This window comes from Mytilus galloprovincialis, chromosome 3, assembly GCF_965363235.1.
Source record: "Mytilus galloprovincialis chromosome 3, xbMytGall1.hap1.1, whole genome shotgun sequence".
NCBI classification, from domain to species: Eukaryota; Metazoa; Mollusca; class Bivalvia; order Mytilida; family Mytilidae; genus Mytilus; species Mytilus galloprovincialis.
The window spans coordinates 58,280,918-58,409,589 of NC_134840.1; the positions used below are offsets into that span (position 1 = coordinate 58,280,918).

The 128,672-nt window shown below is 31.5% G+C and overlaps 2 protein-coding genes and 1 non-coding gene across 13 annotated transcripts; 1 reads left to right on the forward strand and 2 right to left on the reverse strand.

Annotated features, from left to right (window-relative positions):
* Positions 1-3,005: 3,005 nt before the first annotated feature.
* Positions 3,006-22,101, forward strand: LOC143068441 (eukaryotic initiation factor 4A-I-like). 2 transcript variants are annotated; one of them, XM_076242508.1, is made up of 10 exons: positions 3,006-3,324; positions 4,494-4,572; positions 5,047-5,179; positions 5,795-5,934; positions 6,652-6,817; positions 8,645-8,754; positions 11,998-12,141; positions 20,013-20,150; positions 20,381-20,550; positions 21,334-22,101. In XM_076242508.1, exons 1-10 carry the CDS (start codon positions 3,062-3,064, stop codon positions 21,476-21,478), a joined length of 1,488 nt encoding a protein of 495 aa, XP_076098623.1. In that variant the 5' UTR covers positions 3,006-3,061; the 3' UTR covers positions 21,479-22,101. The 2 variants fall into 2 exon arrangements, with proteins under 2 accessions (XP_076098623.1, XP_076098624.1); XM_076242509.1 differs by lacking the exon at positions 3,006-3,324 and adding an exon at positions 3,813-3,958.
* A 3,525-nt stretch (positions 22,102-25,626) lies between these two features.
* Positions 25,627-96,469, reverse strand: LOC143068442 (diacylglycerol kinase delta-like). 10 transcript variants are annotated; one of them, XM_076242511.1, is made up of 36 exons: positions 96,304-96,469; positions 92,179-92,196; positions 89,665-89,709; positions 88,796-88,858; positions 87,939-88,019; positions 73,516-73,536; positions 70,776-70,880; positions 61,441-61,573; positions 54,625-54,731; positions 53,495-53,620; positions 52,517-52,696; positions 52,164-52,246; positions 51,531-51,639; positions 50,742-50,881; positions 50,182-50,239; positions 49,578-49,672; positions 49,020-49,107; positions 48,390-48,461; positions 48,014-48,109; positions 47,099-47,186; positions 46,557-46,754; positions 46,143-46,301; positions 45,180-45,300; positions 43,971-44,081; positions 43,270-43,425; positions 42,674-42,719; positions 41,570-41,683; positions 40,532-40,666; positions 39,926-40,071; positions 39,539-39,650; positions 38,825-38,854; positions 38,133-38,228; positions 37,525-37,653; positions 36,104-36,221; positions 34,600-34,739; positions 25,627-33,153 (listed from the first exon to the last, which is right to left on the reverse strand). In XM_076242511.1, exons 1-36 carry the CDS (start codon positions 96,451-96,453, stop codon positions 33,058-33,060), a joined length of 3,765 nt encoding a protein of 1,254 aa, XP_076098626.1. In that variant the 5' UTR covers positions 96,454-96,469; the 3' UTR covers positions 25,627-33,057. The 10 variants fall into 10 exon arrangements, with proteins under 10 accessions (XP_076098626.1, XP_076098625.1, XP_076098633.1 ...); XM_076242510.1 differs by having other exon boundaries at positions 43,270-43,428; XM_076242518.1 differs by having other exon boundaries at positions 43,270-43,428; positions 92,183-92,196; positions 96,304-96,424.
* Positions 47,302-47,450, reverse strand: LOC143069881 (U12 minor spliceosomal RNA). The gene has a single exon (XR_012976501.1). It is a non-coding gene; the product is annotated as a U12 minor spliceosomal RNA (small nuclear RNA).
* Positions 96,470-128,672: the final 32,203 nt, after the last annotated feature.

The window sequence follows — 128,672 nt, forward strand, 5'->3', positions numbered from 1 at the left end:
AATAAATAATTCAGAGCTATAGTTGGTGTCCCCAGTGCCCAACATTTAGAAGTAACAGTGAAAACTGATCAACTCGCAGTAGGCCAAATAGTATAATTCGCCTTTTTGACGTTCCTAATGAAGGTAGATCCAGAAAAAGCGCTTCGGTCGCACCAACTTTAAACGTTTTGTTTTCTTTTTTATTGATTGCATGATGATAATATACATGTATTGCCTTTTATGATTGATTTTAGTTCCAAGTAATGATACGGAGGGAATATTTAATGTATGGTGTCGCAATGAACGTTGTGTTGGGCGGGCGTGCTTCAGCTGGCCCCTAGACATAAAAGTGTACTGGTTTAGTGATGGTTTGAAGTGATGGTTAAGTGATAATAGACGTAATACTAAACTCCGAAATATAACAATGAATTAAAGTTAAATCATACAAACTAAAAAGGCAAGAGGCGCCTGAATTGGGACAGGCGCACAAATGCGGCGGGGTTAAACATGTTCTGTGAAATCACAACAATCCTTCTATACCTCTATCCAATGTAGAAATAACCAAACACGCAGCAATACGCACAGTCAAACGCATTTCAAAAGAAATCAAAGTTCTTTGTCAGAATAGGAAACAAAACAAACTAATCAAAATGACAATGATAAGAAATAAACAAAGGACAACTATATATAAAGCTAGCAGTTACTGACTTATGCTAGCTCCATACTCCACATAAACTAATTGAAATTTAGGGGCCAGCTGAACTTGAGGACGCCACCGGGTGCGGGAATTTCTCGTTGCATTGAAGACCTGTTGCTGACCTTCTGCTGTTGTCTGCTCTATGGTCGGGTTGTTGTCTCTTTGGCACATTCCCCATTTCCATTCTCAATTTTAAAGATTATGTCTTCATCAAATGAATAACAAGCACAATCCCTTCCTGTTGTATTTATTGCTAATTTGTTCCTGAACATTCATTGAATATTTGTCACTGATAACCAAAAATCGATAATTCAAAATAGGTTGTTTACATACAAATTACAAAGAAATTATGATTCAACTGCTTCGGGCAAAGTAGCCCTTATAGATGGATTTTGATATGTTTAACTTCACTTTGGCCAAACACCTCTTCAATTGTTTCGGTTCTTATATATACTTGACTTTCAAATGATCAGTTTTCAGCGTTCCGTAGGTGACTTAAAATTCAGCGTTTTACATTGTACTTGTTTTTCAAGAGAAACATTGGTGTATGGCCAAAAATAGAAAAGTCCATCATGCAGCTGACAGCGTGGCACTCTCTTTACACGCCCCATTTTGACTGGACGTACCTGTATTCCTTTAATTTGCTCAAAGTTGATTGTCGTACGATAATTGAAAAAGGCACTATAAATAAGGCCGTTAGTTTTCTCGTTTGACTTGTTTTACATTGTCTTATCGATTCGGGGCCTTTTATAGCTGACTATGCGGTATGGGCTTTGCTCATTGTTGAAGGCCGTACGGTGACCTATAGTTGTTAGTGTCTGTGTCATTTTGGTCTTTTGTGATAGTTGTCTCATTGGCAATCATACCACATCTTCTTTTTTATATACTAATAACAAATACGGAACAATTATATCCCTCAATACAACAAAATCCCTGTTCCTTTTATTTGCTATTTAAAAACAGTGGTTCATTTAGGGCCCCTAATGGAGCTACGTATATGATAAATGTATATACTTTTTACAAGCATCAGTCCAAACGTTGTCTAAGGGAGCAACCCTTCAACTTCAAACGTGTGGATATGGATATTTGGTGGAAGTACAAAAAAAAAAAAAAAAAAAAAAAAAACGCGCTAAGCGCTAACAATTTTATTAGTTTTTTTTTTTTTATCGCTATTAATCAAATTATTTGGCTTTAAATTTAACACCATAAAGCATGGGGGAGAATCTGGTTTCAATTTTTTTTTTTTTTTTTTTTTTGTCCTCTGCTTGAACAGAACTTTTTTCCCCATCAAATTGGGGATCCGGATATTTTTATGTACCATTATTGAAGCCCCTCCTGGAAGTATCCAAGTACAAAACAGTGTCACCTTAGTGACAATATTTATATATCGGATTCCCAAAAATATTACCATTTATCGCTGATATCAAATTTTGAAAATAATTTTCAATTTTCGAAATGCCGACACCTACAAATGAATAGATGGGCGCTTAATGTACAGCGGCAACTAAAACATAAATATGAAGGCTGAAAATAATTGGCTTTTTTTTTTAACTTTATTTGAATCGAGCGTCACTGATTAGACAGTAGTCTTTTGTAGACGAAACGTGCGTCTGGCGCAAATAAAATTTACATCCTGGTATCTATATATGATGAGTATATGTAGATACCTTACTAACAGTATCATGGCTTCAAGCTACTAATATTTGTTCTTAGTCTCAATTTCAGCGTAAAATGTTTATGGTATACGTTTATATGTTATGAATGTGTTCAGCTTTTACAAAACCAGAACGATAACTAAGTTGAATGTTAACGTTTACTTTATTTTTTTCGCAGTTTTTAATCAAAAATTTAAAAAATCAAATTTTCAAAAAGTGAAATAATCAAAATTGCACGTTAGGTTTAGTATTTTTTTTGTTTGATCAAATTTCTAAACTATCAAATTTAGAAACGATATTTAGAATTTTAATATTCTAATTATTTGGTTAAAATTTCAAAATTTCAAAACTTTTACACAATTTGGAATTTTGATATTTTAAAACTTTGATCAAATTTCCAAAAATCTAAAATTTCAAAACTTTTTAAAACTTTGAATTGATAAGTGTTACACGGACCATTAAGGGGCTACAAAAATGACTTTAGACTTTAAAAAGAAATAACATCATATGCGAAAATAGTTCGTTTATAAATACAAAGCAGTATTTCGAAATACCACAATGACATATACATGTATATATATACTAAGACCACTGATCGATTTGGTATTGCGAAATACCCATAGCAACAGTACTCTAGTATATAAGTAATTTCCCGTTCAAATACCCAGCATTAAACTAAAACTAATGAATAAAACAAAATCTTATTTATATTCATTTTCTACAACTTCAAATGAGTGTATCAAAAGTTGAGTTCAAGAAAACAGATCGCTTCGATTTTACAGCGTCGGAGGGGAGTCCACCCCAGGGAGGGGGTTATAAGAGGGACCCGTCTTACATTGACAGTGGACCCCAAAGAAGAAATAGGAAGATCAGGAATTCTCCACCAAGGGATAATGTTGATGGAGAAGGTTATGGAAGAGGTTCACCAAATTACAACTCTACTGGTGAATATAGCGGAAAGAGGAGTCCAGTTTATACCTCGGAACAAAACGAGTAAGTGAATGTGATTTTGAAAACTAAAAATTAGAGAATTTGATTTTTATACTCTCGGTAGAAGTGATTTAGATATTTCTAAGGATGATTTTGAGGAGACTTGGAAACAGAAACTTCCGTTTTAAATTTACAGCTTAATTTGTGATGCAAATCGCGGAGAAAAGACGATTACGTGACTATAACATAAATAATATAAACGGGTTTAACTTGTTTGATTTATTATATAATGCAAAATGTGTGCTATCAATATATTAAGCTGCTCTGAATGAGTTAATTTTTTGGGAAAATATATTTTAGAAAAAAAAAAAAAATGGTGGGAAAATTCTAGCCCCGCCTACTTTTTATACGTCATGAAATAAACTTAAAAGGCAATCCTCATTAAAATAATGTATCATTGCGCGCTCCTACAAAATAGTTCCTGGGAGAAAAACATATTCCATTTGAATTTAATCAGAATAAAGAAAACAACTCGTTAATTATATATCACAATTGTTCGAATCAAGAAATCAACACTGATATTTGTTATTCTTACAATAAATTTCTTATTACATCAAAAGTGATTCACCCTACGTTCTTTCCTTTATTCGCGGTACTTTAGCGAGAACATGTCATTTAACCCAGAGGATGGAGAAGGGTGAGAGAAAAATCGTTATTTAAGAGAAAATTAAGCACGAAAATGAATTCTAGAGTGTCAATTGGTTGTGTTGTATTATTATGGAATGTTTGAATGGGCAGCATTCTGTTAATTCTTGTAAAAACATATTTTTGTGTTGTCGTTCAAGGAAGCCGGTGTCATGGCGGACATTCAGTGTGCACGTGTGATGGTTAGCTATCAGACATATGGGCTAATTCAAGAGATCGTTTAACATAACCATGTTGTGCGGTTCAGAAATCGATAATGTTCAATGAATGGTGCTCATTACATATTGCATATCGTAATTTTATAAGATGTGTCCATGGTATCCTCTGACAACTACGCATCTCGGCCATCTGTCAAGTTGTCTGGTAACAAAATAGCTGTAAGAAACCACCAATAAGTAATCGCATTTAGGTTTCTTATAAAAAATGTTTGGAATTTAAAAATGACAGTTTTTAGTGTTGAACATTTATTATATATTGTGTTGTATCTAAATTAAACGTCCACTATATACATGTTTTCTTTCTCTTAGTGGTAGGCCAAGGGGCAATTTTAGTAGTGAAGGATCCAAGAATGATGAATACAGTGCAGAAGCTGGTGGAATCATCCAGGTATGAAATGACAGGTTAATCTCTTATGATAGATTTGTTTTGGGGAAACGGGGATTAACAATCTCTGTAGACTTTAATACTACAGAAAAACTGTAAATTTAAAAAGAAGATGTGGTATGATTGCCAATGAGACAACTCTCTACAGGAGACCAAAATGACACAGAAATTAACAACTATAGGTCACTGTATGGCCTTCAACAATGGACAAAGCCCATTCTGAATAGTCGGCTATAAAAGGCTATAAAACAAGCTTTGTACTAAGAACAAGAATTATGACGCAGCATGCGTCTTTCTACAGACTACCAACTTGTAAACTAGCAAATAAACGTGCATTTAATTGTAGTCCTGATATGCATGTACATGTAGTTTTTGTTTCCATTGGACATTAAACACTAATCTATCATGGAATTGTGATATATCTGGAGCCATCTAACTCTATCAAAAATTTATACTTTAAAAACATTTACATTACAGAGTAACTGGGATGAGGTTGTCGACAACTTTGATGACATGAAATTGAGAGAAGAACTCCTTAGAGGAATCTATGCTTACGGTTTTGAAAAACCATCAGCCATTCAGCAACGTGCTATTATCCCATGTATAAAAGGTAAAAATTGTTACTAGTCTTTAAACCCAGGACAGTCTTTTTCTGTTGTTCTCTTTTCTGATGCATTAACCGGGTTCTTGCCAAGTCTGTAAAAAAAAAACCCACCCATATATTGTAGACACTTTGAAATTATCAACTATAGATAGATGTACAATGTAAGTTAAATTACATTTTATCTCTGTAGGTTGTTACATCATTTTGAAAGAGTCTTCCCTGGATACCATATATTTTTGAATGGGGCAAATGTTGAAGACGTGTCAAGGACACATCATTTTGTCTATGGTGTGTTCATAGTTCTTAGAATTTATCAGTATCTGCATTATCATATGATCTGAGTTTTGTTGTTAAAATCCGAAGGTGTAGGTGGAGATATATGTTACTTGTTGCAATTTTTTCTTTGTTATTAAATAAATACTGGACACTGGACTGAGCTTTTAGAATCTTGGGACCAATCTGTTTACAAAATTACAAAATGGCAATGTCCAGACCTATGTTAATTAAAGCACAATATTTGCTTTCATATAGTTTGTTCATGTCTAGTATTTATTGTATTCCTTTTTTGTAGATTTTCTGTAGCTTAAGAGTTAATACGAATAATGTTTATGATTTTTGTAGGACGTGATGTTATTGCCCAAGCCCAGTCTGGTACTGGTAAGACAGCAACATTCTCCATAGCCATTTTACAGCAAATAGATATTGCATTAAAAGAATGCCAGGCATTAGTCTTAGCCCCAACAAGAGAGTTGGCGATGCAAGTAAGTTGCTTTTATGAAATGGTTATAAAGAATCTAGTAAAACACATTTGTAGAATCAATTTATGTAAGTTTATATTAATAATATTTGTAATCTTGAATGACACCTGTTAAGAAGATATATATGCCCAAAATATATTTACACATGAATTGATGTTGGACAAATTTGTTAATATTAGCAACTATCCCACTTCAATGACATTAGTCAAACTGAGTCCTGTAGTCTCACAAATTGGGTTTAATTTTTTTGAAGCCTTGTTCATGTGTTTGAAAAGAAATGAATTTCATGGTGAAACTAATAAATCCTCAATATGTAAGGGACGACATCAAAAGTTCAATGAAGGATAAAAAACTTAATTCACATAGTTTTTTCACTGACCCCCACACCCCCCTCTTAACTTAATAATTTGGGAAAAATTGATTGACCAATAGGGATATATGTAAAATCGGTTTTAGATTAACAAAACTTGCAGCAATGTTGACCTCCCACCCCAAACTATTTGATTTAAGTTTTTTATCCTACATCGATCTTTTGATGTCGTCCCTAAGTACTGAGATGATCTGTCATGAAAAAATTCGGTCCTATTTAACAATTTTTGTATGTTTTCATTCTAACTGAACAACACTAACATATTTATCAGTTAATAAACAATGACATAAAAAGCAAAGGGATTTGTATATTTTTCGGGAAATTCTCTAATAATCCTTTATTTGTTGCAGATTCAAAAAGTTGTAATAGCATTAGGAGATTACATGGGAGCACAGTGCCATGCCTGTATTGGTGGCACTAATGTCAGAGAAGACATGCACAAATTAAGTACCGGCGTTCACATTGTGGTAGGAACTCCAGGACGTGTCTATGATATGATCAACAGAAGAGCTCTTAGTAAGTTAAATTGGATTTTTCATTAAAAACATATGCTTAGATGTAAAACATAGTCAACAAAAAAAGTTCATGACCACTTGAATTTGAAACAGTATTTTTAACGAAGTTGAGAACAAAACAACTAAGCACATAATTTTTGCAAGGTCTTGTGTTAACAAAAATCAAATTCCATTACAGTGTTCCAGCTTGAATCTCAGGGCAGAAGGGTGCTACTTGTCTAAAAGGGCACTTTAGCGCAATAACCCAAATTGTAAGGGCACTGTTTGGCAGTGTATTAATAACCTTGAATATATGTATTATATATTGCTAGGCTCAGCTGCAGAACATTACTTGTATTTTAACCTTATTCAGAAATTAATGTGTTCCAAGTGTTGGTTCCAGTAAGATTTTTTTATTATCAAATTATCATACCATGACACAAAGCATATCATTTTAATTGATGTAAATTTATGCAAACTGTGCATTTTGATCAGGAAAAAAATCCTTAGAAAAATCTTTTTTTTTATTTTATAATTTATATAACTTAATTATACAAGTCTATAAAAATAAACAAGTAGTTCTGAAAGATGGAGCTAAACAAAATTGAATTTGTTATGTAATTAAATTATTTACATTAAAACTACTTGTTTAGACATATAGCATTTGTGTTATTGAAAGTTACCTAACTTGTAAATTGTTACAAAAAAGTATTTAAGAAGTGCACACCAAAGTGCTCCTAAGTAGGGAGTTTTATAAATATAACAGGTGATACAAGAGATGATTATATTATAATGATGCAATAATACATTGCATATATTACAGAAGGTATAAACTCCATTATGGTTAAAAAATAAAAGCATTTGTTAAGTGCTCCTATGTAAGGAGGATTATAATACAAGAAATAAAACAGGAAGTGGTGCAATCTTGTTATGTTCAAATACAAATTTCTTTGGTTCTTCTTTTAATTTCATACTCGTGGTTATAAAAACAAAACGTTTTTACCAATCTACCAATTTACTCAAAACTTAGTCTGCCTTTTAAATTGTTTTAAATTTTCTTAAAAATATTTTTTTTTATGTGTACATATGCTATGATACGTAAACATTACAAATGGCTAACATGTCAGCATTTTCATTCTGTATTAAATATCTAGTATTTGTTCAATTATCTTAAATCCACTAATTAGCAGTGAACAATCATTAGCAGAGGTGATAAAACTGCCAAAGGCATTAGGTATTTAACTTAATCCTATTGTCAGTTAATTAGTGTTACACAATCACTCAGGTAACAATTTTACCGGAAACGCCAGAAGGCATGAAATTTGTAAAATGTATCTTTTGAAAAGGCAGAGGGGGGCATTCTTTGGCTTTGGAGGGCAGAAGGGCGGGGGTAAGGGCACCAAGGGCGGGGCGCCCTTCTATTTAGGGCAGGTGGGAACACTACATTAAAATGCAATATTTTAAATTAATTTTTATAAATAACACTTGGAGTATTTACTTTTTTGTTGAAAATTGTAAATTCGGAAATTATTTTGAGGTTTTATCTTTGTGAATAATGCGACTGGATGAGTATCTCGGTAATAACTTGCATCACATTTTCCTGCAATCACACTAATAAATGCATGCAACAAGTAAACATTTCATTAGAAACTCATTACAAATTTTGTCCCATTGAGAGATATTGTTCAACTCTTGAAAAAAATATAGATTTATGATGATTTCATATCCAAAAATATTCTAGATAAAATCTGTTGCATCCTTATCTATGGATAAAATATCTTTTTTTAGGATTGTTTTAGATTGACATGTACATTTATGATTTAGGAATGAATATGTTTTCTTATTGCAGATCCAAGATCCATCAAGTTATTTGTGTTAGATGAAGCTGATGAAATGTTGTCCAGAGGTTTTAAAGATCAGATCTACGACGTCTTCAGATTCATGCCAGAAGATACTCAAGTAATAATCATTACCTTAATGTTATTGAAGTACTGTGGATTCATTACTATTAGTTAAATACAAATTTTCATGGATTTCGTGAGTACATGTAAACCCCAAAATTAAATGTTCAATGAAAAAAAATAATTTTCTATAAAACCCCGAAATTAAATATCCATGAACATGTAAGTTATCCTTCATGTACGAAAATTGGTGTCCCCAAAAAAATAATTAATCTACAGTAACTTAATTTTACAAATAAACATCCTAAATGACTTGACAGTATTGTTGCTTGTCAAATTGAATTGAGACAAATCAGCAGTAAGCATGTTTAATTTGTTAAAGCAAATTGCCCAAATTATGATGATGATCGTGCTTACCTGTTACCTAGAAGCAGTGATTTTGCTAGGGCTCGTCACTTTCGTAATTTATGAAAGGGTTTTCACATTGACGCGTATTGCTAATCAATTTTCGTCACTTAAATTTTGTAAGTAAAAAAATTTTCGCATTAAAATACTATAAATCTACCTGTCTTTATTTTTGTGACAAGTCTATGACCCTCAGGTAATAAACATTTTCAACAGGTGAACATTACAAGTTGTGATTACAAATAATCGCTTATCGCCATAAGATGGGTCACTAATCCGTTAATTATTATTAAACCTCATAATTGACCATCATAATTAATTTTGCAGGAAAATCAGTCAGTTGGAATTTTAACAACCAGGAGTATAGTTTCGTCATTTGATCGGAATTGTTACTCTGCGGACAGTTCGCATTTGAATTTCAATATTTCTCAAACGATCACAATTTGAAGTTCTTTTGTTGTAGATTCGTCATTCGAACGCATTTTCCTCACAATTAATATAAATTGCCATCAAAAACTTTCGACAATTTCCATTTAAAATTTAGAACTTTATTCAAAATGTTGAGAGAGGTCTTCACGAGTAAACAGGTGCTTCCTGTACTGTGTGCTACGCATGCGTGAAAGTATTCCTATGACTATTTATAGACCCTGATTAAAAACGTAAAATACGAAATCTTTAAGAATAAACTTAGAGCCAAATATATATCTCTTAATAAAAGAAATTTAATCGAAAAATAATAATTTTCTGATGAATCCAGGCTCGTTTTGAATTTATCACCAACGTGTCACTTCCCGTTTTCGTTTCATTTTAAAACCGAAAGTAATAAACGTGATCTATTTTTGATTTGTTTACAACCTCCTTTCAGTCGTTAAACTTATTCAAGAAAAGATTTTATACAGTTCCAACTTAATAGAAATGATTATGCAGTGATAATCATTGCAGTTAATTTCTGCTGTGATTCCTTGTTTGACCTTGTTTAAAAAAAATGAATCCATCTTTTGTTGATCAGGAATGTCTTCTGGAATAAACTGAAGAGAAATTGTGAACTAAGTTTCCACATCCAGTGATTTTCCAACCCTCATTTTGGGGCCGAATTTCGGCCCCATTCCCAAAGAGAAGTATGCTCTTTTTTTCCCAATTTTCAGCTCTAAAATTCCCAATCGTAATTGGACATCGTAGCGAGATTTTGTTATTGTCGTATCTCCGTATCGTGTATTATTTTGTTGACAAATCTCTGAGCGTTCGGGGTATTTCGGGAGTTATCATTATCGTTTACTTAAGACGATGATTGGTTTGCAATCTTTTTTGGATTGCATTGCAATCTACGATATTCTGGTCACGTTTGCGCTTGAAACATCCGAATGAATAATTCAATGACAAAGCAAAAAAATGAGACATAATGTAAACAAAATGAACGTAGATCATGTCTCATAATTCCAAATATTACACAAAGAAGCTAAAGGCGGCGGACGGTAGTAAATGCCGGAAGCTGGAAGCTTTTGGATTCAAAAAGTCGTTTCTACTTCCTTCTGATGAAACAAGTGAAAGAAGGAAAAGACCGACTCTCAGATACAGAACTGGAACAACTAGTTGACATGTTTAAAAATAAACATGAAGGAAAACTTGGAATTTTAAATAAAACTAAAAAATAAATGCTTCAGATTTCAAATGTGTCTTTTTAGAATTTCTATAGATTCTCATCATTATAAATAGAATCAGAAGGGATAGGTTGAATTTTACCTTTCAAGAGTAAAGTTACAAAGCTTGAGTGCATGCAAATGTGTCCTCAGACACATTCAACTTTTATTTTTAATCCTTTTCCTTAAAAAGATAGCTTATTTTGTAGGCAATTCATGCAGTTAATCCTTCTCAGAATGCAGGATTTTGCACCTAATTTTCAAAATTTTCTTGGGGGGGGGGGGGGGCATGCCCCCAAACCCCCCTAGCGAGGCGCACATGTCTTACGCCGTGTGCCCGCCGTCATAAAGACCAATCATATTTTTCCCAAACCATAATTTTTTTCCCAATTGCATGGGCCCCAGGACCCTTCCCCTAAACACCAGGAAAATCACTGACATCTCTTGTCAGAATCTTTCATAATGAGGGTCAGTACAGTCAAATCATACAATACTGACTGCCAAACATGCCCAAGTCCTGTAAAATCTGACAAAGTCAAAGATGAAGGCAAGCTAGAAATATAAATCCTTTGATCCTTGCTGTTACTCAAAAAAAAGGTTGATTTTCATAGCGCACAAAAGTGACTAAAGCCCTCAAAATCCTAGCCTAAACCCTGCCTAGAGGCAACTTAAAAAAATAGAATGTTTTATGGATAGTCTTGTAGACCAACTTGATACAGTGTATTAGTGTTGAATGTCAAATGCAAAATAGTTTTGCTAATCCAGATTGATAAGGCCAAAATTAAAAATGTTTGTTTCCCCTCCCCCCACCCGGGTCAAAAAATTATTTTCCACAAAAAAATCGAAATTATTTTTTTCCTGAAAATAATTTGTTTCCACATTTTTGGAAAGTGCTTGAAAGCAGAAGGATTGATAATCTAAATAAATACACTCAAATTGAGCACAAACAACTGATAAGTGGCCTGGACTGGACAAGTCAAACCATTCATGTGACCATGCTATGACAATCACATCCAGTTAAAAAAAAAAAAAAAAAAAAAAAAAAAAAACCTGCCTTCCTGGTCTGTTTACAAAGGGTAGACCCGGGGGAGGGGAAACAGACATTCTTTTAAATGTGGCCTAATCAACTTCAAATATAGAATTTAAGTCACAGTGAACTTCAGGACTTGTACTGTGTGCAGCTTGTTTATACAGGTAGAACCTGTTTTATTTTTACATGATGTGCAGTTTATTTGAAAAGTTGGGGTTTCTAATTTTAGGTTATCCTGTTGTCTGCCACAATGCCCGTTGATGTGTTAGATGTTACACAAAAGTTCATGAGGGATCCTATAAGGATTTTGGTTAAGAAAGAAGAATTAACCCTGGAGGGTATCAGACAATTTTACATTCAAGTAGAAAGAGAGGCAAGTTTAAAATGTTCATTAACGTATATTGCTTAAAGGGAAACTTCGCAAAAAAATCAAAAATTGATATTATGTTCATTCTGTATAAAAATGCTCAAATTCATAGATATTAAAGTTTTATTCCGCTAGATAAGCGATCACCATCGATTTTAAATTTAGAGTATTAATTATCTGCGTTCCGCCATTTTGTCCTTCTTTCCCGATTAATGAAAAGATATGTCTATAAACCACAAAGAAACAAAACTACAGTAACCGATGTAGTCGTAATTGCGTGTCGATATCTTGTCAATCGTACGGTTGTTTTATCCGACTAACTAACCATGGTCTGTTGTTTTTAAACTTGATATTGGAATTAGGTGAAAAGTCAAAGTTGAAATCATAAATAAGTGTTCCGTGAAAATTGTTTTCGAAAATCTAATTTGTTCATAATTCTTTAAAGTAATAAACTGTTTTCAAATAAATTTTGATCTTCCCTCTTCTGATCACCAGCATGGCTAAAGGTATTACTTCCAAAGGTATTGTGAGGGGTGTGCGGTGACACGTCCAGGTATTCAAGCGATTTCCTGTCGGGCTTGCAAGTTCACGCATCGTTTCACTTCTGCAGGTATTGATCAGTGTACACGGCTAATAACATTTAACTTTCCATTTTGAACTATCAGATGTATAATATACAACTCTGTCTTACTTGTCATTACCAAACTCATACGCTTGTTTATAAATAACATTTCTGGTGTAAAGAATATTATTCATAAAAATATAAATAATACCCAAAAAATAAGATTTGATGAAATTAAAATCTATTTAAATATTTTTTCCAAGGGTGAATTTGGGAAAATGTAATATATACTCATTGTCAAAAGTGAAGGACAGATTGGAACATACCAGAAATATTGATTTAAAAAAATGTACGCACTTGCCGACGATTCGTTTATACGACTGGATAGAAAGTTACGGAACTATAGCGCAATTTAAAATATATACATGTATACATTGAACATAAGAAAAAAACATATATTTTGAATAAATAGGGGTAAAAGTGTTGTAAATAGACTAGTCCACGTATGCCAACAGTATGTAATCATCGAATGGCGATAGACTATTGTATACCAGAAGAAGAAGAGAACCAATTTGATTTAAATACAGGTCGATGTATAACTTTTGCTTTGGTTCATTGAAGTTGTGGACATAGTAAAATCACAGATTTATATTTCAATAAGATTGTTCTCGAACAAAGGAAGGAATTCCTTATCACAATTGTTATATATGCCACTGGACGAACACTAATTATCCCGAAGGGATGTGAATATTTTGCTGGGAAACTTTTGAGTATCAAAGTTTCAAATTAATTTCTGGATTTATTTTTTTTCTTGGTATTCAATAACAGAAAAAAGAATAAATAACTTGTCCGCTAAATAGGGGTAATCTTGTCAGATGAAAGACTTTTAGTTATATTTTAAAAAAAATAGGGAAATATGACATTAAATTGGTTCTGTCTTTTTTTTAAACATCGTTAAAAAGATGTGTGTCTAAGGTGAACGCCACAAGAACCCTGTAATACTAGTACGAGAGTATAGCATGTAAACATTCCTTCTCAATAATATGGTTGTATTGGAAATCTTTTCATACAGATTGACAACTCATTGTCCGATATGCCTGTAATATTTGCCACATGACGCCGATAGTTCTTTCTACCATCATCATCTTATTCTTTGATATTGCTGTCAACATCGATGGTTCACACCCAAACAAAAGGGGAGTAATGGGCCTTCAGAGCTTCTCCGTGTTATACACTTGTGAAATATATAGACGAAATTTCTGCATTGAAATGAATATACATCTCACAAACAGGATTTTCAAATAACGATTTTGAGTAATCACCTTACAAACCAATATAAACGTATGGCAAGATATAACCATGAAGGATTTTAGTTTTTGTCAGACTCAAGAACTCATCACTATCATAAACGTATACGTATATATGCATACAATTTCAAATATCAAGAACAAGCGGTCGATGTCGATAGTCCGTTTTCCAACTGTTCGAGTTAGACATGTCACTTGTTCATTCTTGAAAGCCTTCATATTCCCCGTCTAACGATGGGAACTGTTTCTGATTGTGTTGACTATAAATGCTTGTATGGTAATTCTGTTGTTTAGCTGTACAAGCGGTTGCCTTTCATCTCCTTTCCCAACAAACAAACGAACGAAACGCTACTAGTCTGCTTTCTCTGGAGCTCATCCTCAATGTCTCTTATACGTCAGGAAACTTGCATATATACTAATAATGATTGTTTCAAGAACAACGATGTATGGACGAACTATTCTAAATTCGTCAATATCAGTTATGCATGACTAAAATATAACTTTTATTACAACTACTGTATTACTTATTTGGATTAATGACGGCTATCATGTTCAACATTGCACAACTATTATCATAGAATTAAAAAAAAAATCCTCAAAAATCCTTAAAAAAAATTAATGCCTTAGCTTAGATAATTGGTATTTTTTCACAAAAAGTTCGTGTAAATGATTGTCAAATGAATTTAATTATGTAAGAATAAAATGTTAAAAAGAAACTAAAAAAAAATCATGTATGTTGTATTTTTTTGTCAATTAAAAACTTTAAAATTGCAATAGTTTTATTAGCATTTAAAGGGAAACTTCGCAAAAAAATGAAAATTTTATATTATGTTTATTTGATATAAATAATCATATATTCATTAAAATTATTGTTCAATTCTTCTAGATAAGTGATTAAAATAAAAATTAAAATCCCACTATCACTTCTCGACTTATCGCCATTTTGACGGCATCTCCGATACAAATTGTCACGTGATGAGTATATTTGAATAAAATATCTGAATACCACAAAGCCAAAAAACAAGCATGGCATATCGTATATTCAGTATCAAAATGACTTGTCAAGCGTACGGATGTTCAACTCGGAGTTCACATGGCATAAGCTTACACACTTTCCCAGATCCTGCAAAAAAGAAAGAGTTGTACCAGACGTGGATGATTAACCTTAACATAACACCAACCAACTCACAACAAGTTCAAGAAAGTGTGTGCAGACCATTTTGAAGCATCTTGTTTCGATGGAAATTTGATAGTAATTATGATTTTTTTCTCATGAACGTTTTGTATTGCTATTTCGTTCCAAGCCTGGTTGAAAGGAAATTGTCAGATTAATATAGTTCAGTATTTTCTGCATTCATGCATTAGTAACAGATTTTGTTGTTTACAAGTAGAAGTTTAGTACACGGATAAAAAGTCACAACCAAAAAAATTGTTGAATATATACAGGAAAAACATCTTCAAATATTATATTATTTATTACATTTATTACATTTTAAGTTTATGAACTTGTTTACAAGCCTTAAAAATAAAAAGATATTTGATTTCAATCATGCAAAGGATATATATTTCTAGGGACAATGAAGCCATTTAAGGTACCTTGCCACTTTGGCATTTTGATTTTATAACAATTATTTGATGTCATGGATATTTATTTAATAAATTCTGTTTAAAACTTGCTTTAAAAATAATATTTCAAGAACAAACCAAAAAAGAATTAATTAATTTACGTTTTCTCGTTTAAAGAAAAATAAATTCGAAACTGAATTATGACGTTTTGTTCTGTCTCTTTCTGTTGTAAATTCACAAGATCAATGAAGTATATATTTTTTAGGTGCAAAAAAACTTATGTATACATAAAAAATTACGTAAAACATTTAAAGGGTCATTTGTTTAATATAATAATGGTTTAAAAAAAAGACTTTATTTATTTACATGTAGTATAATTACAGATGCTGTTTACCCCCCCCCCCCCCCCCTCCTTTTCCATATTGTGCCATATAAAAGGTTGAAGAGGTGATATGTCTTCCCCGATTCGTGTGGAAACTTAATAGATCTTACCGCCCCTTTTTATGCTTTATAGCTGTCTACTAGGTCAACGCAGTTGCGTAGTCCTACAAGTTCAGGCTGAGCAGTTTCGGGATATAAAATGTCGACAGCTAGGCTAGCGAAGTTTGTAATGATTTATGGTCAATCGTAGTAGGAGTATTTTTTCTTCCTAAATTTATGATAACAAGATAAAATATAGAATACATCTAGTGGGGCGGACACTAATTTGGAAGTTGTAAAAGCATAAATATATTCTTAATGAGATTAAAAGGTATCTGTAGCGGCTTTAGACTTTTCGAAATGCTTGCCAAAAAAACAAACTTATATGTAATAAGATTTTATTCATTTCGGTAACTTTTAATATGAAAACCGACGATCTTTTGATTTATTGCCAGAGGTCATGTAATAGTGTCACATTCAGGTATTCTAGTGACTTCCTGCGGGCTAATAAACTGGTGACATTACGCAATTCAGGTACATGCATCGCTTCCAAGCTGTTTGACCCAGGTGTGCACAGGTTAAAGTGCCATCGAAAATGCTGTCAGGTGTATTATACATCCTGTTAACAATGTATGTCCATAACCTGATTGAAATACACAAAGCCGTCCAAACATGAAATTAAGAGTTTAAAATTTATATCTCCAGGCTGATTAATTCTGACATGTGCAAAGACAGAAATAATAAGACCGTAAATTATTAATTTTGACTTTTGTTTCAAAATTCATGTGTAGAAGATTATCTATATAGTACTGTACCATGTAAAATGATTTTTTTTTCTAATTTCAATTTTACTTTTCGGGGACGGATCCAGCCATATTAAAAAAACCTTAAAAAAGAGGGGTTCAAACTATATGTCCCACTTCAAATGCATTGATCTGCCAAAAAAAAACAAAAAACGGGGGTTCCAACACCCGGAACCATGCACTCCCCCTGGATCCGCCAATGCTTTTGTACACAATAGCTTACATAATGTTTTGTCAGCTTGTTTTATTTGCTTAGCAAATGTTTAATTTACGTTAGTTGTGATGAATAATTTAAGAAAGAAAAAACATACTGCATCATTTTACAACATCGTTTGGAGTAAATCCTAGAGAATTTAACCGAGAGATTTAGGATGACTATCTTTCATACTTTCTTGTCCTATTTCCGATATGAGCGGGCGCATTACGAAATATTTTGCCTATTAAAAAATTTGCGTTTACTTGTATTTAGAACGTGCGGTAATCGTTTGTCGTCCTGTACATGTACATTCAATTATTTAAAGGAGTTGTCATTTTTATCAATATAAGATTTTGAGAACACTATAACACTCCCGCGAAATCGCTGGCATTTCAAGCTTTTAAGCTGTTGTAGGATGATTTATTGTAAAAGATTTTATGTCTGGAGAAAAGGCATCAAAAGCCCTCTCCATTTTTGCCAAAGTCCGTTATTTGTTTCCTTTTCTGTTAAATTCCATTATTTCCGAGTATCTGACACTAGACCACAATTACTCTTCCCCTTTGCTACAATGCATTTCTTGGTAAAAGTCAAATTAAATTTTAAAAAATGCACCGCTTCGAACATGAAATAAATGTAACTGCTTATAGACCATTATTATTCTCATAAAATATGCTTCTAGGACAATCCATCAGTGCTGTTTCTTTTGTAGTAGCATGATACATTTCCAATATTAAGTTTCATGGTCTTGTTTGTAAAAAGGCAGAAGGTACCAAAACGGATAGTCATATTCAGTATTAAAAAACACACTGACAACGTCATAGCAAAAAATAACCAATAAACGATCAAAAGACAAACAAAGAGATAAAAAACACATCATAGAAAACTGGTTTAGGTTGCACAACAAGAACCCCACCAACATCTCGGAAGGATCTCGGGTCAAATCATATCAACGCTCCGTGGTACCTGTGGTATACCAAACCTTCATGTTAATTAAACAACATGCAATCTATTAAATGAGACCTCAAAGTGAAATAATTCATAAATAGGTTTATTAATACACAAATAATGAAATGAATCTGAAACATTCGGTGAAAAATTGTATTGGTAAATCGTTTAAATGATTTTAGAACTATTCAGTCTGAAGTGTCACTTTCACATTCTTTGAATCATTGTTATACCCCATCCAACGATGGAAACTCTTTTCTAATTATGTTTACTACACAAGCCGGTAGGATTATTCTGTGTTTCTTGCCAAGTGGTTGACCTTTCCTGACCCAGCACACAAACTGACGATAAGCCATAAACCTGCTTTGTCTGTTAGTAAGTACGTCTGGAGCTCTCCCTCCCTTCCAGTAAGACAAAGTTGACCTTTAAATTTTCTGTCAACATTTTTGATATTTTCGTTCAAATAGCTGAAGAATTAGTACGTGGTGAGAATTCAATTATTTTGATAAGGACATTACTTCCTGAATATTTAAAAAAAAAAAAAAAAAAAAAAGATCGCTTTGAACGACCCACTTATATAACTGAAATTGGTAATTACTATCTATTTCAAAAATTCAAGGTCACCGATTCTTATTTAGAATTTTTAATTCATTTACTCGTGTTTATATATATATAAGGACATTATTATTCATAAATTTATTCAATCAAATTAATTCAGTATTTCTTTTTTTTTTAACAAAAAATATTCAGCGTCAATAATATATTTAATTAAACTGAGCTCATGGAAAATATTCCCCCGTTTATCATTCATACGAAATGTTGTTCACACCTAGAAAAGTGAACCGTGACGGCTTAAATTCACTGAGTAAAGATCAAAAGATACAAAATGCTAATCTTTTAATTAACTTGAATTTAACCACGCATTCAACAGGTAGTCACTATGTGTCAAAGTACAATACACATTGTATTTGCGGGGCCGTATTTGCACACTACAAATGTACTAGCAGCACATATTTACTAGCCTGACGTAAAAGGTAAAAAGTACAAACATGCATTTTTAAAACACTACCAGTTATACATGTTAGTTCAAAATATCCGTCGGAGAAAAAAATCATGAAAAAATATTTTATATGATTTACTTGTATCACTATAATCATTTCAGAAAATATTAAAATATAAATCGTACATTCTACTTTCAAGCTGAGCGCTGTTCCATCTTAATTATTAGTTGGTTAATAGCTATACCAAACGTCGTCTATGCGCTTTAAATAGCGTTATAAGATGATTAACGATTAAGATTTAAAATGAGATTATTTCCACTCCCGGCATGCTTAAAGACTTAAACTACGTCACATAAGTCAGGAAGTTCGAAGAAATAAAATTAATAATTCTTAATTTTCTCCTTTATCGCTGTTCATATCCAGATAAAACTTGGTGAATATGTTTTTTTATGGTATTATGGACATAATTAGCTCATAAGTAAAAATTCGCGAATTATCCCTTTAAGAGAAGCAGAACAGGTAATATTTGATTATTGGTTACTTGATGTTAAGTGACTTGCATGTATTCTGAAAACCAATAGATAAAAAAAATTAACTGGATTGCAGCTTATAATTGGTCACTGAAATGTGTTTGCAAAGCTGGAATTACATCTTTTACAGAAACATTAAAAAACGAAGGTTGTTTCAGGTATAATTTTGTACGATTGAATTTGTACGGAGTTGATAAAATCGAATAGTATGTTTCCTGTTATATGCATGTGTATTGATATTTGATATTTGCATAAATGATATTTGCATTGACATTTTAAACATTTTTTTTTTTAAATTGAAGGAAAATTTATGGTGGATGAATTTTGTAGAAAAAAATCATTATTTAAACAATTTAATTACTTTGAAAAAAAGAAAATATCTTTCCTGATCAATCAATGTCTCACAGCTTGAAAGCTGTTATCACAATGTACATGAGAGCAGAGTCACCATGCTGGTCTTATTAATTGTCCATTATGTTATGAATTTGTGATTTCTTATTGTACATTTAACTATTGACCTTGCTCATTATGTTACTATTTTTTGTAGGAATGGAAATTAGATACCCTCTGTGATTTATACGAGACCCTGACCATTACACAGGCTGTTATTTTCTGTAATACTAGAAGGAAGGTGGATTGGCTTACAGACAAAATGTTGTCTAGAGATTTCACCGTCTCCGCTATGGTAAAAAAAATATAACTATTTATTCAAGCTATCTCTAACAAAATAAATTACAAAGTAAACATATTATCATGTCTATATATATTTTAGAAAATAAAATAATTGGAAGATGGAGGGAATACTGATTAATGGTACACTCAAATTGATTAATTTTAAATCACTCTTGCAGATGTTGAATTATTTTGAAAAGGAATAATTGTAGGTAACAACACTAATGCTTAATTTATTTTTAGCATGGTGACATGGACCAGAAAGAAAGAGATGTTATTATGAGGGAATTCCGTACTGGATCTAGTAGAGTCTTGATTACCACTGATCTCTTAGCTCGTGGTATTGATGTACAGCAGGTTTCACTCGTCATTAACTATGATCTCCCAGCTAACAGGGAAAATTACATTCATAGGTAAGTTTTGAAACAGTAGGAGGACAATCGTAGTCTGTTGCAGTCACTTCTCCATATTGTTGGATTTAAATGCCCATGCTGCTAGGCAAAGATTAAGTGTAAACCTTGATCGTCAGTCTTTTTGTCTGTCCCAAAAGCACTTTCACATATTATAGGGACATTCATGTCCTCCGATTATGAGATACATTATTTTTATGCCTAACCTACGATAGTAGAGGGGCATTATGTTTTCCGGTCTGTCTGTGTGTCCGTTCGTCCCTCTGTCCCGCTTCGTCAAAGATTTTGGTCAAGGTAGTTTTTGATGAAGTTGAAGTCCGATCAACTTGAAACATAGTACACATGTGCCCTATGATATGCTCTTTCTAATTTTAATGCCAAATTTAAAGGTTTTGACCCCAATTTCAGTGTCCATTGAATATGGAAAATGATAGTGCGAGTGGGGCATCGGTGTTCTATGGACACATTCTTGTTTTATTTATTTGATATAGTATTGTAAGCAGTTTTAATTGATTACAGTTTTGAATCATTTTCCAGGAATTAACATCCAACAGAACAACAGAAAGATCAGTCTGACAAATTAACTATATATGCATACCTGTGTAATTCCTCATGTTGTAAGGCTGAACTGAGGCAACTTTAAATTCTGTTGAGATTTGCTAGATTTGTTATAGTAGTCTTGAATCTTGACCTTATAATCAGTGATCCACAAATAGATATGATAGAGTGAAAACAACAATTACACTATTAGTATATATGTTAATTTTATCATCAATTGTTTTTCAGAATTGGCAGAGGTGGACGATTTGGTCGTAAAGGAGTAGCAATTAACTTTGTTACCCAGGAGGATATTCGTACTCTGAAAGACATTGAACAATTTTACAATACCCAAATTGAAGAAATGCCCATGGATGTAGCAGATCTAATTTAATTAATCAAATTTTGAATCGAAATTGTTGCCCGTACTTATAAAAAATAAAGAAATATTGTGTACTGGCGATCATTTTCATGCGTTGTTCATATTTTGCTGGCTACAATTTTCTCAGATATTGAGAATTTGTTGCATGAAAAGTTTTACCTTGGATAATTACCAAAATGAAATAAACGTTCTAGAAGTAATTTGAATTGCTAGGGACATAATTGCCCAAGACATTTTTGTGTATAGATTGTATTTTTGACTATCCTATATTGTAAAAAGTGCTGTGTATAAACTGTGCTATTTGTTTTTTTTTTTGCCTTTTATAAAATTGTTATTTATTTTTTTTTCTGAATAGCAGTATTTTGACTCTTCAGAGTTAGTAACATAATTAGAGTTAAATTTTGTTTTTCACAGTTTTAAAGGTGTCATGGCTACCTCATTGCACCAACCTTGTACAGAAATAATACCTTCAGCTTGTACGTTATGTTCATATCATCGGTACATGTTGTATAAGGATCAAGATTGTATTGGTCAGGGATGGGTTAAAGTGAATAAGTTATTAAAGAAAAAATGGGTTCATGGCTATGTGACAGTGAAAAGAAGCAATAGATGTAATAAAAAAAGATACAATTTTACTTTTGTGTTCTGTATTGTGCCATGGAAAAGGTAACAGTAAGCTACACATTTTACAAATCCTATAAAGAATTAGTATTTCAATTTCTTTGAGGCAAAGCTAGTCTTTATATATTAAACAGTGCAGGAATTTCAACTTATTAAACTTCATTTTTGTGGAGCCTGCGACTTTTGTTGCAGAAAGCTAGACATAGAGATAGTGATCCAGTGGTGGTGTTAGCTAACTTATTAAAAGCTCAACACTTTTATATTTTAGAAGGTGGAAGACCTGGATGCTTCAAACTTTTGTCTAAAGATGCCTCGTGTTAAAAAGTTTCTGTCAAGTCACATGTCTAATGTCCTTGACCTCATTTTCATGGTTCAGTGACTTGAAAAAAAAAATGATTTTTTGTAAATGATGAATTCTCTTATTATAAGTAATAGGATAACTATATTTGGTATGTTTGACTTTGCAATGTCCTCATGCCTGTTATACAGTTTTCACTCGACCTCATTTCATGGACCAGTGAACAAGGTTAAGTTTTGGTGGTCAAGTCCATATCTCAAATAGGTCTAGTATATTCGGTTGACCAACTGGCAGGTGTCATCTGACCTTGACTCCATTTTCATGGTTCAGTGGTCAAAGTTAAGTTGTTGAGTTTTGTTTTTTTTCTAATACCATATGAAATAGGTCAACTATATTTGGTGTATGGAAGAATTATTAGCTGCACATGTCTGTCTGGCATAGTTCATTTGACCTTGATCTTATTTTTATGGTTCATTGGTCAATGTTTAGTTTTCTTGGTTAATTTATGTGACAGTTTTAAAAAGCTTTATATTTAGGACTATCAACATAATATCAATAATTTAATCATAAGTAAAGAAGGCGAGACATTTCAGCATGTGCACTCTTCTTGAATATGGGTAAACATCAATTAGAGCATTCCACAGACAAAAGTAAATCCTACATCACCAGGTCAACAATTGGAAAAGAAAATTTTAAAAATCAACCATGTACCAAACACTGACTTTAGAAAAAATAGCCTTTGGTAAGCTCGAAGACAAAATTATTACAAATATTTTGATCTCTTATATGGGAAAAGTTTAAAATTTTAAGGCTTTCACAATCATTAAAGTAGTGTTCTGGTGACAATTAAAACTTCTTTTATATATAAAATAATAAAAGTTGTTGCTCTTGAACTTCTGAGTATACCATGATACATAACACAGTTAACCCAACATTTTTTGAAGAAATATATGTAATTTTACCCATGTTTTTAAAAAGTTGGGGTATACTGTTTTACCTTTTTGCATTTTTTTTTTGAGGAACTACAATACTAGGATTTCTGAAATTTGGTTTCCAGGGTTTATATAAGTCAGCAATACTGTGTGATTGGTTTTCAGATTTACTCCTCAACAACTTCCTGTTTATGGAACACTCGTATCGTTACACATGATAGCCAAGTGGAAAATTTTACTCACATTTTTCTGGGGAACTACTAGAAGGATTTCTGACATTTGGTTTTAGGGTTTATATAAGTCAGCTGTACTGTGTGATGGGTTTTCATAGTCATCGCTTAACAACTGCCTGTTAACAGAAATATTTCCGTGGGGTTATCATCATTGAGCAGTAGCTCGCAGTTTCACTTGTTATATTCCTAAACCTGTCTCTAAAATAAGAAGGTTCATATAGGCCAATTAAAATTAATTGATAGATTTTCATCCCCGCCCGCCCCTCTGAAATCGTCCCGCCCCGAATTTTTTTATTTTATTAAATTTACGATTTCCGGATTTCGTTCATTCCCGTTACCGGTAACCGTTAAAATTTCGTTTCATCCTCAAAGCTTCCTGTTTCAAATTTCGGTTTTGTTCCTCAAGTAAATCTAACAAAAATGATTAAGTCGACCTTTCCGCTGCTCTATGATGACAACATCATCTTCCGAGAGTAAAGATTGATAACGAGAATGACGTGAAATATTGGTGTTAAGAGAAACACGCTGTTTCCAAGACTGAAAATCGCGGTATGTCACAAATTTCTGTGATTAGAAAACTGCAGACTTTTTTATTTATGCAATGACTTTGTCTCAGGAAATTTAAACTGTAAATGATACCCAAAGCGCAAGATTCGTGGAAACCATTGATACAGAAAACATGACTGGATTATAGATATTGAAATACAAGCACGAACTTGTCAGATTTATAACCGTTTATTGAATTTAAAAAGTCGACTAACATATGCATTTTATTTATGCAAGCCCTTTGATTTTACCCATGGCTGTCTTTTTATGTTGACAAACAGCAAATGTTCCAATACACCCAAAAAGAGTCATTAAACAACAACTTTTTTTTATTATTAAGTTCATTTAAGATTCCTCATACTTTTGTATATAAAAAAGAAGATGTGGTATGATTGCCAATGAGACAACTATCCACAAAAGACCAAAATGACACAGACATTAACAACTATAGGTTAATGTACGGCCTTAACAATACATGATATAAGCTTATTATTACACTTGCATATATGAAGAACTCGTCACAAAACATGCAAAAGGGTTTCATATGAAATAAAATTTAAAAAATAAAATCCTCCCACCCGCCCCATTATTTTCAAAAATTTGGATTAAAATCTACTAATTAATTTTAGTTGGCCATATCTTGATAAAGTTATTGCCTCCTACATGGAGATAACAATTCTATGGCAAAAACTGTTGGTATAGTAAGAGGAAAATCCCTCTTGAATTTCAGGTCAATCCTATGTCTTTGTCAGTTACTTTTAAAAGACTTTTTTATACAGATAAATGGTTTCAGGATGCTTTTTCATTTTCGACACATTGGATTGTAACCATTCTTGAATTATGAATTCATCAAGACTTTAGTCTAGGCAGGGCATAGCTACTAAAACTGTTTTTTGTAAAGCAATTTTACTCGTCCAAGTAAACGAAAAATTATGCAATCTTACCTGGTAAGGGGAGATGTGGGGTATATTGGTCACTAAATGTTATTGACTTTATTTGAAACTCTTAACAAGGATGAAATAAGAACAAGCTTTCAACACCATTGAAACAAATATGGCAAGAGAGAAAATTTCTGAAAGCTGGTTTGGTTCCTTATACACCCAAGTAATGAGATTGTATTTCATTGGTACTTTTTGCTTTTTATTTGACTTTTACTGTTCAGGAGTTATGGTTCTTGAAAGATTGAAAATGGTGTTTCCTGTCGTGTCGGTGCATTTACTCATGAACTGTTCAACCAAAACTTTTAAAATTTTAATATGTTATTGCAAAATGGAGGTCAAATTTGATATTGACAATTTTGCACTTTCACTGTTCAGGAGTTATGATTCTTGTGATATTGAAAAATGCCAGGACACAAATAAATGTTAATAAATCTGGTTTGCTGTCGTTCTGACAGCCTCTTGTTAACTTTTAATATGGAAGCTTACTTATGGGTTTGCTCATTGTTGAAAGCCCTCCAGTCATATTGTTATAGGGGAAATGAACCTATAAAATGAAACAATCTGATTTTGTCAAAGATAAAACACAAAATCTTGTAAATTTTTATTGTTTTTATGACATTTTGAAAGGAACAATATTTATGGGTCTACAGATTTTCAATTAAAAAAATCACAGTTTGACACTAGATGAATGCATAAACTTGAACTGTGAAAAAAAAAAATATTGTAGAAAACATTTCAAAAGCATAAAATACATTAAAATATTAACACTAAGGTTTAACAATTATCATACAAAGGTAGAAAATCTGTGTCTTTTCTTACATACAATATCTGTAACAAATATAAACTTGCACATTATCTTCTGTATGATCTACAGTATGTATTTATCAAAATGGTGTAAATACTACCCAGAAAATCTCCTGTAATTAACATGATTCTAAAAGGATTTCTCAACCTTTTATGGGTAAAGTTCGTAAATACGTTGAAAATGATGAAACCAAATACTCTAAAGGTTATCTTCGGTAATAAGAAGCACATCATACACAAATTTGGAAGATAATCATCCTGTTTGGTTTCATAAGGAGAGTTTAATCAGAGCCTTGAAAACTACATTTCTGGTAGTCAGAGGCTCTGACACCCACCCTAGTTGACCAGGAGGTTGTTATAATGATTTTAGATGGACCTCTACAAACTATTAAACTAGGTTTGGTTCAACCTTGCAGTATAATGAAACTAACCTTCATTAAAGTTAAAACTATGAAAGTTATAAAAACAATGTTTGTTGAACTTAATAATACATCATTAGTAAGAATTTTACATGAATATTCCTTATCACATACTATAGATCATACATACTATCTTGAGAAATATTTTGTCTTTATTGGGTAGAAAACAAAAAACAAAATTTGCCATTGATTACCAAGACTGCACGAAAAAAACTTCGAGTGGGCTTGAAAATAAGTAAAAGTCACTGTAGATTTAAATAGATAAGCTTTTTTTTACAAAGAACCATTTTAATCAGAATGATTTTCAACATTACTACATGTATCTTGACCCATATCTTTAAAACTTGCTAGAGATAGGATCAAAAAGGATATAATGGTTTTTATGCATGTTCTTCATGATTGGTATATATTACACAATAAACTATGTTAATGTTAACAAATTTTTCGTTCAAGCATTTAGTTCAATTGGAATTTTATACAGAAAATTAAAAATAAGTTTTGATATTGACAGAAAATAATTATCGTGGGAAATTGATTAATTCAGTTGACTATATCAAATGTTGAAGTTCCACTTCAAGAATTAAGGTTTCACTGACAAAATTATTATAAAACACCACCTTTGTAAGAAAAATAGACTATCAAATATGATTTATGCTATAATTAGTTTCGTAGTTTGTTTTTGCAGTTTTAATAAACATACCAGTAAAACAAAAACTTTTATGGAGGACCGGTGTCATGAGAAGACTGTTTTAATAAGCACACATATTAAAAGTAGATGTAGATATACATTTACACATACAAGGGGACTTAAAAGACATTTCAAATAGTTATCTACCCATAAAAGACAAAATAAATTTCTTCCAAGATACACGGACATCATCCTATATAAAATTCAACAAGGGCAATAAATTTGTTCTCAATGAAAATAACTGTATGGAAAGACTTAGGTAAAAAGAACATATGTACAAATAGTAAGGGACAGTTTTCTTTTCTAATCTTTCAGTGGTCAAACATAATTGGTGATTTCAAACAATGAACTTTGATTCGAACATTGTAAATTCAAAATTTATTGCAAGGATTTTATAAACGCAAATACTATGACTAGATAAGTATCGAAATAATAAAAACTTGCAATCAGATCATTGAAACACAGACCTGTATGCATTTTTTTTTCAAAATCACAAATTTAGCAATTATTAACAAACATTTTTGTCTATTAGCAAAAATTGCAATAATAAATGCAAGCATTAATTTCTGAATTTACTTTTTTCGTAGCTTGTTGAAAAAATCTTTTAAGGCTATACTACCTGTTATTTGAATCATACAAATGTTTAAACCTAAATAATGAAAACTTCTTCAGAATTTGTGGAAAATGCTATAAAATCTTCAATGAAAATCCATAAATAGACAATCTAAAATTAACTAAATAAATATGCATAATTTATGCTCAACTGTATGTCAGCCTAAGATGAACTGGTAGAAAATTATTACAGAATCCTGCATGCAGTTGCATAGATATACTTTATCTTTGGAATAATGACCACTGTAAGATTAATTTAAACAAGACTTGATACATTACAAAAATACACATCAAAAAGCTTTACACAATATTAGACAACAGTACATGTTTTACAGACTTAAAAAACATAGACAAAATGTAGTTACTATACATGAATGAGGTATATTTTATTTCAAATTTTGAACCAGCAAGAATATATTTTCAATACACCAATTTCTAGTTCATGGATTTCTCAACTCGTCTTAATTTTGCACTAGTTGAACTGAATGTGAACAGTAAGGACCCTTTAAAATATTGCATGAAAAACATTATTTTTTTCAATGGGAGACAAACTAGAAATTGGTGTATATCTTCAGCACAGTTTGATGCTAATCAATAACAATTATTCACATAACTAGCATGATTTTTCTTGGTTTAATGCATGAAAGCTGACCTGCAGCTTGAGGGCATTTAAAACCCATTGGTAAAATGATCTGACATGATCGGTAAAAAGGAATGCTGATAACTTGAATATAACCACACTAAATCAATTATAGAGTCTTGTTCATTTTTTTTTAAAGTTTGTAATGAACTTATTGTAACTTGTTTGAGTATTTTTGCCTAATTAATTCAATGACCAAAAAAAATAACCTGTGTGTGAAATGTCTTCCTAGAAATCAAAGCACTTTTATTTTTGCTTTTAACTTTTAGTTTATTTGTAACCTGCATATTCTAGGCTCAATGAATATATTTGTGTAAACTTTACCAAAACAATCCCTCCAATAACAGGGGTACCTGATATAATCTTTGAAATACATTTTTAAAATTATATAACTGTATTTGAATTTAAAAATTTATAAGCTGTCACCAGATTTTGATATTTTAGAGGATTATATCACTTAAAGCTAATAACATTGATAAAATTATCAAAGAAGACAATCTGTCCTCAATAAACTTTAGGACACAAGTAAAAAGTACCAAAATTTACCAGGTAAACTTCTCTATGTAATAAATCTTCGGAAATTTATTATTGGAGAAGACTTTGCTCAGTTAAAAACTTTTGTCTGATCCAGTATTTCTTTAGAACAATATTATATATGTTTAAACAAACAAATTATCGATAAACAATAGCAAAACTTGAAGAAATTTTAAGTCTTCTATATTTCACAATTTTCAAGAAAGTTTTACCTATCTGATATGTTAGTTGCCATCAAAAATTAAAATATTAAATTTAGTGCAGATCTAGAAATAATATACTTTAAATATTCAAATACAAAACAGTATACATGTACATGTATATGTATATATATATTTTACTACAAATAAGACCATTATTTTACTGACATTTGAACCATTGCCCTATATTCTTAACATAACTACTGGCCATCTGCAGGTCAAGATCAGGTGATAAAAATGACTACTTATAGTTGAGCATATCTGCTGTCTTATATTATTACCATATGGTAAAAATTAAATAATTTAAATGCCCCAAAAAGCGCAAGCCAGGGCCGACAGTGCAAGGGCTGTATAGCCAGTCAAGGTCATTAAAAACTTCCATTTGTTGTTGTCTTATATTCATTATCATATTACCATTACTTCAAAGCATTAAAATCCCTATCTTCCATTAAAACTGATTCCTGGATTATTTCTCATTTATGACAATTTTTTTTTTCTACAGCTTTCAAAAATAATGGATACAGCTTTCAAAGATTTTTTGCATTGATATAGAGACACACACTACAATATGAGCTTCTTTTTTACTTTAGGGACTTTCTTGTCTAATTTTAACAATGACAGATCTATGTGACGAATCCATTTACCTTTTTACTTTTCTGAAAATAATAAGAGTTTGGAAATTAAATGTGCAAGACTTTTAAAATTCGTTATTCTTGATTCCTTAATAATATTTTCAGATATGCTTGAGTCCATGATTTGGTATTAGAAAATTTTAAAATAATTCAAATCAAAAATTAGAAATCCTCAAAATCATACAGATCTATAGTTATCAAAATCACTTATTATCATATTTCATTATTGATACTCATTTCATGAAACTATAATTTTAGTCAGAAACATAATAGACTCACTATAGTTCTAGAAGTTATCAATCTGAAAAGCCATAATTACAGAAGGTCAATACAGTTTCATTTTCAAGATTTTGAAATCTTTTAAATGGCAAGTCGAGATCCTTGAAAAATAAAAATACAAGATTAGTTAGGGTTATGAGATTTTTTTTCCCGTATTTAGAGAAACTACTAATATTTATCTTGTTTTATTTGAAAAAAAACAAAAAAAAAACATAAACAGTATTCAGTATTAAAGTGATATTCAAAATTTGAGGGGTCAAAATTATGCCATTAGTAAAATCCTTTTAAAGCAAATAAAATGAAATAAATCCATGAATACATTTATAATGATATGAAAAGGACCATTCATACTTCTCCAAAACCAACCTATTTATTTTATAGAATGGTTTACAAATTTGTGGAGTTCCTGAGAAACTGATATCACAAGAGCAAAAGCCTGGCAATCAAGTACAAACGAACCCTTTGGTTGCTTTCATAATTTAAGACAAAACAAAATATATAATAACCAAATAATTGTATTGAATAAAAAAAAAAAGAGAGATATAAATAAAATAATTAACCCAAACAAATAAACAAACAAAAACAAAGCGAATGAAAAGAAAAAACACATATTGTGTACCAATTTTTATAAAAATAAAAATAAATAAATAACTCTACTATACAAACAAAAGATATTTACAGATATTAAATAATAATCTTTGGTCTGACAATGATCAGACATATAAACTATGCTACAAAAATAAAATGAGATCAATAATAAAGTACCATTATCAAGGATTAAAGATCATATGACATGGACAATGACATCCAAGGGAAAATCCGTTTTCATTCACATTCTATTTATAGATACAAGGAGAAGAGGTATGATTGCCAATGAGACAACTCTCCATCCATTATATCTTTATATGGCTGTTTCTTTAAATTCTTAAATGTCTATATTGATATTTTTTTCCTTATTTAAATTACAATACTGGTTGGAGATTCTGTTCGTCTGTTCATTTAATAGACCACTTTCGAGTTCATCCGTCACCGGAAAGAACTCGTCAATCAGGAGCGCCTTAGTGACGTCATTTACCAGATAGAGGGGGTTGCCTGTATCCTTACACTATCAACATTCATCAAGCATCATAGTGATCGTCATTGTGCAGGATAAACCAGAAATAATTTTTGTTATTCGAACTCGAAAATTTTTGTTTTTGGAACTCGAAATTTGTCTATTGAATGTTTACAAAATGCCCAGACTTTCTAGACAAACGAAATCAGCCAACCTGACTATAATTAAATAAAAGCTATCAAACAAGATCAAAGATGAGACAAAACACATATTCCATTTTGATCATGACTAATGACTGTGCTGTGTACATTTTAATAAACTAATAGAAAAGATCAGCTCAAAAATCATCCTTTTAATGGTTAGCTTTAAATCAAATTGCACTTTATCCTATTGCTTTATCAGCAATGATTGTGATATTTAATTTTTTCAAGGGGCACAAATCAAAATGTACATTCTGAATATGAGCAAAAACAAAACTAAAAACACGATTTTGCCATCAAAAGCTAACTGTCAAAGCTAAATGCAAACTAAAAGATACTACACTCAAGCTATAAGCAACAATATATTTACCAAAACTTTAAGGAAGTATTATTAAAACAAGCTATCCTTTTTGGCAATAGTTTTATTAAAGACTGCCACTGGGCACAACAACACTATTATTAAAGTACATTCACTTCAATTTGGTTTTATTTAGGACAACTCATCAAAAGTTGAAAATATGAAATTTTACCATAATGTTGTTTGAAAACATATAAACATAGCATCTTTTAATTTTTAATAATTAATTCTTATAATTTTCAAATTCACAGAAGACAATTACTCGGTATTTGTTAACTGAACCTTATAAGATCCATTCTAAGTTGAATATAAATAATTTTCATTCATAAAAAATAGTACAAAAAATAAAACAATGCTTTGGTCCCAACAATATTTAACATTTAATAGCTACTATTTAAAAATGACAATTATCTGAAAAAGTAGAAAAATGTCTTTGCATTTCATATACAATTTACACATAAAACATGGACAAAATTATTAAAGTCACACACGCACAAACACATCTTATTAAAGCATTTACAATAAATGCTGACATCAATACAATGCTGAGTTTTGCCTCTCAAGAGGATTTTTTTTTTAATAGTGTCAAGTTTTATCACTTACTTTTTTTATACATTGAAAAAACAAGTACTAATACAGTAACTGAAGTTGTTACTATCCATTCTTTAGTACTCTTACTCACTATATATGATGGACTCTTGTTCTTATGACTAGGGGACTTAAAGAACTTTTTGTCAGACATGTGATTGAAATACTCTTGACAATTGTCGACATCAATATTAAGTGAACCAACACCTGGTAAATCTTCTGTCAGTTGATTCCATAAAGTGGATAATATTAATTTCAGTTTTTAAGTAACTTTAATTGTAACACAATTATGATTTTATAAGTCAGACAAAACAAATTCAGCTTAACTGACAAAATATTGGAAGATACAACCTTAAGAATCTTTTTTTCTTAACAACTCAAACAGAGAAAGGAGTGGTGTGTAGCACTACTTTAAGTTTAGTATTTCAAATCTTTTTAGTACTTTCAAATGGTAACAACCACATTTTCAGAAACATAGTATTTCGTGAAGGAGTCTTTAAAAAAAAAATTAACTTGTAAAACTTTATCAAATAAAAACTATATCTCTTATCAAATAACATTTAACTTTCAGAATCTTCTTTGTGCAAAAATGTTAATTTTCTTAATTTTCACAAAAATTGAAATCTCCAAAATCTGGCCAAATATTATCATCCACTAGATACACTTGAAAAGAGAAAATGAAAAAACGTTTGAATTCCCTAAACTATTATCCTGCACTAGCTAGTATTTGTTTCAATAACTACTTTGGTGCTTATTGAACTCATACAATGATGAAAAAATGTAAAACATTTGAATTCCCTAAATTTCTGACTAAATATTATCATGCACTAGGTAGAATTGTTTAAATAAGTACTTTGGTGCTTAGTAAGCTAATACAGTATTTAAAGATGTAAGTGACATATAAATATGTAGTACACTGATGCAACAAGACATAGACAGTGCCACATCTGAACATTGCCCATTCAGGACATTAACACATTAAACTTGACACCATTAACTATATACTATTTTGTCATGACGATTTCTCAAAAGCTGCCATACGATTATTTAACTCCTTTATCCCCTGCTGTATTCTTTTCAAATGGCCTACTTTGTGAACTCCTAGATCCTGAAATAGAATTTATACACCTGTCAGTTATTGCTTAAATTATTTCCAAGGAATATCTATACTACTAAAGGAAGAGATCAATTTCATTGAGCTGCAACTCCTCTGAAACCATAAAGAGTTGGAAATATTTGTGAATGACGTATAAATGTAGTGTTTTGTACTTCCAAAATTTTCTTTGAAACTATCAGAAAACATATTTTTCTGAAAATATCCTAATTCGTAGACTGTTATTGATCAGTGTCTTGTAAGCTTTTGCTCATGCTCAGTTGACATACTGCCCGCAAATATACAAACTCTTAGTTTCAACACTTGCCCAATTGTACAGAGATTTCAGGGGCATCTTCAAGTAATATAAATGTTGGAAAATTATTTTGTGGCTGTTTCAACTTCAATTATTGCTATCCTAGACTTTGTCAACACTGAAGAATTCAGACTTATTTAAATTAGATATAACAAGAGGCTGTCACAACGACAGCAAACCGGATTTATTTACATTTATTTGTTTCCTGCCAATATCACAAAAACCATAACTGATGAACGTTGAAAGTGAAAATTGTCAATATCAAATTTGACCTCAATTTTGTCATCAGTATCAACATATTAAAATTTGAAATGCTTAGGTTGAATGGTTCATGAGTAAATGCAACAACATGAATGGAAACTCCATTTTTCGATCTTTCAAGAACCATAACTCCTGAACGGTAAAAGTCAAAATCGACATTATTGAACTCAACCTCCATTTTGTCATCAGTAACAACATATTAAAATTTGAAAAGCTTAGGTTGAACAGTTCATGCGTAAATGCACGGACACGACTGAAATAGTCATTTTTCAATCTTTCAAGAACCATAACTCCTGAACGGTAAAGGTCAAAATCGTCATTATTGAACTTGACCTCCATTTTGCATCAGTAACAAAATATTTAAATTTGGGAAGTTTTGGTTGAACAGTTCATGCGTAAATGCACGGACACAACTGGAAATGCCATTTTTCAATCTTCCAAGAACCATAACTTCTGAACGATAAAAGTCAAAATCGTTATTATTGAACTTGACCTCCATTTTGTCATCAGTTACAACATATTAAAATTTGGGAAGCTTTGGTTGAACAGTTCATGCGTAAATGCACGGACACGACTGGAAATGCCATTTTTCAATCTTCCAAGAACCATTACTCCTGAACAGTAAAAGTCAAAATCGTCATTATTGAACTTGACCTTCATTTTGTTGTCAGTAACAACATATTAAAATTTAAAAAGCTTTGGTTGAACGGTTCAAGAGTAAATGCATGGACGACATTTGGTTGCCGGCCGACCGACCTACCACCCGCCGTACATCCCCAAATCAATAACCGACATTTTTGTCACAAAAATCCGGTTAAAAAGTATGCACAAGAAACCATAAGAAAATAAACTGTTTTTTTTAGGAATTAATATTATCTATTTACCTGTATGTCACCTTTATCTAGTGTTAAGAGTTCTGTGCCCCTGATTTCATGTCCTATAAATGAATCTCTGTACTCTACTAGCGATAAGGATTCTAACCACAAACCCACATCATCTGTTGTCCAAGTGTATACATTACTTGCTATAAAAAAATATGAGTATTTCAATTAAATATGTCATTAGTCAATCTGGTTTTAAAAATTCACAAGACAATGTCTCAATAGTAAATAAATAGTGAATGTGTCCATGGGACTTTATCATATAAGAGGGCCCTCATGGGGTTTTTGATTATGTGATTACTTGCCCGTTTTTTTAATGATTATTTGATTAATAAGCCAAATATTTCATGATTATTTGATTACCTAGGACTGTATTTTTAGTTTATGATTATTTGATTACTAAAGATAAGCAAATATTTAATGATTATGTGATTATATTGGCAAAAAAATGGTGATTATGTGATTACTAGGACCCCCCATGAGGGGCCTCATATAAAGTTATAAAAGGGAAATAACTGAAGAACGGTAAAAGTGAAGCTACTCAAATTTGTTACTGATCCAAGTTTTGTAGCAATACGTATTGTATATAAGTTTCATAACATTTGGTTGAGGCAAACTTAAGTTAGAGAACAGAAACGAAAAATTCAGCAATTTTTTCCCTTTTGTATAGGGGCATAACTCTAGAACAGATAAAACTATGCCACCTAAATTCAAACTTGATCTGTATTTTGTGGAAATAAGAATTGTGTATAAGTTTTAAAACAGTTGGTTGAGGCAAACTAAAGTTACAGAAAGGAAACGAAAATTCAGTAATGTTTCCATTTGTAAAGGGGAATAACTCTAGAACGGTTACAGTGACGCCACCAAAATTCAAACTTGATCTGTGTCTTTTTGTTATTAGCGTTGTGTATAAATTTCATAACATTTGGTTGAGGCAAACTGAACTTGGAGAACGGAAACATGTATGAACAGACGGACAAGGTTAAAACTTAACGCCCCCCCTCCACTACAGCGGGGGCATACAAATTTTTACCAGTAAAATCATAAATGTAAACAAATGTGCCAATTAAATTCCAATTGAATCCAATCATATTAGAATGTACTGGTTTAAACAACATATCAGGTAGTTATGACATTTTTTTTTGTGAACATTGTATTTTTTTTAACACTTTTTTAACAGTGCAAGTAACTGCCTCAGTTACTATTAGTAAGTGTTGTTGAGTTGCAACTGATCATAACCCATATCTTCTTTTAATTTATGGTGCTTTAAAAGTCCTAGTGGTCTAAGTATTCAAACTATCACTAGCCTTCCAACACTAGGTTGTGAGTTCAAATTCTACACCTTCAACTCCAATCTTAATAGACTAGGGTTGTTATTTTTCCAACCAAAGGTTCTCTTCAGGTACGTCTGCTTCCTCCATCAATTTAAACTGACTGCCACGAAATAGCACAATAGTGCTGAAAGTGGTTGTGTTAAACGTCAGTCATATCTCAAGTGTAAACTTACAAACTGGAATGTTAACTTTGCTATCTTTGTCTTTACTCTTGCCTTTCAGTTTATTATAGACATGCTTTAATCTGCCAGGTTTGCCTTTTTTACTCTGTTCTATATTTGGAGTAAGGGGCTGAAATAGAAAAATCAACAGTAATATAGAGATGTGTACCTAATCCTGAGAGAAGCCAAACAAATTCAGTTAGTTACTGTAAATTTCAGAAATTATTGCGATGTTTTAATTATTGCGAAATTATCATAAGAACATAACATGTCATTTTTCATATCAGACCTCTTATCAGCCAGAGAGCCGACAGGCTTAAGGGATGATTTTGACCATGGGCTGGTAAGGTGTCTGATATGAAAAATGCCATGTCATGTTCTTTTTATTATACACTTCAGAAGAAGACATACAGAAAAGAACTTTTATAAAACTTTGAAAAATGTATTTATTTTGGCATTTTTTAATAATAATTTTTCATGTTTCCTAATATATATATTTTTTTTATACTACTAATTTATGTTTTTCACTTAAAGGGGCACTAGCTACAAGATGTATAAAAAAATATCTAATATCTTTTTTTATTTGCTCAATCAAAAAAGACATGCAAACAGTGAAATAACAATTAGCTTTTAACAGCCTGTATGGTTCAATTTTGTCAAAATAAGCCACAAAACATTGATTTTGAATTAATCACTTGTAAGTGAATAATTCTAACTCATTGGATCCGTATTCATGTGAACTTCAATTTAACCCTGTAGCTTGAGATGGATAACACATGAATTGTATGTGTAAAGTTATTTAAAGGAAAAGAATGTCAACATTGAAAGTGAAACAAAGGTAAATCATTTGATTGACTGATTCCATCCACAAAAATTTATTCTTAAATAGGTAAAAACGATGATAAACATTTATTTTTCATCTATAAAATGAAATTAAATAGATCTATAATAATCCAACAGCACGAGTTTGCTTAATCTATTTATATCTATATTTATGTTTACATCACTTACATGGTCATCGCATGACTATAGAGGTCAACTCGATAATTTATTATAAAATACACACGAAACGATGCTACATATTTTCAATGCTTTTGCCCTGTTTATTATTTATTTTAGACTTTTAATAGTTTGGATAAATGTTTTACATTGTTATAAATTAAATATGAGATTTTGAATTAAATCAGTAAACACAAATTCGACAGCTAGTGTCCTTTTAAAATGTACCATTGAGGTGTATTTTGGGGAATTTGCAGAAAATGTCAAAATGCCATGTGATGACGTTTGTCAAATCTTCTGTAATTCTATATCTAACTGAGCGAGACATACTAACCTCTTCCTGAGAAACAGAGGGTGATGGGGTATGGAATGGATGGTTAAATATCTGACAAATCTTCTGTAATTCTATATCTAACTGAGCAAGACATACTAACCTCTTCCTGAGAAACGGAGGGTGATGGGGTATGGAATGGAAGGTTAAATATCTGACAAATTTTCTGTAATTCTATATCTAACTGAGCTAGACACATACTGAGCTGATCCGTCACATCTGAATCAAGTCTCTGAAATGAATTCAAATATTTAAGAAATAAGCAAACACACATCTCTTGACAAAAAAAGAAAAGACAACAGCACTTCATAGGTCTTTCCTGGATTTTCATTCATCAGGAATGCTTGTAACGGAAAATTTGTAAGCAAAGGATGAATTAGAACAGAAACAATTATAGACAGCAATATGACCAACAAATTAATAGCCAAATCCATTTGAGGTCAACTATTCTTTGTACTTCTCAAGTTCTATTTGTACAAAAATGCTGTAATATCCTTACATTTCTTACTCAAATCATTCTAATTTTGGATTGTACATTCAATTATGCCCTTTATCTGAATAATTTTTTCCAATTGAAATATACTCACATCAAATATTCACTATTATCCTTTGATCTCACCAAAGATGTATGTATGCGATAAAATATGTACTGTATATTTTAACCTTTATAAAGCATAAAACGTTAAATCTTAAAAGATACAATATACTTACAAGTAGAGCTGCTTTGTCAGTAAGAAAGACATTGGTATCGTTATAAAGATGTTGAACACTACCTATAAAATCTATAACTTGACTCCGTACTGTTGGCTGAAAATAAATCGTAACATTCAAAAATCTTGAAACTCTTAAAACACATGGAAATGAATACTATTTGGTAGGCTTGTAGAAAAAGTTTCAAAGAAATTTTGTCAAAGTAAAAGTAGATATTGAATAATCATATTAAAGCACAATTTCATAAATTTGAAAAATTAAAACATATTTTAATGCACAAATAATTGATAGTGATTTTAATTTATGATAACAATTCAGAACAGAAAATGAATTTATTATGAGCAATTGTGATAAAATTCTGTGAAACAAAGGTACAATATCAACATCAATTCATGCTGAGCAAACTAAAGCACATCTATAACTATAAGAAAAGTTGACACAAGGCTGTAATAACAGCTGAATCAATAATTTTATCATGAACATAATCTACTAAAACTGCACGATTCATGCTTGGCATGCTTAAAGCCGGGATAAAGTCAATTTGTTGTTAAGGGCAGAACAAAAATTTTCTTTCGTTATTCAGCATGGAAAGTGGAATTATATATTTGCAAGTGAATTTATTAAGGGAAACATGACAACCCCTATTGCAGAGCCCCTCAGCTAAACAACATTCCGTGACAACATATATCAACCTGGCTTATTTCAGTTTCATCTGTATCAAGCTGATTAAATAAAAACAAAATAACTCATTTATCAACAAGAAAATATCATACCGAACTCTTTTTTATATTAATATTTCAATTTCACTTTTCTCTTATCAGTTTGATATTGCTTTTTATTACCAATTTCTTTATTATTTCAAAGAATCTCTGACATTTTGACCATACATTTATGGTGCAAGAACTATTAATTTAAAGATGATTTACAATCAATTGACTTTAATTTCCAAACCTAAGAACCAGCTACTTTTCCCTGAACAGAAATTTGCTATAAATTTACATCTTTACTTAACACAGTGGTACTCAGTTACTATTTATTTTATACTGACTAAAGTCCAGTCTAATTTATATCAAAGTACTTTTGTATAATACTTCATGTACTTATATCAGCCTTAAAATTATAAAAGTGCAATAAAGTATAGTTCTTTATTCTTTCCTTTATTTGCCACCTAATTATAGCTGTATTACATCTAAATAAATTGAATGAGACAACATTTACACATTCCAATGGAAATAAATAAGACAAAATGGTAAAGATACAAAAGACATACAGATTTAAAAGTATTGCAAGTTCACAGGTGAGCATTTCACATCACGAACAATATACACTTTTGTAACAACAACTTTTTTGTGTATGGTTTGGTTCAATATTGACATGAAAAAGGCAGTAAAAATTTAAATACATACATCAGCCATTCTTCCTGACGGAAACAAATTGTCTAAGAATTCTGAAGACTGGGTTGCTAATGGATACAGGTCCTCTTCAACAGCACTGTACTTCCTGGAAACTACTTTCACACTGAAATAAAGGATAGATTTTAGTTAAATATTAGGTTTCAATTTACTGGATACCATTTTCACACAATAATAAAGAGCTTTATATCTTATTAAAATGGGACATTAACAACAAAATTATAAATTATTTCTTGTGATTTCAAAAAAAGCTCAATACATATATATGTATCAGATATTAGAATGCAATTTTTTATTATTGCCTTACTCACTCAGTCATATTATTCAGATTAAAAACCTATCAATCATTTGTGAATTTACAGTTCTCAATTAGGTACAAACCACTTTATAAGGGATGATGCTGCCTCTACAAAACTCTGTAAAACAATTGACTCTTCCTCAGACAAAGGGATGGCTTGAGGACTTCTTGGTCTCTCTATTTTCTGTTTCTCTTTCTCTGACCATTGTGTTAAGGTCTTCTCAAATGCCTAAAGGAAAACAAAAATAATTTGAAAGCATTAGATAATATTTTGATATTCTTGGATATTCTGGTTATCAGTGTGTTAACCTGTGGTATTCAATAATGTATGTGTGCTAAATACATTTTACCATCATTATTTATTATGGTCCAGATACAATAATAATTGTTCTCTAATTTTTCATCTAAAAAAAAATCAACTAAAATCAACTAAATTTTATCACATTTATTTGCCAGAACTTTTTCACAAAAAACAGCCTTCCTTTCATTGGTATAAACTCATTTTAGCTCAGTGCTGACTATTGGAATGAAAGACTAGTTGGTAGGGACTTTATAACAGTGCTCTGGTATGATAAAGGAGAAATACTGTGTTAACATTAAATTCAAAAAGCAAGACACAATGCTAATCATGAACATTGAAGACACTCACAAAACTATTGGTGTAATTGTAAGACCAACACTTGACCTACCCTGTCTCTAGTCAGCATCTGTGCTCTGTTCTTATGGAGAATTCTGATATAACCTGGTGGTTGGTTCCAAGCCTCCCCATCCACTTGTACAGGGACAGCTTCATCACCAATTATTGTTATTTTTACTGTTCTACACTGTAATTACCATAAACATACATTATATCAAAGATTATCAATTTGACAATTTCAGCATCAACTATTATGTATTTCGTTAATTTTTACAATGTTATTATTCTAAAAATGAAACAGTATAAACTCATTTTTTTAAAATTCTTATAACATTCATTATATGCGGTATTATATTTCAAATCCCATTCACTAATCTCACATATTTGTCTGTTAATCAACAATGCCTTTGAAACTATTTTAATGTGTGATAATTGTATTTACAGTAATTTACCTTACCCCTGGTAGTCTGGTTTATTTGTCCTGAACATGTCTTTATCACTAGCCGTTTTATTATTTTTTTTTAATATATGTACAGAATATATCTCTTGTCGAGTTTTGGTATTTTGTCCCTAACCATGCCTTCACATTGAGTGCTATTTTAACTTTTGGTATTTTGTCTGTATGTATCTTCAAAGTTAGCTGTTGAGTTGTTTTTTGATATTTTGCCCTGAATATGCCTAAAACATTGAATGTTTGTTCTGTTGTTTTGGGTATTTTGCCCTGAATATGCCTAAAACATTGAATGTTTGTTCTGTTGTTTGGGGTGTTTTGTCCTAATATCCTTAAACATTGAATGTTTGTTCTGTTGTTTTGGGTTTTTTGTCCCGATATCCTTAAACATTGAATGTTTGTTCTGTTCTTTGGGGTATTTTGTCCGAATATCCTTAAACATTGAATGTTTGTTTTGTTAATTTTTAGTATTGTGACCTGAAAATGCCTTAAACATTGACTGCTGCACTTAAAGCAACCAACAATATTGATCTATTGATGGGAGCTTAAAGTACAGTGTCAATTATTTCATGCATATGCACACTATAAAGTAAGAATTCCAAATTTACAACATAATGTGTAAAGCAAATATATAAATACCTGAGCAATTCTATGATGTTGAATATCTAACACTCTAGATACTGCCATCTGCATACCACCAAATACTGCCACAACTTCTAAAATCTTGTCATCAAAACTTGGGGCTTGAAATGTCTGAAATGATGAAAATGCTCCAATAAAGAATTTACAATCAACTTCTGTTTAAAATATCATTCTAAGTAATATAAAATCTATCTGCATGTGCAACACAATTGGTCTACTTTACAGATCAAAAATAAGTAATAATTCAGGAATATCATTCACACTCTTATATCATTTTCAGCTTGCATATCAGCCTGGAAAAATACAGGTACTTACTTAAGGAGGCTCGAGGGTATAAAAATTTCAGAAAAAAATCAAACATTTGTTTTCATTACAAATTTTATTTATTTCCTTTCGTAGTTGTTACTTTATCATATGGTACAGAAATCATTCAAAACAATCAATTCGTGTTGGCCCCAGATGACTTTAAAAATGTATAAATCATTGAAAAAGTTCCAAATTATCTCCCTTTGGTGGAAAAATGCCATTTTTTGGCTCTAAAATTAAAATATCTTTTTCAACTCATCGGTGAACTATCTTTTTCAATATAATTTCCATATAAGCTGTATTTAAACTAAATTATTGTAAAATTTTAGCGATTTCTGTAATAAATTTCTTTTTTATTTTGATATTACCTTTATTTCTTCTATTACTTCAACAGAAAAAAAAACGCCTTTACAAAAATGTATGCTTCTGTCGAAGGCAGATTGTGAGCGCAAATGAACGGTGATCCCACTTTTTTATTTTATTTTTCTATTAACTATAAGATGAAGTTCATTTATAGAAAAATATAGAGAAATCCTATATAAATGATTTAGACCCGCAAACTCCCTTAAAGCCTTCCAGTCATATTAATATTGAGCACTAATATCCTACTCAGACTAAACAATCAACCAATCAAAATACTGGATTTGGTGTTTTGAGCACAAGTGTGCTATGTGTACTGGGTAAATATTTAAGACTGAGAGCCCAGTCCATTGTCCTGCTTCAATACGAATTGCAAATAAATTTCTTTTTAAATCAATTTTATAAATAATATATGAATCTATATGATATACTCACATCTTTTTCTTTTGTTCCTCCCCAAAAGTTAGCACCTCCCATGTAACTGAAATATAAAAAAACATTCACAATATTTGAAAAAGATGGTAATTTCAACACTAATAAAACATTGCTTGTTGATTACCCAGTATTATTTCAATACCTTATTTAAAACTGGGATAACAATAGTGATGTCTACAAATCTGGACATCATCATAACATAAGAAGTATGTCAGTCATATAAAGGCATTCTACCTAAAAACAATAATTATCTATTTTAAACATTTGTTGAAAAGATCTTAAGTTTTGCATGATGTCTTGGTACAATTTGATAACTACATCCTTATCATTTTAGTGAGTACATGGTCAATTATAGTTACTTCCTAAAGCTGTTATCAAATGAAATATTTGCCACTGGAAGTTTAGCAAACAACAATTAATCAATCACTTTTACATGTCTTACGCAAATGTATTAACGGAAATATTGTTTACAGTTTTTAAATTCAAGGATAAAATAGAATATGCCTTATTGTTTTCCTTTTAGGCAAAAATACCTAGATTTGAAACAAAAAAATGCTTTTATAGTTCAATATAAATGACTGTTTATTGATATATACCTTGGAATATTGAGTATCACAATGCCTTGTAGACTGGGAAGAGGGATTTTCTGTCCATCACATTCTAACTGGACTCGTTGATCTAAGTTTTTGAATGTCCTTTGTAAAATTTCTTTTCCACCAAGAACACCATACCACATAAAATTTTTGGTTCTACTTCTGAAACAAATATTACAATGAAAGTGAAAATGTTCATATTGTTACACTGAAAATCTTTTCATTTCACTGTATAGTTCAATATATTTCTCGGGAGATTCCATTTATTAAAACTGTTGAATCACTTATACGTACTAGTGACAATTTACAAACTAACATTTATGAATTCAGAATAATCCTTACAGATTGCTGATTGTCTGTACTCAAAAAGTAATATTAAAAGTCACATGACACATAACATTTTTCTAGGCCTCTGTCAGGTCTTTCTCACAGGCAATTTAAGAAATTGGAAGATTTCAACTTTAATTATTCTACAACTTTCCCGTTTAACTTTGTCATCTTGTTGTAAACATAGGGTCAGGTGACATTCACCAGATATTATATGCAGATAAAAAGTTGATTTCTAATTTTCTGACAAATTCATGGTACTGGTGTAAGGCCCATCTTGAAAGTACTTTACTGCATAATAATGTGAACTACGTCATTTTTTCTTCCAAAACAATAAATATAAAATAAAATATGTAAACTCTAATCGAGATACATACCTGCATTTTTCTGGATGTTCTTCTCGTTTATTTTGAAAATCTAAGGAAATTTTTGCATCTAAACCAATTCCAAAATAATTATTCATTACACATTTTTCAATATACTCCCTCCTGAAAATATAAGAATCAGGTATATAGTTGGACAATCAACTTTTTACTGTTCAGGTATTTATATTAATACCATAATCCCTTTCAAAGCATAATCAAATTTTTATATTTAGTTAAACTCATGAAATATGTGTATAATGATAGCATTCACTCATGAGCAAACTCAAACTCAGACGGACTGGTTGGAAATCTAAAGTCCCCTTTGACTTTTTTTGGTAGGGGACTAATCAATTTTATGTAATATTGTCTAAAACTGAGGGTAATAACTTCTCAGGTTGATGCTGGTTGTCGAGCCTTCGACTTTGTCGAAAAAGGGAGACATAGTGATCCTACATTCCATCGTTGGCGTGGCCACAAATATTCACTCTGTGGTTAATTTTTTTCTAAAATTTTAATAACTTTCTTAAACTATCCTGGATTTCTATCAAACTTGGAAAGCAGCTGGTTTTTGATCATAAGATAGTATACAGAAGTAAATTTTGTAAAAAAAAAATGAATCCTGTTTTATCCGTATTTTACTTATAAATGGGGCCACACTTAAAAATATTTTGGTTTGCCCAAACCCTACCCAAAGGTTGAGACAGTGGGTAGGTAGGTAGGTAGGCATTTTCTTTTTTTTTCAAAAAAAAGAAATTGAAGTATCAGATGTTTATTATTCTTCATGCCTATTTGATTAAAAAAATAAAAAATATCCTGTTTTCTCATATTTTCTTATAAATGGACTTAGTTTTTCTTCCAGTTAATATTACATAGTCTGCAGTTAAAGCTTTTAAAACATTTATTAGATTCATAAACTATTCTAGATTTTTACAAAACTTGGTCAGGAGCTTCTTACAATCAATAGATAGTATCGGGAGGAGTATTTAATTAATTTTTTTCCTCATTTTTGTTGACCCTGCGATTAACGGCAAAAGTAGGCAAGAGACTGGGTTCTGTGAAACCTGTACGCAATTTTTTTTTAATTGTCTTATTTCATCTGGTGATAATGTATTAAGATTTTTTTTATTGTTTCTTTTAAGTTTTTTCTGTTTTGCATTTAGCCAATTTTAGGTTTACTACAGAAAGCTACTGTCTTGTCTTCCATACTAACACATTACTTACGATGGAATCTCTTCCTCCATCAAAGGAGAGGCTGCAGCACACAGCGCATCAGCGTTAGCTAATAGAACTTTACTTATAAAACTACCACCAGCTAATTTAGCTGCTATACTACTACTAAGACCTGAAACAAAAATATTATCAAAAATTTAATATTAGATACTCTAATGTTAACATCTGAGTCCTACCATGACCTCAAGACTTAAAATAGAACAAGAAAAACAAATACCTTGATAGATATCAAAGGAAAATAAACCAACATGGCATCATATATATACCAAATAAAATAAATTCAAAGTTATATTTATATTTAAACAAATTTATAAAATGAAAACAAATTCAAATACAAAGCGGAAAGATAGGTCTTTATATTTCAGTATCAGGCCAATAGGCCACTTGTCAGACATACACATATTTTTTTGGCATTAGATATATAAGAGAAAATTATGCAAAAAAAATCAATTTAGCTTGTCAGAAGTAATTTTAAAGTGGAGATGAAAATATTTCAATTTGATAGTTTTTTAGTTGACGTGAAACATACACATAAAACCTTTCAGTCTAAACAGAATCTTGATTAACCGAAATGACAAGCTGGTAAACAGTAACAGTCTCCGAGTGTATGGCATTCATGTATAAGAACAAATTACATGTAAACTGGTTAGTACTGCTTCTCAACAAAGAAACATAATTAAGTATAATGTGCTTGGAGTAAAGTGCAGTGAAGTGAGGAGTGTTATCTGTTAGTTTGATAGTACTAAATACCCTTTCTAATATTAATAGGATTTCATGTTAACATGTTTATGGAGGAGTGCACCAAGTAAAGATCAGGTGCCTTGTATTTTCTTATATGACAAAAGCATGTCTTGGTCCTTCACTGTAATGGTTATAGAACTTTAACTAGGACCCTGAAGAACCAGAAACATCTCTTTAATACTCTGTCTTAAATCTAAATGGCTGACTACTTACTAGGTAATGCACCGTAATCCACTATAGGTAACCCTAATAATGACATTGGAATGTTATCTTTAGAGGAACTTTTATTAGACATATTGGAACCTATACTGGATAAGGTACTCATACTACTAATTCTACGTGATGATATAGGTAATATCTTTGGTGACATGTCTGAAATAAATAAACATGGTGATATACGGCTGTGAGACAAAAAACATGGTAGTGTACATACATAAGACAGTGATGTGCTTAAAATGGAGTTGTGTATAAAATAAAATTGGATAACTTATGGCAATAGTTGTGCACACATATGTGTCAATTTATAATTGTGTGTTTCTAACAAATTGTAATTCTTTTCAACTATATTTAATTGTTGTATGGCATAAACTTATTCTTTCATGTACATTAGTATGCAAGCCAACCTACCCATTTTACTGGTCTTTATCTGAAATCGTGGTGGCATTTCCTCAGAAGTAAACACTGAGAACGATGGAGCTGACCTTGAGGTATGGTTATCGGCTAACAGGGAACCAGTGTGATTATTGTCTAACTCTTCGGTACTTCCCACAGATCTGGACTCATTCTCAAGATACTGTTGTGTTTGGGCATTTTGTTCATCAACAGCTACAAAAAGGTAGGTGAAAATAAAATACTATACTGGTGGGTTTTTTTTTTTATTAAACTTAGAACAAGTGACAATATTCATGAGTTTTGATGATACTGCTATTAAACTTAAAATATTAAAATTATAATTGAAATCTCTTATTTTATAATCAATACCATGTATCAAGGAGGTTATATTATAAAACCTCCTTGCATGTATTAAAGAAGTAAATATGTTACTATCTGCATAAAGTTAAAGTGAACATATTTTTTATTATAGATATATAATCAGTACTTTTCAGTGATAAAAAAATCAGAAATTTACTACATTAAATGTAAGTAAAAGTAAAATTAATGATATTTACCTCTTTCTGTATGTTCAATTATTTGTCGGACAGCTTTCTTTAAACTATTGGCTCTAGACATTAAAGCATCTCTTGGTTTAAATATTGCCTGAAAATAATCGACATTGATAAAATGTCTGGCAATTTTAGAACCAACAAAGCTTCCTTCGTGATGCAAAAGGAGCTTTAAGAAAAAATTCTACTTTTAGATTTAATATAGGGTTCAGGCAGATCACAACAACCCAGGCATCCCACAAAGTAAGTGGGTCACCATGGGGGTAACCTGTACCCTTGCACAAATTCTTCCTAGATCAACTAGGGAGCCTGTGACTACCCAGGCTCATTATTTTCCTTACTCATTAGTTTAAGGCATGACTGTATTAGAAAAATATTTGACCTAGTCAATTTCAAAGTTTTACTTCAGCAAGGTATAATATATTTTTTTGAACTGCAAAATTAACAATTATTTTCTTTAAAAACATAATTTGCTTTTATGGAACTTTCTTCCAATTCATTTATAAATGAAACTTTTATTTCTATTTTTATTCTGAATTCTAAAAAGGAATTTTTAACAAATTTTGTGAAAATGGAAATGACATGCAAAATACAGGCATATCATTGGTAAATTAGAGTTAGCTCCCCTATTTACCTAAAAATCTATTCTTGCTTTACATTTATTTCAATTTTTTATATTAAATGAACAATTCATCTAAAATTAAAGGCTACTTATTGAAAGGTTTCATTTTCTCTTCCAATCCTGCTAGATCAGATTTCAGAAGCTGGGTAATTTATTTTTATTCTTAATAATAATAGTTACAGGATTGAAAACGAGTGAAAATTGAATGTCGCTTGATATCAACTAGAGTTATTTTTGATTCCATTATAATTATAAACAAGCATTCAGTTTTCAATTTTTTTATTTATATCTATACTTACAGATTTGGTATTAGTTATATTTGTAGTAATTTCATTTGGGACTATATCTCTGTCAGGAGAACCTATACAAGCTTCAGGCTCTGTCTTCTTTGGTACCTGTGAATTCACGAATTGGGTTAATTCCTTACATATAAATGCACCAGTATCATGAAAATGCTTAAGCAATTATTTTAATGTCAATTTTGAAAAATAACTAGTTTTTCTTTTTCTTTTTTCACAATATATTTTAACTTTTGAAATCGATGAACAAGCTAACAGTATTTTTCTCCTTGTAAGTATTAAATTTCTCAGACTATACATAATTTTTATGATACTTTAAATAGGTAGTTATAAGTTTAAATAAGATAGGGAAACCAATCATATGATAAAAACTCACCTGAGTAGAGGCTTGAGCTTCTTCTTCTAACGTTGTGAGCAAACTTTCTAATTTTTCATTTAATACATTACACTGAAATGAAAGTTAAAGCATTTAGTTTTAACTCATACAATGTCTCTTTTTAAGTTTTAGGTTGATTTTAATTTAAGGTATGTAGCCTTGTTAGAAAGCAGTCTCATTGACTTTTACCATTCAAATTAACTTTGAAACAATTTAATTACATTGAATATTCTAATGAAATGAATATTGTTCTTGGTTTTATTCAAACAAGCTATTTAATTCAGACATGCTACACATGAAAAAAAATTTAAAGCCGAAAGGAAGAAAGGATTAAAGATTAAGGTAATATGTGTACATATTTTTGAAATCATTCGTAGTGCAGTCTATTTAATAATTATACCCCATTATCTTAGCACTAACTTCCCAGATTTCATATAAAAAAAATGAAATGAACAGAACTATTTATTATGTACCATACTTTAAAAAAAAAAACACAATAAGATATGGCCAGAATTCATTAAAAATCAGATGACTTGTACTTTCAGTCATATACAGCATTTCCTTTTATAGGATGTGAACCGTAAAATACATATAGTTTATTTATAAGTTACAATAAAAGTATGTGCCTACTTTATCAGATATATCAGATTCTTTGCCTTCAGTCTTGTAAGACTCTCCTACTTTGGCAACAAAATCTTTAACAGTTTCACATAAAACTCTGAAAAGTTAAATACAAATTATAATCTTTATTTTTGCTTATAAATATAAGTTTTTGTTAGATAAAGTCTCTTTAGTATTTGAAACAGTCAATCAAATGAAATTAATATTTTGCTGACAGTAGTTCACAATGTGAACATTGTAAAATTATATATGCATAATGGTCCTTTCTGATTGAAATATCAATTATAACAGGATTATAATATCACAGGAAAATAGTAAAGACCAGTGTATTTCATCCTCTAATTCTAAAAAATTATAAATAAACATAACTATGAAAGGATTAAAGAATTCTATAATTTTTTGGCAAAAAAAAAATAAAAAAATGCTCTGTACTTTAGTTTTTTTCTAAATGTTAATTACAAAAATATATTTTTTAACCAATATCAATACATGTGTACCCATATGCAGACTGGTTTATTCTATTTATAACATCAAAACCTTCAGACATTTATCACTACATGTACTTACTTTGCAGATGATATAACAATAGAATGATCCTCGGAATGTAATATTTTGGAAAGATGATTAGCAACAGAATCTTCATATACAGATATTAGATCAAACTGAAACATAAATATCTTGAGTTAACAGCATCAAGCGATATGATTTAAAGTAAAAAATGATCACTTTATCTACTAATGTAATACTGTATGGCGGGTTATTTTCACAGGGTGTAAATTTCGCGGATAGAACAAAATCGCCAAATTAATTTCCGTCAATATAAAAGTGCACATGCAAAGGTATTGATAAAAGTTTTGAATCCGCCAAAATATTTCATATACCTTGTCCAATGAAAATCGCAAAATTTCACACCCACGAAAAATAACCAGCTATACGGTATATTACTTAATATGAATATGAGTATTCAGTCATGTAATTCTGCACACATTTCTCGTATATTATTTTAGTGAATCAAAATAATAGGTAGAGTCTTAAAAATTCTGTTAAATGTGTGTTTAAAAATCTCATGTTTTAATATCATGTGTTGCTGACTATAAAAATCTTTTTTTCTTTGTTGTTTCTGTTCACTATATTTAGATCTCTATATTTCTATTTTTGATAATGATTATACCTGCTGAGACAATTTACGAGGTGGAGGCATGGTACCCTCATATGTCCATATACTCCATCTGAAATAAACAATTATCAAATAATAAGGGTGCTTGGAGTGTTTGGATAATATATTCACAGACTTATATGTTCATTTCATTTAGAAAGAGTAAAACAATTATACACATCTATAATACTAAAATAACAAGGTCCAATTTGTAAGCCGTCATAACATAAACACCACAAATCAAAGAATTCAAATTTATGAATAACTAAAATAGGGCAATGGTGTTGATAAAAAAAATTCCACATCATTAATATTGTCAAAAATGAACAAGTTTCGGGTCAGATCTGATACCCATACCAATATTATATGTCACATGTAAGTGATATCCATCTAATTTGAACTTTGAAAATTTTCCTTGAATTATAATACAAATATAAACATGTATATATTTGTCTGTAATCTGTATAAAATGTAGAGAACAAAATAGTATAATTAAATGTACATGATAGAAGTATATACCTATCCAGCATAATTATTTGTGAATGTTTTAGTTTCTCTAATATAACAGTACTGACCTATCTAACATTTTTATTTGTGAATGTTCTAGTTTTTCTAATATCACAGGCAGTTGTGTTTCAGCATCAAATGTAGAACCCCATCCTAGTACTCTGGCTAAATCGTTACCAGTACCAAAGGGTAAAACACCTATCTGACACTGTAAAATAATTGACAACATTTTGCATTAGACAGAATAATGGCTGTGTATTAGTACAATTGATATTAAATTTGTAATTTTGTTTCAAGTGCCTGTTTCTCTGTACATTCTAGAATTAATGTTATAACAATGATTATGTACAGCAAGAACTTCACTAAACTGGCATACATAAGAATAAATTAGAATAAATATACTACCTATAAATGATAATATTGACAACTGTAAGCTTTAAGCATAAACCCCACCACCCTCCACCCACTAAAAAAATCCCCCTCAAATACTTTAAATACAGATTTTAAATCAAGTTTATCCATTTCAATTGATATTTTATGGGTGTCTTTCTATGTTGTTATGCTATAGCACTGTCAGGTAAGGGTTAAAATTGGCACCTGTTAAAATGTTTAACCCATTGCTTTGTTTGCACCTGTCTTCAGGCAGGAACCTGTTGTTCAGTTGTTGTTATTTGGTATTGTGGTTCATAAGAGTTTCTCCATGGCTCTATGTTGAAGGCCATACTTTGACCTAAAATTGTATACTTTTTACAAATTGTGCCTTGGATAGAGAGTTATCTCATTTGTACTGAAACCACATCTTCTTATTTCTATTAACAAGATTAAGACCTTTTAAAGGAGAATGTAATGCTAATTACCTGTTTATGCAGTTCTAATTTATCAATTTCTGATAAGACCCATCCAACACTACCATCCCCTCCACATACTAATATTCTAAACTGATCAAACTTCTGGAATAATCGTAGTCTGAAAACATACAAATCAAATTAAACAGATTGGGAATTATATACCACAGATTTTTTTTTAGATAATTTCTTCCAATAAACTGTTATCCTTTCATTTCAAGACAAATGGATATTATAGCCGACTATGAGGTACAGGCTTTGCTCATTCTTGAAAGCCGTACGTTGACATATAGCTGTTAATTTTTGTGTCATTTGGTCTCTTGTGGAGAGCTGTGACTCATTGGCAATCATACCACATCTTCTTTTTTCACATATCAGATATACATTGTTTCAAAGCCAAGTCTTTTTGTAATTATATAAAATAAAACTTTGCCTATCTAATAAATAACATAAATTTGGTTGTAAAATTTTATGATACAGTAGTAAGCAAAAACATGGTTGACATATATATATTTGTATATATATAAAATGGTCCATTTTGACATCCAGTAACCAATTATACCAAAGGGAAACATACCTTCACAAATTAACATTTAACCAATAGAACAATTTAAACAAATAATGCAAAAATTCTTGGCTACATACCCTGGATGAGGTCCACCATTCATGAGATCAAAAACCTGAGCTGGATTTAAAAGCTGTTTAAATCGTCGTAAAAACTTTACACCCTATGAAATAGAAGTTTTAAAATACTTATAAAATAGTCATATATACACACACTATAACTAGTAAACTGTGTGTGTGTTCAAAGCACTTCATAATTTGATTTATATCATGAGAGACAAATGCATCAATAAAATTGGAATCTCTGTGGTGGCGGTGGTGTCAAGCTAGTTAACAACCAAAAAGATGCAGAACACTGCTCTTTGAATTTTTTTTTTTGATTCTGCAGAAAAAGCTTTTTTTTTTAGTGTGGACTAAGATAAAATGTCACATACCTGATTATCACCAGATTTTGTATTTACAAATACAAGTAAGGGACTAGTACGATTAGGTCGTGTAGCTTCCCAGTATCCGTCACAGTCTATATTGTTAATAGCTGTAGGTGGCAGAATTGACACTCTACACTGACCAAGTGGACATTTTCTTGACAGTTCTTCTTTACAATTTGAATGTACCTGAAGCAAACATAGTAAATATTTAATAAAAGAAATAAAGTGATAGAAACAACAAGTATACATCTTCCTGTTTCATAATTCTTTTCATATACTGGTATACATATACATTTGGTGAAATTGTAGTGTTAATGTGTTGATGTGGTATGATTGCCATGAAGACAACTCTCCAACAAATACCAAATTGGTTCAAGTTAGTGTGTAATAATGTTTCATGAAATGCAGAAAGGCACAGGGCAATTTTCTATGATATTTGAATGTCTTCTTTCTTTACAAAAGTGTTGTTAATGATTTTTGTAGGACAGATATGTAACAACTTTCTGGGGGTCTATAGGTGGCCTGTTGCAAAGCCAAATTTCAGTACCCATGACAATCATGCCTGTCCATCCAACATTCCATCATTTTCAATTGGTCGATCAAGGTCTTTCATGATAAATCATCCTTGTTGACCCACATTGCAGAAACTATCTATTGTATCAATTGTTGATTTGTTCTTGTCCTGACCCACTTTGCAGAACCTATCTATTGTATAAATTGTTGATTTGTTCTTGTCCTGACCCACTTTGCAGAACCTATCTATTGTATCAATTGTGGATTTGTTCTTGTCCTGACCAACTTTGCAGAACCTATCTATTGTATCAATTGTGGATTTGTTCTTGTCCTGCAAATTTGCATTAAATAATTACCACAATACATTAAGCAAGTTACAACAAGTTAGGACAAATAACAATTCATAACTGCACTTTAAAATGAAATTATAATATGTTTTGTAAGTCCCATGTGTAATTTGTTAAAACCTACCATTACTTTACACCAGAGACATCTCCAGTCCTGCAGTTTGAGTACACTACCACAAGTTTTGTCGCAGACTGTACATTTAGCACTGACTGGCAGATTTCCTTCTAACCATTGATGTGGCATGGAAATCTGTAATCAAAATTAGGAAGTTATACAATGGTGTATCTCACAAGAATGTAAGTAAATTCTGAATGTAATAAAGAACATCACTGGCACTCTACCTGCTCAGTATTCAGTTGTCCAATAAAAAATGAATTGTACAATCAGCTTTGCTTTTGAAAAGCTACAAGTTGCCACTTAGTATAACAAGCGTTTAATTGTGTCAACTTGCAATTAAAAAAGTCTACTTACTAGCTAAGATTTTAAAGACTGCAAGCCTCATACAGAGAAATTCAAATTAGTATTTCAAAGGCTTAAGCTGATCAAATAAATGAGATATGAATGCAAAATAAATAAATAAATATAGAAATCTTACTTTTCTTCACTTAAAAGTTGCCATTGATTTCTTTTATTACTGCAAATTCAGTGCATTCATTATTGCAATTTTTAAAGAATGGACAAAAATGTGAGATTAATTATTACGATTATAAGAATATCTGCATAAAAACATATGTACCAGATATCAAAATGCAAGTTCCTAATATTGCGATCTGCACCCAGTAGCATTATTCGCCATTATAAAATGTTCGTTATAATTTCTGAATTTACAGTATTGTAAATTATTCCATAAGCTAAGCCACAACAATGCTGAATTTGGTTTTGAATTTGTTAACCCTATTTAACAGCAAATTAACTTTCTTTGAAATTTTTTAATCATTTAATCAGAGATAAAACAAGAATGCACATGTTATTGTGGTGAGCCTTGTTTGTAATCAAGAATAAAAAAAACAGGGAGAGATTTGAAAAGTGGTCACATATAACAACTCATCCCTGTCATCTCATATAGTCATTCTGTTTAGCAGTACATGAACTAGAATCAGTGTGACAGAAATATTTATTGGAAAAGATTAATGCAATATAGCCCACTTCTAGAGTGACAGTATAATGAACTTCCCTTTGATATTTTTTTCTAGATTTTTTTGAATACAATAAATAACTGTAACCTGACAACAGAGTATGTTAATAACACTTACCCCATCTTCATCTTCTATAATGTCTTTACCTATAGCTGCTAAAGTGGTCCACTTACATGTACTCTGAGCCTTCACAGCACACCGTTTGTGAGCTTTAAATTTACACACTGAAAATAAACAAAGCAATTCTTTAAACTACCAAATGACTTACAGTATGAAAGCAGCACTAAAGCAATTTCGAATAACTAATACATGCATAAAAGATCAAGCTAAATTTGGTTTCACACTAAATGTTAAACCCCCAATAATATCTATGAATATAACAGAATTTGGAGTTAATGAGTCAGCAACCTAGAAATACAATAAAACCAAGGATGATATCATTGAGGTCAACATAACGTCTATAAAATTAAACAGGTGTTTGTTTTATATAACTGTTTTTAAAAACAAAATTACCATAAAAATTATATATACAGAATGTCTTTCTATAAATATGTTTTTACATTTGATTTGTAATTAATTATACAAATTCAATTTACAATAGCATTTTACCATGTAAGCTTTTCATAAAACTGTACAATGGTACAAAGTGGCATTTGATGACCAAAAATAGTCACATCTAACCAAGTCTGTAACAGTAATAATAAAGCTCATACACAATAAATACAATTAGTCTGTTATTGTCCCAATAGCAGATTGAGCCTTCTCAATAGAGCTAATATGAAGCCAAATTGTGGGTACAATGTTCAGCAACAGACACCATCTATCATTGCCATTAGTAAGATGATTGATTTCCTGACAAGGAAATGGACAACGTCAGTTCCTCACTGTTTTTCTTTTCCTTAAATAACATCTTATAATGGAATTGACACAGATTTAATGGAAATCTTCATCACAAATTACAATGGCGCTGTCAATATTTTGTCAGCGTTTAATTTCAATGACTGCAATCTTATTCAAATTGCATTTTCTCAATTAATCTCTAGACTATTAAGATAATTTCTTGCCGATTTGACTGTAAATAAAATAAAAATCAACAGAAAAGATGGAAATATTTTGTAGTTTATTAAGGGGACTCAACAGGTATTAAAAAAAATCAAGGCCTGATTGCTTAGGATTTTTTGTCTGATCTAAAGAATGAATGAAATAAAATTTAAAGATATTTGTTCAACAAATACCAAGCAGATTTGAAATATGTAAAAAAAAATAGTTTCTTTTACCAGTCTACTATGAATACCTTATTAAAGAATCATTTTATACTACACTATACCATTATTTCTACAACTGATAGATTTAATCAGTTCATACAATCGGAAAGCTACATGCTTAACAACAAAAAGAAAACTTTTTCACTTTCAAGGCAAACTTGATGTCAATGTACTCAATGTTCTGTATTATTTACTTTTATGAAGTGCAACACTTGCTAAACAAACTTAAAAATGTAAACATGTGAACAAGTTTTCCTGTAAACTGACTGTTAAACATCAGACTTTGTTAGAAGTAAGAAACACTTCTTAGGAGGTATCTCTTACAAATGTTTACCATGTTTAAACAATTTAACCACTTCAAAATAGACAAAATGGCATTGTTTCTAAAATTAGAATCTTTCATTTGTTACTTATATATCTTTTTGACATTTAGTTCTTTAAATATTTATGTAAACTTCTATGAAAGGTTAGCTGTAAAGATCATTGAATTATTGACCTTTGCTATAGTAGAATTAATACAATTCAGATATGAAGGGCAGTTTGTTTTTCTCCCACACATTAAACTATATCCAGTTGAAGAATTCAGACTCAGAATAATTTGGCATGACTAGAAACTGATTATAACCAGATGCTCCGCAGGGCGTAGCTTTATACGACCGCAGAGGTTGAACCCTGAACGGTTAGGGCAAGTATGGACACAACATTCAAGCTGGATTCAGCTCTAAATTTGGATTGTGATTAAATAGTTGACACAGCATAGGTTTCTGACACAGAATGAATGTGTTCTAATGAACTTAAAATTTTTGTTTCTCTTAGAGCAATTCACTATGCTGTTGAATATTAATCCTCTCAAAAAAATGTTTGAAGAAATTTTCTTTTTTATTTATGAAATTTCAAATGAGAAAAATTGAACCCAATTTTTTTAATCACATCCCCCTTTCCCTTATTCCAAAACTAATCTCAATTAAAATTTCTAATGGAGTTTGCAACAATAACTACTCATTTAAATACATCATAAAATATTAAGATGTAAAAAAACTGCTTGTTATCACTGAATGGTAAAGATTATTTTAATTTATCAGTTGGTAGTAAAAAGTGAATATACATTGTATATTGTATATAACAAAGATTTAAGTTGATTCTGGACAAAGAAAGATAACTCCAATTAAAAAAAAATCTTGCTATTGCACAATATTTTGCAATTAGATATTTCTTGCTTACTATTCTGGACAAAGAAAGATAACTCTAATTAAAAAAAAAATTGATATTTCACAATATTGTGCAATTAGATATTTCTTGCCATTGCGCAATACTGTGCAATTGAAAAGACTTGCTATTGCACAATACTTAATATAATAATTTTAGATCCTGATTTGGACCAACTTGAAAACTGGGCCCATAATAAAAAATCTAAGTACATTTTTGGATTCAGCATATCAAAGAACTTCAAGATTTCAATTTTTGTTAAAATCAGACTAAGTTTAATTTTGGACCCTTTGGACTTTAGTGTAGACCAATTTGAAAACAGGACCAAAAATGAAGAATCTACATACACAGTTAGATTTGGTATATCAAAGAACCCCATTTATTCAATTTTTGATGAAATCAAACAAAGTTTAATTTTGGACCCCGATTTGGACCAACTTGAAAACTGGGCCAATAATCAAGAATCTAAGTACATTTTTAGATTCAGCATATCAAAGAACCTAACTGATTCAATTTTTGTCAAAATCAAACTAAGTTTAATTTTGGACCCTTTGGACCTTAATGTAGACCAATTTGAAAACGGGACCAAAAGTTAAGAATCTACATACACAGTCATGACAGTTAGATTCAGCATATCAAAGAACCCCAATTATTCAATTTTGATGAAATCAAACAAAAGTTTAATTTTGGACCCTTTGGGCCCCTTATTATGTTGGGACCAAAACTCCCAAAATCAAACCCAACCTTTCTTTTATGGTCATAAACCTTGTGTTTAAATTTCATAGATTTCTATTTACTTATACTAACGTTATGGTGCGAAAACCAAGAAAAATGCTTATTTGGGTCCCTTTTTGGCCCCTAATTCCTAAACTGTTGGGACCTAAACTCCCAAAATCAATACCAACCTTCCTTTTGTAGTCATTAACATTGTGTTTAAATTTCATTGATTTCTATTTACTTAAACTAATGTTATTGTGCGAAAACCAAGAATAATGCTTATTTGGGCCCTTTTTTGGCCCCTAATTCCTAAACTGTTGAGACCAAAACTCCCAAAATCAATCCCAACCGTTCTTTTGTGGTCATAAACCTTGTGTCAAAATTTCATAGATTTCTATTAACTTAAACTAAAGTTATAGTGCGAAAACCAAGAAAATGCTTATTTGGGCCCTTTTTGGCTCCTAATTCCTAAAATGTTGGGACCAAAACTCCCAAAATCAATACCAACCTTTCTTTTGTGGTCATAAACCTTGTGTTAAAATTTCATAGATTTCCATTCACTTTTACTAAAGTTAGAGTGCGAAAACTAAAAGTATTCGGACGACGGACGACGACGACGACGCAGACGCCAACGTGATAGCAATATACGACGAAAATTTTTTCAAAATTTGCGGTCGTATAAAAATGTAAAAGTATGATAACTATATCTATTTCAAATGAAACAAGACCAATGCCCTCTAAATATCTTTTTCTATCTTTTTTTTTTTTTTTTTTTGAGGGGGGGGGGGGGGAGGGGGTATATTATATATGCTTCTCTTAAAGAATTTAAGAACCTAGTTGACAGAGTATGGTACATTTTACTGAGCTACAGGACCGAGAAAAAATGTCTGGCTTATGTGACAATGACATACAAGTGTGGTCGAATAATAAACAACTGCCATGCAAAATGTTGGTCAACACAACTGAAAGTTCAGGATAGAGGTTTTTGCTACTGTTTGCTATTGTCAATGGTACTACTACTAGGAGGTGTTTATCGACCTTGGCTACCTTCGAGGTACAATGGAATCATATAACTTGTATTACCTCCTATACTTTAGGAAAAAAATATCTAAATGAGGTACGTCAATCAATGCCTTGCAATTTCCAAAGGCATTTGTAAGAGATCTGAATATGTAGATAGAAGATTATTTAATAAAAGAAATTCTTCTAAATGTGTGCTTTTTACACCCTTATGAAAAATCTACTGAAATTGCAAATGAAAAAGCGCAGAAATTATTCCACTTATTGGTATAGGCAATAACCCTTCACTTTTGTTAAGCTCCTCTCACTTACTAACAATCTGAGAACCATGTTTTACACAGCAATCAACAACTTAGTGAATTATCTTGATGAGGAATCAATCAATTAAGTAATTATCTTATATCTATTCTAGTTATAACAAGTTCACCTGCTTCATTAGTATAAGAAGTAATTAAAATCATGTAACTTACACCTGAATGACTATGTTATCTACTTCTCCACAAATCAGATGGAAGAAATGATGGAAGTATATCCTTCCTGTGGGCAACTTTAGCATGTAGAACTAACTTTGGACAGTTGTGGTTTGAATTGATTTTTTTTTGATGTAGTGCATGCTGTGTTGTATAAGATTGATGTACCATATACAAAATCTTTGCTCAAATGGACACTAGATATGTGGTGAGGGCAAGATCAGGAATTCAATATTTTCATTTGATTGTTAAAAGTGTAGATAAAGGAAGATCTGGGGTAAATCTTATAGAGACAGCAACCAAAAGACTAGATTAACACCCAATGACTAAAACACCGAAAAGACATCTTTAAGACAACAAACTGTGGATTCATTATAATTTGTTAGATACCAATTATCATGCATTTCGTGGGTATAGGTAAACCACGAATTAAATTGTCAATGAAGACAATTTTTCCATACGCTTGTATGCAGACTTCCGACAAATCCATGAAATTAAGTATCCACAAACATTTAGGTTTTCCTTAATCCATGAAAATTGGTACCCAGGAAAACAAATGAATCCACAGTATAGTCTTGTGTCATTAGAATATGTCAGACTTAAAATCTACCTAGTCTATAAAAGTACTCTAAATTGTACTTGATAAGTCAAGAGAATTTTCAATGAAAATCTAAGATCCCAAATCATTATGATTATAGATGTAAATTACTAACACTGTTCTGCTAAAACCACCAGCCTGAAACACTCAGTCTCCCATGTTATCTAATGACCTTGTATCCCCAATCCTGTACTAAGATTAAGTTCATAGAACATGGCTGTTCAATTAACAAACTTGAAAACTAATGCATATCATAATAAATACATGCATGTACAAATATACTACAGACAAGATATATCAAAAGAAACTATATAACGAATGTAGTATGAGCCAGGATATTTCCTCTTTTTTCTTCTGCTACTTAAAGTGACTTAAATAATTTAATTGCTGTGACATTATTTGTCAAATATATACCATAGTTATATACTGTGGATTCATTTATCATTCTTATAACCAATTTTTGAATATTAAAATTCTTGGTTTCCCATAAAATCTATGAAAATTAGTACATTGTTCCTCTGAATATTTGGGAACCCATGACTGGGTTAAAGTCTATCTGCTAAAAGCCCATCCTCAGATTAATATAAAAGGCATCATCCGAATTTATCAGTAACAAATAATTTACATAGTTGTACTAGAACTATTTGCATGTTTGTTATAAATGTGCATGAAATACTTGCAACTGGACAATTAGCAATCGCAGTCAAAATTTAATTCATATGTTAAATATGCAATTATGATAATCATAAGCAACCGGAATTGAACAAACGTATGCTAATAAATGACAAATTCATCAACTGCTTCCCCCCATTGAAGAATTGCCTTAAAGTTATTGCTTTTATTTAGGACATACATGTATTAGCGCTAAGAGACGTGAGACTTTCTGGCGTTTAACAGTGGACACGATTTTGCGATAACGATTATCAGACACATTTGAGGAGAAAAGACATGTTTGGAGGAATCAGACACATTTGGTGGGAAGAACACGTTTGGGAGGTTTACATGTGGCAAATACCCCGTTACATACATATGTACGGTCAATTTATGACAGTCTTTTAAAACACTTGTTATTTTGAAACAGAGAAGTAAACTTTTTTACAGCCGATTTCATTCAGTGTGTAGCTAAAGGTAATATCATTGGTTAGTTTGCTTGCTAGCTGAAGCATGAAATCATTATTAGGTAAGGTATACTACTCTCCTTTCGAAGTAGCCTAGTCCTATAGACAGACAGATTGGTTATCTGTCGGACTAGTTTCATTCAGTGTGTAGCTAAAGGTTATATCATTGGTTAGCTTGCTTGCTAGCTAAACCATGAAATCATTATTAGGTATAAAGGTATACATGTACTACCCTTCTTCGAAGTAGCCTAGTCCTATAGACAGATAGATTGGTTATCTGTGGGACTAGTCAATTCTTAAAGGAGGGTAGTTTACCTTACCTTATATTGACTTCAAGGTTCAGCTAGCAAGCAAGCTAACCAAAGATATTACTTTTAGCTACACACTCAATGAAATCGGCTGTAAATGAAAATGAAAGTTTCATGTCTATACTAATGGACAAGGTGGCTGCAGTAAATCATTAAATCTTCAAGTGGGATACACATTACATTCTACTATTTCAGCCCTTTCCTTGTAAGCATACATCATTATATTCTTACCTTCACAAGAAAGACCATGGGACGTAACACCAGAAAGGGCTTCACGACAGACATTACAATATGTTGGGCGAGCATGTGAACAGGCGTACCAGTTATGTTGACCAGACATCATTTCTCGTTGGCTGGCATTACCCTAAAATTATAAAAGTCTTATTAGTACATGTAGTGACATATCTTTTTACCACAGTAAATGATATTAATATTAGTTCTCAGAACTCATTCACCTTTTTCATTCATAGGATATGTACAGTGCTTGTAAAACAAGACAGACTGTCAACCATGTAATTTTTGACATCATTCATTTAAAACAATTATAATAAAAATGTAAATATAAATCATTTCAATTAGATATAACTCAGATCTTGTTTTATATAATTACATTAACAAAGTAAAGAATTGCTTAATGAAAATTTTCTTAATGTGGTTAGAAAGTGACAAAGTGAATATTCTCAAAAATAATTAGGTTACTTAAAAAGAAGTCTAGCAAAGAAGTGATTAATATAAAATATATTGTAAAATCATGTCTAAAACCATCTGTTCTCGTTTTCGTTCTTTTTTTTTTTAGAAATCAACAGTCAATGATGTATGTATACGATATAAAAAAAAATGTTTTTTTTTCCATTTAAAGTAAATTATATAAAAGATGTCTACTTTTTCAAACTGAAAAAAAATGTTTTACGACAAAGCAGAGAAAAAGCTCCTTTTAAAAACATGAAATTCTAAATTGGCACCTACATAAAATAACACAATTAGAATGAAATCTATTATTTGCAGCATAAGGAGTAGGGTCCATTTCAAAAATTACATTTTTTTCTGCATTCTTCTAGTAGTGGTCCTCTTGGATTTTGATTGAGGATCATTCTACCCATAGATGTACATCTATGTTCTTCCAGAGTAGAAGTTGGCACTTTAAAATAGTATGCACTAGTACAGTTGAGATAATCTTTCCTGTACAAAATGTAAATACTAGTACCCTCAAAGTAAAGATTTTATCACAGCAGTATTTCTGGTAATTGATAATTTACAACTCAGCTCTTCTATACCATACCACCTAAGTTATGATATTGGGTATAACCTTCATCACCCATATACATGATATGGTACTTTAATCAAGATCCAGAAGCAAAGTCAAGCAGGTTATAATAAGAAGAACTGTCAGTGATGTACAGACTAATGATACCTTCGCTACATGTATTTGATAAAAACAGAAAATTGATTTGTAATGGATGTGAAAATACTTCACAGTTTAACATTTCAAAAATGTAATGTGCTATTGAAGTTCAGGACGCTCTGATGCGTTTTGAGAAAAATGTGTTGAAAATTACGTGGACAGATGGGTGGCTAGAACTACTACCCCTCCCCCTTGATACAACTGCAGCATGGGACAGATGGGTAGCTAGAACTACTACCCCTCCCCTTTGATTCAACTGCAGCATGGGACAGATGGGTGGCTAGAACTATTACCCTCCCCCTTGATACAACTGCAGCATGGGACAGATGGGTGGCTAGAACTATTACCCTTCCCCTTGATACAACTGCAGCATGGGACATAATTTTCTGTAAATGTTTTGTAATTTGCCTAGTACTGTCAAAATTGATAAAGTTGTAAAACAGAATTATTATCAGCCTTTCCATACTTTAGTTCTTGTATTTGAACTGCTATCAAAATGTCAAGTATTTCTGTAAGTATGCCTTGGGGATAAAAACTACATCGTGATTTTGAACACACATTTTATTCATTTGTACCTGATTGTTTAGGTATTTCAGTTATTTGTTTTTATTTGTCATTATTATTGGAAGCTCACACTAAATATGTATATTTTGAAACAATTTATCATCCGTATTCAATATAATATCCAAACCTGACATCATATCATCCATAATCCTACTAAAACAATCATCCCAATAATAATAGAAATTATCACTCACTTTAAGGTCAGAATTTCCTCCATTCTCAGAAGCAACACAACAACACGTAACCAAACTCATCTTGAATAAAATTCCTATGACAAAAGTCTTAAAACAAACCCCTGTGACAGCTAGGTACACAAAGAAAACCACCACTGACCATAAAATGACTGGTTTCCTGTGTATTATACATGTAATACATGGGAAAAGGTCAAAAAGGAATTGGGAAAAGGTCAATTGGTTTTTGTCTTATACTTCAAAATGTTATTACAGAGACTCAAGGGTAATAAAATGCCTCCCACAAAACAGAAAAAAAAAATCTATCAATACTTGAATCAATTCCCAATGCCAACAGGAAATGGCTGTTTCATCAATTTTCTAAATATCAGGTCCTGTCAAAGTTTTGGTCACAGAACAGATCATAGGGAAGGTAACAGATGTATACAATATAGAAAAATCATCAAATTTCTTAAAATGTCAAATAATCAAATTCATATGAACACAAAATTAATTTGAAAAGCTTAAAATATCAAGCCTACTTGACATATATGACTATTCAGTAAGAATTAAATATATGAGGACAAATTCATATATATTTGTATTTAATCTTCCCACACTACAGTCAATATATGCAATTAATGTAGGTAACAAATCATTGCTTACTAATAACCGAATGCAGTTTTCTCTGAGGTTGTAAGGAATGAAATAAAATAGCAGACATGTGCAAAAGAAAAATGCCCTCATCCCTCAATAAAAAAAACAACCCAAAAATGAAAATAGAAAATTTATAAAACCTTCAATTTAAAGAAAAATAAAAGGTACCTTCAAAAATTGTGGACATGTGAATTTGATTATCATTCCCACTTCATTTGAACTTTGATGCATCTCCTTATTTTATATGTTTATGTGAATTCAATAATGCATATTTCAAATTGTGCAATACATGTATATTAAGTGTTACATTTGTAACTAAATGTTTTAAAACGATATAAGTGAACCATTTAAGTTACATTCAATTGCTTTAGATTCATTTTTTGATGTCCAAATGGTCTCAATGGTTTACAAATTTCATCTTTATATGTTGTGTTTTTTTTTGGTTCAAACATGTTTCATACAGGTATGTTGTGGTGCACTGTTGTTTGGTTGCAGTCATATACTGTATATTGTTCAGTTTCCAGTGGAGGCAGAATGTTTTGATATATCAAATTAAATGAATTGCAGGGAAGTCCAAAACTAAAAACTAAACAGTCAGTGAGGATAACAAGCTACACTATAGATGCTACCTTCAGACCATAGTTCTTCTGATACATCAAATTTGGTAGCTGGAAATACAGTTAATCCATAGTAAAAAGAGGAGTAACTGTAGATTCATAGTAAAAAAGATGTGGCATGATTGGCAATGAAACAACTCCACAAGAAACCGAATGACACAGACATTAACAACTATACGTACGGCCTTCAACAATTTCACATACATGTATTCTAATATTTATATACTCTTATGAGGATAACTTTGCATACATTTCCGTTATCTGATTTCATTCACTTGCATATCTGCCAAATTCTGATTCTTTTTCAAAGTCAGAGCTACCCAACCTCTCAGAATGATGTATTTAGCAAGTTTCGATCACAAAGATGAATGTTTTACACTGTGAAATAACTTTTTTTACCATAATTCCAAAGAAATAATGTATTGTTCAATGAAAAACAACTCAATAAAAAGACATTTCTCATAAATATTATATGGTTTTGCTAATGTTTTGTACATTTTTGTACATGTATTATATTATTACAAGTAACATATAACATGACCATAAGTGTCCCCTGTAACCCTGCTAAAAGATTACCTATTAAATGCATATTTTTCTTTTTACATGATTTTTATCCTAAAGAATGAATTCAATTAATTCTCACTTGCACATTTTTTGGGGGTTACATCCACTTTTTCAGGTAGATCAAATAGTCCTAACAGAAATATATATTGGGTATCCTACATGTTCATCAAAAATACAATCAAATATCAGTCATTTCACATTTTGAGATGACCCTAGTCTTTAAATGATTAATTCATCAAAATAAATGACAAATAACAGGTAAAAGAACATGTTGGTGGACAGTATATAGTTGTATTAGATGTAGATGTAATATATGAGTATATAATAATCAGCTGTCAAAGTAAATATCCTCTTGTTATCAATCATGGTGCCCCAAGGTTATGTCATTTAATTTACATAATGAAGAGGTATTCAATACCTCCAAGGTAAAATGATAGGATCAGTAACGTGTTTCTCACTTTATACTATTGCACTAGTTAGTTAGATTTTCTCTCAAAATATAGTTTGTACTGACCAATCACAAATTAAGATGAGGCTACTCAGGCCTGATCTCTTCATAGGAACGTCAGCTTTATTTGTTTGATATTTTATTTGTAGATTGTCAAAATTTGACAAAAAGACATATCATTCAAAAAGGCATGATTTTATTATAAATAAATATTTTTAATCTTAGAAATGAGAATGGAAATGAGGAATAAGTCAAAAAGACAACAACCCGACCATAGAACAGACAACAGCGGAAGGTTACCAATAGGTCTTCAATACAGCGAGAAACTCCTGGACCCAAGGCATACTTCAGCTGGCCCCTAAACAAATATTTTTTACTTGTATTGTTGTCCTGAATATTCATGAAATTTATATTTTGCCACTGGAATTTAAGTAAGCATCAATCATTCATAAATCTTCAGTTGCAGATGACAGGGAAACCCCTTACTTTGAACGATAAATGCATTTGAATGGGAAGATATGGTTGGAACCCCATTTCCCCTTTATCCTTGGTTGGGAAACCCTCCCCCTCCCCCCTTTTTGAAAATGGCTGGATCCACCCCATGTATAAGATCAGGCAAAAGGTGATGGTATCAGATATCAGACTGTCACTGTAAAATTCATTAACAATTAGGCAAAATTGAGGGTGATTTAGAGATTAACATGTATGGAGTAGCTTGTCCATGGTTGAGGCTTAAGTTGAGATCAACATACATGGCAAAACTTGTCCATCACTGAGGGTGATTTGCAGATAAAAGTGGAAATAGTATGTCCATTGTTGATGCCTATCTGGGTAAACTTTTGTTTTTGTTTCTCTGATGTTTGTTTTTACCATACATCTTTAATCTATTCATACCTTTCAAAATTCTAAATGATTAAAGGATTATAGGAATCATTCAACTGTCAGTCATCTATCTTGATTTTCTTTACCTCATACATCATGAGTTTAATGACCTACCATGGTAAACCATCCACATATGATAATATAATGAATTTAATTTGAAACATACATTTCATAGCTTTTTAGTGTTTTTCCAATTTGATAATAATTTTACATGTTGGAGAGTAGAGAAAGACACCAAAAGAGACATCCAAACTCAGGTCCAAAATAAACTCACAACTTCATGGTAAGCAAATAGTAATTCCTTTATTTGCCAGTGGTAAATTTATTTAGATCTCATCAGATGGGACAATACCCCTAATGCACCTTGAAATGAGGAACACAAAAGTCACGTGTAAACAAAAAATCTCTGTGTAGTGATATTTGACACATTTCTATGATAAACAAATGACTGAGCTGAACCATTAGTGTTAATTTAGAAAGTAGGGGAACACAGAATAAATGTGTAAAAACCATGGAGCTATTAAATGTGTTCAAAGTATTAAAATTTCAAAGAACTTATTGTGTTAAAAATGGGATTTTTTACCATGAGGAGCCACATCGCAAAAGGATTCTCGGGGTTTGCTAAATTACGGAAAAATGAATCACACTTCGTACCCCGAAAATTTAACCACATATGTAAAAATGTCTCAGCTTCGAAACAAGCCATCATACATATACAAGTTTACGATATGGGCTGAGCAACAGAAGAAAACGTTACCATTACGGCCTATGGAGAAACAATTGCGCATATTGCCCCAGATGCTGGTTTTTACATTATCAGGTGAAAAAAAATAGCTGAAGGAGTAACTGAGATAAATCTATGGTAAAGGTAACCTGCAGGAAGCTGATCCTTCACAAGAATATTTTATTCATCACCAAATTTGTAAAATGCGCTGAGCAAAATATATATTGAATAAACTCATCTCAAAGAAACTGATTAATGTGTATGTTGTGATATAAAATAAATCCTACCTTTTCAGCTTTATGAATTTTCAACTTTGTCTTAGAAAACATTGTATATCTCCTGTTTTGGTAACTATCTGGTTCAATCAACTCTGACTCTAAGTCTTTACCCATTTTATCAGAATGTTTATATACCATAAACAAATCCAATGTTTTGTTTGCTCAAAAATGTTATTAACCAGCTTAAAACCTGACCATGTGACGTCAATAAACCTGCAAACACATTTACTCATTTTTCCACCAGAAACAAATTGCTACAAAGCTTCACTAATAATCGTCAATGATAGTTGTTTGAATGGGGAAACCCTATAAATCCCATCAGCGATAATAACCACACTCCTTCACAACGTATAGAGTAAACTTTCATTTGATTAGGACCAAACTTTCATCTGATTAAGATGGTCGTTTGCCTGGTTCTTTATTGGAATTTGGATCATTGCATTAGGTACAAACACATTAAGAGATTAGAAGAACCATTGTGTGACGAGCATTTCATTGACGGTACAAGCGTTCTTACTATATGGCTTCCAATGTTTTCCGATGACGTCCTCATTACAAAGACTATCGTCATAATGTTGTGACTTGTATCAGCCTGATTAGGATCAGATTATCCTATCTGTGTTAGATTTCACATTTGATAGGAATGAAAATATGGTAGTTGAAAGTTGTTAACCACCAAAGGACTAATTAATTCTCAAAAAATAAAGAATCAAAAACTTGTTTTCTCAAATAAATATGACAATAAATTGTAATTGTTTTTCAGCACAAAATCTAAGAGAAATAACTTAATTCAATACAAATATAGAAATACATAAAATTTAACAAATATTTACTCACAAAAAATGTTATTAACTTGTTTACTTTAAACTGTTATTTGTTTATTTACAAAGGGGATGATAAGAATAAAAACAAAATTAACCAAATCAGTTTTTAATCAACACAATGAATGTGGTTTTTTTTTCAAAATAAAGAAATGAAGCCACTCAAACAAGAGTTAATCCCTAAATATTTTACGTAAAGAAGATACGACTTAGATCATTAAAATCTTGTTATAACTGGACCCTTACATATATACAACTCACTCAGGAATCATACTAAATTTTTTGTGTAAAATATAGGTCACTGAGATCCTTCTTTACTTCTATCCAAGACAAGTCCACAAACGACATACTATAACTGTAAATTTGTTTAGATCTTGTTCTTAATATTAAATTCAACCTAAAATGTCCTTTTCATACAAACTGAAAGTGTAGACAACAATCTGTTAACTAATTTGTATGGACCAAAACAATACAAGATCATTTTATCTAATGACCAAGTTATTCCTTTATGACTTGTACTTGCTAAGACTTGGACCATAACTGAAAACTTTCCCAAATCGCTCATGTAAACAGTAAAGCAAGGTACTCTAACATGCTAAATATCTTACATCAAACTACGTACAAGTTAATGTTAAGAAAAGTTTTGTATTTCAGTTTGTTGACATAAAACTATCAAATTAGGCAAAGGATGTTCCTCCTGGATATATCATAAAGATTTACTCATTATCGTATGTGGAAATCAACATTAGTTTTCATTTTTTCAATTTTTGCAATGTGCAATTATGGTCTATCATTCATGCATTCCAAGTTTTAAAATAACATTTTATTTATACAACTACAGTCACTGAACCCTAAAACAGGACAAGATATACTTGAAATAATGCCAGACAGACACTTCAGACCATAATACATGTATGTAGATATAAGAAGATGAGGTATGAGAGCCAATGAGACAACACTCCATCAAAGTCTTAATATCTAAAAGTAAACCATAATAGGTCAAAGTACAGTCTTCAACACAAAGCCTTTGCTCACACCAGACGGCAAGCTATAAAGGGCTCCAAAAAATGATAAGTGTAAAACCATTCAAATGGGAAAACCAACAGTCTTATCTATATAAACAATGAGACACAAGAAAAATTTATGAATCACATCAACAAACGACAACCACTGAACATCAGGTTCCTGTAAATGCATATGGTTACAAGAGCACAATTATTCGTAATGCATTTTCCATAGGGTACCACTAGTGTTCCGTATTTTTTTTCTCGAAGACTACACAAACTAGCGAAAAACGGGTGGCAGTTCCTGTTACTAGAAATGCCAGTGTTGCATTACAATCAAAAAAAATATAGGGTCATGCTGCTCAAATTGCCTTAAAATGCAGTTGAAAAAAATCGTCTACTTTTTTCGTTTAATGAAAAAGGCATATTTTTAATGTCTCCGACGTGCAGAAATTGAAGATATTTTCTATACTTCGTAAAATGTAAATAAGATTTTCGGCAATTTTTAAACCTAATTGGATAAGCTTTCGATTAAATGTAATTCCAATCCTGTATCAACCAATCAGAAGCCGTATAGGATTCTATTCTGAGTACCATCTTGGGGTAAAAAACTTGCCGGTTAAATGTAAACAAATAATTGCGCTCTTGTAACCATATAAAAGATATAATGGATGTGAAAGTTATAAGAACTAAAGAAACCTTAACTAGGGCAAAGTTAAGTTTATAAATTATGCAAAATGTTTAGGTATAATTAAATTCAAATGACAATGACAATGCCACCTAATTAGACAATTTTCTAACATGTGTATAACTATCTCAGTAATAATACTTAATCACCAATCAAAGTCAACTGTATCTGTGTCATGTTTTCAACATTATCAATTATTCATTTGAAAAAAAACTATCTTTATAAACATTCAAGGAGAACCTTGGACAAGATAAGGATCATTGGGGATTTCGGAAAATTAAATAATTTTAATATAATCATAAGTGTCCCACAGTTGGTCATCAGGTGCAAAAAGCCTTAATTATAAGGACTTTGCATCCTAATTCTTGGCCTGGAAGACAGATTGATTTTGAAAGATGTATCCCTCTGTTGTCTTAACATCTGTAGACCCCTGTAAACACATTACCCAGAACAAGGCTTAGTTAAGAGTGAAACTGATCTGTGTACAGTAGCCTTTTGCACAAAAAAATCCAGAGTTTCTCAATTTTCCCCAATTTTGGGCTTCAACAGGACCTGCAACCAGATGAAGTGGTTCCCTAAGAGTATTTCAATAATAAACACAGTCCTGTCAACGTTTGTACATAAGCAAGATCAATCTAGATCAGCCTTTGTTTAAATCTAGTGTGTTTCACAATCATAAAACAGAAAAGGATAAAGAGTTTATTATATTAAAGCTGAAAAAATCTTTCTGTAAAATGTAAGACTTACATCATAAAATTCTTTCTTTGCAGCAGTTTTGAGGGCTGATATCCACTCCTCCATTTCTCTTCTACTCTCGGCACACAGTACTAAATTTCGGAATGGTGTGATAACCTGGAATAGAAACAAGAAACAATTCATTAGGCATCACCTTCCAAAGTACTTAAGTCTAAAAGATATTTTATTAATGATCCCAAACACCTTCAATTTTATGTTGTACTTTGGTATTCATTCATTTTAAAAGCATGTCTGTTAAGGTGAAATTTTAAACCACAAGAGTGATCAAAAATGATTGATAGCAATATTTTTCTCATTTTGTTTCTGTCTTTTCACATTAAACAATCATCCTGCAATTGCAATTAATGATCAAAGATTTTAAGTAAGGTAAGTCTAATGCTGACCAATCCTCTTACTGAACTTTAGAGAAAGTAGTGAAAAATAATGTTAGACCAATTCAATTGAAATACAAAATACAAAACGTTTCATAATTCCATTTTCCTTCCAAGATATTTGGATATCAGAAAATACTATTCATGTCTGTCATATATTAACATAACTTAAAAAACATATTTCTTAGAACTATATGGTTTTGTCAGAACCTAATTGAAGTTTCACTTGAATTCCTGAACAAAATTATTCAAAGTTTGAAAGTTCTAAGAACACTGGGATGATGAATGGAAAATATTTCATGCATACTAAGGATGAATACCAAAAAAAACTCTCAAAGACAAAATTTCACTCATGTTATATCTAAGAATGTTTTCTTTCTGTTTAATCATTTACATGACATCAAATATTCATAAAAGAACTTAAATTAAATTGATGAAATCAATAAAGGTGTGAACTAAACTAAAATATGCAGGTTGAAAAGTATTTCCATAAACTATAAACATTTCCCAGAAAAACATGTTTGTTCAGAATCTCTGGGGAAGAGAGAGACATCACTTATGGTTTTATAAACAACTAATAGCATCTACAATAAACCATTAGAAGAAATTTTATATCAGAAAGGTTATCAAGTAAAAATGTACTAGAGGTTTGCCTAAAAAGGACAAAACTTACTAACTGATTAGAAGTTTGCATGTTCAGAGGACATTGGGAGGATTATATCGTAAATTCCTGGAAGTCTGATCTCATAATGTTTGATATATTGCCTTAATTATTTTGTCTTTGGAAACCAATGTCAACAATGCTTTGCTTTCAAGCTGATTAATTACTAGTTTGCAAACAAGATAATAATATCCATAAACCTGTAAACATAGTATTTTCATGTTTGAATAAAATCTGTTTTATATTGGACATCAAAGTTTACCTATTTACTTGTACTTGGTAACCAGATTCTTCATTAGACAACCAGATGAAATATAGCATATTACATTAAAATTCAATCAGATTTATCACACCTATATCATATTCAGAGTAAATGGTAAAACAACCATCAACGTCTAAATGATTACTTTTTTGATATCTTGACAAAAAAGTATATATTCATTACCCAGAAAGTATTTTGTATTTCCAATGCACTTTGAAATTGAATTTAACTTTTACTCAATAATTAACCTGTCGGACAGACGGAGGGAAGAAAGAACCAACGAACACACAGACAGAAAAACATAATGCCCATAAAAGGGGCATAAAAATCTTAATTTTGACAAGGCTACTCAAAATTGTTCAAAAATATATGCCCATGATGTTTAACAACTGTTTAAGATTATATTGCACTTCAGTGTAGTAAAACTGTTGCTCACAATAATTAGTGACCATTATAGTCAAATAAATGATTGCCATACAAAAGTAAACTATACAGCAATCCAAATCTTATAAGGTCATGTCTTTACCACAAAATGTAACAACATAGTTCAAAATATTAAGTTCTGGTAAAGACAAGATTTAAGGGAGTTGCTTCTCATTTTCAAAATAATTAACTTTTCAAAACACTAGTTTTAGTGATAGGAGATTAATAAAGGAATCAAAAGAGAAAAATAAATATATAGGTCAATGTGCTTCTTTTCAAGATTTTAGCCATTGAAATTTTGGCGGGAAAATATTCTCTTTTGACTTTTCATAGCTTTATCATTGACAAATTTATGTTCTCAAAAACTACATGTATTAAAAAATAATTAAAATTTTATAAGAGTTTTACAGATGGCTTATCATTATACATGTAACAGATTTATAAAAGGAAAAATGGGGGTCAATGGGCAATTATTTTACAGACATTCAAATGGATAAAGCCAGAGAATTCCAAAAATCTGACTAAAAATCCAAAACATGACAATCAAGCTTCCTTACATTGAAATTGAAAACAAAGGTTGATTTGAGAGTTACCTCCCTTTAGGGAACAAAACAGGAAGAGGACTACTGTATATAATTACATATCAAGATAAAAAAATTCAAGCACAATAAATCAAATAAATTATTAAAATAAAGTAATATAGTTATATATGTATATATACAAACATTTATTGATAAGTGCTAACTTTTATTCTTTAAAAAATAAATAAACACAACTACTTTTTGTACAAAATGAAACATATTATCTATTTTTCTAATAACAAGCAATATTGAATACCAAAGTACACATAAGCACAAAATAAAAGTTTTCCTATAAAAAATGTTCCTGATGCAGACTTCTCCAATTAAGTCAGAAGACTACGAACCTCACTTGACTTAGTTATAGGAGAAGCCTGTTTCATTAATGAACATTAATAACAGAACATAATGATCTAAAGCACCCGACCATACTTACCATCAAAGACCGTGGACACCCCTGTAGAAAAAAGTAAACTGTACAATTCTGGTATAAAATCATGTTGACCACAGGTCATTGTCTTATTTTGTTCTTAATCAGATATGAGTAAAACATGTATCAATTCAGTTCAAACCATTTCCATAAACCCTAGCAGTCATTATTTTCATTAAATCGGATAAAATGAAAAAAAAATCTATTTAGTATATTTTGGATGAGCTGGTAAAAATGTTGTATGCAAAAGACTGGTACTTTTAAATAAAAGTTCAAACAAAAGTAACTCCACTATGAAATGTAGGTCAGTCTGGCCAAAATGATACGGAATAGAAATTATAGAAGAATATCAACATATTTTGGATCTAGCTGTAAGTATGTACCAAAAACAGTTTATCATACAGTAGTTCATATCAAAACCAGCTTTGAATAAAAATGAATATAACAATGAACTCATTATTATATTTTTTTAAACCATATTCATTTTTGCAAGCATTATGCATTTTGTATTGACCATTACATAACTATCACGTAGAAAAATAATGCTTCTGTAGTGTAAACCATGTGACACTATGATCTTCTCGTTACAAATGTCTATGAATGAATCAAGAATAAAAAAATACTGATTTTTTTCCTTCTCATAATAACAAGGCAACTAGAGTTGGCTATACACAAAAAATTACCTGCAAAAAAAGTTGGTTCATGGTATTTGAATACATGTACTACTATTTTTTGATTGTGTGATACAACAAAACAAAAAATTTACCTTTTCTGCTTCCTATACAGTATCTGAGCTTCTATTGCAATAATTTTTTGTTACATGACACACTTAAACCAAAACGAACTTGTATAAAACAGGAATTATAGTTCATGATTTTAAAACTGTTTGATTAAAACACCATGAATGATTTATTAAATCTCATCTCATGTTGTTCTTTAGAGTAGAACTCTTTAAAATCACTGAACTTGTCATGCATTTCATTATGTTAGTCGTGACAATTTATCTTAGAAATAAGAAATCATGACATTTGTTATTTTATACAATTGAATGAAAATAACAACACTTTCTATTCTGGTGATATAATCTTGTCTTTATTGAAAAAATATAGAGCAGAATCTCTTAATCTTTCCAATCACTTATATTTATTTAAAGGATTTGTTTCAACAGAAAACTCTTAGACTAAAGAAAGCGTATATGGTCTGATTTTATAGAACCAAAGCAGTGTATGTAACATTTCTAAAGTTGTAGTAAAAAGGCAATCTTATAAATGTTGGAAACTAATGATTAATTTCAATCAATCTAGAAACATATACAACTGAAAAAACATGTACTTTATAGTTAACATGAGTTATTGTGCGATGCTCACAGTTTCTCACTCATGAATTACTTATCCGAAAGTTGTCAAAATCAAACGAACCATTGGTTTCAAGCAGAACAAACTATTGTCTAAAAAATTCTGCATCTCTTCGTTGAAGCAAATTTTAGTATTTTACAACACAACTGAATTTCACACACCAAAAGACAGCACTACAAAACAATGAACCATATATCCTATATATCACCTACATCTATAAGTACATAGTTAAGCATGTTTATTTAGTGGATGACAATTGCAATTTACAATTGATACAATCATGATATAAAATATGATATGATCATGATATACAATTTAATATAATCATGATATATAATATGATATGACCATGACACTACACTATTAATTAGAACTCCATAAAAATATGATACATAAAATAAAAGAGTTCAAATGTCCCCCCTGTTGCACTTTTTTAAATATTTCCAAGAGGCATAACTTTTTTTTCAAAGTTGATCATCCACCATTTTAGAAATAATCTCAGATATTGCTGATATTAACCTATACAGTATAAGTTTAATAAAAATCTGACAAGAATTGTAAATGTGAAAGCTCTAATAAGACCAGACAGACAGACAGACAGAAGGTCTCAGACGGAAGGACAAACACATGTAGGTTGGTATTTCCATGTCCCCTGCAAAGTGTAATGCAGGGGACAAAAATTATTATAGGAAGCAATTTCTACTCAAAATTTATTCATTGAAGAAGGAAAATACAACTGCCTTCATATTTAAATGGTAAAAAGCATAGTGATATCTTAAAGTCAGAATAAATTCAAGAACATTTAGTGAGAAAACAAGCATACCCCTCGACTCCATATCAACAAAAACAGTAATATTGTCATGCAAACTAATTTATAGTCTTTAAGACAAAATGTCAGATTTTACAGATTTCAAACAAAACAAAAGACAGGACATTATTTAAAATGTGCAACAGTCAAAACAACCTCATAGTTTTGATCACTGAAATCTCAGAAAAAGTAGCAAAAAATGTGGTCAAATTTTGATAAAGTGTAGAAAATAACACAGGCTGAGGGTCTGTAACAGTTTTCTAGTAATTATGACATAAATTGTCAATAATGTATGTTTTGATTGATTCAGAAGAGATTTTTTGGCATTGCATCAGCATACATCATATGTACATCTCGTTGACTTACATTCATCAATATTTTCTAAGCAAACAAGTGTTTCAAAATGCTTTTCGATGTCCTACTGAATCATCATGGTTCAAAACTGTTTTCATATTCGTGACAAAAATACTTATAAATTCTTGTCGTCCACAAAGATTTTTGGCTGCCATTTGTTTACATTTGGAGAAAACATATTATAACAAAGGAATAACATTGACACATATATTAAAGTAGATAAATCTGAATCTTCACAAGGGAAATCCTACATATGTTATTTATTGGGAACTGCAGATCATTAAAAGTTAAAACAGACATATATGAGGAAAACTGCCACATATAAAAACCTTTTATTGGTATTAAAACAATAAAATTCTCTGTTTCTCTACTCCTACAAAGTTTATTGATGACATACACAGACAAATCAATACTGTACAAAAACTAAATTTAGCATTTTTAATCCTCTTTCTACTAATGTTAATATATATACTTATTAATATGATATATGAAATATCAGATATATTATTATAGGCTAGTCGTATTACATCATAAAACAAGGAAGTTATATCAATGGAATCCCTTTTACTTCAAGATCAAATCAAATCTTGAAAGTTTTTACCTAATAAAATCTATTTCTTTCTTTAAAAATCTAACTTTTTTAAAAGTCAAGTCAGGTCAAGCTGAAGTTTATTCTAAGTTAGTGTTTATAAATTGTAAATTACTAATAAGGTTTCTGTGACTTATGGAGACTTTGACGTAGAGCATGGACAAACACCATTCTATCTTAGAAAACTGTATGTTACTCTATTGATGTCTTTTGATTATAATTATGTTTGGGTTGTTTTCAATTTATTTCTTATTCATAGCAGAAGAATCTGTTGTCCATTCATATTCCTCAAGGGGTATAAACATATATATGAGACTATGTCATAATCTTGTATTGGGGATCAAGCAGTAAAGAAGTGAAACTAATGATATCCGCCTAAAGTATATAGAATTTTCATACATGGTCATTATGTTAGAATATAGAAATATTATAGTAAACAGGTGGTTGATGAGTGATGAATGTGAAAAGCCTTGACAAAGTAAAGCATATTTACAAGAAAGCCTGAAAACAAATTTCAGGAAACCCTTATTTGTAATTGCTTAGAAAAATGTGACAGAAATTTCATTCAAGACCATTATGTATAAGGGATACTTATAAAGTATTCAGTAAAAAAGAATATAATAAGTGGCAAATCTTAAAACACATCAGACTGTAAAGAAAGGCTTGGTTTTGTGTCTGTACATGGCCATGGGACTCCTGTCATTGCAGGAATGGAAAGGAATGTGTGATTAAATCCTAACTTCAACTCTTCTTCAAGTTCAAATTATTTACAAATTTAAGAGCTCTTATGAATTTATGTTTTTTAGCATGAAAATAAATTTTATGATGTATTTTCTTAGTTAATTCTGTGTGTATATTTTCGTTAGATACCGACTGATAATAAGAAATTTTCCCTGCAACAAAATGCTCATTACTTCATTCATAAACTGGTAACCTATACTGAGGTGTTAGATAATTGTAGACAGAAAACATTGTTTACTTTTAACTTCGATAACTTTGTATATAAAGCAAACAGATATATCCTTAAGGAACAAACATAAAAGCAAAACAAACACTAGAAGTTTGTGATGCATTTCATACATAAAATCATACAAGACTGAGAATGAACAAATATACAACTAGAAATTTGCCTGTACATGTATTTTTTTTTGTTTTACTTTTTCACTTCTTTCAAACTATACTGAAAACCAACACGGTCACATTTGCTGATGTCTGATTATCTTAATGACTTAATCATAATCAGAGTAAATTGTCCCAAGGAGCAATATTTTCCAGCATATGATGTGGTCAGCTTACATCTTTAAAAAGCTGCTCGGAACCTTTCCCTACTTTCAAGTTAGTTAAGTACATTACATTTTGATCTGTATCACTTTTTCATATACTGTTTGGTTGAATATAAAAAACCAGAGGGCATTAAATGTAATGTTAAAGTTCAGTGTCTTGTTTGTATAAAATGATGAGATCAAAAGTTGTGATATAAATTTTAATCCATTATATATGATTTCTGAGTCATTTCACTTAGCCACAGTAGTATAAAATTGCCAATGGATGTTAAACAGCCCACAATCAATCAATCAGTTTTATAAAATGGTGCCTAAGCTAAATGATTAATGTGAGAAGACATATATTCCTAAGAACAAATGAACATATCAACAACATACATAAGACGTCAATGCCAGATGGAAATCTATTTCACGATTATTTAACCACCCAAACACCAAATACAGTTGACATATAAACATCCATGGCCAGGAACAAAACAATTCAGAACCTTCCACATGACCAATTATAGTCACCAAGCATGAGAATAAGGTCATGTCCACATCAGACATAAACATACCAGTATTCCACTAAACAGTACTGAAGTTGTTTACTTGTACAATCCAAAATAAAGCCACTGCTAAATAAATACTGAATCTCCATACTCCAAAGCTCCAGAAAAATTGGTACAGGCCCTGGTTCAACTAGCTTTATACTGATTTACAATATTAAAGCTTTCACTTGTATACAACAGGTAGACCATCAGTAATAAAAGTAATTCTGGAATTCATATCCTTTTGATTTGATTTGATTTTTGGTATTTTAACTCCACTTTTAAACAGCTTTTGGGCTATTTTGTGGCGACCAGTTTTTATTGGTGGAGAAAGTCAGAGTGCACGGAGAACTGACAATTCTAGTCAATAAAGATTGGAGTCTAGTGCACTCGCACAAGTGGGGTTCGAACTTACAACCTCAGTGTTGACTGGTTAGTGATGACAATACTAACTACTTAGAACACTCGGCCATCGAGGCCCCCATATTATTTTGTAGTTAAAATATAAAGTGTCACAACACAAAGATAGATATAGACATTTGTTATAAGTTAACTGGTTTAATAATAATACCTCTGTCAAACATAAAGCCTCCAAGAAATACAGGGGGTGTTCTGGGGTTGGAACCCCCTTTTTGTTTGACAATCATGCTTTTATATGGGGACATAGGGTTGGGAACACCCCCTCCCCAGTATATGACTTGCCTGTGTAAGTACCCCCCTTTTTCAGAAATGACTGGTCTGCCACCTTACATAACTTATATTGCTGAAATGGCATTAAATGACAGTCAATCAATCGAACATAAACTTCAAATTTAATGTAAGAACTATCCACCAGAGTTCAACTGAAGTGGATATAAGCAATTATCAGCAACTGTACACCCTTCAACATTGAGTAAAACCGATAACAAGAAAAATGTGAAACAACCAAAATGAGTAAAAACCAAATTTATAACAAAATATTTTCTAAAAACTTACTTCTTAAAAGCTTAATTCTAAACAAAAATTACTTGTGTACCTGGAAAAATATCTAAATTAAAATTTACAATTCTTGACCAGAAGTTAATGTTAATGACTTGATTATGATAACAGTTCCAAGAAATTTCAAAAATTGACCTATAGTTAAAGATTAAGGTGAGAGTAGAGTCAGTACTGAGCTTGTAATGTTAAATATAGATACAAAAATCTGTTATTCTATCAAGGAACTTCTCCACATAACATTTCCATTAAATGTATTTGTATAATATAACTGTTTAATTTGCATAAAAATAGAAACATGGTATCTGGGTCAAATTTAACAGTATTGTAGAAATGTACATGTTCTTCCTCATGCAAACTATGCATATTATGTAAAATGTACCACTGTAAATATGCCCAGCATTACATACATTCCTAATCATATTTACAAATGACTACTATAGATGCTGTTGTTACTAAAATCTTAGACTGTTATTATATTCAGTACATTCATTAATTGGCAGCAGGTTTTATTCTTTCTCTGTACTTAAAGAATTCCTGAATATCATAGAAATCACTTATTTTCAAAATTTATGTGAAAATCAAAATTTGATTTTTTTTCCGAACAGAAATGAAAAATGATAAGAAAGACAAATATATCCTTACCTGTGTATAGTGTATAGGATTACTGTATAATTAATCAAGACCTGACTCTTCAACCCACATGTAGCATTAAATCAGCTGCTCTAGACTGTCAGATTGGGGATTAGTCCATTCTAATGATGGGTGAAATTGACAATGGCTGGATTAAGTAATTAACCAGAGGAGAAATCTAGTCTTTGATGTGGGATGTTAATTTATTGTGTAAGATTGAATAGCACATTATCTTGTGAACTGTAATATTGTCTAGTTTGATGAACAGGTGTAAGTCATAATGAAATACAATAAAGCTACTAATATATTGAATATTGCTTCAGCTCTTCATGTTTTGTCAATAATCGGAATCATTAAAAAAGGTTTTTGTTTAACGAGTCAATCACCTTAGAATTTTTTCATCAAGTGCTGACAAAAGCAAATAATTACTATTAAAACAAATGAATTGAAACATTTTCAATACATTGTTTTTTCTTACTAATATTTGATTACAGTATCTGTATCTGTATCTGATTCTGTTCCATCATTCATGTGATAGACACAACCATAGCCAGGGGAATAAGAAGACAAGAACAAACCCCATAAAAAAATAAAATAAGTGTCTTGACCCCCATCAGATATCCTGGCTTCATTCATACAGCAGAGATATTAAGTGGTTTCCAAAAGCAATTTTTATTTGGACTTTTGTAAAACTTAAAAGGATAGATAAAAAAAAATTTACTCATTGCATTAATAAAATTTAAATTCAAAGACAGCAGACCTAAATAAAGCAAAATACCTATACAATGTATATGAGCATTATGTGTTGATTTTTTTAAAAACTGAACCAAAGCACTGTGACCATAAGTTTTGTAACCACTTATACCAAGTCAAATACTTGCTGTTATAAATAGTTAAAAAAAATGTAATTTGAAAAATACTTGCCAATACCTGATTATTATTTTCTTTTAATACATCACTAACTTCCAAGATTATAAAAATCTAATGTGCGTTTTTTCACACAGAAATAGTTATTTCATTTCCTCCATGAAATGAAATAGTTATATTATTCTGATGTTACTTTTCCCTAGTGTGCACTTCCTGTTAAATCTGTAGGCAGAAAATTACAGCTTATGTGTTTTAATTAGGCATCAAATGACTTTGTATTTACGTACCCCACCCCTCTAATATGTTAACCAGAGGCAGGTTATCTCTTACACCTACATACAGTAACAGATTTACCTGTTCATTTACTTTCTTAGAGTACTTATTATAATCTTTATAATCAGGAAGATTCACAGACAACAACATATTGTTACCACTGGTTTAGACATACATAAAGGCCAAACAAAATAAATCTTAAAGTTTGCAGAATCGGTTGTACATGCATGAAATGTTTGCCACTGGATGTTAAGTAAGCAGTTTGCCACTGGATGTTAAGTAAGCAATCAACAATCAATCAATCTCTTTGCAGGCCACTTCTAAAAATTTCAGATGAGACAAAAAGTTCTTTTTCATTAATTTACAATACCTTTGCAATAACTTCTTTTTATTGCAAGGAACATTCCCAGTCTTTCAAGGCTGTTCAGATTACCTACCCATTATCCTGGAAAACTTGTCTAATTTGTTATAATTTCCAATATGTAATTGAAAATTTATTGTTAATATTCGTTTAATCTTAAAAGTTATTGTCGTACTTTTCAGCACTCAAATCTGTTCAAGCTAAACTGTACCAATAAATGAACTCTCAAGAATGTCATACATGTACAGTCGTTTTCCAAATATAATTAACACCTTCCAAGGGTCACAAATTTTGAAACCTCCCTCCAATGCAGGATTATTTTGCTGTGTTGAAGACCCATTGGTGGCATTGGCTGTTTTTTTACTTTTCAGTAAGGTTGTTGTCTCTTTGACACATTCCCCATTTCCATTCCCAATTTTATTAAAACAGTATTTATTGTTTTGTAATGAAATCATCAGAAGATTGAACAATACAAGGAAGTAGGAAAAACATCACTGTTATTGTGTTTTGTTCTTTTTAACAGGAGGACACTGATAACGCTGAAAAACAATGAAGAATTTTCCTAAAATTAATTTTAAAATTTTACCTCATATGGAATAAACAGTTCATAAAATTAACTTTTTTTAAAATATGATTTTATTTGAAATTCATATAAACTTTTTAAAAAACCATTGACAATGGATACTTATGATCAATGACTGTCCACTTAACTAGATTACAATTTATATTAAACAATGAGGAAGAGTTCCTCTATAATGTAATCCCCCAATCACATTAGTTATAAAAAAATCATACTTGGAACCACCACCCAAAAATAGAAAGTAATTTCATCTATCAATATGACTTTTCTCAGATTGTCAAACATTTGTATCACAATTTCTCATGTCAGAAAAGGTGGTGTGAGCTATTTAGCTTGCTTAAGTAGCTTACGATCTGAGACTTCAAACATTTCTGGTTGTATTACTATGCAAGGTGAAATGCAATCAATTTTAACTTCATTTTCAATCCTTGGTTAACCAAATAAAAGATATTGCAACAACATTGCCATTCAGTGTTGAATATGTAATCTAACTACAAAAACCAGGAGTAAAGAAAATTTTCAAATGTATGGATGTCAGAGAGAGATAGTTTTGCTATATAACTGCTCTTTCAGTAAACGGAATATATTTGGACATCCAAAACTTACACCTACTTGAGAAAAGTTAAAGCGTTCAGTATAATGAAACATATATTTTATAACTATTCTCCAAATAAAAACAATAGTGCAGACATTTTAAATCTATTTCACTCTACTGATCATTGTTTAATTGATGTTGAAAGTCTTTAAAGTCATAAGAAACCTCAATTAAAAAAAAAATAATGCATATGTTTTTTATAACTCAATGGATAGTTTTCATTGTAAAACTTATGTACATATACTTTTTTCTGAAGAAAATTCTTTAATTTATTCATATTTAGAAGAAGTTTACTTTATTTGAATTGCTTCCTTCCAGCAAGCAATTCCCCCGATATATTTTCCGTATGCAAGGTGACCTCAGTGTGACCCATCTCGTAAAAATCCGGTGACCACAATACGCATGGATGTCCTTAAAATAAACTATTATCTGAATTTACATGTTAAACACGTGCTCAATTTCCATGCTTTTTTGTTTATTTTTCGTCAATTGTTGACAAACAGGTGACAATCGTTAAACTTCGGCTTCAAAACACGAACTTTAATTACCTGCCATATTTTCACAACAACACTGACCGATTAAAAAAAAATTGGCGATTATACGAAATTTACACGAAAACAATGATAAATTCGAGCACAGAAGACTAAGTTTATGATGTTTGTATGCATTGGTTTAAGAATTGGAAGAACATTATTTTTCACCGGTCACTCGTTTCTTATGACTTTAAAATAAAGGTTTTACATTATTACTTCAAGTTGAGGAATCACATAAACATAAAACCCAAAATGATCCATGTAAATCACTAAATGCGACCAAAGTCCATTGAACCCTGCCAGACAGACATGTACATCTTACAATCATTCCATTTACAAAATATAGTTAACTTATAGCATATAGTATTTTAGAAAGGAATAAAAATTGACCAATTGCACTGACCATGTACATATTAAAGGTCATCTTGAGACGATCCCTGCCAGATGGAAATGTAAAATTTACAAAAAAACTATATACCAAATAGATTTGCTTATAGCACATGAAAAAGAGGACTTGAGCAATAAAACTAAATATTGACCAATGATCCATAAAAATGAAGTCAAGGTCAAATGAATCATGTCAGATGTACACCCTACAATACTTCCATATGACAAATAGAGTTAGCCCATTGCTAATAGAATCCTGATAAAGACCCAACAAGAAAAACTTTAAATTCAATAGATCAACCATGAAAATAAGTCAAGGTCAGATCTTACACCTTTCAATAAAGTCCATACACCAAATAAAGTTGACAGTTTGCTCATAGTATCTGAGATAAAGACTTGGCAAACAAAACTAAAGATTGCTCATTGATCCATAGAATAGTGTCAAGTTCAAATCTTGGCTGACAAACACTTAGACCTTGCAAAGATCCATTACACAAATTCATGTAATCAACAAGAGGCTGTCAGAGAGACAGCAAACAAAATTTATTAATATTTATTTGTGTCCTGGCATTTTTCAATATCACAAAAACCATAACTGATGAAGGTGAAAGTGAAAATCATCAATATTAGACTTGACCTCAATTTTGTCATCAGTAACAACATATTAAAATTTGAAAAGCTTTATGGTTAAATGGTTCATGAGTAAATGCAACAACTTGACTGGTAACACAATTTTATAATCTTTCAAGAACCATAACTCCTGAACAGAAAAAAATGAAATCGCCATTATTGAATTTGACCTTTATTTTGTCATCAGTAACAACATATTTGAATTTTTAAATCTTTGATTGAACAGTTCATGGGTAAATACATGGACACAACTGGAACACCATTTTTCAATCTTTCAATAACAATAACTCCAGAACCGTAAAAGTCAAAATAGTAATTCTTGAACTTGACCTCTGTTTTGTTGTCAGTAACAACATATTAAAATTTTTAAAGCTTTGGTTAAACAGTTCATGAGTTAATGCTTGCTCAGAACTGGAATTGCCATTTTTCAATCTTTCAAGAACACTAACTCCAGAACCGTAAAAGTCATAATTGTCATTATTGAACTTGACTTCCATTTTATTGTCGGTAACAACATATTAAAATTTTAAAAGCTTTGGTTAAATGATTCATGAGTAAATGCACGGACAACATTTGGCTGCCGCCTGCCCGACCAATAGCCCACCGTACATCCCCAAATCAAAATCCGACATTTTTATCACGAAAATCCAGTTAAAATGAAATTCATCGACATGATGTGATGAAAAGATTACAACTTTATTTTCATGAACCATGAAAATTTTCAAATAACTATGGACATATGATAAGAAATGAAACTTTAGAACAAAAGATCTGTATAAAAGGTATGAAGTATACAAGTCTTCTACCTTTTGAAATATTATGCTATATACTAATAGTTTATGCCATCACCACTTTCTGGGCCACCAAAACTGCATAGAAGTGATTAATTTGTGAAGTGCCATAAATCATTTAAATGCATATCAGGAGTCAATTAGATCAATGATATAAAAAATATATTATAAAAGAATTTTAGTAAGCATGCTGCAATCACACGACACATACATGTAACTCTTGTTTCCACATCAATTATGATTTAAACAGTAATATCGTATTACACATATCTATTCTTCTGTCTGACATTGGCCTTAGACCAAGGGACTTGAAACCTAATGGGAATATTACTCTTAATCCTAAAATTAATATTAGAACACATACTGTGGATTCGCTAGCTTTTATTCATTGGATACCAATATTCATGGGTTTCGTGGATACTTGTGAACCACGAATTTACATGTTCAACGAAATACATATTGTTTTATTCTTTGTATAAAGTTGTATCAACCCTTGGCAAAACCACAAAATCACATATACATGAAAATGCAAAATTCCTGCAACCCATGAAAATTAGTACATGTACCCACAACAATAAACTAATCCACAGTATCCACGTACATTGTAAGATTGCTATCTGACTTAATGCATAAAAAAAAACACTTCTCTTCAAAAATTTCTTCTGTCAATTGTTTAAGTAACTTTGACTGATTAACATAGAACATCTAAAGGGATCTTCCTTTCATTATATGTGACCATATATCCAAGCATGTTTTTACTCCCTTATGTAATATTTGATTTAGCATTGAAAAACTATTTCTAATAACTTTTACCTTGACGGTTGTTGTATTGACCCCAAAAGCAATGATGAGCAACCAAAAAAGTATATCAAAATAAAAATGGATCTGCCTTTTAATAAATGTGTCCATATGGCATACATGTATATCAAAGTTAAGTTGCAATCCTTTAATAAGTTTTTGAGATAATAAGATAAGATATATAAGATAAGAAAACTTTATTTTGAGTGGGCATAAGTATAAATAAGCAACACAAGCTTTAAGGAGCTTTTGAGCGAATATAAAAACATATAAATAATATAAAAATAGTTCATTTTGACATATAAAAAACAACCTGTAATACAAAGTATCATCTGAAACGAAAAATGAAACAAGGACTGACAGACAGTTGGTGGGGTCGAAAACTATATATCCCATCCCCAAACCTCTCTTCATTGTTACCAACTTACCATGATTGTGATAGAAAAACAATCAAGTCAGAATTTTAACATAATCGCTAACTTATTTTCTTATTCAAAAATAGACTAAAATTACGAAGTGACACATTGTTTGCATCCCGTTTAGCTGAAAACCAAAAAGACTTACCAGTAAAAAAATGCTGTAGACAAAACTAATAGAAAGTATTGACTGTATTGTGATACAATAAAAACATCTTTTTTTATATAAACAGTTGTATCATATGTATATGAATGGTTTGGTTGATTGATTGTTGGTTGTTAACAACAATTTCAGCACAATTGGCTATCCTAGCAGTGAGTTTTTATTGGTGGAGGACGCTGGAGTGCCAATTGGCTATATCGTAGCAGTGAGTTTTTATTGGTGGAGTATGCTGGAGTGCCAATTGGCTATCATAGCAGTGAGTTTTTATTGGTGGAGGACACTGGAGTGCCAATTGGCTATAACGTAGCAGTGAGTTTTTATTGGTGGAGAACATTGGAGTGCCAACTGGCTATCATAGCAGTGAGTTTTTATTGGTGGAGGACGCTGGAGTGCCAATTGGCTATAACGTAGCAGTGAGTTTTTATTGGTGGAGGACATTGGAGTGCCAATTGTTTATATCATAGCAGTGAGTTTTTATTGGTGGAGGACGCTGGAGTGCCAATTGGCTATATCGTAGCAGTGAGTTTTTATTGGTGGAGTATGCAGGAGTGCCAATTGGCTATATCGTAGCAGTGAGTTGTTATTGGTGGAGGACGCAAGAGTGCCAATTGGCTATAACGTAGCAGTGAGTTTTTATTGGTGGAGGACGCTGGAATGCCAATTGGCTATATCGTAGCAGTGAGTTTTTATTGGTGGAGGACGCTGGAGTGCCAATTGGCTATATCGTAGCAGTGAGTTTATATTAGTGGAGGATGCTGGAGTGCCCTTTGAGAACCACCAACCTTTGCAGGAGAACTGAAAATCCTAGTCTATTAAGATTGGAGTACCTGCTACATGCAGGGATCTAAATCACAAATTCCGTGTTGATCGGCTATGATACCGTAGATGAACTTCTTTAACCACTTGGCCTCAGAGGCTTGTGAATAGTTGGTGAAAGCTTAATATATCTGAATATATTAATTAATTTAGATGGTCAAGTAAACCTGTATCACTCTCTAAATAGCCTTGTTGCTTTACATGCATTCAACTGGCATGAATTGAAGTATTTTCTTTTTTTCAAACAAGTTTCATCAATACTTGGCTAGAGGCCACCTTAATTAATCTTAAAAACATACAATGAAATTCAGTTTCCTTTCTTTTTACTATTTTGCTTGGTTGACTTGTTTGATTACGAAAATCTCATGAAAATGTCCACATTTGCATAGTTTCCCCATTGATCAATTTTGATGTACAAACGATGGTGTATGGGAGACAACTCTGACCATTCACCACACCATACCATCAATACTGTTTGTGAATATTCATTTGTTTCAAGAGTTATAGAGATTAAAACACTTCTATAAAATACCTATTTCATGGTTTTGCCATGTCCTTTTGATTTTTGTAATTAAAGACTTTTACCTTCTTGATCACCTGTACATTGAAGTTGATAGAAATTGGTATGTCATAAAAAAACTACAATAGTCATATAATTTTGTTTTTCTAATAATATAAGAAAAGATGCTTACCTGGAAACTGTGGTTTATATTCTTTGTACTGCATTCTGCTACACTCAGATCTGTTAACTCTATCTCATCAAATATACCAGACTGAAAAAGTAATACAGGAATGATTTATTTGTCAAGCATTACATTAAAGGTGTTATATAAATAAATGATGAAAAGAGTTCAGCAGCTGAAAAATATATGAATTCATCTAATATGTACCCAGTTTTGGAGATGCTATACAAAAAGAATAAAACAAATTGCAATGAGTGCTAAATTTGATAATTTCATAGGCTAAGATAGATTGAGCCATAAAGAAAAAAAATATTTCTAAAATTTATTAAAACCCATTTCAAATATACCTGGACTAAAAGTTGTTCAATAAGTAGTGCAGCAATGCAAAGTATACCTCTCCTTTATTTTATAATATGGAACAAAATTTCCTTTTTCAGCAGGTAAAGAAGTTAATTATAAAATATCGAGCAGAAATTGATTCAAAAGCTGATAAAAAATCATTCAAACAGTAAAACACAACATTATTACTTTGTATTGTAATGAAAGTAATGGATAACTGAAAAGATGAAAGGACAGAGAGACAAAATATACAATATACCAGTAATATATACACCCACCTGACCCACTGTATGTAATATTGATCTTTGACATTTACCTCAAAATCAAGTTAGAATTTCCTACAGGTGTGCATAGGAATTATGATAGACAAGATGTATGGTTCAGATATATCACTTACAAAATTAAGTACAGTAGCTGCTGTCCCTTAAATTTTGCTCTGACTTAAAACCTGTAACTAATCTTAACACATTCTTATACATTTTGTATATTGAAATAAAGCCAAACAAAAATGTCTTAATTAAACATACCTTCGTATCTTTTGCATAGTAAAGTTTTCTTCCTTTCAGTTTGAAGTATCTTCTTTTCCATCTCTGTATTAAAATAAACAGTGGTTATGAAGACATTATCAACTATTATAATTCAAGAAAGAAGAAACTACTGTCAGTTGTCCATGTGGTCAATTGTACTGTTTCATATTTTTTGTTGTTCCTTTTTAACCTTCTTATTTATATATATGCATTATGAAAAATTTAATCTAAACTTATGATTACGTAGCATGAAAGAACAAATAACAGTAACATTAACAAAACTGGCAAATGTACAATGTATTGATATCGATACAGGAATATTTCCCATAATTTGGTATCACAAATATTGCTTCAATATAAAAAAGATGTGGTATGATTGCCAATGACACAACTGTCCACAAGAGACCAAAATGACACACACATTAACAACTATAGGTCACTGTATGGCCTTCAACAAAGTGCAAAGCCCATACCGCATATTCAGCTATAAAAGGCCCCGATATGACAATGTAACCTATTCAAACGAGAAAACTAACGGCCTTATTTATATAAAAAAATGAACGAAAAACAAATATGTAACACATAAACAAACGACAACCACAGAATTACAGGCTCCTGACTAGGGACAGGCATATACATAAATAATGTGGAGGGGTTAAACATGTTAGCAGAATTCCAACCCTCCCCTAACCTGGGACAGTAGTATAACAGTACAACATAAGAACGAACTATAAAAATCAGTTGAAAAAGGCTCAACTCATCAGATGGAAAAAAGAAAAGTGGACGTTGCTGGTACTTGTACATCCCAAAAACAAAAAGACACTAGGAACAGATCTGAGAGTACTCGCAGTTATAAGTTCTTTAATTACCTGGAAATTTGTCTGTTTCATGAGATATCCTTCTTTGGTACATGCCTGAAATTACAAATAAGAAAAAACTTTATTTTGATATAAATAGTACATATTTTATTAATAAATATTGGTGTAATTGTCAAGATTTAGTATGATCATAATGGGGTAATTTCTAAACCCTATCACAGTAACTGTACTTGTTTAGTTTAGGTATTTAATAAAAATAACCCTTTTTTTTAGAAATTCAGGAGATACAACTTTGTCAAATTATGAATACTTTTAAATCTATCATACATTTATGTGACAACTCATTATGATTCTCTAAGGTAACAAGAAGTTGCACATAATGACATGCAATTCATACCTTACCCCCAATTCATTATACATTGACCCATACATAGTGGGTATTATAAAAATACAACTATTGTTTAACAGGAAGTAAATACATGGGAGAACAATCTACTGGGTACTCCACAACAATATAAATCTCCAAACAAAATAGTGAATTCTAAATATATAAATTAAGAAACATCTGAAAATTGCTTACACAGTTCAACTAAAAATTGTGCTGCGCTAGACACAAGGTGTTTAAACCAAACAATATACTATTCCTTAATAGTTTAGCTAAAAAAATATCTTACAAAAAAATCATACTGAGTGGATTTAAAAAATTCAAACTATATTTGAAAAGTAAGTAATATGAATCAAATTTTAAACAATATAAATCTATAAATCATTTACCCATACTTGGAAGACATTTTGAAAGCATCTTTAATTCAAGCAAGCAACTACAATGTATCTCTAAAAACAGAATAATGAAATACTTTCAAACTTGGGATGATATGTTTAAAAATTCAAAGAAAGAAAGAAAACAAGTAAGGTACAGTTGTACTGATTTAAAGTCAGAATGCCTCAGCATCCTCCTATTGCTATATATCTGAAGCCCTTGAAAACAAAAGAACTTCCTTTTGTATATTTCAATAGCATTAATATGGTATAACAAAATTAAGATGTTTAAAACAAAAATAATTCCAACATATAATTATGCAAACACATGTTTACTGCATTTAGCAGTAATAGAAGTAATATAGAAGCTCAGAAGTGGTCTTCTAGTTTCTACATGATATCAGCACACTAAATATTAGTCAAAGAAAGATAACTCTGGTTAGTCAAGCACAGCAAAAGAAGATAGTTCAGATTTTTCAGAGAACTTATCTAAAAGTACACTTCAATTAAAAAATAAATATAAATTGTATGTTTCATTTTTTTTATTTATATGTTTGATATTGAGACATTAAAATTAATTATTTAAAACTTCATAGTGGCAAATATGTCATTCATATTCAGGACGATAAAAATTACATATACATGTAAGTGAAGATTTGAAATAAAATGAGACATTTTAACATTGTCTAAAGTTCATGTATTGGTATCTACACAAATGATTTCTTTCAGAACTAACTATTTTTTAATGCTTAGAAATACCTACATCAACAGTGCAATGAAAATACTTGGGTTTTGTGAATGATAAATCTGTGCAAAATCTAAAGGCTATGGAGATATTGTTGTCATCTAGCTCTATACCTCATGATCAACAAGTGAGCATTTCATATTCCTTTATCTTCAAATTCTTGTCACTGGTACATTTGTGTGAAGGCATATTAAAGTAATCTACATGTAACTTAAACTGACCTAACTCTGATGTTGTTACTCATGTCAAAGCTTCTTCTAACTAACATGAGTCCAAATACAAATTTGTCATACTTTGGGTTTTTTTTAATTTCTAGGTAAGAAAAGATGAAAGAAAAAAACCAAATATCATGTACCTGTAAATGTTACTAAAAAAAGACCCAGTGTAATATGAGTAATATCTGTTTGAAACCTACATCTGACTTAGGTAATGCTAAGTTTTTTCATTAGGTCTATATGTTGCAACTGGTTGCCTTTAACTTGCAATAAAATTTGATCTTTTTTTTTAAAGTTTAACTGTAACTTCTAAGATGAAGAACAACAAATATAACAGCGTTTTTCATTTATCCAATTGTGAATAGTGATTTTGTCATGTGACTTAAATTTTCTCGTTTCTTTTATATTGCGATTCAGAGAAACTGATCTAATCATGAAAAATTAAAATTGATCACTGTAAAAAGAAATAAAGTCAATATAAAATTTAAATGTATTGAAAATAATTAGGCAAATTGCAAGTGTTTATGATGAAAGTTTTAACATCATATGTGTAAGGCCTTGGGAATACCATGTATCTAAAATCAATGTATTACACAAGAACATTGAAAAGAATGAGATATCAAAAATATAAATGAAGGACACTAAGAGATGACAACAAATAGGTTGATCTTCTATATACAATGTACCAGGTGAGTGTAAATCAGTATACATGTATATCCATCTTCCCCAAAAAATAATTTATTATTTCTGTAAAAGGGCAGCCTTAATGCCTAGCCACAAAAAATCTCTATTGGTAAGCTGGTATGAGAAGTAGTATTAGTGGTGATACCAGAACAATTTACGTACCAACCTCTGTTTTCCTCCCTGAAAACATACAAGAAAACTAAACATTTAAACATGTACACAACAACCATATCTGAATCTGCAGGAGTCATCCAGATCAACTTTCAGTCATAAATCCCAAAATAGGACCTTACAGCTTATCACATGGCAGAACTATATTACCAGATAATCAACATACAATGTATACAGTCATATGAAATTTTTTGAAGAGTAAGTCCTTTCACCAACCTTCACAATGTTAAATAGAGTTATTATTTTTTAACAACAGTCTCGGAAGCCAAAAGTTAGCAACTCGGAACAACCACTTAGACAGTTAATTCAAACTCAAAAAGGCTTCATTCAGACTTGTACACTCTTTTTTTGAAGTTTACTAATTGCATGTATAAAATTTACAGTGCAGTTTCTTATGATATTTTTTTAATTCAATGATAAAAGTTGACTAGATATTTAAAAAAAAAAAGTATCATACTATATATACAACAAATTCAATGATATCAATATAAGAAACACTGCAACTAACTTGTACTTGAAACAAGCTGCTCAAATGTACAGCAAATATTGCAAATTTTGTAAATAGTGCATTTTCTGTTTCTCTCATTTGTATTACAATAAACGCTTTTGAAAACAAGTGAAACTGCGAGCTACTGCTCACTGATGATACCCCCGCCGCAAGTGGATAATAGTAATAGTGTAAAAATATGCAAGTGTTCGGTAAACAGGAAGTTGTCGAGTGATGAATCTGAAAACGCATCACACAGTAAAGCTGACTTATATAAATCCTGAAACCAAATTTCAGAAATCCTTGTATTGTAGTTCCTGAGAAAAATGTGACGAAAATTTTCAACTTGGCTATCATGTGTAAAATCATACAAGTGTTCGGTTAACAGGAAGTTGTCGAGTGATGAATCTGAAAACGCATCACACAGTAAAGCTGACTTATATAAATCCTGAAACCAAATTTCAGAAATCCTTGTATTGTAGTTCCTGAGAAAAATGTGACGAAAATTTTCAACTTGGCTATCATGTGTAAAATCATACAAGTGTTCGGTAAACAGGAAGTTGTCGAGTGATGAATCTGAAAACGCATCACACGATATGGCTGACATATATAAATGTTGATACCAAATTACAGAAAGGGTGGATGTGTAGTTCCTGAGAAAAATGTGACGAAAGTTTTGTGGGACGGACTGACTGACGGACTGACGGACGGACGGACTGACAGACAGAGGTAAAACAGTATACCCCCCCTTTTTTAAAGCGGGGGTATAAAAATAATTCATTACTTGGACATTAATAAAATGAACTCTGTGAGAGCAAAGATAACAAATTGTTTTATGTTTAAAAATAGCATGTTCCAATTTAATGTTGGTTTTTAATCTTCACAGTGCTAATCTTCATATTTTAATTTCCATCAGTCCTGTCAACTTAGTTTAGATACTTTCTATCATCCTTTAATAAATATGAATGAAAAAGTTATAAATCATGACATTTATTGCTTGAAGGAATTACCAATCATGAAAAATTTACTAATATTTTGTAAAATATTGATTATAATGTAAATATAGAAACTTTTCCATTAACGATTTTATCCTTTAGGGATAATGACAATGTTTGATATGAAACTGACATCTGCTTCAGAATTTTACACAAGTGTTGAACAAAAACCATTTTTGGTTAAAATCACTATTCTATCAATTATAATACACCAATATGGTACAGTTTTGGTAAATGCAATTTGTATATACTTATAGATTTATTTACACAAGATTTATATATAGATATGATTTACATTATAGCAACAAATGTTGCCATTTTGGCTATCAAAACTTATTCAAAAGACAAATAATTTAAAATAAGAAAATGTTCAATACATTGGAGAGCAACACTACATGTATCATGACTCTATAATATATCAGATATGGTGTTAATCAAACTAAAATAATAATAAAGTAGTTGATTTATTCACAATGAAAGCATGTATGTGGTTAAGTTTCTGTTTTATAATGTTGTTTTTTTTTCAGTCTGTAAGAATTCTTTCCAACAACCAATTCTGAACACCAATATTCTAACATGTCACCTGTGTCTAAATAGGTTTTTAAATCTCTCTGGTCAGAGTTAAATTTGACTAGTGTTGGTAATCGGAATAGTGGCATATTGTGCAGACTGGTAATTTTCACACCCTATTACTTGTTATCAGTTCACAAGATCAAGCAGGTACATGTAACACAGAATCAAGTCTGCTGTACAAGCTTGAAAAATCAATTGTATTAAGATGGAAATAGGAAACAGGCATGTACAATGTAACAACACCAATAAGGGCACAATTTTACCCACATTTTAGTTTGTTTGTTAACAGCCCTTTCGGATTTAATACTTTTAAATTTCTAATAATTTAGTAACATTGACAACTGAACATTTTTATCTCATGAGGGCTATTCCAGAAATCAAAATAGTGCCCATGGGAAATCAATATTTTTTTACTACCATACAACCATATGGCTGTTGTACATTCAGACACTGTGGGTACCATCAGCAAATAATAACTTTGGTAGAGATATATATGATACATAAATGTATTGATCTTTATTTCCAGTTCAAAAATTGTGTACTGGCATTTGTACTTAATCTTAGATTGCAACTGACACATGATAAGCTGTCTTACCTCAAATGGGTAACAGGGCTTGACAGCTCTGTGTTGGCCCATTCAAAATTTTCTACTTTGAAATCTTTTGTCTTTCTGAATTTCAAAGTTTTCAAGATCTACGTACCTAACATGTATTCATAACTACATAATAAAAATATTGTTGATCATTGTATGAGATGATCGAAAAAAGGTAATATATAATACTGACAGGTTTCTAAAATGACTATTTCCTGGTGTCAAAAGTCTTTAGATACTGGCAATGTGGCAGCCAAGCAATATTTAAAAATAATTAACTGTGGAATCACATCACATGTAAAACAATAATTTCAACAGACATTGACCAACAACAATAATTGTCTAACTGTCCCCCAAACAAAGTTTTCAGATTTGTCTTACAAGTACATATTTTGAGAAGTATGTGAACCAAGACCATCCATGCATGTACAGACTATTCTACTCCCTAAACAAGGGAAGTTTACCAAACCTAATAATGACTTCACCGTTCAGCTAGCAAGCAAGCTAACCAAAGATACATGTATTACCTTTACCTACACACTTAATGCATTCTACTGTAAGGACCATTACTTGTACTTTAGCCCTTAACAGGAAAGAGTCTAAATAGTATATATTGATCTTAAGGTTCAATTTGCCACCTGAATAGAAATATATTAAAATTTAAAAAGCATTGTTTTTTTAACAGTTCTCATGTGAAAGCATGGAAACAGAGTGAGCTGATCACATGCCATACTAGTCTACATTTGTACTCCAGATGAAACAATGTTAAAAATGCATGCACTTTCATATTAAGATTTTGACAAGTTATATCATTAACATGGTCAAATCGACAAATGGCTTTGTACATTTGCTTTAATCCTTTTACACATTTTAGACAAGCTGTGGTTAATTGCAAATTGTTTTGATTATCTCAGAGAAAACATGCAAATCTTTATATATACAATGTATGCTCTTAAATGTTGATATGATTGCTTCCAAATTATTTACTTTGTCTTTATATTAGTTTTATCATGTTTATAGTACCTTTTCTCTTTAAAGATTAGCTGTTGGCTGAATTTTTCAAAATAATGTGCCATTTAAAGTATAGAAGATAAAAACATATTTTTTCTAACACAACAAATGGAAGTTTTTAACGACCTTGAATGGCTATACAGCCCTTGCACGGTCGTTTTTCTAACACTATAAAGTATCGCTCATTTGAGGGATGGTTTACTAAAAATAGAGGAACTCTTATTTCCTAATTTGTGGCTTACCGGCTAATATAGAAGTACACTACTTCTACTTAAGAATACAGAAATAATTTCTGCTTTTGCATTTGGTGTTAATTAAATTTTAGCCACAAATTGAATATATTTGACAAATCTGATTTCAGTGGTATTGAGATGTTGAGAAATTAGTGACGAAGTGAGTGACAGTTCTGACAAAATGCCCAGTCTGTCATAGAAATTTAGCATTTTACGATGTCCTACCGATGTTTTAATTTCCTTGTTTGTTGAAATACGACGATGAAACGCTTTGGCAGGCTCCGTTTCTATCTCACTCTCAGATGAATCTTCTTGTGATGGTAATTCCTTCGTCTTTGCCTTCGAGGTTCGTTTTCCCTTCAAACTGGTCGCCATCTTGGTTTTCCTTCACATCCGCTAGGGGGCGTGGTTATATGGAAATCAATTTCTGAAAATTTAGCATCGGAATACCTGGGGAAATGAATGAAATTATTGAGTACAATTTGTATTCCTCCAGTCATAATAACTTTTTCATATACAGACACTTGATCTCAAACAGTAAAGAAATATTACAAAAGTTTTAAAAGGAGAAAGTTTGAAAAACAAATAATTTAAATAATTTACAAAAAGTTTCACCAAATCCTTGGTTTCACGTAAAAAATCACGAAAACAAGTCATTCCAAGGGGAAAAAGTCACAAATTTGGTAAAAAAAAGTTACATTACCAAAAGTCATTTATCTAAATGAAATAAATAATTTCCATTTTTTGTACCATGATGATTGATAGTATTTCCAAGGCCATAATTTGCCGTATACAATCCTTGGTTACAGTATTTTGTTTGTTCTCTCTTCTTTTTTACGATTATATTAGGTAAAGAAATTTAGTAGATAGTTGACATATTCAGTATTAAAAATATTATAATGAGTCAATTTGAAACGATTGTCAAAATTGTAAATAGTAAATGGTAACAGGTTATTTATAACCGCCTGTTTTAAAGGGCCACTAGCTGGCAAATACATGTCCACCTATTTGACTCAAATTCTCATATTTGATTTATTACAATGTAAAATATTTATCTTAATTATAAAAAGTGTAAAAAAGCAATTTACTGGACATAACTGACTCAATAGCATGTATATATAGCTTCGTTTCGTGTGTATTTTAGTCTAGACGCCATCGATTAACTATGATGGCGAGATGATCGACCTCCGAAGACCTCCAAAGGTCACATATGCGACATAAACATTTTGTTTTTATTATTGTGACTTAATTTTCTGTGACTTTTTATACGTGATTTTCCCCTTCATTCGTGAATTGTATACTGGTCTTACTAGTCCCAGTTCTATTCGGCACCTGAGACTAGTCTCAGTCGGCAGACAAGGATAACAGTTTAGTATACGAAAATACCAGCTCGTTGATAAAGTCAGCAAACTTTTTATTTATTAAAAACTATGATTTCAATATATTAAATAAGGTTTTATAACTCGATAATCATCGAAACACTTATAAAATCCATTTACTACATACCGGGCACAAGAAGTCAAAACTTTAGCAAACCTACCAAATGTCATATACTTCGAGGGGATTTTAATCTACTACTTATCAACTGGCAAACAACCACTATAATCTTAAATCCACAGTATGAGACATGGCCTCAAATGCAAAGCTAATATAAATCACAAATAACAACGACCTTAACCATACAGTAAATGAAGTAACTAACTCGTGTCTGTTATATTTGTTCTTCGTAGATTGTTTTGATAGGCCGTCATTTTTCTCAATTAAATTATTTCGAATTTTCGGGACTTTTTTAGCCGACTATACGGTATTGGGGTCTTCTTATTGTTGAAGGCCGTACTGTTGCCTATAATTACTAACATCCACTTAATTCATTTGAACTTTAGTGGATAGTTGTCTCATTGGGAATCACAACACATTTCCTTCATGATTTTAATTTTATCTGAGACTATTGTTATAGTAGTCTCAGTTTTTATATAGTGTACAAATGCTCGTGACAACTTATCCATAATTAATCCGTCATACATCTTGGGATGAGTGTCCACCAATTAGTTAAAGCAGAATGTAACTACGAAAGCCTAAAAATTAAAGAAGAAACCATGTTTGTTTTCATCTAGATATCGTAGCCAAATTTGAAAACAAAACCAAGAACATCATGTCAGAAAACACCTTTGCAGTAAAAGAAAACACCAAGCCAAAAAATCTTGACAAGAAATGTGTCATATTTGGGACTATTGTTCTAACATATAAAAATAAAAGGCTTCGCCAAGCGCAGCTGGGTACGACCGCAGATGTCAAACCATGAACCGTTGGGGCAAAAATGAACACAATAGTCACGCTTAAAATTTATACTCAATTGTATGCTTTTGTGCAAAATACACTATGCTTTTGTGTAAAATACACTGTGCTTTTGTGCAAAATACACTATGCTTTTGTGCAATACACTATGCTGCTGCAAATTGTCCCCCTCCCCTTTCCCCAAATTAAAAAAAAATACCCCTTTTTTATATTGTGCAATACACTGTGCTGTTGAATATCGACCCCAACCAGACAAAAAATAATGGTACCCCCTCCAAATTTTATTTTCTTCACCTCCCCCACCCTTTTCCCCCTCCATATATGGTCATAATTTCAATTCAAATTTCCATTAGAGATGCAACCATAATTACCCATGTATATACATCATAAAAGTCTTATAACAGATTTATATTCCTTAATCAGATAAATTTTATAGTAACTTCTTAAAGTAGATTGACAGCTAATTACCCCAAGAAAATAACAATATTTCTTTATATATACTTTTAAAGCAGTGTAAGGGAGGTAATCCAACATATTATGTTTGGATTACATTTAGATTACATCCCTTACACTGCTTTAAAATTTTCTATTAACCAAGACACTCTTGTTTTTCCACCTTTTTGCCTCTAATTCTTAATTGGTTTGAGCCATAACCATCCCAACCTTCCTTTTGTCATTATAGACATTGTGTTTAAATTTCATAGATTTCTGGTACTAAAGTTATTGTCTTGAAACCAACTGTCACTTCGGACGACGGCAACGTGATACCATTATACGACCACACACATTTTTTGCGGTCGTATAATAAAAGGATGTGGTATGACTGCAAATGAGACAATTCTCAACAATAGACCAAACTGTACAGAAATGAACAGCTTAAGCCAAGGATCCCAACAATGTGCCTTGAAAACCCATACTGCATAGTCAGAGAAAAGGGCTTCAAAAAGACAAATGTAGAAAAAAAAATAAGAGAGAAATCTAAAGGGCTGATTAATTCAAACGTAAAAACTAACGGCCTAATTAATGTGCAAAAATCAGATAAGATTAAAAAAAAAGACTCAATGGATATATAACAGTTCCATAACAGCTCAGGGGAGTATTATATTACAGACATCAGAGTATAGGCAGAAATATTGAACACTCAATATGATCCAGTCGGACTTCACTACTCAGGATACCGATGGCGATGGAAACCAATACAACTCCAAACACAAAGAAGGTGCATAATAGACCGGACGGTGTTGGGAAACAACAAAGGCATCCACAATGTTCATATGAATTATACATTTATAGAATCTTGAATGAAGCTTAGCATATAGCATGATTACACCGTTCCTCACCAAAATCTAGCATAAGCGAACAAGTCCGTATTAAAAAGAGTGATGACAAGCTGATTTTAAAGCAAAAGACTGAAGAGATGCTAAAACCAAACAGTTTCAATGACTACCACCCGTATGATTAATATACGTTGTGACGCCATAGAACATATAATCTACATAAACATTATAAAAAATCTTGAAGAACTTAAACTAGTATCAGACGTCTAGCATGTTTCAGTGTTTCAGACGCAACAAAAATTGTGAAACACAAACAATAAACTACATCAAAACAGTTGTAACAGAACTTGGTCTGGGATATCACGATTTTTCACCAGTATTGCCTTTGAAAGCATATGATAGCCTTATTCTTATATTGGTTCTATTTAGTCTATTGTCTATGTTTTTTTGTGCGCTTTAAACCGATCTTTTCAGTTTAGCCAATTGCACCCATAGTTTAAAAAAAGATGTTCTTATGATGTGCCGTTAAACCGTTGTCCCAGGTTAGTGAGATGCCGGTTGAGCCGGGCGGTCACAAAACAAGATTAACCCTGCACTTTCTGTATGTCATTGCCCCCTCCCAAGTCAGTAGCCTGTAGCAACGTGGTTGTCATTGGTTCATATCTGTCATATGTATTTGTTCTTACAAATGTATCATATTTAGTTCCTCGGTCCATAGGAATAGTGCTCAGGTACATCTTCATTTATAAAATTTAGCCTTTTTAGTTGGATTTCAAATTCCCTGCCTTTCGAAGGGATAAATCAGTGTGATTCCATAGTCTTATAGTTTATGGTAAAAAAAGACTAATTATAGTCAGGCATAATCTAAAAAATGGAACACTGATATCATTGCCAAATCGGAAGGAATATACAATTTTGCTATGTACACAGGATGTAACAAGATTGCATTTATATATACCAGAGTTTGTTTCCTAGTATATTGAATGTTATTAATCATCTGTAAGCTGCGTTTTCTGCTGCCAACTTAATTTCTTCATACAGACTTTCAGTTCTTGTAAATATAGTCAAAACAGTAGCTATACTAGATTCAAACTTTCAAGTTTATTCGAACATCCTGTTCCACAATTTCCGCAAACCTCAGTTGCAAAATTTTGTCTTATTAATACTAACTGCATGTTAATGTAAAAGTGTCTGTGCTCTTTAACGTATGTCTCTCAGTATGAAGGGAACATATGATGCTGTAGTATTGCAGAAAATTAGCTAATCGTCTCTTGAAAATCAACCACGAAAAAGAATCACGGCCTTATTTTGAAATTGTTGATGACTCAATTTTTCTCAGACTGACGAATTGACGCATTTGATCTAAAACTTGAACAAAACAGGTAGCAACTTGAGTTTCTCGTGTTTCTACTTGTGTACACAGCTACTTTTGCATAGGTACTATTTCTGTACTAAAAATCTGTAGTACTGGAAATCTACTTTTAATATTCAATACTATTTTGTTACTTTAAAATTATTGTATTTTACAGTACATAATTTGTACATGAAATTTAGGTACTACAGATTTTTGGTTACTACCGTTACATTTTCAGCATTTTGAAAGTTTTTCAATTTCAAATCTCTTAAAATCATGATTTTCAAACATGGAATAGTGTATTATTTCTGTACCAAAATATTTAGTACAAATCAAGTACTGTAAAATAAAAGTACCTAAATATTACAATAATTTTAAAAGGAAAGAAATAGTAATAAATATCAAAAGTAAATTTCCAGTACTACATATTTTAGTACAGAAATAGTACTAGTACAAAAGTAGCTGTGTATGCAAAATTGTTTCTCCGCATGCTCGTGAATTTCCGAAGTCAACTATGAACTAGAGTGATCAGGCATATGTTCTAATATTCCAATTGCATATATTCATTAACTACTTTGGCAATTACAAATATGCTCCGTAAGGGAAAGCCGTCCTGCAAATATTTATACATGGAAAATATTCTAAGTCAAGCATTATACTAATAAAATTGAGAATGGAAATGGGGAATGTGCCAAAGAGACAACAACCCGACCCTAGAGCAGACAAACATGCAACATTTGGTTTTTCTCATGGTATCTGAAAAAAGACATAATTAAATATTCGAAGAAGCATACTACCAACCTTCATATCACAAAACTTTCCAATCACTGATGAACTCCATATAAGGATAGGGTGTGTGGGATGAGTTGTTGCTTCATCTGCCCGGCAGCTATAGTTCTGGCACTTCATTCTCATGGCAGAATAAGCGTTATACAGTTGGTCCGTTAATTATTATTAAACCCAACATTTATATATGAATGACTACTGCATTGGAAAGTTAAATAATGTCTATATGTTCTGGCATCCGCATTTAAAAAAAACCAATCCGATTTGGTTTAGATTTCGATCTCATTTAAGCGAAACAAGGAATATAAACCATGATAATTAAGTCCGGTTAGTACAGGATGATATATTAAAATCAGTCTCAGTAGTGGCATTACAATAAATTAGACGGATATTATGAAATTAAATATTTATTATTCTTATTACAGAGCCTGCAAGGACATTAAAATATGACACACATCAACCGATGACGTGTGAAAAACTGATTGATTTTGATTTAGATTTTTCATCCGTTATTTGAGCTACGCCGGTACTCCGTTGATATGTACAATGGTCTACCATTGCCATTCAGTAACGCCATAATGAGGACAAGTAACAAATATTGTTGGTGCAATGTGAATACTGCAAAATTACAATTATATTTTTCACCTTTTATCGGTTATAAATAAAAAATCAAAGCGGAAAGTCCTTTATCAAATTGCAAAATCAAAAGTTCAAACATGTCAAACGAATGGAAAACAACTGTCATATTCCTGACTAGGTACAGGCATTTCCGTATGAAGAAAACTGTGAATTGAACCTGCATGTTTGCACTGAAAACACACATCCACGACTTTCAGGACAGGTTCTAGTGGCTAATGAGGAGTTTTAAGTGAAAGAATATAAGAAGTTTGCAAGGAAATTTCAATGTTTGTCTATATACATAAAATTAAGTCTCCATTCCAGACAATGATTTAATATAGCATGTTCATTACATTGTCACACCTAACTATATCACCATCAATACACTCTAGGAGTCTAAACCAACACAAGATCCAACACCAACAGCAGCTTAATATAACAGTTTAATTGTGGCATTAATTTTATTTTGAAATTAAAGAATCAAGATGACAAATTATCACCTATACACATGCAAACAAAACACGACTGATTGTTGTCATCTCCGTATGCCAAAGGTAAACAGTCAGTGTTTACTTTTCTGTTAGCATATAGATACCAACAAATATCAAAATTGTCACAGTTTGCTACGGACTATTGTTGACTGTTATAATTCTTGAGATCTGCATTTAAAGTGATTACTTTGTACCTCTTCAAAGTCGTCAACCAGACTTTCCTGGTAGTCGCTGCATGGGTTTCCAGATTATGATACTCTTTTAAACAGCATAAAAATACTGCATGATCAAGAACCAATCTCATGAGATTGGATCAAGAACCATCATAAGGGGGATTTCCACTTCCATGAATGTTTCATCGCTGTTCCTAAACAACCTCCAGGCTCAGATGATAATAAAATTGAGAATAGAAATGGGGAATGTGTCAAAGAGACAACAACCCGACCATAGAACAGACAACAGCAGAAGGTCACCAACAGGTCTCCAGTCAATGCAGCGAGAAAGTCCAGCACCCGGAGGGATCATTCAGCTGGCCCCTAAACAAATATAGATACTAGTTCAGTGATAATGAACGCTATACTAAACTCCAAATTGTACACAAGAAACTAAAATTAAGAATAATACAAGACTAACAAAGGCTAGATGCTCCTGACTTGGGACAGGCGCAAAAATGCGGCGGTGTTAAACATGTTTATGAGATCTCAACCCCATCCCTATACCTCTAGCCAACGTAGAAAAAGTCTGATCAGTCTAAATCTAAAACTGGTTCTGGCTGGCTCAAGCTACGTTTAATTTAAAAATCTCTGATTACGTTATACTACGTATGTTACGTTATACTACGTATGTTACGTTATACTACATACGTAATCAGAGACCAAGCTTTTAATTAGATTGCTCCATATCCATTGTTATGACACATCTACCCGTTAACACACATCTGAAATAAGTTGCTTCTTCTTTTTTCCTACCACTGACAAGTACCTTATTGCACGCCATACTGTCTGTCCTGCAAAGATCCTTTAATCTTCTTTAACAGCCAAGCACCACGTTCTCAACCTCGCTACTTACAACAATTTAAAAGCTACTAATAATTTTGCCATCTTCTTTCGTGCGCCTCAAAATATTTTTAAAAATTTTATTACGACAATGATGTTTGTGCCTGAAACAAGTCAGGAATACATGTACATATTATAAAAATTTTACAAACAACACCAATATTAAAGAAATGAAACATCAAAGTACAATGCAATCATAGGTAAGCGGACAGAAAGTCACAGGACAAAAAGTCACAGGACATAAAGTCACAAGACAAAAAGTCACAAATAATTTGTTGACAATTGTTTCAATATATAAGAGAAATATCTGGAAATATTTACTTTTTAATACATAAATTAATATCAAAGTTTAGGAAATGTGTCATTATACTTGAAAAATCAAGATTTATTTAATTTTAATCATGTAAAAGATATATATCTTGGCACCATGAAGTCATTTAAGTGCCAAGCCACTTTGACATTTTGTCTTTTTAACAATTATTTGATCATCTTTGATATTTTTTTTGATAAATTGTGTTTACAAAGTTGGTTTATATACAATAGTTCAAGAAAAATACAAAAATATTTTTGTAAAGCGGTTTTTCTTCAAAGAAAATAATCAGAAAAAATGAATTGTGACTTTTTGTCCTGTGACTTTTTGTCCGTGACTTTTTGTCCTGTGACTTTCTGTCCCACATTCTAATCATACATGGTATTTTGTAATCGTCCTTTCGTATGCCTCATTCATCCTTTCTTTGTAAGGGAATGTCAATTTCATCAAGACTGTCTGCATTGTTCCCTGTGACCAGAGCACAATAGTATTTTTTTACTGTTTTGGACCTCGTGAGCTACAGAATGCCTGTAGTTATATACTGCAAGGATCCATAGGCCTTCTGTTGTGTTTTGCTTGCTCATTCCAGCCCTACAAGTTAACGATTAATGTGCTTCCTGACCCTTTTCTTCTTCTAACTGATAATATCCAACACATTATAATGTCTCCATATATACCATTTAACAGTGCCACTTGACATAATCACAACACATGTTGTTGAATTTTTGGTAAATCTTTTGCATCTTAGCTTTGTTGACATACCAAAGGCTTGACTCCCCACTGATGTGACACCATCGAAGACACTGTACCCTTGTCTCTGCTATTTTAATAGCTTCCTCTGCTCTTCGTACTTACTTCCTGTCCCTAACTCTTTTTTGGTTGCTATAAATGTAGCATCATTGATGTTCCTCAAAATCATAACTTGCCATGTGTTTTTTTTTTCTTTATTCTTTTCTGTTAACACGTGGTAATTGCAGCTTATTTCTCAAACTTTACAAACCAACAGCTACTGTCTTTGGCACGCATTGAGCTTCCTCTCTAAAACCTCAATTTGTCATACGGGGAAACTCATATACAAATTGATGATATATCAAAGTCTTATATCTACATGACAGACCTCTTATTTTTATCATGAACACACACTCTAGCAACTGTGTGTGTATTTCTGTTATGTTTCCACTGTATGCTAGTGTAGCATCAGCCTCTTTTCCCACTTAACTGCATTCACTATTACATTACTAACCAGTGGTAACATTCACAAAGACAACTGAAAAGTTTCATCTTTCTCTTTGCTTTTCCTCACAATCAAGCTTGTTTATTTGCTGCTTTTCATTCTGGTCTAACATATCATTCTCCCAACTGCTCCAAAGTCCATGTTCAATGTGTATACTAGTTTACTGTTTTAGCTGTCGCAATCATGTCAGCCATAAATGCTCGTATTGGTGGTTGCCCTAATCCTGTTGACAATAATGGTCAAGCATTGGGTTTTCTCTTCATTCGCCTTCACAATGGAAGTGCATAGCTGCTGTCATAAAACTACATTGTATATCCCCTTGATACTCCTTATTCTAGTATCTTCCGAGTTGTGATGATATTTCATGTGATAAATAATATCTTAATATGATCGATTTTGACGCAGCATTGTCCTAATGGTGAGTGGAACATGGTACCTCTCCATTGATATTGTCAAATCTTCCCGTTTGTGCGATATTGGCACAACTTTTTGTCAAATCTTCCCGTTTGTGCGATATTGACACAACTTTTTGGAATTTTGGGTCCTTTATTGCTCTTCAACTTTGTACATATTTGGCTGATTTTCCTTTCCTACACTTCTCATTAATAAGCCCGACTTGTGCTAAAAAAGCTTATAATTTTATTACATGTTTAATACATCGGTTGTATTAAACTTATATGTTTGTTTTTTAAACACATATGATCACATATCTTATTGATGAGAAATGAAGGAAAGGAAAATCAGCTTTGCAAAATTTTGGCTAGAATGATCCAGATTCTTTTGGCATAGCTCTGTTGGAACTGAAATGTCTTTATGTAGGTCGATCAGCAGGAACATGGTTGTCCTCTTCGCTAAAACTGTCAGGTTCATACCGTCGATGTTCAATATGGAAATGGTTCTTAGCAGTTCTACTTGTATACAAATGAAAGGTTTAGCATGCTATAAAACAATGTTTATTCCACAATTTTCTACATACAGAAATGCCTGTTCCAAGTCAGGAATTTGGCGCTGGTTTTCCATTCATTTGAGGTGTTGGAACTTTTGGTTTTGCCATTTGATAAAGGACTTTCCGTTTTGAATTTTCCTTGGAGTTCGATATTTTTTACTTCTTTAGTATTTGAAATGCAAGGTATCAGGTATTGTAGGTATGCAGCATCCAGGTCTTTTACCTTATTAAAAGCTAAAAATAATACAGAGTTTACATAGCCTCCGCATAGTAATCCCTACATGTTTTGCATAGGCGAGATAAAAACGTGTACCCTCTTTCATGAATTTGACTGATTAATGACTAACTTGCCAAGTCAGAAAAGATTAGGAAATATCCTCAAATAGGTGCACGTACGGCAACATATGTGCAAACTTTATATGTAGTTTCATAGATCCGAGTTGAAAAGTACATATAATTTGATATACACATAACTTGTCCTCTTTCATAAATAAAAAAAAATAAATGTTTTTACGGTCATCTACAATTCCTACTTAAGATACAGCTGAAAAGTAAAAATATTGTCTACCCTGCACCAGGTCCTCCATGCAAACTGATGGCAAACATTTACAAGCTGCCGGTATTGTGCCGTCTTCCTTTATAGCCGAGTGACTCAGAATATAATAAAAATTGGCCAAAATTACAAATAACCGGGTTATTGTGACTGGTCAATGTAGAAGGTTTACAATTTATGACTTGTATGCGCAATCACGAGGCACAACTACAACATGTGTTCAATTTTTCTGTGAAGTATTAGTTATGTTGGTTGAAAACTGTAGATTAACACGATTTCAGAGGGGTGCAAAACATCCCTCCTCCTGTATATATTTCCTTAATAGTTTTCAGAGGGGATGTAATCACCACCTCCTCTTGTGTATGGATATTTAATGGTTTGGGTGCTATAAACAGTTTCGTATAGAATAGAATAGAATATTTTTATTTTCCAAATTAGGGCCCCAGGAGGGCATATAGCATACAGACAATATTATTATAAACAATAACGTATGCAATACACAAACAATAAAATATATGTAACAAGTGTTATAAAAATAATAAAATAAAATAATATACCACAGAAAATACACTCAACAAAATAGTAGCAATGTATTATTATTCAATGAATACTATGTTGACCTTGACTCAAGTGCACCCGGTAAGTGTATTTTCACTTTGAAAAGACAAACATGAGGCATTAGTAGTTTGTGCGGAGAAATCTCAATATAAAAAAATACAACAACAAAAAAACAACAATTAAGCACTCGCACATTTGACTATGTGGTATACTGCAAATAACAAGTATATTTAATAAAGGATATTTAATATGACTTATCTGCAGAAAGCACCAAGAGTCGGTGCTTAAAGGGAAGTCCCTACTTGTACTTAATGCAGATGAGTCAAACTCCTAAATTATTAAAATATATTTTAAAAACATATTTTAAGATTATAGATTCTGTGTCCAGCCAGCAAGGATCATCAAGGGACGGTGCCAGAGAATTTGAAATTCTTCTTATGATCTGTGCAGGCTTAACAGGGTATCCAAATTCATATTAAAGAGTTATAATGAATTAGTTAGTGCAGATTAAGTTGTCCTTCAATTCTTAGTATCTTCTATATATTTATAAAATGCAAATAGTACATTGGGATCCTCATTATTCATTATCCAAATTAATTTGTTATCAATATTTAAATTTTGAAAGTTTGGACACGATTTTAATATATTTTGCATCAATTCCTCTCTTTTTAATAAATGCGTGTCACATTTAAATAAAAAAAGAAAGTCATCCTCAACCTCACCTGAGGTGCACCTGAGACAAATTCGGTTTTGTCGAAGAGTACCCTGGAATCTACCAGATTCAATTTGCAATTTGTGAGCAGATATTCTTAATCTAGTAATACATTTCCTTTGCTCAAAATGTTGAATTATTGACAAATAATTTTCAAAACCGAAGTTGCACTTGAATGTTACATAAGTTCGTAGTTTACCATCTTTATGTATATCTAGCTGTTTTTTCCACAATGCAGTATAGTATCCCTTAACAATCTGACCACAGTGTAGTTTAAATGTTGAATATTTTTCATGAAATATGCTTTTCTATGCCTGACATTTTTTCCCTTAAAATATTAATTGATCCATACCAAGAGGGTTTTTTTGTTTCAAATAGCTTTTTAGAAAAATTATATGCAGCTTTTAACAATGATGAGCCAATATTTTCTAAACGATGCCAATATCCTAAAACATGTTTGACTATATCATAGTGAAGTGGAAAACGGCCTAATTCAGACAAAACTGCAAAGTTTGTACTTTTTCTATTAACACCTAAAATATATTTGCAGAATTTAATATGAAGTTTTTCACAAAGTATCCTTGAGTAAATTGTATCCACCGATATGTTTTCTTTTTTTAAACGTGCAGTAAAGGGATTGAAATATCCCCAAATTTCACACCCGTATAAAAGTATAGGCTTTATTGTATGGTCAAAAACATGAATTGCATTTTTAACAGTAGGATTATGCACTAAAAAATCATTACATAGTTTAAAGTATGCTTTTAAGGCTCTTTGGTATAAATCATTCTGAGCATATGAAAAAGAACATGATGCATTACATTGGATACCCAAATATTTATAATTAGATACACACTCCAGCTCATCTTTGTTGAAAATAAATTTTTGAGAGATATGTCTGCCTGCCTTGTTGAATATCAACACTTTAGTTTTCTTAGTATTTATATTTAAGCACGAAAAAACTAGGGGTTATTCCCCGACTAAAAATAACCATGGAGGGAAACCACTGTTTATTTACTCAATTGGTGAAAAAGTATCATGTTTTTTGTATTTGATTGTAAAAATTAGTTAATTAGCTTTGAATTAAAACAGGTTGAATGATTGAAATAATTTTAAAAATTATATTAACTTTACATGTTTTGAGGGGAGACAACACTGTAAACATTCTGTTTTTTTGGCAGTGAAAATTGGAAACTTATTTGCAGCCACTGTAGCTCTTTTCGGAGCAGGAAACCGTACCCTGAAACAAGATGCATTGCAGTACAAGCTAGTGTTTATTTGTCAAATAAATTAGTTGCAATGACATTTTTGTCCAATTTCTGTATTGTATCTTTGATATTCGTTCATTTGCATACATGAATTTAGCTGAAACTCGTAAATCAATACATTTTCTTAAAAAAACAACATTAGCTTGTACTGCATTGTATGTTACAGTATTCATTCATACCAATTTTTAACGAATTTAGACATCTCTCAAGCCTCCAGATTTTTTGGAAAATTAAGTGTTCACCCTCAAAACCGGTTTGGCAACAACATAAAAAATTCAAGTTTATTTACTATTTTGACAGTGTGTATATGTTAAGTATGTTTACATGAACATATGTTCCCATAGTTTAGAACTTTATTCATTATCACTGGTGGTAAGCGGATGGTCGTAACTAAAAGTTACGACCATCCGCAGATGGGAGACAACTCTAGGCATAAGTTTTTCTTTTCCGATTTTTGAGCACTAAAAGGTTCATTTGAACCAAACCGCTTGTCTCGTACATACTATTCGATAGTCCGGTGATATTAAAACCAAATTTGATGCATTAAAACATTCCAATTTTCGTAAAATAGTCATTCAAAAATTCAAGCATGATGGTCGTAACTAAAAAAACAAAATATTGAGGATGGTCGTAACTTAAATTTGTGATGGTCGTAACTCTGTTTTAAATAAGACCGAATAAGGCAAGTCAAGAGTTTTAAACGTGTCTTTTATTATATGCATACTAGTATTTCATATGATGTACTTCTGAAGATTTTTTTTTTCATTTTTTACATACAATGTAAAATAAAGAAATTTCAATGCGTGTAACACTTATCAGAAATTTTAAAGTTTTCAAATATTAGTTTTGGGGAATTTTGATTAAAGTTCGATTTAAAATTCCAAATTTTTCAAATGTAACCGAACCAGTCAAGAGTTCTAAACGTGTCTTCTGTTATATGAATATATCATATATCATATTATATATTTGTGAAGTTGTTTTCACCAAATAATAAAAACTAGATGGAGAGAGGGATACCTGTAAAGTTAAAAATTGGAACGAATCGAACGAAACAATATAAAATGAAATGAACAGTCATATATTCTTAAAATATAATGTATAAAATTAATAAAGAGGCAAATAGTTGAATTAATGTAAGCGGTTAAATTCATTAACAATGTAAATTTCTCAAAAGTGGAGAAATCATTTTAAAACAAGAAACACAGCTCTGGTTATGATCATTCTTTGTTAGAAATAAAAAGCACAAAATGTATCAAATACATTTAATTGTTTTAATTACAAAATAAATGAGTTTAAGAAACAAATTAACAAATTGGACATCACATGAAATAGCAGTATCCTAATTTTTTTTCCGATTGGAATTCGCATCTATTGCAAACATAAACTTTTTAAGGGTGTACTTACTAGTTGATTTTTTTAAATCTTCAATTGAAGAATGATACATTTTAAGTCGAAAGAGTATTAATAAGGAGTCAAAATAAGCTTAACATATTGATAGGTTATGAAGGTCGTTATCGAGACTAGAGCATACCCGCGAATTCGCAGGTCCGTACCTGAGTTTTAAAAAGAACATACGCTTTATTTTTAGCCTGGATGCTTAGACGTCATATTGTTGTTTGGTGAAATCAAGCTGATAATCAGGTGCACAGTAATGCCCAATGACGAAGTCCATGAGTAGCTTGTAGCCATTCATACAATGTAAACATATAACTTACACATGATTTTCAACCTGCATACCGGGATTTGTATGTAATAATTGCCGCAGTACATTTAGTTTGACCTAAGTCTTTGTAACATTATCCTGGCTACAAACAAGTATTTTATTTTACTCTTAAATTCAGTGCATGTAGCAGTGTAAAATATATATCAACAATTTTCCTACTTTCGAAGTTAACACAATGATCATTGTGACACCATGGATTCAGTTTTCATTCCGTACCAATACTTAGAACTAATATCAATACTATACAGCAATATATAATCGTTATGTAATCGATAAAAAATAACAACACGTAATAAAATCCTGGGTTGAGTTCAATATCGTAGCGGCTACGTAGCTGCTATCAATATCTATGTAACAACTAGTCTATAGCTGCATGTTCAATCGTCAAGATCTACGTAGCACTACGTAGCAGCTACGATATTGAACTCAACCCTGACTCAGAAGTGCATTTGTGGATTCTATTTCCTCATGAACGACCAAAAGACGAATATTTGAAGGCCAATAGTTTTTAAGACAATAACAATTTTAAAAAAGTCAAGGAGTAAACAAAGACTCAAAAACTCTAAGACATAAGAGCTGCAATAAATGATTTAAAGATGATTGTTCAGACTGTACGTTTAATAATTTCATCTGCCGACATGATTGCAGATAAAAAAAAAAGTCGTAAATAAAAAATACTAAAAACAAATATAAGGGAATACACGTGCATTTAATAATTTAATGCCTTAACGTACAGTAAAAAATATATCAATTCTCAACCCTAACATACTTTTTGGCTTAATGCGAGTTGATTAAATTGATGCACTTAATAAATCTGTAAAATCAAAGTTACAAAGGGGTAGTGAAAAATAAATTATCCCAGAAATGAGCATTTTAGATGTATTTAAACTATGTATTTAAAAAAACTTGACAAGTCGAAAGCAACTGGTTTAGATGATGTCGGACCAATTATTTTGAGTATGTGCAGCAATGTCATTTTACCAGCTTTGACATATATCTAAACATCAATTATGGTAAATTTCCAAGTATTTTTAAAACTGCAAGAGTATGCCCAATTTTTAAAAGTGGCAATGCCTGTAATCCTGATAATTATAGACCAATAGCAGTTTTGGATTGTCTATCTAAAATCATAGAACGACATATAGTTAATAGTTTGTATATATTTTTAAATAGTAATGACCTTCTTAATACTACACAGTCAGGTTTCAGAACTAAACATTCGTATACTACTGCACATACTAAATTAGTAGATGAATGGTTAGCAAAAAAAGATAATGGAGAGATAAATGGAGTTATATTTTTAGATTTAAAGAAAGCTTTTGATCTGGTTAATCATATAATTTTATTGAAAAAACTTGAATATTATAATGTTTCTAATAGTACACTTGACTGGTTTAAGTCATACTTGTTTGAACGAAGCCAACAAGTTAAGGTCAATAACGTCATGTCTAATACTAAATGCAGAAAAAACTGGTGTATCACAAGGTTCTATCCTGGGCCCTTTGTTATTTATTTTATATATCAATGATTCACCACTTAATATAGAACATTCATTAATAGATTTATATGCAGACGATTCTACATTACATTGTAAAGGTAATGATGTAATTCAGTTAGCTTCTAACCTTCAAAATGATATTCATGTAATTGAAAACTGGTGCTCGCAAAATTGTATGAAATTAAATGCCAAAAAAGAGTAAATCAATGATTATTGGTTCAAAACAATGGCTTTGTTTAACTGGAAACAGTTTTGATATCAATATTTCAAATGAACAAATAGAAAATGTAGATTGTGAAAAACTACTTGGTTTATATATTGACAAAAACTTTAATTGGAGTCAGCAAAAAGATAAAATGTCAATTACTATATCAAATAGAATCAACTTATTACAAAAGATAAGAAAATATTTACCTATGCATATACGTATTATCTATTTTAATGCTTATATTCTGCCATTATTTGATTATTGTTGCAATATATGGGGAAGTTGTTGTGAGAGTGGAATAGATAAACTTAATAAATTATTAAAGAAATCTGCTAGGGTTATAGTAGAAGCTGACATAATCACATCATCCAGTTTATTGTTTAATAGTTTACACTGGTTAAATGTGGAAAAACGAATTCAATACCAAAAGGCAATACTTGTATTTAAATCAATTAATGGTATGGTTCCTAACTATTTAGAAGAAAATTTTCATTTTACTGATAATCAAAACTATAACTTACGTTCAGCTGATAAAAAACTATTAAATCTTCCAAAACCAAAAACATTTTTTTTAAAGAAAACATTTACATATTCAGGTTCTCAAATATGGAACAGTTTACCAAATGAAATCAAAATGAGTGATACACTTGTATCTTTTAAAACAAAATGTTACAAATTTTTCATCAATTGTGCAAATTAATATGCCTTTTCATTATTATTTCAATAATAATTGTATATTGTGTATAATATAACTTTATAATACTGTGTGTACTTATAACTATGTTATTATTATTTTGAGGACTCTCAGGAAGGTTAGTTTTAACTAATGGGATCATCCTCTTGAAATAAAGATTATTTATTTATTTATTTATTTTTATTTATTAGTTTTCACTATTTCTCCTATAAGATGTGCGTTTGAAATCCATCAGAAATGTGTATGTTTAATAATTCTCTAGCTTGATTTCTGCATATCATTACCAGAGTTACAAATAGTATTGTTTGTAGCAAATCATATATTACATCTGAGTCTATTACCTTAACAATTAAAATACATTAATACAAGTTTGTCTAAATACTCGAGTTACGGTCATCTTTCAAAGTTACGACCATCTTGTGTCGGTTACGACCATCATCCAAAATACTATAGTTGAAGTTACGACCATCACACATTTAAAGTTACGACCATCATGCTTGAATTTTTGAATGACTATTTTACGAAAATTGGAATGTTTTAATGCATCAAATTTGGTTTTAATATCACCGGACTGCCGAATAGTATGTACGAGACAAGCGGTATGGTTCAAATGAACCTTTTAGTGCACGAAAATCGGAAAAGAAAAACTTATCCCTAGAGTTGTCGCCCATCTCCGGATGGTCGTAACTTTTAGTTACGACCATCCGCTTACCACCAGTGATTATAGGTTGAATATAACAGGCAAAGTTTAGATGTTTATGAAGTGTCCTATATTTTGACTTTAGTTGAACCTTAACTTAAGTTTTAGTGAATTTAATAAGTCCTTATTTCAAAATACTTTTAAGTTATACATAGAAACATGGTTTATCTGACCTTGGTGGTTTCTGGTTTTTTTTCATGGTTTACTGGCTTACCAAGTCTGCCTGTCAGTACATCTTTGTCACACGATAAGTCAACATGGTCACAATCAATTTCTATAATTTCAATGCACTGTGCGTAAACATGAAAGTCAGGTCCATACCGGTATTATGTTTTTTTTTTAAATTTGAATGTATTTTTTAACAAAAAATATGTTTTATACGAATGTATTTTTAACAAAAAGTATGTTTTATCCCATTTTGACACAGGGAATCAATTTGAAATAGTTTATTATAATTCAGTTTGAATTTTGGTTGAAATCCTTGCTTAAGAACTTGTTTGAACAATATGTAACCTTCGCCACATTTCATGGATCAGTGATCAAGGTACGTTGGTCAATTAATCTCCATGGAAATGAGATATGTCAATGCTTAAGAGTTTTAATGTCCCTCAGGTATTGTTTGTCTCTCTTATATCAACTGTTTATACAACTGCAAACGAAATAGCATTGACTTATCATAAATAATTTTCCACATTATACTTACCCAAAGGCAGATTTTAACATGCAAAATGTCACCACGGAAATGAAATGTGCCAATGCTTATACCACTTCATTGCAAATATCATTTGTCTACTATTAGTGTTATGTGACTTTCGTACGAGTGAGGTTTAGCTAGCTATAAAACCAGGTTTAAGACACCATTTTCTACTTAAGTAAATATCCGTACTAAAAAAAGGCAACAGTAGTACACCGCTGTTCAAAATTCATGAATCGATGGATAAAAAAACAAATCCGGGTTATTTAATGCGTTTCCCTCAGTTTTAGTTTGCTACCCCGATTTTGTTTTTTGTCCATAGATTTACGAGTTTTGAACAGCGGTATACTACTGTTGCCTTTATTTACATACTAAAACTGAGGGAAACGCAACAAATATAATAGAACTACGACACAACAGAAACACAACATTAAAATGCAACAAACACAGATACGAACTATAATATAACCATGCCCATTTTCCTGACTTGGTACTGCGGACATTTTAAGAAAAAAAAATGGTGGATTGAACCTGGTTTTGTGGCATGCCAAACATCCCGCTTTTATGGCAATGTTAAATATAACATTAAAATGACAACATTACATGGCAGGACTACAATACAAATAATGGGAGAACATATAGGACTGAGAAACACACGAATAATAGCTAACAAAAGGTAAGTCAGGAAAATGCATTTGTTGTCCATTTATTGGTGTGGTTGAGCTTTTGATTTCGCACTCTCCGTTTTGAATTTTTTGAGTTCGATCATTTTGTTATTTTATTTTTTCCCTTGAACTGAGTAAAAAAATATTACGAAAATTGTTGACGCAACCTCTGGAATCAGGGTAAATAAGTCTCGCGTAATGGCCCAATCAAGACTAAACAAAAGTTTAGAAAAAACACTTCTAACCTAAGTTTTAACCAAAATAAGGTAAATGGGTGAGCTTTCTTGTACCGTGTTTGGTTGTTATCACATAGACATTTACACCATATTCCTTTCAACTAGTTGGTAAACTTATAAGAAGACACATATCACAAGATTATAACCAGAAAAATGATTTCAACTAACCAGATGAATTCATAGGACCAAATCAGACTCTTAAAAATAAATAAAATTTTAAAGCCATTATAGGAGTGATACACTCCACAAACTTGATAAAAGAAACAAAAACATGTTCGTGATATGTTTGTGTGAATATAACAAACTGAATATACCTTATCATACGGATGTCAATATGAAAAAAATCTCATGAAAATGTAAGGGTCTGGCTAAATGTATTCGAAACAACAAGTAAAGATAAAATTGAAAAGCCATACTAATATGTAAAAAGTCTTGCACTATCAAATAAGGTGAACCAAGATGGTATAAAGCAATACCAAACTGATAATTGTAAGAGCCTTTATCTAATGAAAAGATAAAGGTGTTTGGTATACATTGATCTGACTGCTTTTCAATCCAAGCATCATTATGGAAAGGAGAAGGTCAGTTTCTGGTTCCAATCTCCATACATATAGATATATAAGTTATTATACAACTTGCTTTTTAAAGCGAGTAAAATAAAGAGATGGTAGGCCAGTACTTTTGTCATACTTTTTAATGTTAGATTGTGAGAATCTTCACTGCATAATGGCGGTCAGCTCCTGTTTTGTTTATTCTTCCAAAATCATTTGATTTTTACTTAGTCTTTGCACTGAATTTTTGATCGTCTTATATATGCTTAAGAGTATTTAAGTGTAAGAGTCGTAGACATTTAAATCATGAATTTTGAGAGAAATATACATTGGTGATTTTTTTTTAAATTAAACAGTTAAACACTAATGAATAAAGGCAACAGTAGTATACCGGTGTTCAAAGGTCATAAAAGATTGGCGAAAGATACCAGAGGGACATTCGAAGTCATAGATAAAAAATAGACTGATAACGCCATGACTAAACCAGATGCTCCGCAGGGCGTAGCTTTATACGACCGCAGAGGTTGAACCCTGAACGGTTGGGGCAAGTATGGACACAACATTCAAGCTGGATTCAGCTCTAAATTTGGATTGTGATTAAATAGTTGACACAGCATAGGTTTCTGACACAGAATGAATGTGTTCTAATGAACTTAAAATTTTTGTTTTCTCTTAGAGCAATTCACTATGCTGTTGAATATTAATCCTCTCAAAAAAATGTTTGAAGAAATTTTCTTTTTTATTGATGAAATTTCAAATGAGAAAAATTGAACCCAATTTTTTTAATCACATCCCCCTTTCCCTTATTCCAAAACTAATCTCAATTAAAATTTCTAATGGAGTTTGCAACAATAACTACTCATTTAAATACATCATAAAATATTAAGATGTAAAAAAACTGCTTGTTATCACTGAATGGTAAAGATTATTTTAATTTATCAGTTGGTAGTAAAAAGTGAATATACATTGTATATTGTATATAGCAAAGATTTAAGTTTATTCTGGACAAAGAAAGATAACTCCAATTAAAAAAAATCTTGCTATTGCACAATATTTTGCAATTAGATATTTCTTGCTTACTATTCTGGACAAAGAAAGATAACTCTAATTAAAAAAAAATTTGCTATTTCACAATATTGTGCAATTAGATATTTCTTGCCATTGCGCAATACTGTGCAATTGAAAAGACTTGCTATTGCACAATACTTAATATAATAATTTTAGATCCTGATTTGGACCAACTTGAAAACTGGGCCGATAATAAAAAATCTAAGTACATTTTTGGATTCAGCATATCAAAGAACCCAAAGATTTCAATTTTTGTTAAAATCAGACTAAGTTTAATTTTGGACCCTTTGGACTTTAGTGTAGACCAATTTGAAAACAGGACCAAAAATGAAGAATCTACATACACAGTTAGATTTGGTATATCAAAGAACCCCATTTATTCAATTTTTGATGAAATCAAACAAAGTTTAGTTTTGGACCCCGATTTGGACCAACTTGAAAACTGGGCCAATAATCAAGAATCTAAGTACATTTTTAGATTCAGCATATCAAATTAAGAACCTAACTGATTCATTTTTTGTCAAAATCAAACTAAGTTTAATTTTGGACCCTTTGGACCTTAATGTAGACCAATTTGAAAACGGGACCAAAAGTTAAGAATCTACATACACAGTCATGACAGTTAGATTCGGCATATCAAAGAACCCCAATTATTCAATTTTGATGAAATCAAACAAAGTTTAATTTTGGACCCTTTGGGCCCCTTATTATGTTGGGACCAAAACTCCCAAAATCAATACCAACCTTCCTTTTATGGTCATAAACCTTGTGTTTAAATTTCATAGATTTCTATTTACTTATACTAACGTAATGGTGAGAAAACCAAGAATAATGCTTATTTGGGTCCCTTTTTGGCCGCTAATTCCTAAACTGTTGGGACCTAAACTCCCAAAATCAATACCAACCTTCCTTTTGTAGTCATTAACATTGTGTTTAAATTTCATTGATTTCTATTTACTTAAACTAAAGTTATTGTGCGAAAACCAAGAATAATGCTTATTTGGGCCCTTTTTTGGCCCCTAATTCCTAAACTGTTGAAACCAAAACTCCCAAAATCAATCCCAACCGTTCTTTTGTGGTCATAAACCTTGTGTCAAAATTTCATAGATTTCTATTAACTTAAACTAAAGTTATAGTGCGAAAACCAAGAAAATGCTTATTTGGGCCCTTTTTGGCCCCTAATTCCTAAAATGTTGGGACCAAAACTCCCAAAATCAATACCAACCTTCCTTTTGTGGTCATAAACCTTGTGTTAAAATTTCATAGATTTCCATTCACTTTTACTAAAGTTAGAGTGCGAAAACTAAAAGTATTCGGACGACGACGACGACGCCAACGTGATAGCAATATACGACGAAAAATTTTTCAAATTTTGCGGTCGTATAAAAAGTAAAAGACAAACAGACAAATAATAGTACACAAAATATAACATATAAAACTAAAAACTAAGCAACGCGGGCCCATCAAAACCTTGGGGTCAAAGGTCATAAAAGATGGGCGAAAGATACCAGAGGTAAATTCGAACTCATAGATAAAAAATAGACTGATAACGCCATGACTAAAAAAGTAAAAGACAAACAGATAAATAATAGTACACAAAACACAACATAGAAAACTAAAAACTAAGCAACGCGAGCCCCATCAAAACCTGGGGGTGATCTCAAGTACTCCAGAAGGGTACGCAGATCCTTGCACCCCTCGTTTTACCTGAGAAAAAAATCAGGGTGTAAAAATAAAACAGAGAGAAACCCATTAACTCTAAGAGGAAACAAACGAACAACAGTTACACATAAGTGAACAAAAAAATAAACCACAAACAATCATAGAAACGAACTATTTGACAACAACTGCCAGATTTCTGACTGGGCACAGGACAATTTAAGAAAAAAAATGGTGTAAAAGCTAGCCAAACTTGCCCCCCCCCCTGCTTTACGACAATATTTAAAAATAAATCGCTGAAATAGCAACACTACGTGACAGACATACAACACAAATACACGCTAGAACATTCATTGCATAGAAATACACAACATGCAAACTGCAGACCAACAACGAACATATTTCATCAACGGCAAACTCCATAATTATGTTCTAATTCATAACTTCAAGCGAACATAAATTATTTTCAAAATAAACTTAACACCTTTGTATGTGATCAGCTCGCCTGACAGTGTAGAGCAAAGCTTTACTTTTCTTAAAAGACAAATGCAATGTAATAAATGTTCATCTGTTACTGTCTGCCACAGGCACTTGTCTCAGAATATTTTATATCCTATATACATGTACCCTATAATCAATTACGAAAATGTGCAAACTGCAATAGTATCAAAACAGCACAGACAATGAATAATAGAGATATAATTTTGTACATATACATGTATCAAGGGGAAACTTCTTGCAAAGCATTATTATTTATAGTTCATTATTGTATTTAGTAGAAAAAGAGAATTTGGTGAAAATAAAATCACTATTTTTGTAGAAAATTCACAGACCTTTGTACAGAAATTTTTGTTATGTTTAGCATGGGATCAACACAAAGGTACATTATCCTTAAAAATCTATTTAAAAGTATTTGAAACTAACGTTTGCTTTGTTAATTGTGCCTTCAATTTCAAAAATTAAAATATCTCGTAACTTCATACTACCAATTGAGTATAAAACAAGTAAATAAGTTTAAAAAAGAAATTCTTAGATTAAACACCTAGATTTAACTTTAAAAAGTCATAACAGTTTAAAACAATACAAATCTACACACACAAATAACTGGCTTAATTCAACTGATTTTCAACCCGAATCGCTATTAGATCATATATAAGCTCAACTGTGTCGAGGGATCGTGTGAGGTTCATTTATTGTCTTGGCGTCCGTATTACAATGACCAAATGTTACCAAATGATTTTTTCAAGAGTGAATCTAGGAAAAACAATATTCATCAACAAACCAGACCACTGTCTGTTAAAATGTATTCGAGTTTTTAGTTACAGCCGATTCCATTGAGTATGTAGGCAAATGTTATATCTTTGGTTAGCTTGCTTGTTAGCTAAACCGTGAAGTCATTGTTAGGTAAGGTCTATACCCTCCTTTCGAATTAGCCTGGTCCTACAGACAGAAAGATGTGTCATTTGTCGGACTAGTCTACTCTTAAAGTAGGGTAGTTTACATAATCTAACAATGACTTTTCTGTTCAGCAAGCAAGATAACCAAAGATATTCCCTTTGTCTACACACTCATTGAAATCGGCTTTAATATTGCAAATGTTCAAGCAATTAGGGCAAAACTTACCGAGTAAAAAAAATCAAAATGTCTATCACCTTGCACATTTCAGAAAATTCAGATCAGATAACGAAACTGGGTCCAGCAACATTTATAAGCAATTTAAGATTTTGACCCTCACAGTTTCCATTCACCACAAATATTCTCGTTACAACGAATCAAATACCAGTTGCAGCCTTTTATTTATCTATTAATATATGTATACGGATAAAGTTATGAAAGGCAGCAGGGTCACCAGGGTGAGGAGTCCATGTCATCTGAAATAAATGCTAAGCATAGATCTAGAAAGCGGCAGATAATCATGGCATTAAAAAAACTCTCTTCTTTTCGACTTTTTTCGAACAAATTGACACATAAAATGAATTATATAGTATTATGGAATTTTTAACTTGTGTTCAATTCATTGGTTACACCTTTTACTAGGATAACAGTCCTGTCAAGTATGAGCTGGGTAAAATATTTCAGAAAAGAAGATGGAAATGTGAAAGTTTCCGTGCGTCAGGTGCAACAGCATACGAACAGCTAACATGTCTCGTCAGGGTGGAAGCTAAAAAGTCCACGAAAATTTGATTTAAAACCTTTATTCGTTCCAACAAAGATATTGTGATTTTGTTGAGGATTTAACCATCTACGACAACAAAATTTCTTTTTTTTTTTTAGAATTTACAGCTCTTCTATAAATATATGCAAAGCAAACCATTGATTAAATTGCTTGCTATGATTGTTTGGATGTTTGTAAACGACAGGTAAGTAGTCTGTTTACTATATACTACAATTTATTTGGAAAATAAACATTAACTTCAATTCCTGTCAGTTTGTATTTGTCCAATCAAATCCCAGTATGTATTGAAACTCCGCCTACCTATTGTTTGAAAACATCCAAGCAAACATAGCAAGCAAGTCAATCAAAGTTTTTTTTTGCATGCTTTTATAGAAGAGCTGTACTATATAATGCAAGGAAGCGTTTAAGTCTTTCGCCAAAAAATACTATCAATTTCTTTTTGTCCTATGTAAACTTACGTACCATTTCCTTCCATTCATGATCATTAAATTGAACTGTAAAATATTGCTTGGTACCTTCTTAATTCCTTTATGAGTCTTATGTAAACATAATTATGACAATAACTGTTGTGAGAACAAGATTCACTGCACACTTTTAAAGTTCTGCTTCATCAAACATTAAAATGTGAACTTAAGTTTTGAGACTTTTTTAATCTACACGATTGGGATTTTTGTATATGAGAACATGGTTTATCTATTAGTTGAAAATGCGGCTTTGAACTAGCTTTCAGTACCTGCAAGCATTCGTTATTCAATAATGTGTGTCTTTGTGTTATTATTTTATGTAATAAATTGTTGTGTTGGTACACCACTGTAACAATGAAGGAGGAAATGAGGAGGGTTGGTTGGGTGGAAGTGGGGAGGGGTATGCGGAGCGCTAACAAACATGTCTATGCGGCATTGGCTTTGATCATTGTTGAAGCATCAATGTAAGGGGCATTTAAAATATCTTAATAAAACTATTCTTATTTTAGATACTATATATTGTTATCTGATATTGGACGAAAGATGTTGCCCTTTTATGTAATTATTTAATACGAGTTACGATCATTTCAAAACACATATTAAACAGCCAAATGGATGCACAAGAGCTAAAATAGGAGTCATAGATCCTATTGACAACAATTATCTGCCCAATTTTATTGATTTTGTAACATTTGTTTCAAATATGACCAACTTCTTATCCAAAATCACCAGCACCGTATCAGGACCCACCAGCACAATGACAGGACCCACCAGCACAGTATCAGGACATGAATAAATTGAGAAAATGCTAAATGTTAATAAATTGCAATGTTTTTTCACAAAATAGTTTTGTCGCGTGGATTGCGGTATAGAAAGCGGACTCTATGAGCATTTTTGTTTTATTTTTTCAGTTCGAGATTTTCTGAAAATGAGCATTTCTGTGTTACGCTTACTGAAAAAGTTTAGAGGGTCAACTTTTTAATGGTTTACATATGAACCCATAAGAAACAAAATTGAAAAATCTCAACCGTTTTCTTCCATTTTTTATGAGTGAAAACGTCAAAAATCATTATTTTCGTCTTTGTTTACATTTTTTCATTGATCACCAGCACCCGTCAGGACCAAATCACCAGCACAGTACGTTCTCTCGCAGGACAACCATACCCACCGTGATAATGGTGTATATAGGGGAAAAAATTCTGAGAAATTCTGATTATTATGTCAATTTCTTAAATACTGTAAGAACTGGATAAACTAAGTTGGTTTGTCGAATGCTTGTAACATGTACATGTCATACTGTCAAAATTCACCTGACCTTGACCTGATTTCCAGGATTCATAGTTGAATTGTTAGACGTTACGCGCGATGTTCGTACCTTTTACGTTTTATGCATGTTTCGTGAGTAAAACTGCTCTGTAGGTGCAGAAAAAAACGTATTTTAATTAGAAAAAAGATATTAATTTGCTGGATATAAACGTCCTTGTTCATTTATCTCCATTAAAACAATATAAAACGCATTTGTTCGAGTTGATAAGCATTTAATTCTGGATTTTTTGTAAAAAATGGGTTGTCCCGGGTAACATTTGACGATGAAAACTGAAGTATAAACCTTCTTTTCGCCTTCTTTTTTTGCCGATTTTCTTAATTTTTTTTTTGCCGCGAACCGCCATGAAATGGCAATACTTTATGACGTATTTGAATGGCGGCTACTGACGTCATATTCTGTTTCGCCAAGCAAATCGGCAAAGTTGCAGTGTGTCCTATCTCCATTTCCGAAACTAATTCACCGAAAACAGTCCAAAAATACGGATAAATGATGTCATCAGGTGAGAAAATGATAAAGCTAGTATAATGTTGTTTTTCTGTAATTAATTAATTTCAAAAGCAAAATCGTTTAAACACAAAAACAAAAAAGATGATAAATTTTAAAATTTGGTGAAAAAATGTCACACGTTCATTTTTTGCAAAAACGTTGCGTACAGTCGTTATTAAAGTTAACTAGGTTTCGTTTTGCACTTGATTGTCGACAATGGCATTCTAATATAGACATGTTATTTTTCTAGTCTTTCCAAAATATCTATATTGATCTCCATAGCATTCGTACTTTCCGAAAAAAAAATGTTTGAAAAATGGTGAAAAAGATGTCACACGCATTAAATTTATAACGGCGGCAACCTGACGTCGTTTCGAATTGTGAAAACAACAAAATACGCGGCTCCATGAAAACACATTGAACAAGCGCACAACTTAGTCGATTGTCGGTGCATGCATTTTATAACTGTAAATATAGAGAGAGAGACTTTTTAAGCTACGATTTGATTTATCTATATGTTAATGATTTTTCCGATCTTTTTTGTTATTCCGTGATATCAATAAGTGTTGCCCTCGACGCAGAGCAGATTGCATGTTTTATTTTGCCCGCAAATTTTAACTTGGGTGCAAAACTTTCAAATTTTTTAAAACAAGTAAAACGTGGGCACGTAATAGTTCGAGCATTTCTTTTATGCGTTTCTATCTTTTAGCACTAAAGAGGCTTCTTTTAAACACGCGTTCCATTTTTCAAAACTCAATCATAATGTTTTGGTAATGGTTTAATTTGCAGTTAACAAAAGCACGTCTGCTTTGAGATTTGAAATGTGGAAGGAGAAAAAGGCACAGAAAAACAGAGAAAGGTGTAAACAAAACTACGAAATGAAGAAAAACGACAGAATCAATGCATTAAAACAAAAATGTCACAATTGTGAATATTCCGAAACTTCCGCGGCCAAGAGAAAAAGAAAAGAAAGGAAGATAAAAGCTGATAAAAGACTTTATGAAACTGAACGGAAAAGAAAATATAGGAAATCTCAAAATAAAGATCCCGATATTCACACTATAAATGACATTAAAAATACGTTTTCGAATAAGATGGAGAAAAGCAGGGCTGTTAAGGCAATGAAGAGAGCACTCCCTACAACACCGAAGACAGGGGCGTAGTTAGGCCAAACTGATGTGTACGCAATGCCGGGGACAGAAGTCATACGGCGAGGGGTCTGGGGGCCGCTCAAGGCCCCCAGAAGCTCTAGAGTAAATGGTGCAAAATCCTGCATTCTCGCGATTTCCTGGGACTGAAAATGACCTCACAGAAATCTTATTTTCACGAGTAACAAGTCAACTTTTGAAAATAATTAAATTTGAAAAAAAATAAGTTAGAGAAAAAAAAACTTCTAATGTGTAGTGGGTAGAGCTTATTTATATATTAGGTAACAATTAAAATATACAGTGCCACCACCATATATTTTAATTGCTACCTAATCAGTCTCAACCCACTATGCATTCACTGAGAAAATCCAAATTTCTAAGCCTTAAAGGGTATTTTTTTTTATTGTGAAAATACATAAATAAATCGAATCACATTTCTCTATGTTTTATTTTATAAGAGAACAAGCAGTCTTTCTTTTAGCTTTTAATTCTCAAAGTAAGTTCTGAAAGTCAATGACCATTTCCTTTCCAGTTATCCAAAACCGTGTCTGTTGAAATTTGTTTTTCGTGGGATATGTTCAATAGAATTATCCCAGATAAACGAATGGATTTCATTGTATTTCTTTAGTCGTCTCATGGTACTGAAAGATTGTTCTATCGTTGCCGTCCAGACCGACATACATGCATATATGTTTTAAGTATTTTAAAGATTCCCGGGTATAAATCCTTGTTTATAACATCATAGTTTGGAAACCTTTTACTATACATTTGTATATAAATACTTTTGAAGTCCCAAAATCTACAAGGAAAAGCTTCAAATTAAATCTGTAACTCCAAACTACAAAAACGAGTCTTTTATTTTTACAAAGCAAGGAAAACAAGCACTTTAAATTTTTACACATGGAGAAAAAGCACTTTTAATCTCGAGACACGTTTAATTAAATTAACGAGGCACCCATCTTGCACGAACGAACATAAAATAAAAAAGTAAAAAACACGTTGATCGTAAAAAGAACGGCGAATAGGTTGCAAAAATATTACCCTTAATAGAACATCACGTTTTATTTCATCAGTCATTTTGAAATCTTCAGAAAAGATGACAGGGTAAGGAGGCATAGTAGACGCACTTATTGTATTCTGAAACCCCGAGGACTCAGCTATTTTAATTGTTTGCATCAGCAGCACAATCACGATGCTGGTCCCGAAAATGTAAAGAGAAAACTAGTTTCCGGAACGGAATATAGTTACAAAGTAACTATTAAACATATTTTTTATAACACTTAAGTCTTTATAATTAATTCTATTACTTAAGTTTTATTCTAACTAGATTTACCATATTTTTATTTTTGTCAAATTTTCGATGTGTACGCAACTGCGTTTTTGCGTACGGGTTGCTACGCGCCTGGAAGAAAAGAGTAGCAGTAATGGCCACGTATTTAGACAATAAACAATCCCCAACTGTTCAATCGCTTGAAAAATTAAAGTTTGTTATAACGCCAGAAGAAAAAACGGACATTCAACTTGGCAATGCTGTTCTGAATGATCTCAAAGATATAGTCGACCAGGCAAAATTTTCAAGATCTGATTCGGCAAGAACTGCCTTAAGTGTAATCGTAGCAAGCACAAGTGGTAAAAACATAACTAAAGAACGAAAGAAAACTTTACTTTCAAGAAAGTTGGGACTACCCCTTAAACGAATATCGAAAGGAAAAAGAGTACGCACCCAAATATTTACTTCTGAAAAGTCATGTTGGACATATATTGAGAGAAAAACGAGGAAAGATGCTATTACTGACGATGTAAAGAAAATCGCGTACAATTTTTGGACAGATCCTAATACATCCCGTCCGTCTGGAAACAAAAATGACACGAAGCGTATCCGTATTGGCCCCAAACAATTTTTAAAACATCCTATTTATATACTCGATAAATCTCAAACTGAAGTGTTCAATGACTTTTGTATAAATAATCCAAACATAAATATGAACCAAAGAACATTTGAAAGATTAAAGCCGTATTTTGTTCGGTCAGCAAGACCAAAAGATCGTGTTACCTGCTGTTGTCGCTATCACATAGAAGCCAGAACTTTGTTTTCAAAAACAATGGAGTTTAGAAAAAAATACACGATTCCGAACATTTTAGATTTCGAGAAAAGCGTATACCCTATTTATGAACACCTGACTGATATCGCCGTTGCTACTCTATGTGATAAGGATCAAGTAAATAATTCTTACTCGAAGGCGTGTTTAGATCGTGAATGTAGTAAATGTGGACTTTCGTTATTAAAATTTACGGACGAAGAGTTGAATGTTTCGGATCATGCTCCCAATGCATCTTGGGAACGGTACGAATATATCACTGTGAATTCAAAGAAAAAACTTACACTTGTCAGAAAATGCACTAAACCGGGTGAAATGTTTAATTACTTTAGAGAACTTTTAGAAAAATTTGCTGGACATCAGTTCCGTGCACAGTGGCAAAATGCACAACTTAAATGTTTGAAAGAAAACTTATTACCAAATCACAGTATTATAATTCATGACTATTCCGAAAACTACGGTTGCAAAGAAAAGTTTGAACTTCAACAAACTTATTTTCAGCGCACTGAGGTATCTATTCATGTGTCCGTAATCTATCGACATGCAATTTTGGAAGTAGACGGAATAGAAAGTTTGCCGGATATTCCATGCATTATTACTGAGCATTTTTTTGTAATAAGCCCGGATGAGAAACATGACCAATTTTTTACCCAAAAAGTTCAAACCCTTGTCAAGGAGTATTTAGATACGATTCAATATGATGTAAAAGTTATTCATGAGTTTACTGACGGTTGTCCGGTTCAGTATAAGTCACGAAATTGTTTTGGAATGTTAACCGACATTTGTTCCAAACACGGATATGAACTTTTCATTCGAAATTATTTCGAAACTTCGCACGCAAAGGGACCTCAGGACGCAGCCGGTGGCTTTTTAAAGAATCAAGTAGACATGGCTGTTTTTCGCGGGAAGGAAATAATACAATCTGCGAACGATTTTTTTAAATATTGCGAGGAACATTTGAAGGACACTAAGTCATTGTATTGTAAGCGCCGAATATTTAGATATGTCGAGGGTATAGATCGTGACACAATATCTTTTAAACCCGTTCCTGGTATTAGAAGTCTTCATCAAGTTTTTTCTTCTTTGAACGATGCTAATTTGACAGTTAGGTACCTGTCATGTTATTCTTGTGAAAACTGTTTGGTTGGTACTTACAAAAACTGCATGAATAATTCCATTGGGAGTAAGGCGACCGTACCGATAGTTGTCGAGAACAACCGAACCCGCCATTCGGGTCCCGAAGAATCCACGGAAAATTATGAAATGGAAGACCTGATTACACTTGGCACAATACTGGCAGTATACACTGATGAAGCAGATTCAAATTATTACCTTTTAAAAGCAGATGCTCGCCCCGAAACTCTTAAAAAGGACACCACTGATGATTGGGGCGTAACTTACGTAAAGGGATCCAAAGTTGTTCGTGGTTTATACTTTGACCAAACAAAAAAACTGTTGTCGTATAAACTATTGGATAAGAAACATTCCATCATTTCCATTGCATCTGTTATTTACATTTCACCAACTCTTCAATGTTCGACGCGTGGAACTGTAACTCTTCCGGAAACTACACATCTTGACATTTTATCAGTATTGGATGAAATGGAAGGAGTACAATAAAGTTATTGTTTAAAAACTTCTTTCTTCTATAGTTATATCCCCCAACAAAAAAAGTTTTGGGCTATACAGGAACCATCATGTCCTTCTGTCTGCCCATTTTTCTTGTTAGTGGTTATCCTTG

Excerpts from the sequence above, each read along its gene's own strand:
- LOC143068441 (XM_076242508.1), top strand. The coding sequence starts at position 3,062 with ATGAGTGTATCAAAAGTTGAGTTCAAGAAAACAGATCGCTTCGATTTT. Across the intron at positions 4,573-5,046 it reads AAGCTGGTGGAATCATCCAG|AGTAACTGGGATGAGGTTGT; the intron begins GTATGAAATGAC and ends TTTACATTACAG. Across the intron at positions 8,755-11,997 it reads TCATGCCAGAAGATACTCAA|GTTATCCTGTTGTCTGCCAC; the intron begins GTAATAATCATT and ends TTCTAATTTTAG.
- LOC143068442 (XM_076242510.1), bottom strand. The coding sequence starts at position 96,453 with ATGGCGACCAGTTTGAAGGGAAAACGAACCTCGAAGGCAAAGACGAAG. Across the intron at positions 73,537-87,938 it reads ATATAAACCACAGTTTCCAG|GGGTGTCCACGGTCTTTGAT; the intron begins GTAAGCATCTTT and ends TTTTTTCTACAG. Across the intron at positions 36,222-37,524 it reads CCTCCGTTTCTCAGGAAGAG|CCCCTTACTCCAAATATAGA; the intron begins GTTAGTATGTCT and ends TTTCTATTTCAG.